Source organism: Mixophyes fleayi, chromosome 10 (genome assembly GCF_038048845.1).
Source record: "Mixophyes fleayi isolate aMixFle1 chromosome 10, aMixFle1.hap1, whole genome shotgun sequence".
NCBI lineage: Eukaryota > Metazoa > Chordata > Amphibia > Anura > Limnodynastidae > Mixophyes > Mixophyes fleayi.
Window position 1 is genome coordinate 70,924,298 of NC_134411.1, and position 118,320 is coordinate 71,042,617.

General features: G+C 41.2%; 1 protein-coding gene across 1 annotated transcript; it reads left to right on the forward strand.

Annotated features, from left to right (window-relative positions):
• The first annotated feature begins 17,258 nt into the window (after nt 1-17,258).
• NOD2 (nucleotide binding oligomerization domain containing 2) lies at nt 17,259-109,360 on the forward strand. The gene is made up of 12 exons (XM_075188860.1): nt 17,259-17,348; nt 36,663-37,178; nt 43,787-43,895; nt 54,544-56,338; nt 59,582-59,665; nt 76,524-76,607; nt 76,864-76,947; nt 77,026-77,109; nt 79,675-79,758; nt 81,440-81,523; nt 82,901-82,984; nt 108,086-109,360. Exons 2-12 carry the CDS (start codon nt 36,720-36,722, stop codon nt 108,159-108,161), a joined length of 3,027 nt encoding a protein of 1,008 aa, XP_075044961.1. The 5' UTR covers nt 17,259-17,348; nt 36,663-36,719; the 3' UTR covers nt 108,162-109,360.
• The last annotated feature ends 8,960 nt before the right edge of the window (nt 109,361-118,320 follow it).

The window sequence follows — 118,320 nt, forward strand, 5'->3', positions numbered from 1 at the left end:
CAGCAGGACAGAGCCCTAAAATCGAGACTGCCCGCTGAAATCGGGAAAGTATGCCTTATGCAGGAAACAATGCATGGAAGAAAAGGTGCAGTTACAGCTGTACAGCACTAGCATTTGCACCAGGTATAAGTCACAAGGGACAAGTGTCCATATTTTTACCCCTGAAAGTTCAGAGATGTGGCTTGACAGCGTTAATAGTAAAAATGCACTACCCTATTTGTACACAATATAATAATGTAATGAAGTGTCATATACACAAGAGACAATAGTGTTTCATGCTCCATGCAAAACGTAATGACGTACAAATACAAAACCCAAATACAATTTAGATTAAATAAAGCTGTTATTTTTTAAATAATATCAGCTGGAGGTGTTAATATGCAATCAGCCAATCAGAAGTGGTTTGATAGTGCTGCTGATCGAACACCTCCCCTTTATAAATTATTTGTTCATTCAATTATGATTTTCTACTTTTAATACAAATCATATATTTAAATTTTAATACAGAGAGTAATACAAATAAGTACATTAAACAGAAAATATTTATTGCTATATTAATAATATAAATGAAAAATGTGTATTTTTATAATAAAAGTTTACATTTTTGGCAAATTAATTTAGTGATAAGTATAGAAGAGAAAGAAATACCCCATTCTTCATCACACTGTGCCCCCTCTTTCATCACACTGTGCCCCCTCTTCCATCACACTGCATCCCATTTAGCATCACACTGCACCCCTTTTAGCATCACACTGCACCCCCTCCATCATCACACTGCACCCCCTCCATCATCACACTCTGCACTCTCATTCATCACACTGTGTCCCCACCTTAATCACAATTCTGCCACTTCACCATCACACTGTGTAGTCCTTCATCATTACACTGTGCCTCTTCATAATCACACTGTGCTCCCCTTCATCACTACACTGTGCCCCTTCATAATCACACTGTGCCCTCCTTCATCATCACACTGTACCCTCCATCATCATCAAACTGTGCTCTCATTCATCATGCTGTTTCCCCTTTATTACACTGTCCTCTCTATTGTTTATTTACCTTTCTATGGTCTTCTCTTCTTCTGTCTTCTTTTCATCCTCTTCTGTCTTCTTTTATTTGGTGATCCTCTCTGTGCGGCTCCTCATTGACAGTGTTTGGACGTGATTACGCCATGCCCCACAGTCGGTGAGAAGGGAGCAGGGTGGAGGGCGTCGGGCACTGCCGGCAGTTTTTTTTGTTTTTTTGCTGGGCCGGTGGACAAGTGGGGAAGGCAGGCGGACGATGCTCTGCTGGCCTTGTGTACTTAGCCTATGTTTGATCACACCCCCCCAATCTCACCTCTCCAGTTGCAAGCAGCTAATTTTATGCTACACAATCTGGTGTATGTCCAATACAGCCTCTGCATCAGCCCCTTAGTTGGTTACTTATAAAGCTCTGTAACATTTGTATGTCCAAAATTATATCTCTAACTATTCACTTATTTATAATGCTATTTGTTATGAATCCCAGTGCATTCACGAAGAGCAACAGAAGTGTAAAGCAAAGTGTCTTTATTCAGGTAAATAGACAAACAAAGATAACTCAGATTCACTGAAAAGAACAGGTTCCTAAGGAGACTGTATAGTAAAAATGGCAGGAACAGGTATTATAAGTTTTACCCCAGTCCAGAAGGCACACGGCTGTCCAGGAAACCAGACAGAGTCAAGGGACCAAGCAGAGATCAGATAAACAAATCCAAATAGCCAGGCAGAGATCAAGCAAATAAGCGAGGTCCAGAAGCCTGTCAAAAAGCTCAGGGCAACAGGCAAAACAGCATGGTCCAAGGTACAGGCAAACGATTCGGGGTCTCAGGCAGGGTACAGGGTACAGGGTACAGGGTACAGGGTACAGGGTACAGGGTACAGGGTACAGGGTACAGGGTACAGGGTACAGGGATACACAGAAGTTCAGCCAGGAACAAACGGATGAACTGCACAGAGCACAGCTAGAGGCAGGTACTTAAAGCAGTGCGACAGGTGCAGTTCTAATCAGGCACAATGCAGAGGAGATTAACTCCTTCAGACATGTAGAAGAGTTCAGGAACAGAACAGCAGCACCTCTAGTGGTATGAGGCACTGCTGCTAGGTACAAACAACAGACAGAGTTGTAACACTATTGGGTAATATTTTTGCCATGCACGCTACCTTTTCTCCAGAAAAACACATTGAGATTACTACACATTTTGTGTTTGCCTTTGTATCCTAAAAGTTTTCAACATGGAATTAGTCATCAAATCGTATTCTCTATATATAATTTGTGTTGTTTTTGATCCTGCATCTATATTACTGGCTAACAGTTAAACACTGTAGCTGACATACTAGTTAGCGATCCTAAAACATTATAGTGTAAACCAAATTCCTGCTTTGAGAGTCTATCAGTGATGCTGGAGTGAAACTTGAAGGGGGTAGGTAATATTGTTTCACATAGTCCTATTTCGCAGTGCATAGCGTTTGTTTAAATAACAACATTATGTTTACATCTTGCTACAAATTTATACATATTATAGAGTTATATAAATAATTTTGTTTTCCATTGTTCTGTTCTAAATAAGTAAAGCAATTTGTTAAAACATATCTAGGAAACAGAGTTGCCAACCACAGGAAAAGTTTACTAACAAAGTGTGTTCATGAGCGTGTATATATGTGTGAGGTGTAGCACACAGATTAGCTTGTATTAGCATGCTGCACAGACGCTTAATAGTACTGCCTCGTATTTTGCGTTTGTATTGATACGCTATGTTGACGGTTTTAAGTGCCGTCTGGCCTAGCGATTTTGTATGTAAACCATTAAAAAGTCCTCAATGGAAATAATGCGCCAAGTCCAGTGAGAATAGTGAGGGAACGTCGCTTCATTAACGTTTAGCTCCGCAGACGCAAAATAGTGGGAGTGCCTGTATTGGTTATATCAAAGGAGATAACAACTAGGGGCCTGATTCATTAAGGATCTTAAATGGAGAGGTATCTTATTTCAGTCTCCTGGACAAAACCATGTTACAATGCAAGGGGTGCAAACTAGTTTTCTGTTTTGCACATAAGTTAAATACTGACTGTTTTTTCATGTAGCACACCAATACTTGATAGCTTATTTGTACACTGAAATTTAAAGTTGATATTTGTGTGCTATATGAAATACAGACAGTATTTAACTTATGTGCATAACAGAAAACTAGTTTGCACCCCTTGCATTGTAACATGGTTTTGTCCAGGAGACTGAAATAAGATACCTCTTCATCTAAGATCCTTAATGAATCAGGCCCCAGAATTGTATGTTAAGTTAAAAAAAGCTGCGATTTAAACATATCAAGTGTTTAAATTTGTGGCAGTGTGAAGGGAAAGTTTGGTGCGAAAAATTAATGCAGGCGCAAAGAAATGAAGAGATCTGTTCCAATTTTAAGTGTGCAATAGCGCCATGTCCCCCGTATGTGGAGGGCGACAAGAGAGCAGCTGCAGAGAAGAGTAAACCACTGTAGATAGTACCCTGTTTTACAGAAAGATAAATGTGTTAAATTTTATGAAGGAGATGATGAGCCTACAGTAATTTCTGCAGTAGCTCATACATTACAGCTACAGGAACATACACAGAGATCAGGGAGGGGAATACTATCCCACCCTCAGCCACAGTTGTGGACATCCATAAAACTCTCCCACATACCAGTAAGAACAGAAATATGCATGCTACAGAAGCAATAGTTCCAGCTATTGACCCTAAGTGTAGTAATGTTGTAGAACTAAACCCAGTTAGGACAATAACAGTACCTAATGGTAAGGCTAATAAGGATTGAGTAATTCCAGTTTGTCCATGGAGTAGGTCTGAATTGCACTTTATTATCACTGAGTTCCCTGATTACAGTAAAGATTTAACTAAATGTCAAAATGTATTAAGAATCTGGGGAATGCACACAAACCAACTAATAAGGATTGGTGTCACAAAAGCCCAGCCTGTCTCAAATACAACAATATGAACAGCTGGCCATTACTGGAGTCACCTTAGTCACTTACCTATGAATACAACTTTTCTGCCACCACAAAGGATTTAGTATGGCATCCTTGCATTCACCAAAACCACTTATTAATGTTTTACACATAAATCACATGCACATGTAGCATAAGCCTTACTTGGCTTCCTAAGGTCACAAAGAATCACAGAGAATACGCTAGATTAAATGTAATTAATCCGAAAAATATTTCCAAGGCTTATTTTCAAAACAGCTAATAACAAGACATATAAAATAAATAGCACAAATAAGTTCCAGAAATAAAATAGGAAATTTTATTGGCTAAGTGGTTAGCACTTCTGCCTCACAGCGCTGGGGTCATGAGTTCAATTCCCGACCATGGCCTTATCTGTGTGGAGTTTGTATGTTCTCCCTGTTTTTACGTGGGTTTCCTCCGGGTGCTCCGGTTTCCTCCCACACTCCAAAAACATACTGGCAGATTAATTGGCTGCTATCAAAATTGACCCTAGTCTGTGTGTCTGTCAGTGTGTTAGGGAATTTAGACTGTAAGCTCCAATGGGACAGGGACTGATGTGAGTGAGTTCTCTGTACAGCGCTGCGGAATCAGTGGCGCTATATAAATAAATGGTGATGATGATGATGAAATTAAACCAGAGTCACTAACTTGCTCATTAAGACTTGGCGTGAGGGGAATACACTTTGGGAAAGATGGCACACTTCTAGATAGATCTACTCAGAGTAATGGACAATTTTGCTAGGTAAGGCACTGATTTAAACCTTTCTCACATATTGTAGCTCTCACCCCCACCTCTGGAGGTTAGCTCTCACTCAGGACAGGTTGATTCTCAGAATGACACAGGGCTTTCGAAGTGAGTTATCTATCCCTGAGATATGTCTGGCATCTCAGAGGGCATGATTCTTACCCCTGCTCGTTCTGCTCAGCTGGTCAAGTCCAAATCCTCTATAAACACAAATTTCTCAGAGATGCTTATCTGTCCCTGGGCCTGGCTAGTTTCAAAAGACTCTTTTTCAATTGCACAGGTCACTTAGGTCAGTCAGCAAAGCACACTTTGAAAGGTTGCATACAATATACACATTGTCATACATGAATATTAAGGGAAAATAACAATAATACATAATCATCATAATTGGCAGGTAGTTTTGAGGGCTTGTCACCCCACAAAAACTAATATCCAAAACTTTATTAATGATAGTCAACTCGGGGAAGACAGAACTTTAACAGATAATGATAATCAGGCAAATCTAAAAAATATTAATGCCCAACTAAGTGAATATTTTCCTGTGGTAATTAGTTGGCACAAAATATTCACCATCAAACAAAAATATATTGAGAGTGCTGCAGACTATTTTGCAAGGACAATGGTAGACATGGCTACATATACTTTAATTCAGGACATAATGTTCACCATAAGGAAATCGTAGAGTCAGTCCTAATTGATGGGCTTATGGAAAATTTAAAGACAAAGGTGCAAATAGCCATTCCAAGATGGAAAGGATTAACAGTTCATGCCCTCCAGGATTCTGCTGTTACTCATGAGAAAAATATTACTAAGAAGAAAGAAATGGTGAGTGATAAATTAATGGCAGTAAGTGTATTAGCTCTTACTAGGGAAACTGTTCCAGCTGTAGGAGTGATGGGAGATGTGCATCATTATCCTTTGACTGCACCAGCAGAGGTTACTATTGGGTAAACATTCTTTTCTCCTAGCTGCAGCGGCCCCTACAAACCTACTTGGCAGAGATTTATTATCTAAAATGGGGTGTGTAACGTACTGTACTCCTGATGGTGTATTTTTAGACATTCCAAGAAAGCGTTTATAAGAGGCACTTCCCAGTCATAGAGACAAGTCCATCGCAGGTAGAAGAAATGTTATCACAGATACCGGGTTCCTTATGGACCAAAGATGAACAAGACACTGGATTGATGGCTAATGTAGCCCCCATAATGGTACATATAAAGAGTGTGAGGAAAGATCCAAAAAAGACAACAATATCCATTAAAACCGGAGTTTAAATTAGGGGTTTAGCCTGTAATTGAAAGTCTGTAGCAAAAAGGAATTTTAATTCGTACATTCAGCGCAGCTAACAGTCCAATTTTTCCAGTGAAGAAGAATGGGGTGGGACTACAGATTAGTCCAAGACTTAAGGGGAATTACTAAAGTAGCTGAAAGCCAATTACCCATAGTGCCCAATCCAACTGTCATCCTTATGAAGATTCCACCATCTGACAGTCATTTTATGGTATTTGATCTCTGTTCTGCTTTATTCTCTGTCCCCCTTCATTCTGACTGTCAGCACCTCTTTGCCTTCTCCTATAAGGGGGTACAATACACATGGACAAGATTTCCCCAGAGTTTCATTGACAGCCCAGTATTTTTTCCCAGGCCTTACATGACTGTTTACAATCTTTCCAACCAAGCAATGGGTCTGTCATAATTCAATGTGTTGATGATTTGATGTTGTGTTCTGATTTGTTTATGTCATCAATATCTGATACTAAACTGTTGTTATGTCATCTCTCACAGACAGGACACAAGGTTGCAAAGGATAAATTACAGCCATGTCAGACCAAAGTCAAATACTTAGGACACTGTCTCAAACAGTGGATAAGACACCTGACAAGGGACGGGATTCAGGTCCTACAAGACATTACACTTACGCAGAGACAACAGCAGATCAGTACCTTCTTAGGGATGTGTGGGTATTTTAGATGATGGATCACAACATTTTCCATTCTGGCCTTGCAATTGCAGGAGTTAGTCTCATCCTCAAAGCCTGAGTGTTTTACACATACAGAGGAGTCAAAGCAAGCATTCTTTAAACTTAAAGAGAGTCTGACTAAAAAACCTGCTCTGGGAATACCTGATTATGAAAAACCTTTTGAGTTATATTGTACAGAAGCTGATGGTTGGGCAGCAGGTGTCTTGACACAGAAACATGGTGATGCTAGCTGACCGGTAGCATACTACTACTGCACAATTGGACACCGTGGCAATATTTCTCCCTACGTGTCTAAGAAGTGTAGCAGCAACTGCTCTTCTGATAAGTAAGAGCAAGGACGTAGTACTAGGACATGATTGTCTATACACCACATGCAGTATCTGCTCTGTTAAATTCTCCTCAAACTAGGCATGTCTCCTCAACAAGATTCACAAAATGGGAATTAGCACTGATGGCACCTGCAAATATCACTATTAAAAAGTGCAATACTTTAAATCCAGCCACATACCTACCATATGTGCCTCGAGATGCACAAAGGGTGAAAAGAGGAGACTCTGGTTGGGGGTAAATTTGGTAGGTATATAGAAATACAATATTGTATGGAATATTTGAATCAGACTTTTACTGCAAGACCTGACATACATGAAAACCCCTTAGAAAATATATTTTTTACGTTTTACTCAGATGGGAATTGCCATAGACAGACGGACACAGGAGAGTAATGTACTGGTTATATTGTTGTAGATGACGAAAGTGTTATTGAAGCTGAACCCCTGGCCCATATCATTCAGCCCAAGTGTCAGAACTTGTGGCATTGAGAAGAGCGTGTGAGTTGGGAGAGGGTAAATCAGTTAATATATACACTGATTCTAGGTATGTTTTTGAGGTAGTGCATGACTTTGGGGCTCTATGGCAACTTAGGAATTTTATGACAGCGGCAGGCACACCAGTAGCGCACTCACATCACATAAAAGGACTCTTCATCATCATCATCATCATTTATTTATATAGCGCCACTAATTCTGCAGCGCTGTACAGAGTGAGGGGCTATTGTCTGAAGAATATTTTATCTGTAAGTACCCCCTAATTAAAGAGAGGTGCATCCAGCGATGCCAGTCCAGTAGTGATTTAGATTTAGATGAGCATCCCTTAGATGATTATCCTTCCTTGCTGGGTAAGGTCTTAAACCAAACCAATGTTGGGTGTGTTCTCACATACCTTAGGGACAAAATAATGTAGGACTAGCACCGTCCCCACTAAACATCTCTGAGGTCCTTGAAATAAGGGGAGGGAGATGCATAGAAGGGAAATATAATGCCACTAGTTTAAAGCTTCGCCAATAATCGGTCCTTGCTGTGCTTGAATTTTTTACATGCAAAGAAACTCGAGAATTAGAAAGCTGAACTACCAGATCAGACAATAGATCCTCCCACCAGTATTGATGGGAGACTCGTTAGAATACCGATAAACAGAAATACTGAAGGACACCATAGACGATGGCATGTCAATAAACATAAGAGAGTATTAATTGGGAAAGTTCCATTGGGTTATTGTCAGAATGTAATACATGCTGAAACCTGCCTTGAGCAAATGAAGACACTAGGCATTGGGAGTTTTGTCAAGACTTTATGCAATGTTATAACTAATTCTACTGTGCCTTATATCCTTCCAGACAATGTGTATTATATTCGTGGGAAAAAGGCTTACACATGGTTAACTCCAAGTTCCAGAGGTATATGATTCCTAGGTAGATTGTTTCCTGAGATCATGACTCTAATACATGATGAAATAACTGATATCCATTGAACAACATCACCTCCATACATACACACACAGTATGAACACCGCGGCAAAAAAAAAATGATTCCAGGTGAAGAACCTGTAGCTACAAAGTTAATTACTGAAACTACAGGATTTGAAATCATGGTCGCATTAGACTCCACCAAGACCACTTGGGGAACTCTAAATTTTAAGTACAAACAAGACCTGGCTAAATTGATTGACAATATTACCGAGATGTATAACGACACCTTCAGGTATACGGGTAAGGAGTTAAAGGCTTATAAGAAGGAGTTAGATCAACATACGTTGGTTACCTTACATCTATTACTGGTGGATACTGTGTGACGATAACCACCCAATTTTTTGTTAAGCGTTGCACGTACATCACCAATAATACAGATGAGCCTAAAGAAACAATTGACGGGAAGATGACCAAAATCCTACAGTTAAAATGGGAATTCCGGAAGAACCATAACTCTTCATTGTATGAATTAGGAGAAAAGGTAGCAGGATGGTTCTCGTAGTTGAACCCAGCAAAATGGTTCTCAGGTCTAGGGGAATGGGTGCAAGAAATGACTGCAAGTATAGGTAAGATCCTTATCCTTATAGTTGGTGTCTTTATAGTAATTGGCTTATGTGTTAGATGTGTTTCTAATGTGTTGAAGTGTGGTAAATGATCGACTGAGGTGACCCCGGAAAATGCCAATGTAATGGTATTACGGAGGACACTGATAATGAAGTATACTAATATGATCCTCCAATAGACTCTTGATTGGGTGAGAGTGTTGTGTATACTCTCAAAGAGTGGAAATGTAAAATATAAATAATTGAATGAAGGTGGTACATTAATCATTTCTGTACATTGCGATCAGTTGCGATGCAAGTCATACACAACTTAACTTTGTATTATAAAATTAAAGTGTGTTTTATATATCTACTAATCTTTTCGTACGCTAGTTATGGATAATATCATTTTTCTACGCACTAAATAGCAAGCATTCAAGGATCATTAAGAACCAGTTTGAACAAGTCTAGAGGTGGGAATCTGAAGTAAGGACAGCTATCATTCCTGAGAACAATGACAAGAGTAATCCACCAATGCCACGACCAACCAATGAATGAAGACCTTACAATTTTAACTGTGTATCACTGTTTTGTCATTTCATTTACAACTGTAGTGTGTATAAATGTGAGCTCTGGTTTTTGGAGACCAGAGCGTTCTGATTGAAACTTAAGTTGGTGACAACTGTTGCACGTGTATGTATACCAAGCTTTGCCTTTTTATGCTTTGCTAATAAAACCTTTTCTACTTTGGGACCAGAGCGATCACATTGGAAAATCTTTATTGGTAACGATAGTATGGACGCAACACTTACTAGTTATGACATTAGTGGTGTGTGTTGGTACGCTGTCATCTGGTACGTCTGGCAAATGCCAGAATGGCCGAAGAACAGATGGGCCGGGTTCCGGGCAGTCAGTGCACTATGAGTGCACCGACACTGACAGCCAGTCAGTGACAGGCTTCCTGGTGGCTGGCTCCTCCCCAAGAACCAGCCACCAGATTACATGTGCCACGCGCAGCACTTCACATTCAAATCTGGCCAAGTCCTGCACGTTGTCAGAGGAGCGGACAGAAGAAGAAGGCAGAAGACAGAAACAGGAAGAGAAAAGATGATGAAAAGATAAGTTCCCACCCTGGGGGAAGAGAAAGGATGCCCCACAGAAAAACGGGGGGAGAAAGGATGCCACACAGAAAAATGGGGGGGGACCTGTGTGGTACCATAGATTTGGTAATCTCGTGAGAGCTTACCTGCTCTCTCTACAGGAAGTTCCCACCCTGATGGATGTCAGCAGCACCAAAAGCATAGATAAGTACAGTGAGCTGGGGGTGTCATAATGTGCCTGGGGGGGTGGCATGATGTGGCTGGGAAGGCGTGATAAATGTAATGTTTTGTTATAATGTATGCATCAATGTCCCATGTTGGCCACACCCACAACACAATATGGCCACGCCATTTTTGGCGCCGATGCTGCCCAGTGGCACACTGTTTCTTTCCTGCTGAAACTAAGGTGGGCCTGTGTACTTTAAATGCCAGGGCTGATTTTTAGTTCCAGTCCGGCCCTGGTAGTCAGTTTCTTCCAGTTTCAGTAGAAAGTAGATCCAAGTCAAGAAAAAGAAATAATTTCAAAATTAAAATGAACAAGTATATAGCTCCTCCTTACATGTGAGGCAAGTGTTTTATGTTGCAAACAAAGCAGCTATGTCTTATTTGAATGACAGTGTTTAGCAATTTATTATAGAATACACTTCTGTAACTTCCTGATATTTTCACATTATTAAATCATGTACATGTAGCAATCTACTTTTTAGTGATAAGAAAGAAGCATTCCCCTGTACTCCCTGGGCCTGATTCAGAGTATGACATACGCTTGTTTGCGTATCGTATCTTTGTGTTTTGCTCATACAGCGCAAGCTCAGAAAGTGAACATACACAACTATGATGATTCAAAGCTGCACTCTTTTTGCATTTACAACTCCTTATGCCTGAAGAGGCCTGATGGGGGATGGAAGGGTATTCTAACGTTGGAAATATACAGTAAGGATATGTTTGAGCAATTGCCATTGTATTTAGACTGGGACGGAGTCAAATGAGTGAAAAAGTGGTTTTATTTGTTTGTGGTCAGGGACAGGTATAAGTAGCAGATGACAAACACCCAAACTAACGATTTGCAGATACTTATTGAGGCTTTAATAGCTGCTTGGTGATAGGTTAGGATGTGCCATGGGTGTTGTAGCAAAGATAAAAGAATAAAACATTTGTACACATGTGGGGAAGTTGTTCATCCTGTATTAGCTAGGTTATTCAAGTTTAAATGATGTTTCTTGTGTCCATAACAAAATAAAAAGGTTTAGTACATGTTTGTCAGTAGGACATAAGTGTGTGAAAGGTGTGTCTGTTGTCAAGTGGAAGTATCTGTTAGTCATTCAAACCTGGAAGCATTTTCAACTCTGTATACGGCGTACATACATATTCAACTTTCTTCAATCGCAAGGTCTGCTTACATTTGCGTTACATTTTGAAACAGGACACCTAACATTAAGCTAGACAGGTGGTCTATACTATATACTTTAAATGACCATTTTTCTCTGATCAATAAAAGTTACAGACTTCAAGACATTCCAGACCAGGAGCGCACGCAGGATTGTCAGGGGGGGCCCCCCTGATTAAAAAAAAAAAAAGAAAAACCACGAGAGAGAGCTGCTGCGCATGCGCATGCAGCAGCTCCGTTTCGGCAGCGCTGTCCTATACAGCAGCCGCGGCGCTGCCAAAGAAGCGTCCGCGGCGGTGCTGTATACAATACAGCACCGCTGCGGACGCTTCTTTGACAGCGCCGCGGCTGCTGTATAGGACAGTGCCGATATGGTGGGCACTGAGTTAGCGCAGGGGGAGGGGGTTTCTGGAGACTCAGAAACCCCCCCCTGCGTGCGCCACTGCAGACCATTCCTATAGCACTGAGTTAACCCTTTCTGCTCCCCAGAGTGCAAAAAAGGGCATAATGTGATTGTTCACATGGACCCTATCTTGTACACAGGGCCTTTTCCATTAACAATATATTTGGGTTATAATGAAATCCAGTCACACATCCATACTTGGTGCACTCTGAGTATCTGAGATCTGACAGCCTCCATTGTGTAATTAGATGATTAAGCTTAGTATATACATCAGTACTATGCAACTACCAGTCAGGAGCAGGCCAATTTATGAAAGGGTGGAATGTCATACTGTATGCACCCTGTACAACAAAGGGTTACTGCTATTGCTGGTTGTATGATTCGCAAGTGATGGGTTCCCCATGCCTTTGCATGGGTAAGCCTATTTAACAACATGGTACCTGTTCTGCTATTGCCATCTGAAGATGGTTATAACAGATGAAAAATTATTTTAACATCTAAGGTTTCTAAATGTTTTTAATATTTTAAATCTATTTTTTTTAACAGTTTGAAGTGAAACCCAAATCTGGGTTTTCAGTTCCACTGCACATGTGCTTATCTGCAGAGACTAGCCAGGCGAAGTGATAGGTTAACCCTTACCACTCTAGGCCAATAATGTTGGGACGGCTGAGTATACTGACACAATTTTGACAAATTCTGATTTAAAAAATTGAGATTGATAAACAGGCCCCTGAGTGGTTTATTTATCAAATGAGTAAAAGCCTATAAATCCTGCGAAAACGGGAATTTGTGCAGGATTTAGGGCTGCTGCCAGGGCCTGATCAACCAGTACGCTGACCAGGCTGCAGCCTGGGGTGCTGGGTACCGGGGGGTGCGGCGCTGCGGGTATTTTCTTATTTTTATTTTATTTTCATTCATTTTTTTCTTCGGGGTGGGGGGTGTTGGTGGCGACGATCAAAAGCATTGGTGGTCAGTGGTCAGCAATAGGCAGCCAATCGCTAGGCTGCCTGTTGCTGTGCAGCAGAAAGGAAGCAGGAAGTCTTCACTTCCTGTCTGCTGATCTGAGGAGTGAGGAGCGATGCTGGTCAGCACAAGTCAACTATAGGTAAGGATGGAGGGGGGACTGCCATGTATATCTATAGGGAGGGAAAGGGGGGACTGCCATGCATATCTATAGGGAGGGAAAGGGTTGACTGCCATGTATATCTATAGGGAGGGAAAGGGGGGACTGCCATGCATATCTATAGGGAGGGAAAGGGTTGACTGCCATGTATATCTATAGGGAGGGAAAGGGGGGACTGCCATGCATATCTATAGGGAGGGAAAGGGGGGGGGACTGCCATGCATATCTATAGAGAGGGAAAGGGGGGACTGCCATGCATATCTATAGGGAGGGAGAGGGGGGACTGCCATGTATATCTATAGGGAGGGAGAGGGGAGGACTACCATGCATATCTATAGGGAGGGAAAGTGGGCGACTGCCATGCATATCTATAGGAAGGGAAAGGGGGGGACTGCCATGCATATCTATAGGGAGGGAAAGGGGGGGACTGCCATGCATATTTATAGGGAGAGAAATGGGGGGACACTGCCATGCATATCTATAGGGATGGAGGGGGGACTGCCATGTATATCTATAGGAAGGGAAAGGGGGGACTGCCATGTATATCAATAGGGAGGGAAAGGGGGGGACTGCCATGCATATCTATAGGGAGGGAAAGGGGGGACTGCCATGCATATTATTTGTGCAGGATTTAGGGCTGCTGCCAGGGCCTGATCAACCAGTAGGCTGACCAGGCTGCAGCCTGGGGTGCTGGGTCCCGGGGGGTGCGGCTCTGCGGGTATTTTTTTATTTTTATTTTCTTTTCATTCATTTTTTTCTTCGGGGTGGGGGGGTGTTGGTGGCGACGATCAAAAGCATTGGTGGTCAGTGGTCAGCAACAGGCAGCCAATCACTAGGCTGCCTGTTGCTGTGCAGCAGAAAGGAAGCAGGAAGTCTTTACTTCCTGTCTGCTGATCTGAGGAGTGAGGAGCGATGCTGGTCAGCACAAGTCAACTATAGGTAAGTGAGGGAGGGGGGGACTGCCATGTATATCTATAGGGATGGAGGGGGGACTGCCATGTATATCTATAGGGAGGGAAAGGGGGGGACTGCCATGCATATCTATAGGGAGGGAAAGGGTTGACTGCCATGTATATCTATAGGGAGGGAAAGGGGGGACTGCCATGCATATTTATAGGGAGAGAAATGGGGGACACTGCCATGCATATCTATAGGGATGGAGGGGGACTGCCATGCATATCTATAGGAAGGGAAAGGGGGGACTGCCATGTATATCAATAGGGAGGGAAAGAGGGGGACTGCCATGCATATCTATAGAGAGGGAAAGGGGGGACTGCCATGCATATCTATAGGGAGGGAGAGGGGGACTGCCATATATATCTATAGGGAGGGAGAGGGGAGGACTACCATGCATATCTATAGGGAGGGAAAGGGGGGGACTGCCATGCATATCTATAGGGAGGGAAAGGGGGGGACTGCCATGCATATCTATAGGGAGGGAAAGGGGGGGACTGCCATGCATATCTATAGGGAGGGAGAGGGGGACTGCCATGTATATCTATAGGGAGGGAGAGGGGGGGACTGCCATGTATATCTATAGGGAGGGAGAGGGGAGGACTTCCATGCATATCTATAGGGAGGGAAAGTGGGGGACTGCCATGCATATCTATAGGGAGGGTAAGGGGGGACTGCCATGCATATCTATAGGGAGGGAAAGGGGGGGACTGCCATGCATATCTATAGGGAGAGAAAGGGGGGGACTGCCATGTATATCTATAGGGAGGGAGAGGGTTGGACTGCGATGTATATCTATAGGGATGGAGGGGACGACGACTGCCATGCATATGTATAGGGAGGAAAAGGGGGGGGGACTGCCATGCATATCTATAGGGAGGGAGAGGGTTGGACTGCCATGCATATATATAGGGAGGGAGAGGGTGGGACTGCCATGTATATCTAAAGGGTGGGAGAGGGGGAACTGTCATGCAAATCTATAGGGTGGTAAGGGGGGGGCTGCCATGAAAATCTATAGGGAGGGAGAGAGGTTTATATGTGTGAAGGAGGGCAGAGGAGGGGGGCTGATATATGTGACTGGGGGAGTTTTGATGTGACATGGGGGGATAGCTACAGAGTGGAGGTAAGGAAAATGGCTGCAGAGGTGGAAGGTAAGGAAAATAGCTGCAGGGGGTATTTAAAAAATAGAGCAGCTTTGGGGGGCATAAATCTCATGATTGTGTGGCGGTTACATGGATGCTCTCTGTGATCTCAGCAATCACTAGAATACTAAATATGAGTGAGATGGGGCTGGTAGAGGTTTGTATTTGATTGACCACAAATATTCAGATATTGCTTATATATATCTGTACAATGGGGTACTTTTTGCTGGCCTTAATGGAGTGTTTTGTTTTAACTAAAGGGCCTAATCATTCAGGGTTAATTAACATTTTGCATTATAATAAATTTTTGCATTTTCAAAACAGGACACCAACTCTCCAGAAGCCGGCGAGAGGATAACAAAGTTGCAAGAGAGAAGAGCAAGAACAGGTAAGAGACAATGGCACAATCTGTCTAAACTTGAATGCTGGAGAATACACCTGAACATTCATATTCAGGAGCAGGGCCATCTTTTCCATTGGGCACGATGGGCAGCTGCCCGGGGGCCCCACGGGAAAGGGGGCCCCATAGGCACGGCTCTAAATGAGAATAAATAATCCTGCAAAAGAAAAAAACCTGCAAAAGAAAACCTATAAGAGTCACTGAGCAAGTACATCTATCTCTATCTCTATATATTTATATCTGTATCTGTATACATCTATATCTATATCTATATCTAGGGGCCCCGGTGCACTGCTTTGCCCGGGGTTGTTAAGATGACCCTGTTCAGGAGTGTTCCTATTCACCTATATATTTGGGGAGGGGGGGGTCGGCGCTGTGGCCATATTAGCCTAGGGCGGCCAAAACCCTTAATCAGGCCCTGGCTGCTGCTATTTATCGAAGCCCTTCCTGGTGATGATTATCACCATTTATCGCCAGTGGTAGCCTTGCACTTCTACCTCACAGCACTGGGGTCATGAGTACAATTCCTGACCATGGCCTTTTCTGTGTGGAGTTTGTATGTTCTCCCCATGTTTACATGGGTTTCCTCCGTGCGCTCCAGTTAACTCCCACAATCCAAAAACATACTAGTAGGTTAATTGGCTGCTATCAAATTGACCCTAGTCTGTGTGTGTATGTGTGTGTGTGTGTTTGTGTGTGTGTGTGTGTTAGGGAATTTAGAATGCAAGCTCCAATGGGGCAGGGACTGATGTGAGTGCGTTCTCTGTACAGCGCAGCGGAATTAGTGGCGCTATATAAATAAAATGATGATGATGATGATGATGATGATCTCTTGTGATGCTTCCCCATGGGGAAGCTAGTTTATCATCGATAGCAGCCGTACAAATATCACCGCTGTCCTCTGTAATGCCATCTCAGGATGGCATCAGCTGGGGAGCAGCAACAGAAAGAAATGCTTTATTGTAAAAATAATGTATTTACCATTTTTTATCTTTTAATACTCTTGCCAGTGTCGCCAGAGAGATGAGCGTCGCTTCACTGCCTCAGTGATATTTTTATGATAAATTGCCCAATAAAAGTTTTCCACTTAATAACTATTTAATCTAAAATAGGTCCTTTTATTTTTGGGTGGATTAGTCCCACTTTAAGTAGATTCTAAATGAACATTTAGGATTGGAATTCAATGGCCTGCGTTGTTCGTAAGAACAATGCGGCCCGCGCACTATTACCGTTATTACGGTAATTCAATTGAATTCCCCTTTTAGGGGCATATTCAATTGTCCGCGTTTTCCGCCACGGAAAAACTATTACTGGTATTACGGTAATAGTAAGCCGGATTTCAGCTCCCTGAGCCGCGAGCTGAAATCCAGCGAGAAATGTACCATAATAACGTTATTTACGCGCACTATTACCGTAATGATGGTAATAGTGCGTGGGGCGCGTTACTTTTGACTGTAACGCCAACAATTGAATATGCCCCTTATAGTGCAGTAGAAAAAGAACTTTGTTTCCTTTACATTAAAGTAAGCTACTTTCTTCTGAAATCACACACTCACAGGCACTTTCATGAGCAGTGTTGAGTACAATGAAGGAGGAGATTTAGTGAAAAGGTTGAGAGGTGATGTAATAGGAAGTGTATAAATAGGAAGAGCCACTGAATCTGTTGAGAGCAGCAACTGCTCCTTCTTCTCTCACTGTTCTAATGCTTTACTGGTGTTTATCATGGGGATAGAGCTGGATCTTTGTGTGAATTGCTGGTAAGTAAAATGAATGTTGAATGTTATGTATACTTGTCATTCAGTGTTTGAGCTGCTATGTGTGTGCAGTGCTTCTCTTATGTAAAGTTAGAGGACACATAGGGAGCCGAGGACTTTCACTTACAACAGTATAATCCATCTGATGGTTTTCAGTGGCACCTATCCAGGAAAGCACTACTTCTTTGTGCATAGTGAGTGCAGTGATTTTCTTACACAAAATCCACATAATAAATGCACAGCAAAACTTTTTTGATGCATTTGTTAAATTGTTAACGCTCAAGTAATGTGACCCTGTTGCACTTTATTTCAATGCCCTATTTTATTTATCTTTTTTTTTTTCCTATTTTAGTTGTATGAATCATATTTACATCCCCTTGTTTAACATTTCATTAATAACACGCTTTAGTTCTACTTACTTTACTGTTTTAAATCTATTATTATATGTATTGTGCATATATTATTGCTAAATTGCTAGTAAAAAGGAAATGAGGGTGTGTGCAAATACTATTAAAACTTAATTAGTATATTCGTTACTAGTACACAATAAATGTGTACTATTCAGTGCAATACTGCACAATTTATGTTATGTCTCCTGATACGATTAGTTTGTACTACTAATTTCATTACTCATTCTAATGGTTAGTTTTTTAAGGCACTACAAGGCAGATATACTAAATACTAAATGTAGGTGCAACATTTGCAGTAAACCACAGCAACCAATCAATAAATATTTTTTTACCTGTCTAGTCCAAGTTAGAAAGTGTTATAATGGTCTGATTGCTTGTTAAATGTAGTTAAGTGCAATTATTGCACCTAAGTGTTCATTTACTAACATTACATTTATGTATTTTTTCATAGTAATGTAAAACTACCTACCTGCATTATGTATATTCATGTTTATTTATAGATTTCAGTCCATACTAACATCTGGTAGACCATTGGTTTCTAAGAGTCAGCTGAGACTGAGATTATCACTACCTATGCGTGTGATTCTAACGTACCTTTGTGGACCTTAGTCATCCCTACTCTTGTTAATCTGTTCTGGAGATGAGCTAAATGTTCAGAACTGTTCTGTGGAATTTTTGCCTCATTCTGGATTTGGCTGGAAAACTTTGCATGTTTTGCTGGTGCAATTTGACCTTAATGCAACATTCCCGGTAAATTGATACATTGTTATTTACCACCAACCCCAACTTACCTTTGGGTCCTGTAGCAGCCGCTACCCCCTTCCCCCCAGCAGTGACTGCAGTTCTGTTTCTCATTCCTAAACCACATAATTCAGTGCTGCCATTAAAGTCCCCAAGGATTAATCCAGCTCATGTGCTATCAAAGTAGAGAATAGCAAGTAATTTACACTGTTATTTATTACTGTAACATAAGGTGCTTGTTTGGCAGATAATTCAAGTTCAGTGCCTGAAGAAGCAAACAATATGTGACCATGAGACTAAGGAAATAACTATACCCATATGGGTATAGTCTTTTATGGGGTCTGGCATCAAGAGACATTGACTAAGAAATAAACATATGCACCTAAATTCCTTCTGTCCTTCAGACAGTTACAGTACCAAGGATAAATGACTGGATATTTAACTTTGATATTTGTTTAAACCTGGCCACACATTCTGGAATACAGCAGCTTGGCTTAGATATGGGATCACTGTCCAATGTGGCACTATACATGGGAGCGCTAATTGGCCAACACCCGACCACTCAGGTGCTTAGTTCAAGCAGTTGTATCACTTGCAGCATGATGACCCAGGCACAGGCCATTAGTAGTAATATTCTTAAGCATTTTACGACAATATTGATCCTATCGATTTTGACAACAACATTGGCTGTTGTCAGGAAACGGGGTGCTGCTGGACTGAGAACTTTTTATTCATCACCCATTTATCGCGGTTTAATGTATTTTTTAATCCTTGGCCCAGTCTAAGTATATACACCAGAGCATCGGTGTATTATGCGTATTATTTCATGTTATTAGGTACATTTTGCCCCTGCTATTACTTGCAATACTGTATATATTAGAAATAGAAAGAATATTGCCATATTGGGTGAAAATAACAGAACAGCGTGAAGTGTCATTACTTGATGTTATATTGTAACCCTTTGTTTAGTGTTCAGCCAAATAGCTAATTGAGTAAAGCCATTCCATTGTATAATCAAGGTAACAGAGGCTGTATGTCTAAAAGCTAAAGTGTCCACTGAGAGACCTCTGTAAGGGGGAGGATTGAGACAAGTGACCCTACTCCCTGTGTATACAGCAAAGAATATAGGGAGAGTAGAATGCCAAAAGAGCTATTCTAGCTTGGAGGATTGTGGTGTACAAGACATCAGTGAAAAGGACATTATGGTGCCGCTGGAGGAAACCCTACCAGGACAGGGTCTGTGTGAGCCAGTAACCCAGGCTGGGCGACACCATAACTGTTTTGATAATCGGTAGTGGTAATATTGCGGGAGTTTAAGACTCTGAAAGAGACTGGGATTATTATTTTGAAGTGCTGACTGCAAGAGGCTGCTGGAGGATACATGCTACCATTTATCCTGTATCTTGTGAACGTCCTGTGGTGTTATGCTGTCGTAATAAAGCCTTATTTTGCATATATTCTAGGCTACCCGAGTGAGTTGAATCCCACAGAGGGTAACTCCCATCCCAGCTAAGGGTGGTATCCTCACAGCTGTTTAGAAAGGAAATGTTAAAAATAAAATTGACCCTAAAGAAACCTAAATTCAAAATGTAAAATATAGTGTAATTGAAACCTTCTAGTAAAACTTAAAAACTATTTCCTGTAATACTCTCGACAGCATATATCCGTGTGGAGACATTTAAACTTGTTTCCCAACATTCCAAATAACTGCTGTCAAAATGTTTGTGGCACACACATCAAGGGGTTGAGCATACCTCGTAACTGTGCTAAGTTAGGTTAGACAGCTCAGATTTGAGGGCTTTGTCCTATCATCCTACCTGCAGATATGTTCATCCCGTCAGGTTATAGGTGGGAAGTATATGTCCTGTTCACTGCTGCTCTCCACACCCCTGTTCAGTGCTGGATTAAGGCTTTGGGGGGCCCGGGGCACTTAAGACAGGGGGGCCCCTAAGATCTAAAATTAAGGCAGTGGTTCCCAAACTTTTGCATTTTGCGGCACCATTAGAGTCTCCATAATTTTTTCAAGTCACCCCTCCAAAATAATTACTGAGCAGTCCCGTTTTATAAGTAGTTGGGTCAAAATAGCGTAATTAGGTCAGGATAGAAATACTTATTTAGTTGTATGCAAAAATAATACACATAAATCCAAGGGAAAATAATTTTTTTAGATATTTCTTTCAATTATATTTCTGTCAAAGAATAATTTACAGCTAACTCACTCTGTGCCCCTGCATCATCTGCATCCACACACTCTGTGCCCCTCTGCATCCACACACTCTGTGCCCCTCTGCATCCACACACTCTGTGCCCCTCTGCATCCACACACTCTGTGCCCCTCAACATCCTCACTCTGCCCCCTCCTTCATTCTTTTGTCCCTCCATTGCTGTTTCCTATCACCATTCCCCTCCATTTCTTTACTTACCATACTTGACCTTCTTTCTTCTATTTCTTCTGTTTTTTCTTCTTTCTTCTTACCAATTCTCCTCTCTCCTGCCGCTGCTCACTGAATGTCGGGCATCATATATATATATTAATATTAGTACAGGTACTTGTAAATTGTACACGCACCTTTGTATAAAACGCATGTAAAATAACGCCATTGGGTATAAGGCTATTAGCATTGACACATCCTGCATTACATCACCTACAGCCCACAGTATGACACTTACAGCTCTTCCAGAGGACTCGCCAAGGTTGTCTGCATAAGACAAATCATTGCTTACACAAACTAAAATACTGTACATTAAAACAATCATCAAAAGCCCACATTAAAATGGGTATTGACACCACACATTAAAACTAGCAATGATACCGCACATTAAAAATACCATTGATAACGTACTCTAAAACGAACATTTATACCGCAAGCTAAAACTAGCAATGACACCGCACTTTAAAAATACAATGTATAGTGCACATTAAAACTAGCAATGATACTGCACATTTAAACTAACTTTGATAACGTAACACCAATTTTGAATATATATATCTATCTATATATATATATATATATATATATATATATATATATATATATATATATATATATATATATATATATGTGTAGCTATGTATATATGTGCATATATATGTGTCTATATATATATATATATATTCATGCAGGACCCTCTATTTTATTAATCATTACTAATGTAATTATCGAAGCCTGCCACTTATATTAAAGCTTTAAGTAGATTACATAAATATATGTATATAAATAAATATAAATTATATATAATGTACTACAATTTTATTCAAACTTTAATATAACTGGACGGCTTCAGTAATTACTTTACTAATGATTAATAAAATAGAATCTGCCACTCTGGCATTGGCTCTACCAGTCTAATATTAATGTTTAATGTATATTTATTGAAACACTACTGATAAAATAAATAATCATATCTATATACATATTTAAGAAGACCCCACATAGCATGATTATTACTTGTTTGCTTGATTAAATATGTAAAATGTAGCCACAATATATATATATATATATATATATATATATATATATATAGGCATATTTAATCAAGAAATAAACATGTTATGAAGGGTTTTCTCTATATATTTATTTATGTATAATTTTTGGTTCCACTCACCTACTCTCTTCCGTCTTCATGTCGAGGAGGAGCTGCTGCAGCTGCACATGCGCAGCAGCTCCATTTTGGCCTTTTTAGATGTTACAGCAGCCGCGGTGCTGCTAACACAGAGTGGGTGCATCGCGCATGCGTCAGTAGGGACCCCGCCGCTGTCAGATGTCACGGTTGCTGTCAGTTGCTTTCAGACAGTAACTGACAGCAGAGAAGGTAATGCAGGCGGGGGGGGGGGGGGGGCGCGGAGAGTGGGGGTCACTGGGAAAGTGGGGGGCACGGAGCGGTTGCTGTCAGTTGCTGTTAGACAGTAACTGACAGCGTGACAACAGAAGAGGTAATGCGGGCGACGGACGGGGAGGGGGGGCGCGAAGAAAGGGGGCACGGCGTGTTTGCTGTCAGTTGCTGTCAACTGACAGCAGGTAAAGAGGTGAAGTCATGCAGGCGGCGGGGGGCCCTCGGAGAGAGGGGGGCCCGGGGCACTTGCCCCCTGTGCCCCCCCCTTAATCCGGCTATGCCCCTGTTCATATGTGACCATGCCCCCATCATGACATGGCCACACACCCTGTCCTGATTCATAGATCTGGAATGTTGGGAGTTTATATAGCTTGAGGCAACTTAATTTTTTTATGTTTTGGCTTATTTTTTATTATTTATCACTTTTTATGTTAGATGTAATCTGTTTCTAAATATAGCCAGTTACACACAGACCAAAACTTCTTATATCTATAGATATGTATAGTCCCAAAATGATCAAATTATAATGGGGCCTAGACAGATGAAGTGTGAAATAGCACAATAGTATTTCTGTCTGGGTGCCCCGTGTCCCCCTGTACTTGCCTTGTACCAGGTCTCACTATGGTTGTAAGGGTGGGGAATATGATAGTGAGTTCCGACAGACTGTCAGAGTTTGATTTAATCAACTGCACTCTGATTCCCTGCTAGACTGTCACTGTACTACAGACCATAGCCCGTACTTGCCTACTCTCCTGGAATGTCTGTGAGTCTCACAAACTTTGGAGAGTTCCCCTGGCGGTGTAGGCCACTCTCCTGGATTTCTCATCACAATTTGTGTCATCAGACCTTGCCGTATGGGTTCTGATGACCAGACCCGCATCATTGATGATGCTAATGGTGTCCTCACAACCCCGCTCTTCTCCTTGGACCTCATAGTCTCATCTAATGAATAATAAACATATATTTTTATCTCACTACCTGGTTACTTGTCATCCTTACCACAGGTGACTATTTTTTCTGTAGTAAACAATACATCATTGAAATTTTTAATCAAGTTACCATGTCACTGCAGCACCTTCAAATGAGTACAATCTCCCAGTGTGGCCGACGGACTAAGAGGTTCATCACCCCATTTCTAAAACAATTGACTGGCCCAAAAAATACCTACAGTCGAAGTGTGTAGGCCTCCTAAAAAAGATTGAGTTTGTAAATCAGTTTTTAGTTCTTCAGTTATTATATTTTGGTTCATGTACTAGTTTGTTGGCACAGGTCTATTATGTACTTATATATGGATGACGTCTTTTATGGACTTGTTTATTTTGCTACAAAAGTGAATTATGTTTCATTAGTGATATTTCTTGATAATGGATCCTGTCTGCATACATGTGTCATTTAGATGATTGGTGGTGTAATACAAGTGTCAGAGGAAAATGTCAGAAAACTGAGCATGCATTTATTTTTCACTTGCTTTATACGAAAAAAAAAACAGTCATTCCGAGCTGTGGTCACTGCTGATTGAATTTTGATAACAGATCTCTAAAATGAACAGTAGATCATTAGGAATGCAAATGCTAATATGTGCCGTATTTTGCGTAAAATCGCTCACCGCATGCCCAGAATGGAACTATATGCCAGTGAACGCATCAACATTAAATTCATCTTTGAGCACAAAAGACCCTTACTACAACCTATGATTTCATGGGAGTAATGGGGAGGGGACTGGGCATATGCACATAGTCAATGTACAGTAAAGGCGTGCTAAGTTTCAAAAACACAGGAAATCATGTAGGCTCCACTATTATACATTCCAGTGTTTGTATGTCTCTGCTGTTTGCAAGACCAGCAATATAAAAACACAGGTCAGTCTAAACCACCAAGATCAAACAGGCACAATTTTATTGCATTTTGCTCTCAGCTGATGCTTCCAGGTTTGGTGAATCACATTCAGTTACTTAGAAAAAGACAAACATGGTACCATAATTTGATGATCTAGAAATAGAGTTTAAAAAGAATACAATGCCAATTTTACATATGATTTGTCAAATTTGTTTACTAAAACTTCACCTGTCACAGGCCCAAGTATTGTGCCCATAAATGAGCTCTGCCCATATTCAAGCTGCAGATTAGTTTGATGGTACAACCTCTGCCTCTACACCGTCAGTGTACCAACTTGTATGATAATGGAGACATGAATCGCTTGTAGAAATTGTTATGACAAGAAGGCATCTATTACAATAGCAAAAAGTTCCAATATAAGCATAAGAATAAAAAAATAACAACCTCCTAAAGGTTTCAAGATGCAATGGATGAATGTCAGTCAGTCATGCTTTCTTTCTAGCCAGTTCACTCAGCGTTTTGTGTGTATCCAATCTGGTAACGTTTTCTCACAAAGCTGGCTTTAAGGTGGTGGGCCGACAAGCAATAGAGGATCGTTATACTGATCAGAGACTTGTGGAATAAAGACTGCACAGTTAAGAAATCAAGAAATCATTAAAGGCAATATATTTGCATCTCCATGTGTCTGCCATGTTTACTTGATGGAGTTGCATTAGTAGTGTGCATCTGTATTATTTTGTTTTGTTTCAACTTAAGATACTATGGGGCCTATTTATTATTACTGCGCTGATCGTGACTATAAGTATTTTTTTTTTATTTTATTGCCGTCACTTATAGCTGTAATTTCTGAGAAAATATGCCAGAGCATCTGTCCTGGTAATACTGTCCTGGAATGGTAAGAATTATCTTAATGTTCCACCAGGCCAGTCTGTACACTGGTGAACTGGGTTTCTGTGCCACTAAAGTTGGGGGAATTTTTTTTAATAAAGTTTAAAAAGATATGTTTTGTTCGGCAACAGCCGAACTTAGAGCAGCTCCCCATTTCACATTGGCCCATGCCATTAGTAACCATCACTGCGTATTGCTAGCGATAGCCTTTATCGGGAGGCCTCCCTAAAGCTTAAGCCTATTTATCAAAGGACAGAGGCAGACCAGGGAGTTGTCTTCCTATCGCTATCACCATCTCAGGATGGCAATAGCTGGGGGACAGGTCAAGAAAAAATATTTATTAATTATTAGTAAATTAAGCATTTTTCCTGTGTTTTTTTCATCAATTTTTGGGGGTTTTTACTCTTTATTATTATTATAAAACAACAAAAACCACATAAAAACCCCAATCACCTACAGAAAATCTAACTCCCTAAATATTAAGCTAGTTAAATGTTGCATTCCCACCAAGAACGCCAAAACATCAGAGACCTGGCTCAAAGAGAATAGGGAATGTTTCTACTTTTGCACCAGATGCCAAGCCTGCAAACTCACTAAACAGAGTGGAACAAAACCAGTGACCACCTTTCACTCTAACATCACAGGAGAGTCCCATAAGATCAGAGGGAAGATAACATGTGACACCAGTGGTGTTATCTACCTGCTAGAATGCCCACATGGGCGCTAGTATGTGGGCCGCACTATCCATAAATTACATGTGAGGATCGCAGAACGTCTGCGGAACATCAAAAACAAGCAGGAAACTCACAGTGTGTCCGCTCATTTTGCAAAATTTCATGATCATAATCCATCTACCCTTAAATTCCTAGGAATTTGCCAAGTCCACCAGCCCTGGAGAGGGGGATATTTTATTGCGCAGATCTCAAAAGAAGAGGCCAGGTGGATTCACACTCTTAAAACATTGACCCCTAGAGGCCTCACTGTGGACTTTCACCTTGGCTTTTTTCTGAACACCTAATATTAGATTTCCTGTAACTATCCAAATACAAATAATCGGGCAATTTATGACATATGGCTCAGTGCCCACATACCAACAACTACCTGTGGTGCACTAACCTACCTCACATATCATAGATCTACCTTACCCTAAGACACAGCAGATTTATCAACCCTCACTATAAATCAATAAAGAACCCTCCAAACTAACTGCATTTTACAGAAACTGAAAGCCTTTAACAGTTACATCAATGAATATAACCATTGGTTGTCTCAATAGTTAACGACTTTCTGCTATTTCATGTTGGAGAACGAACAAGTATTTTGTTCAACCGACAACCTTGTTCAAGTACTACAAGACTGGTAGTTAGCTGTATAAACTGAGTCTTCCCAGGACCCAACAAACACTGCAGGTCACTGATCAACAATAGACTACTTACGCCTGGAACCAGTGACTAGCTTACATAAATACTGGCAAGGACAAACAGTCAGTTTGTTTGCACATATCCCTGGGGAAGCCCGTACTCTTTTGAGGGGTGCAACGCATTGGTTTTACGTTATATTTCTCAACTTTCAACACCAGCCTTGGCAGTATCCCACACTCAACACCAGGAGCTGCCACAAACATTCAAACATTGCCCGCATACATGCACGCTGTAACCACATCAGCCGTGACTTCATCACCAGCGGGCAAACACCGAGGTCAGACTGCGCATGCGCAGCCTTGGAAACTAGACTTGTCCGATGGGACCCAAGAGCGAGCAGAACCACCCGCATTCAGGGAGGGAAGAAGTGCCCGTAATATAGGAGAGGAACGTCACTACTCTACAAGCAACATTTTATCACAAACGTGAGTTATTGGGAATATTTCCCACAACAACATCGGGACACATTTGAGTCTATCTATGGAACTATCCATTATTGAACCATTCTGAATTATGTTCACATACTTTGCATCATCCACTGGACGGACTTATATCTGCATAGATATAAGTTGCATATCTGCATTTTGTTTTTATGTGATTATTTGACTTGAACTGGTTTCATTCAAATCTCGCAGCTCACATCCTGCGATACTACCAGCATCTCAACGTATTGCTGCATATGCATGTCATAACTCTGTATGTTATTCTGGCCAGAATTGATCATTTTGATGTCACAGTGATACTTATTACATTAAAGTTCATTTTATTTTAGTACACCTGCAAATACACATCTTCATGCGCCCTAGAACACAAAATTTAAAAAAAAAAAAAAAAACACTTCTATTTTTTGCTGAACCTGGCATGTCAGCTTGTGCAGAGGCTTCCTGGAAGCCTGGCCCAGCGATAAGAGTCAGCATTGGTGAACCTTTAAGGATAACTAGGACGAAAATTTACTTTATCGAAGGGTCTTCATAAACAGACACCTTTTCAGACGTTATTTCATTTATTTTTTCCACTAACTGAGCTTTCAGTTGTGTAAGCCGGCAAAAGACTGTCCTAACAATTTATTAAGTTAATTATTAAAGCTTCTAGCCAGTATTACCAGAACCACTTAGCTGCCTCTGCTATACTATATTTATAAATACCAACACTATATGTATTAAGTCATATATGAAGAAAGAATGGCACACTTTCACCATACTTGCCAACTCTCCCGGATTGTCCGGGAGACTCCCGCATTTTGCGAGAGTCTCCCGGACGAGTGTGGCAATCTCCCTGATAGGAAGTGGGAAAAATTCAGTTTAAACGCCGCGATTCACCCGGAATCGCGGCGTTTAGCCCCGCCCCCGCTGTAAAATGACGCGATTTGCGTCATTCCGTCATGGGGCGGGGCCAAAATGACGCTATTTTGCCGCCACGCCCCCTGCACGCCCACGTCCCAGCCGGCATCTCCCGGAAAAAGACAAAGAAATGTTGGCAAGTATGACTTTCACTTCATATTTGACCAGAGAAGGAGTCAGGCTCCGGCTGTGCGCTGACGCAACCGCATCCTATGTCATGAGATGCAGCCGCCGGTGAACATGTGTATATTGCATCCGGGGGCGGCCGGCCGGCCTACCCCCCAGCCCTAATAGCGGTAAGACTGAGCGGCCCGGGGGGCCGCTGCCCCCTACCCCCCAGGCCAGCTCGCCCCTCGAAGGAGTTAAGGTGGAGAGAGGGCACAGATACAGTGTAATGAGATATTACCATGCAAATCCCCTTCTCCGTGCACCAAAATTCTCCGTCACCTCTGAACTGGCAGAGATCCACTCTGCTCTATCTGTATTGTATGTAATAACCAAATATTGCATTGGCGCCACATTGCTCCAAAAACTGAGCACTGCGGCTCAGTGTACGTTAATGGCAATGAAACTTTTTTTCTGTAAAGCACCATGTTTGTTTCAGGGTTGTAATAAATCGTGGTTTTTATTTTTGAAACTCAATTATTTTGACAACCTTGTCTAATGTTAAGTGAAGCCATTAAGCTGAGGGCACTTAAAAGCATTGGTTTATGTGTTTCAGGCCCATTCGGGGTTAAAGTTTTGCTGACATCCAGCTAATAGGATCCATGGGGAGTGGCATAGTCTCTTCAGTATTAAGTCCCATGGATTGCTGGGTCCAGGGCCGTAACTAGGGCTGTGCGACAGGGGCGACCGCCCAGGGCGCAACACTGAAGGGGGGCGCAATTTAGGAATATTTTAGGTTAATTTGGTTAAAATTGAGGGCTAGGGCGGCGACATTTGTCTTTCTCGCCCCAGGCTCCAGAATTCTAAGTTACGGCTCTGGCTGGGTCTTTTCTTCCCACACTTTCACGGATGCCTTTCCACCCGCCCAGCTACTTGTTTTAGTTTGTTTTAACAATTTCTATTTACAGAGAAGGCGCAGTTGGTGGGAGAGCAGAGCAGTCAGCGACTAATAACAACGGTAGTTATGATATTTGGGCGCACGTCACTGCCCCTTTCAAGTAACATCACTCTTGATCCTTCTGAGTGGAGGATCCCTTGGCGTGCTTTACGTGGCCGTCAATGTTGAGTCCAGGAGGGAGCAGTCACGCTGACGCCTGTTTTAACACTGGCTAATGTTAAGGGATTATTCCTTGGCTAGTTTGAATGCCATCTTGGCATTGCAATATTTGGCTAGATGATTGGTTGTTAGTTGACTGCATTTTGCTCTCGCTACAACCAGGTGAATTTAATTTAGTTGGTTTATTATTAATAAAACTGCGACCTTTTGCCAAAGAACCTTATACGTGTTCGTGTCTTTATTTGGTTTAGTTTAAGTCACACTTATAATGTACGAAGGTTGGTAAGGTGCGTGACGGAAAGGACATTAACCATATGCATTTTAAAGGATATTATTAATTAGAAACCTATGTAAATGTAAAGTTTTAGCAAATGTTTTTATCCAAATATATTTTCAATGAGACTGTGCTGTGTGAAAAATTAGTATCCTACCGCAAGACCAGTGAATTATCATGAGTTACTTGTGCATTCATTTTTAGAAGAGTCTGTTGATGTAAATGTGTGAAGGAATGCAGATAAACTAGAAATACTCAAGCTGTCTGCATATCGTTTCTCGGATGTGTTCGTCAAATCAGTACAGAACTACTTACTGTAAAGCATACTTCAAGAGAAAAAAAAAGATTGATAAGGTGCACTAAAGCTCTCAATTTTGCTAGATAAGGATGTTTGGGAACATATATTAAAACTTAACTTTTATTATTGTAGTTATTAAACCAGCGATATATAAGATATATGCTCAATAAAAACAAATAATGTGTGGGTTAAAATCAGCTGGATGCACCAAATGCCATTTCTTCAATATAATTGGGGGAGTGTCATATGTAGAAAGACACAAATTTCTTAGAAAATAGGTAGGATATTTTCATATATCAATTTAATTCCTACAGATAAATTGTCTTAGATTGAAAATCCATATACCACGTCTGATATAGGATCATTTCTATAAGCTAATGTTTAATAGTGGCAGAGTCAATTATTATTGACTGTCCTACTAATACACAATTGTAGCCTCTATCAGTAGAAATATCAGGAGGTAATTGGCTGCCTACCTATCAGAAGCTCCAAACTAACTAAGCTTTATAAGAGCAAAATGTATTTTCTGAAGAGGTCTTCACCTATAGCCTTTTCCGCAGAGTTGAGCATGCTCACAGGTACTCGGATGCCCCCAGGTCTTAAACTCAGAGTAGTACAAGTTTATTATATTACTGTAGCGCAGGCAAGGGCCAGGTGGTAGTAGCAGCGAAGTCTGAAAACAGGCGGATGTCAAAAGGATTACAGCAGGCAGCGGTAGTGAGGTCCAGGCAGAGGTCAGGGCTGGCAGCGAAACAGCGTATCCAGATAACAGGCAGAGATCAGAGTCACAAGCAATCCAACAGAGTCGAGTAAGCAAGCCAGGGGTCATACACAGAAGAATCAATCCAAATAGCTAGGAGCAGAGGAGCAGAGAAAGGAAGCAGGTAAGTACACTGAAGCAGAGAACTATAACCGGCTGGGAGGCAAAGCCCTCCCTGCCTAATATACCAGGAAGGACCAATGAATTAGAGGGGCATGGATGATAATCATTCCTCACCTTGGATTGAATAATCATGGCATTAGCGCATGTGCCCGGCTGACCAGCTGATCGGGTCGTGAGAACAGGAAGTGATGCCCTGGTTGCCATGACGATGGCCCGGACGCGTCTGTGGGGTCATACCTGTTAGAAGCCGCGGCGGTGCCTAACAGGTATGTGGATTGTTAGGGTCACTTGGCGGGTTGATTTGCTTTTTTGCCTGTTTGTTGATCTTCTAGAATTTTCAGGAACTGGAATTATTTTGATTGGAACTATTCAAGGTTGGATCCATTAGTCTCCTACACTGTCAGTTATACTTATACAGTCAGTTATACATATTAATTTTTTTGAAGACTAGCTGTGGCATTTGGAATTGTGGACCACAAAGCTGAGATTTATGGAACTATTTTTCCAATTATTTATCCATTTTATAAGGGTTTACTGTGATATGTATTATCTTAAGATGAAGGTTTTATGATGTTTTTTATGATTGGTTATGACACTTTTTATGATGTATAATAAATTTTGTTATATGTAACAGCTAGTAATTATTGAGTTATATTGGTGAATATTGATAGGAATTTGTTAGGACGATATATAAGATACAATTTTATCATTAAATTATAGGGTTTTGGACTATGTGACATACAATTGGTGTATGAAATTACTTGTTAGCACCCAATTAGATCTTCCATGAACTAACGAGTAAGAACTGTAGAACATTCATCAAATCAATAGGCCAAGAGACCCTAGCAATCCGCATACCATATCCATACATTTGGAAATCTTCTTAGTCCATCCATTGGCTGATCTCCACTTAAGTGAGTCTGGTCATACTATAACTGATTCAGATACATTCAATCAAACTGGTAGCTTACTCAAACTCAATGAGTGCCTAACTGTATCTTTTATCTACAATTTCAAGGGAGGGATTCTCTTAGTGTGAGCTGCTCTTGCATCCATAGGAAGGAGCACATTCCTTAAACCTAACTTTAGCAATATGTGTTCTGGGAGATCTGGGGGGCAGGTGGGCGTGTGAGGGTGGGGCTCAGAGAATCACATCATCTGTCCCCGTCCCTAAACTGGCATCACCATTTTTAACCTATTACAGCAGTGGGTGGGGCCATGATGACACATGAATCATGTCCTAAGCCCGGCCCCCACCACTTAACTAATGTTACGGATCTGGTTTGATACAGGCCTGATTAGTCAGAGCAGGCCTGTATCGTGACCTGGTGCTGAGTCTTAACTAGGGTTTCCAGAATAATGAGGCAAGACACAGATGTTGATTCTTCAATACTTCAATGAGTTAGATAATAAACATATATATATATATATATATAATTATGTACAGATGATAGGAATGAAGTATAGTCTGCAGATGTATAATACAGATATCACATATAATGGAGAAACATAAATATGTATAGATTTTTTGGTATGTTATGTAAGGCACTGCGGACCCTTTGTGGCGCCTTATAAATTAAAGATAATAATAATAATTTTACAGATAATATGTGGAAGTATTATTAACGTACATAAATACAGAATAAAGAGAATGGGTTAGATTAATGGAAGCAGCGACAAGTGCTGCAAATCACAAGGAGAACATATAGCAATGCAAGCATCAATGGGGCAGCACGGTTGCTTAGTGCTTAGCACTTCTGCCTCACAGCACTGGGGTCATGAGTTCAATTCCTGACCATGGCCTTATCTGTGTGGAGTTTGTATGTTCTCCCCGTGTTAGCGTAGGTTTCTTCCAGGTACTCTGGTTTCCTCCCACACTCCAAAAACATACTAGTAGGTTAATTGGCTGTTATCAAAATTGACCCTAGTCTGTGTATGTTAGGAAGTTTAGACTGTAAGCTCCAATGGGGCAGGGACTGATGTGAATGAGTCCTCTGTACAGCGCTGCGGAATTAGTGGCGCTATATAAATAGCTGATGATGATGATGAGATACCCACTCCCCTATTCTCAGCAGAAATACAGATAAAGCTAAGGAAATCAATGACAAAAAAATATCAAATTATAAAGTTTCAATGGAATCACGAGCCAGCCCCCAAACCTATATGGCCTTCAAGGTCTGCCTGTTCAGGTTTACACATTTAAAAAAACTATAAGAAAATAGGTAATAATTATGTGCAAATATGCAATTCTATGTGATTATCCATTCACTATCTTTTAACTCACCTGTAACGTACATAAATACAGAATAAAGAGAATGGGTTAGATTAATGGAAGCAGCGACAAGTGCTGCAAATCACAAGGAGAACATATAGCAATGCAAGCATCAATGGGGCAGCACGGTTGCTTAGTGGTTAGCACTTCTGCCTCACAGCACTGGGGTCATGAGTTTAATTCCTGACCATGGCCTTATCTGTGTGGAGTTTGTATGTTCTCCCCGTGTTTGCGTGGGTTTCCTCCTGGTGCTCCGGTTTCCTCCCACATGATGATGATAATGATACACCAAAGCATAGTACTGGGACTGAGGCAGAGAGGAATCCAGAGCGGAACACTACATATAACAATGCAGAGAGACACAATAAATCACAGTGCAGCGATGGACAAACCGGCAAGGTTAAGCACACAAGAGGAGCGTAGCCATGACTGTAGCAGAGGCAATTATACAATGAAGGTGCTAATTAGCCGCAACGGAGCGTGGCAAGGTGATATACACAAAAGCAGTCTTGTTCACAGCACAGATGTTATCAGCTATTATAACCACACCAAAGGTGAGAATAGTCAGAGTCAGAAAGAAGGTAGCAATTAACCAATGTTCAGGATACCACAGGGTTCTGTAATTAGTAGATGACACTACACAGAGATGAAAGGAAAAGTCTGTACACCGCAGAGTCCAGGAATTTGCAGTGTAAGCGAACCAGCCTGTTTGGTATGACATAGGTTCTTATACAGCAGGGTTGAAGGTAATGAGAGTGTGTGTATCACAGTAGAGGCCCACTTAACAGTAAACAGTCTTGTAATATACACATGAAGATACTTGCAGCAAGGAAGTCCCAGGAGAAGTGCTCCAGCACTTGGTTAATGAAAACAGGGTCAGGATACACAAGGGTCAATGGAGCCTTGGAGTTGCACTGACAGTGAGCAGGTGTCAGTGCTGAGTTTAAATAGAGCAGGTTTTGAATGACCCTGGCCAGAATTGTTACAACTAAGTAGAAAGGATCCAGGAGATTGCCCTGGACTCTCAGAAGTCTGGGAGGATATTCGGACATTGTGGGAGAGTAGGCAACTATGCTGTAAAGTATGCTAGAATTTCACAAACTTTAGATTGATTAAAAAAACAACAATTGAGCTAAAAATAAAAAAATTCTTAAACCATGTTTGATCCAATTCAAACTTGAACTGTGAAATTCTACACTGTAGTTTTCACTATTTGAATTACAGAAATGTTAAACAATGTTTTCAAGTAAAAATATTTTTAAACACTAATTTTAGCAGAAGTGAATTGCAAATATGAGCCACAAATTGTGAACTGCAATCTGGATCAATTGGTGATTGTACTGTAAACATGTTTGTCGCCTATAAAGCAGTCAAACTGAATCAAAATTTGTACCGGTTTGAAATTTTTGAGAATCTCTGTGCTGTACCATAGGTCACTTACTTGTACCGAATCCCCATACCAAATCTTGTCAGTTTTTCCCTATGTGTGCACCAAAATAAGGGTGTGTGCTGTTACTTCTAATATTTTTACAGCAAAAATGGGACAAAAGATTTTAAACAGAACAGTGAGAGTAAACGGTGGTGCTCTTACTTCTATCTGATCAGGTTACACCTGTACGTAAAAGTTGCTTTTGTAGAAAACCAGTTAGGTTTGTTTGTTGAGCACTGACTACTTGCAGATAAAACAAAGCAAAAGCTGTTTAAAACAAAAAAGCAGTTCTTATGATTTCAATATTAAATCTGTAAATGATTACATGGAAGTATGGCACAATCAAGCACTCCATACACAAAAAAGTAAAAGTATAGGATTATTTGACCTGTATTCATTTTTTTGATCATTGTCAGGCTATGATATTTGATTATGATATTCATGTTTTGGTTCAGATGTGTAATAAGTGCCAATTTCAGCGGGGCATTCCTGAATTTAGGGCTTTGCCCCGCTGTCCTGCCCAGAGAGTGTTGGAGGCTTTACAGAGCTTGGCAGCCCTCTGGGGGCATGGTCAAGCCCCCATTGTGATGTGGCCACACCCCTTGTCCCGATGCCGGTGACCTGCATGTTGAGAGGTATGGTGATTTAGATTAGGTGGGTATTGTCATTGAGAACAAGCCCAACACTGGGAACGCGGTCAACATACCCATAATCATAGAGATAATTACTCTCTATGTATCTACTGACTTTTTTTCCTGCATTGACTGATCCTGAATGCTGCTTATAGTCAGGAGCATTAAAATATCCATAGTAGCCCATGTGGCTGCTATGGGGCCCAGTGCACAAAGTACCCAGTAAGATTCAAGCTCCTAATGCTAACAGCATATAGGCACTTTGCACACTCATGTGTATTAGCCTGTTCAGTTTTACGCTGTCTTTTCCTGTGCATAGATGGCAGCATAAGTGCTAAATTCCTGACACGCCTGCACAGCTTTAGTCTTGAGCTCGGTAAGCAGCACTGACGGAACAAAATGGTGTTTGTGTGTCTAAGGGGTCTATTTATGATCAATCGCAAACTTCTCCTGTTAATTTTAATTACTTATCGCAATGATTACAAATGAATTAATGTGTCAATTTATTAAAATTGGTAAGATGAGACAGTGACTCTGATAGGAGCCTGTCCCGGCAAATCTATAGTAAAGTGATCACATTACTAACAGGTTGTTAATGGCATGGCTGAATATGCTATGGTGGAGCACTAAGCCTGCAAAGGAAGGATCTGAAGATCTCTCTACTACAATGCTGCCCCGCAGTTTATTTTTAAAGACATTTATTACAAAAAAATGGCTGTCTCTTCTAAAAATAGGCAACAGTTGCTCCTTAAAGTCTTTTTTCCACATGCTAACCATTATTTTGTAAGAGTTATCCCCCATTTTACCTCTCTTACCTGAATTGTGGGGTTGCCACCTTTTGGAGTCCATTTCTCTGCACTGTGGAAGATACTGATGAAATTGGGTTGAGGGCCCAATTATTCGGAAATCGACACAAGGACTGTGTCAATTTCTTAATGATTTCATTAGGGATGCCAAAAGCTCAGCATAAGGGGCCCCCCACATTTCAGGTAGGGGTGTGGATATTATCATATTAGTGGATATCATCTTTATCTAAGCATCTGTTGAAAATGTAACTTTAGATCCTCTTTGAAAGTGTCAGATCTGCTTCTGTCCATAACTATAATCTTTATAGTCTAAGCAGGAGTCTGATTACAGACATAAGAGACTTACAGCTGAGTTTTGTACCCTGAAAGAAACCAATGCAATGGGTTAAGAAGTGATGTAACAGTGATGATGCATAAATGTTATCAATCTGCCCAACATCTGCTCACAATCGTAGGTCTATCCCTATTCTAGCAGAAACTTGCTGGGTGAGTCCATCACAAAGGTGACTAATCTGCTGTGTAAAACAGGCACTTTTGACTTGTGTTTCATTTCTCAAATCTACTGAACCTCTTCTAAGGGGCATATTCAATTCTCGGCAGAAACGCCGAAAATCTCGCGGTCCGTTATTACGGTAATCGTGCGTGAAAAAACAGTTAATACGGTAATTTACTCGCTGGATTTCAGCTCGCAGCTCCCTGAGCCGCGAGCTGAAATCCAGCTACGGTAATAGTTTTTACGCGCCGCGAGAACTAAGCAAACGAATATGCCCCTAAGAGTGAGTTATTCTATTGGTGATATATGGCAGTACAGAACAAATCCCATTGCCACTGTTTCAAAGGGGCTCACTGACATTATGGAGTTAGATAAATAACTAATTCACATACTATAAACCAGTACAAGACAACATTTTATTAATTAATAGCTAGTTGTGTTATTGTTAACATTTGTTTACATATTGGTTTGGTTTACGTTGTTGTCCCCATTTGAAGTAAAACCCTTTAAATTGTCACTTAATTTCTTTTTACTGCAGAGATTGTTGTCTCTACAGGATAGAATGTTTGATACGTCTCCATGATCAGAATGTGGGATGTGCTCACTGCAGGCTTGCCAAACGCAGAGAGAACACCTGGTGTCTACATTGGTTGACGGCTCTGGAGAAAAATATGAATGCTTGGTGGACCATCTTCTTTCATGGAATGTCCTTAACTGGGAAGACTATGCAGCACTCAGTCTTGTAGGTCAACCCTTGGCAAAACTGGTCCGGGACCTACTGGATGTTATCACCTGCAAAGGTGAAACTGATTGTAAATACTTTTTGGATGCTTTTCATATAGTTGAGAATGCAGTACATGAGGATAACCTCTGTTTGCAGACTCCTGAGGACCTTTCTCAAGCGTGTCAGTATCTACAAACTGAACGACCAAGGATTGTTCGATTATTGAGTAACTACATAAATGCTGTTTTTCAGCAACTTTTGGAATATGGCTATGTCTCAAAATTCGAAATTGATGATGTACAGAGACCCATCTTTTCAACGTCACAGAAGGTAACTTTTCATCTCTGCTTGCTAAGTTAAGGATGTATGCCTTCAAGGTCGTTGTGGCCAAAAACACTTTTCTTCTTTTTAAAGTTTTCCTAAACATAAGTAAAATATATAAGTTGTATAAAACAAGTTCAATTAGAAGTTAAAATGTAAACAGATCTTTGGATAGTGTTGCCAGTTCCCCAAATGACCCCTACTATTACAGTTTTTGGAAGAAAATTGACCCTTCTATGTCACCTAGGTTGATAAGTGGAATTATTCTAGTTATTCTCTGTTTAATATTGCTTCCATTTATTCAAAAGGCCCAAAAGCCCCATTTGAGATTTTCCTGAAACTAGAGAAATTTCAACATTTTAATTAGTGTGCACCCTTTTAGTGTGCACCCTTTTAGTGTGCATTAACATTCTATCATGTTTTGCTCTGCCCGACTGACTCCGCTCAAAACCCTGTGTCATCTGATTCTGTTCATAGCTTACAGCCTGTAAAATAGTCTCTAGCACACCTTCTTGCTAAAGTCTGCCTTGTAGGCATGGGTGCCCACTTTAGGTTATTTAAATAGTATTGATGTCTTACACTTATCTTTTGTGTTTCAAGCTCTGTATTTTTAGCGGACACATTTGATTTACTCCACAGATTTGTATATGTATCCACAGTTACGATCTGCCTATGGTTTATATATTCCAATCTGCTGTTTTCGTTTCATCCAGTAGATATTTAACACTGTTGTCTAAGGACTTTTAATAATGTATCATCAACGGACACCTGTATACAGCTTACATACTGTCTCTTTGTCTGCATACCTTTATTGGTTACTTGATTTATTGTCTTCTGATGTATTGCATTCTAAGGTTTTTACCTTCATTTGATTAAATACAGGTACGCCGGCTGGCCTATCATCATCATCATCATCATTTATTTATATAACGCCAACATATTCCGTAGCGCTTTACAATTGGGGACAAACATAGTAAACTAATAAACAAACTGGGTAAAACAGACAAAGAGGTGAGAAGGCCCTGCTCGCAAGCTTACAATCTATGGGACAATGGGAGTTTGACACATGAGGTTAAATCGACATTTGCAGTCGGCCGAGCCAGACTGCAAAGGTAAAAGTGACTCATAAGCTAAATGATCCTGTCACACAACAATGTTGGTCAAGGGACAGTTGTATAACAGGTGGTAATAGGGTAATGTAGTGAGGTTAAGAGTGTGGTTGAGGAATATTATAAGCTTGTCTGAAGAGGTGGGTTTTCAGAGAACGCTTGAAAGCTTGTAGACTAGAGGAAAGTAACATAGTAACATAGTTGATGAGGTTGAAAAAAAGACACCAGTCCATCAAGTTCAACCTATTTTGGTTCTCCTGCGATCCTGCACTTATATTTGAAATTAATCTAGAGTAGGCAACCGCCCATCTGGTTCAATTTTGAAAATCCCCCCAGACTCAATATTGCAATCCAATTTTTACCCTATATCCACTACTATCCTTTATTTTAAATTAACGGTCGTATCCCTGGATACACCTTTCCGCTAAAAATTTGTCTAACCCTTTCTTAAACATATCTATTGAATCTGCCATCACAACCTTCCCTGGCAATGAATTCCATATCTTGACTGCCCTTACTGTAAAGAACCCCTTCCTTTGCTGGTTGTGAAATTTCCTCTCCTCTAACCTTAGGGGATGACCACGTGTCCTGTGTATGGTCCTTGGGGTAAAAAGTTCCCATGAAAGATCTCTGTATTGACCCCTAATGTATTTGTACATAGTAATCATATCTTCCCTTAGACGCCTCTTTTCTAAAGTAAACATGCCTAAAATGGCTAACCTTTCCTCATAACTTAATGACTCCATACCCTTTATCAATTTTGTCGCCCTTCTCTGAACCCTTTCTAGTTCCAAATTATCTTTTTTATAGAGTGGTGCCCAGAACTGTACTGCATATTCAAGATGAGGTCTTACCAATGATTTATACAGTGGCAAAATTACACTGTCTTCCCTTGCATCTATGCCCCTTTTTATGCATGCCAATACTTTGTTTGCCCTTGCAGCTGCTGCTTGACATTGAGCACTATTGCTAAGTCTACTGTCTACGAGCACTCCCAAATCCTTTTCCATTATAGATTCTCCCAAATTAATTCCATTTAATTTATATTTTGCGTTCTTGTTTTTGATCCCTGAATGCATAACCTTACATTTATCTGTGTTAAACCTCATATTCCATTTAGCCGCCCAATCCTCCAGTTTATTTAAGTCCCTCTGTAGAGAAGCTACATCTTGCTCTGATTTTATTACCTTACAGAGTTTAGTGTCATCTGCAAAAATAGAAACTTTACTCTCTAAACCATCACCAAGGTCATTAATAAATATATTAAAAAGGAGTGGTCCCAGCACGGAACCTTGAGGTACTCCACTTAAGACCTTTGACCAATTAGAAAATGTTCCATTTATCACAACTCTCTGTTCCCTATTCTCTATCCAGTTTTCGATCCAAGTACAAATTTTGATTTCTAGACCCAGTTCCCTTATTTTGTAAACCAACCTCTTGTGTGGCACTGTATCAAAGGCCTTTGCAAAATCTAAGTAGACCACATCTACTGTCCTGCCCTGGTCTAAGTTCCCACTAACTTCCTCGTAGAAACTAATTAGATTAGTTTGACATGACCTATCCCTCACAAATCCATGTTGATTCCCACTAATAATTTTATTGCGTACCAAATAATCCTGAATACTGTCCCTCAAAATACCTTCCAGTAGTTTCCCCACTATTGATGTCAGGCTTACAGGTCTATAATTCTCTGGTTGTGATCTCGTCCCCTTTTTAAACAACGGCACCACATCTGCTATTCGCCAATCCCTTGGGACTGAGCCTGATGAGATTGAATCTCTGAAAATTAAGAATAGCGGTCTAGCTATTTCCGAGTTTAACTCCATAAGAACCCTTGGGTGTATGCCAGTCTTATTGTGCGAGGGACAGAAATCCATAGAGTGGGTGCAGCCCGGAAAAAGTCCTGTAATCAGGAATGGGAGGATGTGAGACGCAGATCTTGTGCAGGACGGAGTTGCCAAGTTGGGAGATATTTTGTGACAAGAGAGGAGATGTATGTTGGTGCAGCTTTGTTGATGGCCTTGTAGGTTAGTAAAAGTATTTTATATTGGATTCGGTAGAAAAGAGGTAACCAGTGTAAAGATATACAGAGTGATTCAACAGAGGAATAACGATTTGCAAGGAAAATCAATCTTGCCGCAGCGTGCAAAATAGATTGTAGGGGTTTGAGTCTGTTTTTGGGAAGGCCAGTAAGGAGGGAATGTAATAGCCAATGTGGGAGATGATAAGTGCATGAATTAAAGTTTTTGCAGTGTCTTGTGTGAGATATGTGCAAATTCTGGAAATGTTTATTAGATGTATGTAACATGATTTAGATATAGAGTCAATGTGGGGAACAAAGGATAGGTGTGAGTCAAGGATTACACCTAAGCAGTGAGCTAGTGGGGTGAGATTTATGGTCATGTTATCAACAGAAATAAAAATGTCAGGTATGCTCTTGTTGGTGGGTGGGAATATTATTAACTCTGTTCTAGAAAGATTAAGTTTGAGTTGGCGAGAGGACATCCAGGATGATATGGCAGAAAGACAGTCAGTTACACGGGACAACACAGATGTCGAGAGATCAGGAGAGGATAGATAAATTTGGGTATCATCCGCCTACCTGGGCCTACCTATTGATACACAGCTCCTGCCTTCCGACTATTTTTGTTGCTTGGCTCCTCTTATCCTCCCCCCCCCCCCCCTCCCAGTTTTTCCACTTCCCCCTTTTTCCCGTGCTGGGGTATTCGACTATTGCTCAACTTTGGGGGCCGGGACCATTCCCCCTACACATCACCCCCTTGGTCACATATACACTCCCTTGGGAAGCGCAGAATTTCCATATTTCTATATCCATATAACAATCTGTAACTATTATATTATTTAAACATTTGTGACATGTTTTTATTTGCACTTCTAGTTATAATATAAGGCAACTGATATAGCAACTAAACTATGCCTCTATATTGTACATTACAAACAGATTATATTACATTGAAAATGGTCTAAAAATAATAGCATATATTTCCTGTAATCAGATTTCTCTAAACTGAAATTACTTTTATTATACATTATTGAGCACACTCTAATTTTTTTATTTTTAAATATTGTATATGCTTTTTATCAGAACAGCAAACAATAAAACCAAACAATTATTTATTAACAATATAATTGAGAACATTAAATGTATGCAATATTCAAACATTGTTCACATGTCAGTATTAAACAAATCAGAATTAAACAACATAAAATAAAATAATTCAGAGTAACTGTTGCAAAATCCATTCTTAGTTTAAGTTAGATAAATCATGCTTAGATCTTTTCAAGTTATCAGAACGGATCATCTACCAGTAGAAAGTGATTTTAAAAGGATAATGCAACAATGCAGGTTTGGGAAGCGGCAGCCATACTCTAATTTAATATTCTTTTTCAACTGTATGAGCAGTTTTCTATTTACATTTAACAAACACATTCTGATTTTGAGCTTTAGACTTGATTAGTTTCAATAATTCATAATTCTATATTTTGTAATATTTACTTTTATACCTCTGTTCATGGCCAGACTTAGACAAGAAAAGCAGCCCTGCCATATGAAGCACGTCAGCCCAGAGTTATGTGCATATGTATTGCTAAAGCTTTGCTCTGCTTAATGACATTGCAATGAGCTTTATAATTCACAGAGCATTTCATTATTGTGTCTTTCAGCACCATGGCTGAAACAGTATACCAGTAAGAACGGAGATCAAACATCTCATGGTTGCAGTTAATGACCAGCAGCCATATAAAAAAGTGTGGGCTCTTCAGACCTTCTGACAGTTGTTATAACTGCTAGAATGCCAGTCTGGGCCTGCCACTGCCCAAATATATGCATGTGCTGACTGTTAGGGGTTAGGTGGCATAAGAGCCAGAAATGTCTTTGTATCTTCAGCACTTCTCTAGAGCTGCACTTCATGCCTGGAACTCTTTCATGGTTGGCAACATTTTAACATAACTTCCAGGGACGATTTGCTGTTGAACATGTGAATCTAAGCACTTCATCCATGGTAATGTCTAGGTCATCGATAGACAGTGCCATATATGTTGTTCAAAGTCTGCATGTGTGGGCCTCACACACACACACACACACACACACACCTTCTCTTCCTCTATTTGCTCTACTCCTACCTTTCTGCCTCTCCACTGATCACATGTAAGAATGCTCCAGACCTCCCATGTGCAACTTAGACCCCCAATATGCCACAAATTGTCCCTACATGTACTTGAAAACTCCCTTCAGATTTCTCCACATGCCACTCAAGCCCAAATGCCCCCCCAAAAACAACCCCATATCATGGTGCACTACAGTCACCAAAATGACAAGTATATTGAACTTGATCGGAATGTATATTTTTGCATTTTACATGGTCCTCAGCAATAGATGTTTACTTATAAAACCACAGTGAATGAGAATAGGTAGGGGTAATTGCATCCAATATGCAGAATAAGAAAACTGTGTTATACAGTTAATGACTTTCCCAGAAACAAAAACTACTAGGGTCAAGTCTTTAAAATCCGGACTGTCCCTGGAAATCAGGGACCTTTACCTTTCTTCTCTAGACTATATCCTCCAGGTTTTCAACCTTTAAGAGATCATCAAAAACTCACCTATTCAGAGAAGCTTTACCTGACACATCTTAGCCTTCTGTCCTCACCAACACCTTTTTCAGTCAGTGTGTTCCTTTTTATTATAAGGTTTCTTGAGTTTGTTTGAATATACAATTTCTGTTCATATTTTGCCTACTGTATATCACTGCCTAAAATATTAGCACTGCATCAGGTGAAAAGGGAGGAGGGGTGGATACAAATTACCCTGACCTCCTTTGAAGACCATGGGGAAGCAGTGATGCTAATCTGCACATTTGTGGCCCACCTGAGACAGGTGCTTGATGCGGAAAAGTGACAGTGCAGACTAATAACTTTCTATTGGTCTGTATGGTCACAACTCTCCAAGGCTGTGCGCATAGCACTGGCTTCTGTCAAGTGCCTCTAGACTCATCCCAGGGAGGGTGGACCAAAAAGCGGCTGGACCCAGGGACCTGAGGTTCCTCTCGGCAGCCCTGTACTTTATTAGTATCTAAAGGATGTACATTTCTAATGCCTATAAAAAGAAATAAAGTAAGCTACTTAATAGACTTGAATGGCGAGATGCACCCGAGGGAGGGACAGACCATTCAAAACAAACACAATCTTAACTTAAAACTATAATAATGATTCTAAAGCAGATCAAGTTGCAGAACTTGCAGAGCGTACTGTATATAATATTACCACCACTGTCAATGTGTCATCTTATAGGCTTTTCCTAGTTCAAAATAAGGCCCACTTGTAATCAATAATGTCTGAGACATGGGTAGTTGCAACATTATCTAGATATTTAATATAGTTTGCAAAAAAACTGATGTAAGTCCATCGACCTAACAAACTGTGTAGGTTTTACTTTCAGTAATAAGCAATCACTTGTGCATAAATTTGGTGTGTTCATGTTTTTATCAGGCAAGAAGACTCCTTGATCTCATAAGGTTGAAGGGAAATGACCATGCAAAATATCTAATAGCATTTATCCGCAACTTAGAGCAGGGGACAGTAGCTCAAGTTACAGATGGTAAGCTGAATTTACTCATTTTATTTCTGTTTTTTTCATGTGCATTAGCAACAGAGTACAGTAAAATGCAAATATGTTGTCAGATCTGGTTGAGTGATGAGGTTTGTAAGTAACTGATGAGAAAATTATTTTTGGACACATTTTAACCTATACAGTAGATACGGTTAATGTCACTTTCTTCATCCATGTTATTGTAGACTTAGAAACTCAGTGGTTATACATTATTTTTTTTATTGCATGCACATAGCAAGAAGCATCAAAACTGAGTGCTTCTTAAATGATCATGGACATTATATGTGAACATAATTTCTTATTTTCATTTTACTTAAGTGACCCTTACAGGTTAGGGCTACTGTACAAGTAGCAGCAGTGCCGTAACTAGCCATTTTAGTGCCCTGGGCGAGACAGGGAACCGGCGCCCCCCATCGAAGTGGGAGTGTCAATTGTCGGGTGTGTGTGGTCAACCTACTGTGGGGGCGTGGCTAGCACTTTACAAGTTCTAGACCGCACTGAAACCACCTCCCTCTCCATTATTCTTGGTCTGGCTTTGTAAGGATCTTTATGTAATAAGCCTCCATAGAATCAAAGTACTTTAAATGCAGCTGTCACATGCTAGCTGTATAAAAAAATTAATTGGTTATTGAAATAAAACTCACTGAAACAAATTAAAACATAAATGTAATGGTACCATCTGTATCACACTGCCCCTTCATCCCACTGTGCCCTCCATCACAGTTTCTCCTTTATCACACCGTGCCATGGAGCCATCTCTATCATTGTGCCCCCTTGTCACCATCACACTAAATATAATATATATATATATATATATATTATATATATATATATATATATATATATATATATATATATATATAACACAAAACAAAACAAAGGGGGCGCCAAATAGTATAATACTGTATATAAAAATACAGAAAGGTGTACCAAAAGTCAGAATCTTAACCACTAAATAGGTATAGACACTCAGGTAATAATAGTGGATCAACAGGAATAAGGAAATGAGGAACCACTCTAGAACACCAGCGCCGTGCCAATATAATATGCGTACCAGATAAAAGATCTTTAAAGCTTATCTGTAGGTATAACCGGTATCTTCACCAATCAAGTTGAGCCTTATTACCCCATGGGAATAGCAGATGCTTCATACAATGTTGAAAGGTTCCGGAACTGGCACTTCATATATACTCAGTAGTATTCAGGATAATGGAGAGGAAGAAACTCACATAGTGTAATGCTGTATAGCAATACATTTATTACATAAATAATGTGGATGTGCACTTACATAAAAAATATATATATATATATATATATATATATATATATATACACATGTACACACACACATACATTATAAAGAGCCTCCTAGTGTCCGCCGTACCTTACAGAGAGCATTCCTGTGACCGCCATACCTTACAGAGAGCATTCCTGTGACCGCCATACTATACAGAGAGCATTCCTGTGACCGCCATACTATACAGAGAGGATTCCTATGATCACCATACAATACAGAGAGCATTCCTATGACCACCATACTATACAGAGAGCATTCCTGTGACCGCCATACTATACAGAGAGCATTCCTGTGACCGCCATACTATACAGAGAGCATTCCTATGATCACCATACTATACAGAGAGCATTCCTATGACCACCATACTATACAGAGAGCATTCCTGTGACCGCCATACTATACAGAGAGCATTCCTGTGACCGCCATACTATACAGAGAGGATTCCTATGATCACCATACAATACAGAGAGCATTCCTATGACCACCATACTATACAGAGAGCATTCCTGTGACCGCCATACTATACAGAGAGCATTCCTATGATCACCATACTATACAGAGAGCATTCCTATGACCACCATACTATACAGAGAGCATTCCTGTGACCGCCATACTATACAGAGAGGATTCCTATGATCACCATACAATACATAGAGCATTCCTGTGACCACCATACTATACAGAGAGGATTCCTATGATCACCATACTATACAGAGAGCATTCCTGTGACCACCATACTTTACAGAGAGCATTCTTGTGACTGCAATACAGATAAATACCTCACCTGAAATTAATAGACCCCACCTTTAAATTAAAAAGCCCCATCAATAAATCAAATTGACCCACCAGCACCCCACAAATAAACTAGTACCCATTAAATAATTAGCCCCGCCTAAACGTCACCATTAAATTAATAGCCTACCTCCCACCCATGTACTAAGACACCCAACCTCCCTACCCTCATATCACACATTATATTAATACATACCCCCCTTCCCTCACACATTATGGCAGCATACCCCCCCATCCCTCATAAAGCATAGCAGCATCCCCCCCCCTCCATAATAGCAAGATGCAGCACACATTCCTCCCCTCCCTAATAGCAGCACACACTCCCCCCCTCCCTAATAGCAGCACGCATTCCCCCCTCCCTAATAGCAGCATACATCCCCTCCCCCCCCTCCATAATTGCAGTTTAAATTCCCCCCCTGCCTCCCTCCATAATTTCAGCTTACATTCCCCCCCCCCTTGCCTCCATCCATAATTGCAGCTTACATTCCCCCCTCCCCTTGCCTCCATCCATAATTGCAGCTTACATTCCCCCCCTCTTGCCTCCATCCATAATTGCAGCTTACATTCCCCACCCCCCCCCCTTGCCACCATCCATAATTGCAGCTTACATTCCCCCCCTCTTGCCTCCATCCGTAATTGCAGCTTACATCCCCCCTCCCCTCCATAATTGCAGCTTACATCTCCTCCATAATTGCAGCTTACATCCCCTCCATAATTGAAGCTTACATCCCCCTTCCCCTGCTTTGAAACTTACCTCCTGTCCAGCCGTCGCTGCCTGGCTCCTCTCTGCTTCTCTGCTCCTCTGCTGCCTAGCAACGTCATGACATCAGACGCTGAGGCAGAGGGCAGAGTTCAGAAGGGGGTGGAGCCGGGTGCCGGCCGCCATCTTGGATGCGCCGGGCGGCCGGCAGTCTGAATCTGAGGTCTGTTTAATTTTATTTTTTTTCTTTTCACTCCTCACACAGAAGTCGGTGCGGGCGGCCACTGCGCCCCCTAGGGACTGCGCCCGGGGCGGCGGCACCGCCCGCACCGGCCTCGTTACGGCTCTGAGTAGCAGGGAAATAAACGGAATTGTCTGATTCCCTCTTGGAAAACACATATCCAGGTTCCTTAAAACTAGTGATCGGAGTAGGACCGGAGCTAACATTATGAAAACCTAATAGTTTACTTAGGGCCCAATGGTTAGGTGGCACCTAAAACATTGAATAATTGACGTATTGTCACTCATTCAGTGATTTTAATAACCTTGCGGAACCCCCTCATGGACATGAAGGAAAAGCATCCAGCAGCTTCTTACATGTGAAGCTGCTGACTGCTGCTTCTCTGTGTCAGTGTAACTCTGGGAGTGTGGCACTTGGATATGATGTCACAGCTAAGCGCCATCCACCCACACTGAGGGACTGAGGATGCCAGCTCTCACTTACCGCCCTTCTGCTAAGAAGAAGGGGTAGCATCTCTTCTGAGTGTGTGTGTGGGGGGGGGGGGGGTCTGCCTAGTGGGGGGAGGGCACAGATAGGACTTACGCCACCATGGATAGAAGCATCTGAAGTTCACTCCATGACAAGATGTGATCACACGACTCGCTTAGCACTGCACTGCTGAGAGTGGAGAGCTGATTTAAAATTTCCCAGCTGAGAGAAACAGGGCGGCTGTATGTGAAATCAGTAAGGCATGAAAAGTGTAACATAAGCCGGCGTGCTCACTGAGGAATTGATAAAGCACAGCTGGTGGGTAGAGTCAGTGGACCTTATGCAGCGTTGAACGTACCTCCTTTTTCATAATGCAAGTTGAGTAATTTTGCCCTGTGCAGGCCCACAAAAGATAAATCAAGTACCTACATAGAGTTGGATGCATATGCACTTGCAGCCGCTTGCGCCTGAAGCCCAAAGAAGCGTGGTGTTGCAATATAGGCTGAGTACAGTAAGGGTGTGCTTGCGAAATTTCGAACCCACCCAGACCTTAATGCAGATGCAGATATGCCTTTTACAGATGTATTATTTGCCCGAGCCAAGACGACAGCAGTAGCTAACCGCTGCTGACTGGCTGATTGCTAATTCACCTCTCATGCTGCTTGGTGCTTTCTTCAATGATCATGCATATACTGAAGGATTTTGTGTGTGAATTAAGAAAAAAGGAATATATATATACACATAGATATATACATATATACATATATTTTTGTTAACAATCATTTAAAGGATAACAAATACTTACTATAAGACATGCATTATGGGTCATAATCTATAGTGTGATAAAAAAAATGTAGTTTATAATACTGTACTTTGCTGCTGTCCTACAATACTAATTATTTATATTACAAATTACTACCATGGTATTACACGTTATAAGTGCCCTAGCAGAAAAACGTGGGATAAATTATTTTAACTTTATAATATTTTTTATAGCAAGGGATTCAAATAACTTAACATTTTGACTTCACTTAAACGTCTGATTCTAGGAGCTGCAGTTACTTCATCTGCTTCCCCATCCCAAGAAATAAGTTTCAATTCATAGTATTTCACTTCATCTTAACTGTGAACTATTTCTAACTTTATGCAACTGAAAGCTGCATCTGTTACTGTTTTCTTGCTATTTCTCACATCCCCGCGAAGCCAAATGTAACCTTTCTTGTAGGTTCAGTTTGTATAATTTATGACATATAGGTATTGTGTAAGGGTTTACGTTATGTACTGCATGAGTTTACAGAAAATAGTTGAATCATTAATTTGCTGGAATTAGTATTGTATTATTTATACACTGCAGCTACTTGTACAAAAATGTTTGCTTGTTGCTACAATATATGTGTGGTATTGTTTACTCAAATAAACACATTTATTTTACATTTGTATAATTTTTGACTCAGACAACATGTTCTTTAACACTATGTTTTGCTTTGCTAAATAGTGCTTTGTACACTATGAACTCCGTTGTTCCAGGAAGCCTACCTAGGTGAGAGCATAGTGTACTGGGCAAACAACATTCTAGGAAACCGAAAGTTTGCTTACTACAGGAGAAAGCATAGCACATTGGATAAAATGCTCTCTCCTAAGTGAATTCACTACATACTAAAGCAAATGAAAAAAAATAAAATAACGCTAGAGGACCTGGGGGCAGATCTGTTTTCACAAAATTTTGCAATGGAAATTTGCAGTGTATGTGTACATTCTGATTACTGTATACCTTTATATAAGTAGTAGGGGTGTGCACCGGGCACTTTTAGTGTTTTGGGTTCTGATTAGCTTGAGGTTTTGGGTTCTGATTTGTTTTGCCAAAACACCTGACGAAAGGTTTTGGTTCTGATTTAGGGTTTTGGGTTCTGATTTATTTTTAAAAAAGCATAAAAAGCGCTAAAATCCAGTTTTTTTGTTTTTTTACACTCCTACGCTATTATTAACCTCAATAACATTCAATAACAATCATTTCCACTAATTTCCAGTCTATTCTGAACACCTCACACCTCACAATATTGTTTATAGTCCAAAACCTTGCACCGAGGTAGCTTTCTGGACTGCGTAGTGGAGTGGCCCCGGTACCCAATTTGTTACCGGGGCCACAATACCTCCTCCAACTGGTCTCAATTCTACTGCACAGATGTCTGCTCCTACCTCCTCCAACTGGTCTGAATTCCACTGCACAGATGGCGGACACCGGATGCACGTCTAACACCAACATAGCTGTTAAGGCCGCAGTTATTTTTGGGTACAGCAGCAACAGTGATCGTAGTTTGACTTTTAAATAGCAGTACCTAGTATTTTTTGGGTACAGCAGCAACAGTGAACGTAGTTTGACTTTTAAATAGCAGTACCTATTATTTTTGGGTACAGCAGCAACAGAGAACGTAGTTTGACTTTTAAATAGCAGTACCTAGAATTTTTGGGTACAGCAGCAACAGAGAACGTAGTTTGACTTTTAAATAGCAGTACCTAGTTTTTTTTGGTACAGCAGCAACAGAGAACGTAGTTTGATTTTTAAATAGCAGTACCTAGTTTTTTTTGGTACAGCAGCAACAGAGAACGTAGTTTGACTTTTAAATAGCAGTACCTAGTATTTTTTGGTACAGCAGCAATTTAAATAGCAGTACCTAGTATTTTTTGGTACAGCAGCAACAGAGAACGTAATTTGACTTTTAAATAGCAGTACCTAGTATTTTTGGGTACAGCAGCAACAGAGAACGTAGTTTGACTTTTAAATAGCAGTACCTATTATTTTTTGGTACAGCAGCAACAGTGAACGTAGTTTGATTTTTAAATAGCAGTACCTATTATTTTTTGGTACAGCAGCAACAGTGAAAGTAGTTTGACTTTGAAATAGCAGTACCTATTATTTTTTGGTACAGCAGCAACATTGAATGTAGTTTGACTTTTAAATAGCAGTACCTATTATTTTTGGGTACAGCAGCAACAGAGAACGTAGTTTGACTTTGAAATATCAGTACCTAGTATTTTTAAACTAATTTTTTTATGTTTTTTTTCAATTATTTTTGTATAATTTTTTTAAAAAATTTTTAGATTTTTTTTTAAAATAATTTGTATAAGTTTTTTTATAATTATTTTTTTAATTTTTTTATAACTTTGGAATAAATTTGAAATAACTATGCCCTTAGCAGGACAGAGCACAGGACACAGCACCACTGGATTCAGCAGGTCAGAGCACAGGACAAAAGCACCACTGGACTCAGCAGGACAGAGCACAGGACACAGCACCACTGGATTCAGCAGGACAGAGCACAGGACAAAAGCACCACTAGACTCAGCAGGACAGAGCACTGGACAAAGCACAACTTGACTCAGCAGGACAGAGCACTGGACAAAGCACAAAGAACCACTAAACTGATCAGGAGCTCCCTAACTACAACCTCCCTCACGAGTGATCACAGCCAAAATGAAGATGGCGCCCGCAAGGTGAGTATTTATGACATCCGAGTCTCGCGAGATCCGACACGAGACTTGGATGTCATAGCCTCGGTTTGGCTCCGTTTGGCGCCCGGAAGTTCCCGAACAGTGCTCGGATCGGCCTCGGATCCGCACTGTTCGGGTGGGCTCGGATTAGCGGAATTCGAGCCCGCTCATCCTTAATAAGTAGGACACATTTGCAGCCAAACAAAAGGACTAAGAACCAACTAGGAGATGCAGATGGATATGATTGTATAAAATTTGCACAGGGGGTGAATTGCCTCACAGTTTATTTTCACAGGCAGCACCAGCTTTACAAAGGAGTAACCTCATATCCAATAAGTAGCTAACATGCGTAATAACAGCCTTACCATAGAGATGCACAAAACCAACTAATTAGCTTACAGATGGATACACTAATGGCAATGAGGTACTTAGCTATTGCATTTTCCCCTCCAGTAATCAAACTAAGACTCATAACTTCTAATGGGAGCATTGTTAAGATTTCTATTAATTGCATGTGTATTTCTAAATACACAGACCAGATGTGTTACTGTTTAAACAGTTACAGTGGATATAAAACCTCTTATATACGTTGGAATTTTCACATTTCACATGGAATCAGAATGTATTTATTCAGGAATTCCCACCACTGACCAACACAAAATAGTCTGTATTGTTAAAAAACCAACAACTGTAAAGCATTTGTTAGGTAAATATAATAAACAGACAATAATTGATAACATACTGATTCATGCATTTTGCTAAGATTCACATCAATAAATCCTAATGAAATTGCTAGTCTTCAGAGGTCACATAATTAACCGACTGGGGTCACCTGCGTATATGTGTTTCAATTGATTTCAAAATAAATATTTGCCTTGCACTTGAATTGAATGCACAGTCATCACATTCCTATGTGCTTCCAACCACCATTGCTGATTATGTTTTCATGGGACTTCCATGCTGACATCATGTTAAACACCATTGCTTGTGAAACTTTAGTTAGTTTAACTGTCTTGGTCACTGAATCTTTTGCTTAACATTTCGCAACATGCAGACATGTTAGCCATTATTATAGGAAACTAGGGAGTCCAGCATTTTTATACCCTGACCATGCTGTAATGCTAGGATGTTATATGCTTAATTAATGCATGAACGAAAGCTGTGAAGAATACTTTTTTTTTTTTTTTAACTATTTATTTTGAAAAATAGCAATCATGTACAGATAACAATCAACAATTAGTACATTTGCAGGACAAGAGACCAAAACAGAGAACAGTACATGTCATGGGCATAAGTCAAAGAAGCTGAAAATATTTGAGTAGCAAATATATAAAATAGCCAGATGTTGTCAATAAACAGGCAGGTAAGTATACAATTGTTATGCAGAATACTCAAGACACTATCACATTTTATAACAATATAGTGTGGGGGAGGGGGAGGGGGGGGCACTGGTCGCCACCGAGACTGAAAGAAAAAGAGAACATTCTTCCCAATTATCCACAAAGTTCCCCAACCATATCCTTCCTTTTTAAGAGGAGGAACAAATAAATAGAAGAGGGGCAATGAGAGTTTCAGAGGAGATTACTGCTTAGATTCCCTGGGAAGGGAAACAACATCGAGAGTCAAGAGTAAGGCCACCTATGAACCTAGGGAGTCTATTTAGGAGGAAGGAGATGGTACAGGAGGTAAGGGGTTATAAGTAAAGCCAAGGGGCCCAAACCTGGTGAAATGTATCATCCTTATCATGCAGGTGGTATGTAATCTGTTTCATTCGGGCAATAAACCAGATATAGGATCGCAGGGCCGCCATACTGGGGGGATCAACTCGTTTCCAAGACTTAGCTACTAGGCATCGCGCAGCAGCCAGGACATGGGAGGCCAATTTTGCAGACTCTCTATCATCCTCAATCAAAGGGTAACAGAGAAGAAAAGACCATGGGTCTTTCCGGACAGAGCATGGAAGGAGGGAGGAGAGGAGGGTCCTAACTCGGTCCCAGAAGGAGGATATTTTAGGGCAGGACCACCAGATATGCAGAAAGGAGCCCAGCTGGCCACAACCCCGCCAACATAATGGAGAACTAGAGGGGAACATTTTAGTGAGTTTGTCAGGTGTATAGTACCACCTATAGTATACTTTATATGCGTTCTCCTTTACCAAAGTGGAGATAGAGCTGGTGGCAACTTGATCCCTTATGATTTCCCAGCAATCCTCCTCTGGGGGGGGCCCAGATCCCTCTCCCACTCCCTCTCATGCCTACCGCCCGGAGGTAAAAGTACATTGAGAATAAGCTGTAGATAGAGGAAATCATGCCCCTACCCAAGGGTGAGGAGAGACATAGGGATTCAAAGGGAGACCTAAGAGGAGAGAGCCCACAAAGTGTCGTAATTGGAAATACTCGTAGAATTTAGGATGGAGCCTTGGATATTAAGAGCGTAGGCCATCCCAGGAGATAAAGGCCCCCTGGAATAATAGGTCTCCAACAAATCGAACTCCCACAGTGACCCAGGGACTATAGAAGTCAGAGGAGAGCCCAGGAGGAAAGGCAGGGTTACCCCAAAGAGGTAGGACAGTAAGAGAAGACACCGGTATCTTGAGATGGGGTCGGCAGGTCTCCAATATTGCAGCTGAGAATAGAAGGGTAGGGCATTGGGAGGTAAGGGGAGATCTAGTTTGTTTTGAGAGACCCCATATACAGGACAAGATTGGAAAATTAAGATAAGCGGATTCGATGTCAACCCACGACAGTGCCGCGGGGGGGGCAAAGGAGGCTACGATCTGGCTCAAATGAGCCGCCCAATAGTAAATTTTCAAATCCGGGAAACCCCTACCACCAGCTCTGGTGGGTCTCTTTAAGAGAGCCAGCTTAATTCTGGGAGACCGGCCGTTCCAGATAAACCTAGAGAGACATTTTTGGATAGATGTCAGATCTGAAAGGGGAACTCGGACAGGAAGGGTCTGGAAATAATAGAGGAGCTTAGGGAGGAGGTTCATTTTGACAGAGATAATCCTGCCCAGCCACGAAATGATCAGTGAGCGCCAGAGAATCCTTTACTTTTAATGTGCTTGGTCTCGCACATTCAGGGGCAGACTGGGTTGGGCTGCACGGGGGCATCTGCCCCCCAGGGCGGTCCCAAAATGGGCTACCTTGGGCTGGGCACTGGGTCACCTGCAAGTTTATTCCTTTAAAATGTTCCTAATAGGCTGCTGAGTCCAGTCTTAATTCCTGGGCTAATATTTGCCAGCCGTCCCCTTCTCACATTTACTCAACTGATTCCTTTTTTGTCCACTACCTGTAGATCATAGTACAGAAATAGCTGTGGATTGAATATTGAACTATAGTTTATATTTATATTTAAATTACTTATAATATTTTGTATTTCTCAATAGTTTAGAATTGTAAAGGTTCGTTTTAACTTAACCACCTGGCCAAGAGGTTAGTGTGCACTTTTTCAAACATTTTTATACATACTTTTGTTATTTTGCTGAATTTTTCCATTCACCACAACATCTAGAAAAGTGTTGATACATTGCCAATAAAATAGTAAGAATAATTTTGTTGGAACCTGTCTGCCATTTGTTTGTATCATGATCCCTTCAATGTACACCACTGCTACTAATAATTTTGATTTACATATTTTCTTTTCTTAGTTTGTCTGGAATATCAGAAGAAATTGAAAACCACCATTTCTGCCCAGACACGCTTCCTCAGCACCTACGATGGATCAGAGAACATGTGTTTGGAGGACATCTATACAGAGAGTATTCTGGAGATACCAAAAACTTCAAGCATGTCAGAACATATTCAGGGTTCGCAGATCCAGGGCCTTCTTGATATCTTCAATGCTCAAGGACTTATTAATGAAAAGGCAGACACCATTATCGTACTTGGAGATGCAGGAAGTGGTAAAAGTACATTGCTTCAGCATATTCAACATCTTTGGGCTGAAGGTCAGGCATATCAAAAATTCTGCTTCATCTTCCCATTTAGTTGTAGAAGGTTGTGCTGTATTGACAAGTCAATTTCTCTAAAAACACTTCTGTTTGAGCAATGTTGTTGGCCACCAGAACAACTTCAGGAAGGAATATTCCAGTTCATTCTAGACAATCCTAGCAAAGTACTTATCACTTTTGATGGGTTTGACGAGTTCAAGTGTGCTTTCACAGATAATATAAAGCACTGCTCTCCTGTTGAACCTACCAGTATAGCAAACATTGTTTTTAACCTGATTCAAGGAAATTTGCTGAAAGACTGTGTAAAAGTACTAACCAGCAGACCCGATACAGTGACTGCGGATTTGCGGAAATATGTCAAAAAAGAAATTAATTTGAAGGGATTTTCAGAAGAAGGGATTGAGTTTTTTTTGAAGAAGCATCACCCAGGTGCATCTGAAGACCTCATCAATTTGGTAAAAGCCAATTCTTCTCTTCATGGACTTTGCCACATTCCAGTTTTTTGTTGGATAGTTTCAAAGTGCCATAGACAACTCATTGACTGTGGTAACAAAACACCCCAGACTATGACTGATATGTACTTTCTAGCTCTAAAACATTTTCTCCTTCATTCTTCTACAAGTTCAAAGATAAAAAAGAACATTCTCTCTGAAAGACTGAATTCAATCAGTCACCTTGGTAAAATATCTCTCAGTGGTCTCTGCCAAGGACTGTATGTATTTTCCCAACAAGATATTGTTAAAGCAGAGATTACTGAAGATGACCTATCCTTAGGGTTTCTTGTCCTTTCCAAGAACGTTTCAGATGGAGAACTAATTTCTACTACGTATTATGAATTCCTTCATATCACATTCCAGTGCTTTTTTGCAGCACTGTACGTCACATTGAGTGATGCCGTTGACTCATCTTCTCTTTACCAGTTATTTAAATGGAACAGAAAATCAAATAATGATTCACATGTACCAAGGCTTCTTTTACCATGTTTACAGCCAATTATGCAGAGACAAAATAAACCTATGATAAAGAACATAGAGACTCGAAATCTCCAGATCACTGCAACCTTTGTTGCTGGTCAGTTCTCTTCTGTGCTTTATAATTATTTGCTTGAGTCATGGCGGTCGGAAAAACTGCCTAAGAAATGTAAAATTATTCAAAGATGTTTGGCTAAAGGTATCCAAAAACACTTTAAGTCAATACCACTAGCTGTGCCGGGAGAAAAGAAAGGCATGCATGCTATGCCAGAATTTGTCTGGCTCATAAAGTGTATATATGAAATGCAAAACGCTACATTATCTGAGAGGGCAGTGCAAGGTCTAACGGTTGATCACTTGAAGATGACTTATTGTGGGATCGGTCCTGCTGAATGCACAGCATTGGCATATGTACTGAAACATTTAAAGAACCCAGTTGGTATACAGCTGGATCACAATTCTGTTGGTGATATGGGAATTGAGCAGTTGATGCCCTGTCTTCACATTTGTCACGCTCTGTAGTAAGTGTGTGCTTTTATTTATTCTTTGTAACATACATTGTTGTCTTCAAGTTACACTACCTTATGTGTTTGAGGTCAAAACTAAAATAATTGCACCTTTTATTAAACTCTGAGGAGGCAGTTTTCTGTACTATTTATCCATGGCGCAAGTGCCGTTATGACATCACAAAACTGTATTTATGGACCTTCTACCTGGAACTGTTTTTACATCACAAACTGTATTGTTGGGATGTGTGTGGCAAAATAGTTTAGCATTAAAGCCTGTGATAATGTCACCTAACTTTCAGAAGTTATATAATACATCAATGATGTTCAGAAGAGCAGTGCAGTATATTGGTGGAGGTGGGATTTTAGTATGATGAGGGGATTTGCCAATATAATAATACTTTATAATAATACTTCACTTCAGGGATAAGTTAATATCAAATGGCATGTTTGGATAGCAATGTAATAAATATGTTGAACGGGCAGCACGGTGGCTCAGTGGTTAGCACTTCTGCCTCACAGCACTGGGGTCATGAGTTCAATTCCCGACCATGGCCTTGTCTGTGAGGAGTTTGTATGTTCTCCCTGTGTTTGCGTGGGTTTCCTCCGGGTGCTCCGGTTTCCTCCCACACTCCAAAAACATACTGGTAGATTAATTGGCTGCTAACAAATTGACCCTAGTCTGTGTGTCTGTCTGTCTGTCTCAGTCTGTCTGTTTGTCTCTGTCTGTGTGTGTTTGATAGGGAATTTAGACTGTAAGCCCCAATGGGGCAGGGACTGATGTAAGTGAGTTCTCTGTACAGCGCTGCGGAATAAGTGGTGCTATATAAATAAATGGTAATAATAATGTTGGCTAAATAACAAGCGGCTTGCTTACTATTGGTAAAATTTCAAAAACATTTAGTGGAAAATTTACTAATGTGCGTTTGTTTTATGCCGTTTGCAAACTGCCACACACCAGATGCTATTTTCAGATACAAATGGCAGGATTATTTTGCAGTTTGCAAAACCCTAAATCGCACGCTGAGTAGCAGTCAAGAGCAATATGGTTGGATGGCTTTACTACCAAGCACTACAGCAAGAGATAATAGCTAAACAAAAATGCAGCACAGGAGTAGATCTATTATAAAAAATATGCCTCTGTTATCCCATCAAACATGGATCTGGAGAGCAAATGTGCTGATTATGTTGTTAGAACATTAAAACAAAGAAGACAATGTCAAAAACGGTAACTGGTGCATGAATAGGAGCTTTGGTGGCCCAGGATGATTAGGAAATAGTGTGGAACAAGCACCTTACGCAAGTAAACAGGTTTACCAGTTTACAATGGTGTTATAATATGGACACTTTAAATAAAATAATGATACTGCATTGTACTTAGCTTCTTGAGGAAATCAATCAATAATATGTAAGCTGATCTGGGAGCAGCTACTATGCACTGGTCACAATAAGTCAACAGTTCTTCCTGGTCATGGCACTGTACATACAAGGATGAGGCTGAAGTTTTACTGGTACTGGGCCATTTTATACAACATCGAGACACAAAATAGGATATAAATTTCAAGACATTTAGACTAAATATAGGAAGGTGGTGGGTGTGAGAAATATGGGTAACCAAAAAGAATAGCCACCCACTGTTGAGCAAACACTCTGTACTCAGACATTGTAGGTTAATATAGTATCCATAAGAATATCCCTTAAGTAAAGATATATGTTCTTAGGCCTCTACTGACATAGTACTCCTAACAAATATACTGCTAAGTCTATTCTACTACAACCCTACAGGGCCTCTACACTCCACCAAGACTGACCTCATTAAATTGACCAATGATCTGCTCACAGCTTGGTCCAAGGGTCACTTTTCTATAGTCATCCTCTTGACCTCTTTGCTGTTTTTGATACAGTCACCCACCCTTCTCCTGCACACCCTTTACTCCCTTGGCCTTTGTAGCACTAAACCCTCCTTCAATGCCTCAATGCTATGTTCTCAGCTCTTCTCTTGGTTATCTAATACACCCATTTAGCCTCCACTACTGCTATGCAAATGACAACAAATCAGCCTTTCCTTCCCTGGTCCCTCTTCTTCACCTTTATCTGATGTGTTCAACTGCCTTCCCGCCATCTTTATTTTGATATCCTAGCACTATTTAAAGCTTAACATTTAACAAACTGAGCTTATCATCTTCCCTCCTCCCAGAGTCAGTATAACATCACACTCTCCCCAGTTCCCCATGATGGCTGCCTTGGTCTTATCTGTAACTCTACCATTATCTTCACTCCACACACCCAGTAACTTGCACTGTCTTGTCACCTCCTCCATTAAAACATTGCCAGAATAAGCTCTTTTCTCTCTCAGGACACTATGCAAACTCTCATCCATTCTCTCATTATTTCCTTGCCTTGACTACTGCAAACTCCATCTATCTGGTCTTGTTCTCCCCCGTCTTTTCCCACCCCAATCCATCATAAATTCTGTGGTGAGACTGATCTTCCTCTCTTGAAGTTGCACATTTGCTGCAATTCCTTACACTGGCTCTCCAAACTCCAATTCAAGCTACTCAACCTTACCTTCAAAACGTACCTTTTCACTATAGCCTATCTTACCCCAGCCTAACACTATTCTGGGCACTACCAGCTACCATCCCATCTAACTCCTATTGTCTCAGCATTACTCTTTAAATCTAGATTGTAAGCTCTAATGAGTAGGGTCCTCTAAGCACTCTGTCTCATGTCTGTATCTTCTGTGCAATCCTTGTATGTCCTTGTTTTATGTCTACGTATGATTTGTTTGTTGTATGATTTGTAATACCAATTTTCTGGCACTCCACCTTTGTAGCACCTTATAAGTAAATGTTGATGGTGATGAACTGCTGTGTTATTGCATACTTGCCAACTCTCCCGGAATGTCCGGGAGACTCCCGCATTTTGTGAGAGTCTCCCGGACTCCCGGGCGAGTGTGGCAATCTCCCGAATTCTGCCCACTTCACTAGGAAGTGCCCCACTTCCTAGTGAAGTGGGCAGAATTAGATCCCAAACGCCGCGATTCCCGGTGAATCGCGGCGTTTGGCCCCGCCCCCGCTGTCAAATGACGCAATTTGCGTCATGACGTCACAGGGGGCGGGGCCGAAATGACGCGATTTCGGCCACCCCGCCCCTTCACGCCCCCCTCCACTGGCTGGCTCCCGGAAGGGAGCTGAAGAAAGTAGGTAAGTATGTGTTATTGTCCAATCAGATTGACAACAACATTCTCTCTTGCAGTTTGAGAGATAATAATATCTCTGACAAGGGACTCAGCAGTCTCATGCGGCATGCTCTACAGTGGCCAAACTTCCAGAAGATTGCGTAAGTACTTGTGACGTAAATGAAACATGCCATCATCCACCTAACCTTGTACATCATTTGCCTTGTGAACTTATTAACTTTGTGCAGTCCATGTTCTTTAAACTGTCTGTATGATTCACTAATTTATTGCTTAATGAAACCAGCTGCCATTGTGAATAGCTAGACTTCTTTGTATGTGTCACAGTAAGATCTTTTCTGCCTGGTAACCATTTGTGTGTGCCACCTATGTCATGGGTGCAATGTATAAAGAGACTAATCTCACAGATAGGATGCCTTCTTTTGTAAACCATAAAAAATAGGAGTTTGCACAGAAACTTGGTGACTGGTGTGCCTTGTTTATAGCATGGATATGTCACAAGGCTAATGGAATCAACACCAATATAATACACCTAGAAAATTGTATTTAAGATGTTTATCCAGCATTGAATATTATTACATATGTTACAAAACACAGTCACAAAGTAATTATTAATAAGCATGCTGCTACATAAAGACAGTAGGAATATTCAAACTACTGTATATATGATAAGGTGAGGATTAATAGGCAGATTTGCCTTTATCTACTTTTCATATGAAAATCATGGGGCTAATTTAGTGTGCAGCCCCAATCAATGTCAGATCAGTTCCAAATAGCTGTTAGTTTTGAAGGCTGCTTGTTTTAGGCCCAAACATACACTTTTTGGGGGGTCAGTTTTATTCAGAACAATTATATTGGCCGGTCCAAATTGCCCCATGTGTGGGCAGCTTAGGTGACGAAAAGGGGGACAATCTGCTATCATCTACTAGTAACTCATCCGGGGAGTGACAGGCGATTAATGCTGATAGCATTCTTCCATAGAATGGAGGCGGAGACTGGAACCTGAGACTCTACTGATGAAATAAACAGACTACTTCCATTCTTTAAAAGTGTGATGCTGTAATTTATTAAAACTTTATACAACATGATTTGGGGAATGTATGCACTTCATCATGTGTGAAAGAGGTAGTATATATACATTATCCAAAACTTGTTGTGTTAAGTTGAAAGATTGGAAGCAGTATGTTTATTTTTTCATTAAAACAATACTCCACCAGGCTCTTCTAGGAAAGCTTCCCTGCAAAGACTGATTGATGATATCGGTGGTAAACGATTCTGCAGCGAAAAATCCGTCAACGAGAAGACGATATCAATATTGACAGACTTACCTAAAAATCAACTCTGCAGATATCCGTTGGAAGCAGAAGGCTGACAGGACCTCCTTCCGAATGGACAGCTCTCCGGAAGTAGTGTATGACGTCAGTGCGACCTGAATGAATTGAAATTTAAAGCGGCAATGTCGGGACCAGGCAGGTTAACTGCTTAAACAGTTATCCTGCGTGGCCCCGACATTGCCGCTTTAAATTTTAATTCATTCCGGTCGCATTGACTTTAAACAGTGGTGCCGGAGAGCTGGCCAGTCGGAAGGAGGTCCTGTCATCCTTCTGCTTCCATAGGATATCTGCAGAGTCGTTTTTGAGGTAAGTCTGTCAATATTGATGTAGTTTTTTCATGAAATAGTTTTTTTCTTGCTGGTCTTCTCGCTGTCAGATTTTTCGTCATCGTGCAGCCGTACCCAACCCGATGATATTTTGTGGTTACCTCTAGTCAGTCAACTGTAAGTGAGCAGAACATTTCATGTGCAATCACTGGCTCAGGCATATGAGATTATAAAATAAATCAGTGGCAGAGAAGGGGAAGCCAGTATAAACAAGGTATGTTTCACTGTAGTTCCCTGTTAAATAGTCAGTAATTGTGATTGCATTTTAATTAAGATATAAGTTTGAGAAAAATAGCTGTTATTGTAACAGTATTGTTACCGCATTCTGCATACCTTTGGGTATGTCACAGGTGAAAGGTCTCTGAAACATGTACAGTTCCTGAACAGTAAAGACACATCATGTGATCCCTCTAATATATTTCTTGACATCATGTAATAAAGTACGTAACGCCTATTTTCAAACATAAAAGACTTTTAGAGGGCAGAGAAGTAAAGTAAAATAGTGCACATTTTAAACACATTTGTTTCTATTAAAGACCATTTGAAATATAGTTTTGAAATATCTAACATTAATAAAACAAAAGCCTAAGTGCACTGTAACATTAATAATATACATTCCATTATTGAGAAAGAAAAAATCACATACAAAACTGTGCCCCACCCTATTTGTGTCATAGAACTGGTGAGGACAGATGTTCCTATAATACTGGGTACATCTGATTATTCACAGCCAATGTCCTGAAAGATAGCAGCTCGATTTTGTCACAGAATGATTATCAGCAGCACACGGAGCATGCTTCTGACATTACATTCATTGTCCACTCTGTGATTAATACTCAGGAATAGTCATAGCTGCCCAGGCGTTGGTTACCCCATGCAGATATGTAAATAAAGTGAATTTTGGAGAAACAATACAGCTGTAACACACAGTACATGTGAAATATGTTTAGTTATGTTGTCTGCTCATATAGCTGTTTAATGTTCACATACCTCCCAACACCGGAGTCCTTCAAAGTGGGACAGTCGATGAAAGGAGGCGTATCCGCATCATCGTGACACAGTAGGGCGTGGCTGCTGGGCCGCCCCTTAAACTCCTCCTTTATCCACAAAAATACCCATTCAGAGTGAATGGATTTACCTTCCAACATTGTGCCCCAAGCAGAACAAAGCTGTCCTGTTCAGGAGTGGGACAGAGCCCACAAATAGGGTCTTTCCCCACCTAAATTGGGAGTTATGTGTTCAGTTGTATGTAGGAGGCATGTCTGCTGTACATATAAATCTGATTAATGTTTGGTTCTAAGGTGAAATTTATTTGGAATTCAAGTTTCTCTTTTATGAAGCAGAGTTTTTAAATAACCCTGCATCCTTATGTGAATATAAAGCCTACTTATGTAATACATTTTAAATTGTATAGGTGATTTATGGAGAAACATCACTTGCAAATTAACTTATGTGTTGAGGGCATATCCTTTATTGTATGCAATTAAAGAACACTAATACTAAACATGATAATTTATGATTCCTAATTCAAATTCAAATTCTAGCAATACTGTGACAAAACGAGTGTGATATGTGAATTATAGCAAATACTTTTTATAGCCTTCTTTTGTTTCCCCAGCTCACCAGACTATAACTGCATTGTCCAATAACATGTGGCTAAGGGGACATTGTAGTTCAGTGTACATATGTATATTGTTTATTGTATATTGATAACTTGAAGTAAGGTTGCTATTCATTGTATTTAAAGTAAAGCCAGGGGGATTATGGGTAGGGATCAGGTTGCCATGTGCCTGAGTAGGAAAACTAATTAGTGTCCATTGTTCTCACCAGGCTAGTCAAGACAGGCCATCTAACAGGGGAGGTTCTCTGAAAGGACAGCTCATCTTCACTCCCCTGTCCAACCCCCCCCCCCTTTAGTCCAGCACTGACCAATGGTTAAGTAGAATAGACGCAGGGGTTTGCCCAGGGAGGGGAAAGACTGTGGAAATTAGACCTGTGATATATAAGGAACAACTCCAGGGGGGAGGGGTGCTCATGCTTGGATTTCATTCAGGAAGGTGCAAGATGGAGTTTTGAATTGTCGTTTTCTAACTCAAGTCTATATATGCAGCTGAGAGGGATCCATGGGTCATGAAGTCTGGACAGCAGGTGACTATATCTCCTTAAGTTATTGGGGTAAGGGACAGATGATGTGGTAAATCTGACTGGCATTTATTTACTGTGTGTATATAATATTCTAGTGTTGTTTGTATAACAATAAATATACTGTTGTATTTTTATAACTGCATTTTGCCTGAGTGACCATACGAATCCTAGAAGGTACTGGGTAGCACTGGGCCAGATAAACCCGGTATCTTCACATTTTTGGTGGCAGCAGTGGGATCACTCAGTCCCAGGTCCTATCTGGGTAGAGCTGCAGGGGAACTGTATCGTGATACATTCCAGGGCTCTGCAAAGCAGTTAGCACTAGAAACCAGTTACCACATTATCCTGAACTTACTCCTAAAGGCTTTAAGGTAGAAAGTGTCACGAAAAGCGTTGTGGGCTTTAGGCGAGGGAAGATGCCGTCTAAGTGCCGATTTGATAAGGGGAAGCGCACCCCGCCAGAGGAGAGCGGAAGATGGAACCGTGTCTCAAAGAGAGGAAATCACAGTGAGGTGATCCCTGGAAGTAAAATGGGTGTGAGCTCTAGGAACAAGAGAGCAGGTCACAGCCCAGTGTTGCAAAAGTTCCCAAAGGAAGGGATGAAGCAGTCCAGTACACCCAGGAGAAAGGCGTACTGGGATGAAGGACTGTGGCAGTGTCTGCAGGATGGGGATATGGATGTGTTGCACCACCCCACCACAATGCAGCACATTTTGGATTATTGGGATGAGGAGTGCCCAAAGATTATTATGTGGGAAGGAGCCAGTCTACAGGAGAAATTGGAGAACCTGTTGGATGTGTTCCTAATGTTGAAAGAGGAGGCAAGTGCCTGTAATTTTCGGGATGAACCAGCATGGGATGATTTTACACATGAAGTTATTTGTACTATGCAGAATCTGGCCAAGGGAGAATCCAGATACAACAATAATCAGCAGTACAAACAAGACGTAAATGGACTATTACAGCACAGGGACATGCCTGATGAATCCCCTGCAAATGTATTAATAGAATCTGTCCCATTAGCAGATTCTACAGATCCACTAGAGACAATGAGTATGGAGGAGCTGATAGTGGAATGCCAGATCCGGGGTGTACCTTACCTGTACAGCACACACATGGATATCCTGAAACGTTTGTTAAAAGATCAGGAGAATCCCATCAATGCCTTTAGTGTTTATAGAAAATGGATGCTCACTTTAGGTCCCCACATACCTCTCTGGGAACAAATGCAATGTCTGCAACAGAGTTTTGAAGAAGCAGAGGATGAGGTATGGCGGCAAGGATTTACGGACACTGAAATGTGGCAGGATCAGTGTTATCGAGTGAATACTGAAAAATGCCAATTGGAATATCTTTTATCACACTCTAAAAAGATGGCTGCTCAGTCTGTTAATCAGGGGGAGGTCCATCCCAGTGGATTAAATACAGTTGCCCAAGCTACTATCTTGGGGGAGACTGGAGAAGAACTGCTTGGTGAGGATGTTGTACATCTGACTACTCAGAAAGGATTAGGAGAAATTCTCCCATTTGGTGACTTGGATGGAAAAGAGCTACCAAGTAAGTACCATGTAGTAGCATCTTCTGATAATTTGCCAGTGTTATTGGAACCTGAGACTGTGTCTGAGTTAGAACAGAATTACAGAAAAGACCAGTTATCCATCCCTGTTGTGCCTGAAAAGAATTTGTTTAATGAAGTAACGCAGGATACCGCATGTGTGCTCTCCGGGGCAAGTGATGTACAGCTTTACCCAATTGTGACAGAAGAGAATCATAAACTTGCGCAACATATGATCTCAGCAGAAATCATGTTTACAGACTGTAGGACAGAATTAATGGGAGAGGATAAAGGAATTGTCATGTCAGAGGCCACTACCATGGGGCCCTGGGAAAATTACACTTATGCCTTCCCCTATGCAGAATTGGCAGATGAGGAGATGTTGACTGAGTGGGTGTCTGAGAGGGCACCAGTACAGCAAGATTCACCAGCCCCACCAGCTTTGATGCATCGCACTCCAGCTCCAAATCTGGGAATCCAGGACCCAATACCAGAGGCCTGCACTGGACCATCCACTTTGTTTTGCTGCCAGGAGGACAAGTCTGTGTCCAATGAGGATTCACACTACCCCGATGCGCCAGAGGCGAGGGAAGTAGTGCAACAGTTGGATGTGGTAGCAGGGGAGGGGAGATGCACACAAACATACTTACAGGGGCACCCACATGTGGTTTGGGAGGGGGACAGAGGATTCCCCATAAGCAAAGAATTAATGGAGCCCCCACGCTTGCCTGCCACTGGGCAGTTGTCTCTTGAGTGTTTGGGGGAGGGGGGATTGGATCTTTGCCAGAAACAAACGGACAAGGTGCCAGAAAGTTTTCCTGCCACTTGGCAGTTTTCCCTCGGATATGTGGGGGAGGGGAGCATGGCCTCCAGAAACAAAGGACAGGCCAAGGGACTATTTTCAGTTGGGCAATTAAGGGTGGACAAGGCACCCAAGGGATGGTGGACTACAACTCTCCTACCATGGATGTGTGCACCGGAGTGGCCCAGTTTTATTGTTGACTCATCTTATGACACAGGACAGCATAAACCCCCACTCCAGCTGGGTGGGAAGATATGCCTGCAGCCATGGGACCCTGGTGGGAGAAAGAGGAACTGTGTACTGCTATCTACCTTACCATCAGACCCAGGAGAAACCACAGCAGGCCAGAAACTTTGGACTTGTAAGAAATGATTACTTGGGGCTAGGGAGCCACTGGGAAACAAGGGCTAAAAAAAGTAGGGGAGGAATGTGACAAAACGAGTGTGATATGTGAATTATAGCAAATACTTTTTATAGCCTTCTTTTGTTTCCCCAGCTCACCAGACTATAACTGCATTGTCCAATAACATGTGGCTAAGGGGACATTGTAGTTCAGTGTACATATGTATATTGTTTATTGTATATTGATAACTTGAAGTAAGGTTGCTATTCATTGTATTTAAAGTAAAGCCAGGGGGATTATGGGTAGGGATCAGGTTGCCATGTGCCTGAGTAGGAAAACTAATTAGTGTCCATTGTTCTCACCAGGCTAGTCAAGACAGGCCATCTAACAGGGGAGGTTCTCTGAAAGGACAGCTCATCTTCACTCCCCTGTCCAACCCCCCCCCTTTAGTCCAGCACTGACCAATGGTTAAGTAGAATAGACGCAGGGGTTTGCCCAGGGAGGGGAAAGACTGTGGAAATTAGACCTGTGATATATAAGGAACAACTCCAGGGGGGAGGGGTGCTCATGCTTGGATTTCATTCAGGAAGGTGCAAGATGGAGTTTTGAATTGTCGTTTTCTAACTCAAGTCTATATATGCAGCTGAGAGGGATCCATGGGTCATGAAGTCTGGACAGCAGGTGACTATATCTCCTTAAGTTATTGGGGTAAGGGACAGATGATGTGGTAAATCTGACTGGCATTTATTTACTGTGTGTATATAATATTCTAGTGTTGTTTGTATAACAATAAATATACTGTTGTATTTTTATAACTGCATTTTGCCTGAGTGACCATACGAATCCTAGAAGGTACTGGGTAGCACTGGGCCAGATAAACCCGGTATCTTCACAAATACCAATATTTTTGAGTCAATACTATGACATACTTGCCAACATTTTAGATCGCATTTCTAGGAGATCCCCAGAGGGGAGATCCTGATAATGATTATAGGGGAGTGGCTTTGGGAATTGCATCATTCCTGCCCCGTGCAATGCCGTAATACGTCGCATCACTTTGCAAAGGGCGGAGCTAGGATAAAGTGGTTTTCTGTGAATTGCGTCATCAAGCCACACCCCCAACCACTTCACTAGGGAAGTTGGTAGGATGCGGGAGAGCTTGCTGCTCTCCTGGGTGTCCGAGAGACTCCTAGAAATTTGGGAATCTCTCTGACATTTTGTGAGAGTAGCCATATCACTGTGTAAGTAAAATGGGAGATTTTTAATGTTACTGGCATATTTAAATCAATATTTGGTGTTCGAGCACCCAGTGATTTTGCTGTAGAAAATATTAGCGTTAATACGGTAATTACTCACTGAATTTCATCTCGCAGCTCCTGAAATTCAGCGAGTAAACTACCGTATTAACGGTATTTACACGCATATTACCGTATTAACGCTAATATATTTTGAGCGCTCGTTTTTCCGGGGATCTCGCTAACAATTGAATACCCCCCTTTGCATCACAAATCCAAAAATTCTGTAATATTCCATTCCACTAACTATATGGTCATTCTGACTTTGATCGGAGTTTGAAAGTTCAGACAATATACATGTTTCATGCACCACCCATCAGACATAGCTTTACTTTCTTTTTCTATTATTTCCTATTTTCTTTTGAAGCTTTTACCTGGGCTTCCCCTTTTTCTTTTACCTACATTTGTATTCGTCCATTCAGCTACATAAGGAATTGTTGCACGTCATACTATTGGCATCACTTTCCATTTTCAAATTAAACTTTGGCCTCAAGGCAGTTAAAATGGAACTTCCAATTTATGTTGGTTTGTTAAAGTATTACAAATTCTACTAACGGGAGGGGATACCTTCAGAAGAATTACATTATACAATTCAAAATTCACTAATCAGTTATGATAAGATGATCATGTGACACTCAAGTGACATTCTCTTCATTCAAACACGTCTTGCTGCTGCCAAGCCTACTAGCCAATTAAAATTAGGGATGAGCGCACTCGGATTTATGAAATCCGAGCCCACCCGAACGTTGCGGATCCGAGTCGGATCCGAGACAGATCCGGGTATTGGCGCCAAATTCAAATCTGAAACTGAGGCTCTGACTCATAATCCCGTTGTCAGATCTCGCGATACTCGGATCCTATAAATTCCCCGCTAGTCGCCGCCATCTTCACTCGGGCATTGATCAGGGTAGAGGGAGGGTGTGTTAGGTGGTCCTCTGTCCTGGTAGATCTCGTGCTGTGCTGTTTAGTTCTGTGCTGTGCTGTTTAGTTCTGTGCTGTGCTGTGCTGTGCTGTGCTGTGCTGTGCTGTGCTGTGTTCTGCAGTATCAGTCCAGTGGTGCTGTGTGCTGTGCTCTGTCCTTCTGAGGTCAGTGGTGCTGCTGGGTCCTGTGCTGTGTCCTGTTCAGTCCAGTGGTGCTGTGTCCTGTGCTCTGTGCTTCTAAGGGCATAGTTATTTCCCCAATATTCCCCTGTGTTTAAAAAAATAAAAAAAAGTTTTTTAAAAAAATACCAAAAACTACTTTAATTTTTTTTAATTACCACAAAATTTGCACAACCAATCCTGCAGTATAAGCCCATTGGTACTGCAATATTACCAAGTTCACACATTCAGCAGTAAAAGTCCAGTGGTGCTGCTGTGTCCTGTGCTCTGTGCTTCTAAGGGCATAGTTATTTCCCCATTATTCCCAAGTTTTTAAAAAATAAAAAAAAAGTAAAAAAAAAATTACAATTAAAAATTAAAAAAAAAATATATATAATTATAACCAAATTTGCAAAACCAATCCAGCAGTATAAGTCCATTGGTACTGCAATATTACAAAGTTCACACATTCTGCAGTATCAGTCCAGTGGTGCTGCTGTGTCCTGTGCTCTGTCCTGCTGAGTTCCGTAGTGCTGCTGGGTCCTGTGCCGTGTCCTGTTCAGTCCAGTGGTGCTGTGTCCTGTGCTCTGTGCTTCTAAGGGCATAGTTATTTCCCCATTATTCCCAAGTTTTTAAAAAATAAAAAAAAAGTAAAAAAAAATAAAAAATTTAAAAAATAAATAAAATATATAATAATTATAACCAAATTTGCAAAACCAATCCAGCAGTATAAGTCCATTGGTACTGCAATATTACCAAGTTCACACATTCTGCAGTATCTTGTGCTACATATAATGGAGACCAAAAATTTGGAGGATAAAGTAGGGAAAGATCAAGACCCACTTCCTCCTAATGCTGAAGCTGCTGCCACTAGTCATGACATAGACGATGAAATGCCATCAACGTCGTCTTCCAAGCCCGATGCCCAATCTCGTAGTACCGGGCATGTAAAATCCAAAAAGCCCAAGTTAAGAAAAAGTAGCAAAAAGAGAAACTTAAAATCATCTGAGGAGAAACGTAAAGTTGCCAATATGCCATTTACGACACGGAGTGGCAAGGAACGGCTTAGGCCCTGGCCCGTGTTCATGACTAGTGGTCCAGCTTCACCCACGGATCTTAGCCCTCCTCCTCCCCCCCCCCCCCCCTACAAAAAATTGAAGAGAGTTATGCTGTCAGCAACAAAACAGCAAACAACTCTGCCTTCTAAAGAGAAATTATCACAAATCCACAAGGCGAGTCCAAGGATGTTGGTGGTTGTCAAGCCTGACCTTCCCATCACTGTACGGGAAGAGGTGGCTCGGGAGGAGGCTATTGATGATGTAGCTGGCGCTGTGGAGGAACTTGATGATGAGGATGGTGATGTGGTTATTGTAAATGAGGCACCAGGGGGGGAAACAGCTGATGTCCATGGGATGAAAAAGCCCATCGTCATGCCTGGTCAGAAGACCAAAAAATGCACCTCTTCGGTCTGGAGTTATTTTTATCCAAATCCAGACAACCAATGTATGGCCATATGTAGCTTATGTAAAGCTCAAATAAGCAGGGGTAAGGATCTTGCCCACCTAGGAACATCCTCCCTTATACGTCACCTGAATAACCTTCATAGTTCAGTGGTTAGTTCAGGAACTGGGGCTAGGACCCTCATCGGTACAGGGACACCTAAATCCCGTGGTCCAGTTGGATACACACCAGCAACACCCTCCTCGTCAACTTCCTCCACAATCTCCATCAGATTCAGTCCTGCAGCCCAAGTCAGCAGCCAGACTGAGTCCTCCTCAATACGGGATTCATCCGAGGAATCCTGCAGCGGTACGCCTACTACTGCCACTGCTGCTGTTGCTGCTGTTAGTCGGTCATCTTCCCAGAGGGGAAGTCGTAAGACCGCTAAGTCTTTCACAAAACAATTGACCGTCCAACAGTCGTTTGCCATGACCACAAAATACGATAGTAGTCACCCTATTGCAAAGCGTATAACTGCGGCTGTAACTGCAATGTTGGTGTTAGACGTGCGCCCGGTGTCTGCCATCAGTGGAGTGGGATTTAGAGGGTTGATGGAGGTATTGTGTCCCCGGTACCAAATCCCGTCGAGATTCCACTTCACTAGGCAGGCGATACCAAAAATGTACAGAGAAGTACGATCAAGTGTCCTCAGTGCTCTTAAAAATGCGGTTGTACCCACTGTCCACTTAACCACGGACATGTGGACAAGTGGTTCTGGGCAAACGAAGGACTATATGACTGTGACAGCCCACTGGGTAGATGCATCCCCTTCCGCAGCAACAGCTGCATCAGTAGCAGCAACTACAAAATGGCGGCTCGTGCAAAGGCAGGCAACATTGTGTATTACAGGCTTTAATAAGAGGCACAACGCTGACAACATATTAGAGAAAATGAGGGAAATTATCTCCCAGTGGCTTACCCCACTTAGACTCTCATGGGGATTTGTGGTGTCAGACAATGCCAGTAACATTGTGCGGGCATTAAATATGGGCAATTTCCAGCACGTCCCATGTTTTGCCCACACCATTAATTTGGTGGTGCAGCATTACCTCAAGAGTGACAGGGGTGTGCAGGAGATGCTTGCGGTGGCGCGCAAAATTGCTGGACACTTTCGGCATTCAGCCAGTGCCTACCGCAGACTAGAGGCACATCAAAAAAGCATGAACCTGCCCTGCCATCACCTCAAACAAGAGGTTGTGACGCGCTGGAACTCCACCCTCTATATGCTGCAGAGGATGGAGGAGCAGCAAAAGGCCATTCAGGCCTACACAGCCACCTACGACATAGGCAAAGGAGTGGGGATGCGCCTCAGTCAAGCGCAGTGGAGACTGATTTCCGTGTTGTGCAAGGTTCTGCAGCCATTTGAACTTGCCACACGAGAAGTCAGTTCCGACACTGCCAGCTTGAGTCAGGTCATTCCCCTGATCAGGCTGTTGCAGAAGCAGCTGGAGAAAGTGAGGGAGGAGCTGGTAAGCCATTGCGATTACACCAAGCATGTAGCTCTTGTGGATGTAGCCCTTCGTACGCTTTGCCAGGATCCGAGGGTGGTCACTCTTTTAAAGTCAGAGGAATACATTCTGGCCACCGTGCTCGATCCTCGGTTTAAAGCGTATGTTGTGTCTCTGTTTCCGGCGGACACAAGTCTACAGCGGTGCAAAGAGCTGCTGGTCAGGAGATTGTCCTCTGAAGAGGACCGTGACATGCCAACAGCTCCACCCTCATTTTCTTCCACATCTATGGCTGCGAGGAAAAAGCTCAGTTTTCCCAAAAGAGGCACTGGCGGGGATGCTGATAACATCTGGTCCGGACTGAAGGACCTGCCAACCATTGCAGACATGTCTACTCTCGCTGCATTGGATGCTGTCACAATAGAAAAAATTGTGGATGATTACTTTGCTGACACCATCCAAGTAGACATGTCAGACAGTCCATATTGTTACTGGCAGGAAAAAAAGGCAGTTTGGAAGCCCCTGTACAAACTGGCTCTATTTTACCTGAGTTGTCCCCCCTCCAGTGTGTACTCGGAAAGAGTTTTTAGTGCAGCGGGGAACCTGGTCAGTGAGCGGCGAAGGAGGTTGCTTCCTCACAACGTTGAAAAAATGATGTTTATAAAAATGAATAATCAATTCCTCAATGAAGTACAGCACTGCCCTCCAGATACTACAAAAGGACCTGTGGTTGTGGAGTCCAGCGGGGACGAATTGATAATGTGTGATGAGGAGGAAGTACACACTGTAGGGGGAGAGGAATCAGAGGTTGAGGATGAGGACGACATCTTGCCTCAGTAGAGCCTGTTTAGTCTGTACAGGAAGAGATGAATAGCTTTTTTGGTGTGGGGGCCCAAACAAACCAATCATTTCAGCCAAAGTTGTTTGGTAGGCCCTGTCGCTGAAATGATTGGTTTGTTAAAGTGTGCATGTCCTATTTCAACAACATAAGGGTGGGTGTGAGGGCCCAAGGACAATTCCATCTTGGAACTTTTTTTTTTGCATTATATGACCAATCAACAGTCGTTTGCCATGTTCAAAAAGTAAAACCAAATTTAAAAAAATTCAAGAAATTAAACCAAAAGTAAAATGCCGTGTCATAATTTAAAACAAGAGGTATTGACGTGCTCTAAAACTACTGTATTGTTGTTTATATTTTATAAACACTACACTTGAAAGCTTGAGTCTTTCAATAAAAAAGTAACTGTCCATTGCACGAATATTTGCAACAGGGACAATTTTAGGGTTAAGAAAGTCAACTAATAACACTTCGACGCTGTCTGTCTTTATAAACACTACACTTGGAAGTTGGAGGAGGTATTGTGGCCCCGGCACCAAATTTACTACCGGGGCCACTCCACTGTGCAGTCCATATTTAGGTGTATCAGATATTAAACAACGGTGACAGTTGATGCCCAATTTTTTAATTATATTGTGGCCTCGGTACCAAATTGTGTACCGGGGCCACCACACTACGCAGTCCAGATACTTGTTTGGTGGAATTCAGACCAGTTGAGGGTTTTATTATTATATTGTGGGGACCACTCTATCTATACCACACTACAACTCTATTTAATACTTTAATTCTATTTAATACTTTAATTCTATTTCATACTTTAATTCTATTTAATACTTTAATTCTATTTCATACTTTAATTCTATTTAATACTTTAATTCTATTACTAATTACCATAAAGAGGAACTGCCGCTTCTATTTAATACTTTAATTCTATTAGTAGTTACCATAAAGAGGAACAAAATAAACCAATTTTACCAAAAGTATAATATGACTTAGACTTACAAACACTACACTTGAAAGATGGTGCCTTTAAATGAAAAAGTCAGTCTTCATTGCACGACTATGTGCAACAGGGACAGTTTTTTGGTTTACAAAGTCAACCAATAACACTTCGACCCTGTCTGTCTTTAACATACTTGATGGGATCTCAATGACGAATTGTCTGTACCATGTTTGGAGGAGGTATTGTGGCCCCGGTATCAAATTGGGTACCGGGGCCACCCCACTACGCAGTCCAGATACTTGTTTGGTGGAATTCTGACACGTGGAGGGTTTTTTAATTATATTGTGGCCTCGGTACCAAATTGTGTACCGGGGCCACCACACTACGCAGTCAAGATAGATAGATGCGTATCATAGATAAAGTACATTCAGTGGTGTGGGGCAAATTGAAAAATATTCAAAATGCACTGACATTATCAAAAACAAGAGGTTGTCACACGCTAAAACTCCAACATGTATATGATGGAGAGGATGGAGGAGCAGCCGTATGTGTAGTGTAATGCAGACCTGTTGAAGGTTTTTTATATATTTTATTGTGGTGCCCAGTGCCCACTCCTCTAGGCAGTCCAGGTACATTTATTGGTGCGATTCATAAAAGTTCAGGGTTTTTAATATATTGTGGTGACCCACTCCTCTACGCAGTCCAGGTACATTTATTGGTGCGATTCATAAAAGTTCAGGATTTTTAATATATTGTGGTGACCCACTCCTCTACGCAGTCCAGGTACATTTATTGGTGCGAATCAAACAAGTTGATGGTTTTCTTATTATATATATTGTGGTGACCCACTCCTCTACGCAGTCCAGGTACATTTATTGGTGCGATTCATAAAAGTTCAGGGTTTTTAATATATTGTGGTGACCCACTCCTCTACGCAGGCCAGGTACATTTATTGGTGCGAATCAAACAAGTTGATGGTTTTCTTATTATATATATTGTGGTGACCCACTCCTCTACGCAGTCCAGGTACATTTATTGGTGCGATTCATAAAAGTTCAGGGTTTTTAATATATTGTGGTGACCCACTCCTCTACGCAGTCCAGGTACATTTATTGGTGCGAATCAAACAAGTTGATGGTTTTCTTATTATATATATTGTGGTGACCCACTCCTCTACGCAGTCCAGGTACATTTATTGGTGCGATTCATAAAAGTTCAGGGTTTTTAATATATTGTGGTGACCCACTCCTCTACGTAGGCCAGGTACATTTATTGGTGCGAATCAAACAAGTTGATGGTTTTCTTATTATATATATTGTGGTGACCCACTCCTCTACGCAGTCCAGGTACATTTATTGGTGCGATTCATAAAAGTTCAGGGTTTTTAATATATTGTGGTGACCCACTCCTCTACGCAGTCCAGGTACATTTATTGGTGCGAATCAAACAAGTTGATGGTTTTCTTATTATATATATTGTGGTGACCCACTCCTCTACGCAGTCCAGGTACATTTATTGGTGCGATTCATAAAAGTTCAGGGTTTTTAATATATTGTGGTGACCCACTCCTCTACGCAGTCCAGGTACATTTATTGGTGCGATTCATAAAAGTTCAGGGTTTTTAATATATTGTGGTGACCCACTCCTCTACGCAGTCCAGGTACATTTATTGGTGCAAATCAAACAAGTTGATGGTTTTCTTATTATATATATTGTGGTGACCCACTCCTCTACGCAGTCCAGGTACATTTATTGGTGCGATTCATAAAAGTTCAGGGTTTTTAATATATTGTGGTGACCCACTCCTCTACGCAGTCCAGGTACATTTATTGGTGCGAATCAAACAAGTTGATGGTTTTCTTATTATATATATTGTGGTGACCCACTCCTCTACGCAGTCCAGGTACATTTATTGGTGCGATTCATAAAAGTTCAGGGTTTTTAATATATATTGTGGTGACCCACTCCTCTAGGCAGTCCAGGTACATTTATTGGTGCGAATCATAAAAGTTCAGGGTTTTTAATATATATTGTGGTGACCCACTCCTCTACGCAGTCCAGGTACATTTATTGGTGCGATTCATAAAAGTTCAGGGTTTTTAATATATATTGTGGTGACCCACTCCTCTACGCAGTCCAGGTACATTTATTGGTGCGAATCATAAAAGTTCAGGGTTTTTAATATATATTGTGGTGACCCACTCCTCTACGCAGTCCAGAAAGATACCTTGTTGCAATGTTTTGGACTAATAACTATATTGTGAGGTGTTCAGAATACACTGTAAATTAGTGGAAATGCTTGTTATTGAATGTTATTGAGGTTAATAATAGCCTAGGAGTGAAAATAAGCCCAAAAACTTGATTTTTAAACTTTTTATGTTTTTTTCAAAAAAAATCCGAATCCAAAACCTTAAATCCGAACCGAGACCTTTCGTCAAGTGTTTTGCGAGACAAATCCGAACCCCAAAAATAACGAAAATCCGGATCCAAAACACAAAACACGAGACCTCAAAAGTCGCCGGTGCACATCCCTAGTTAAAATAATGATATTCCACAGATATATTAATCTACTATAATAAAATAAACGTGTAACAATGTCTTCTATGTCTATTTCAAAGGATGTCTTTAGACATTGCCCATAAATTCTTTGAACAGCTTCAAATTCCTCTATTCTAAATCTCATTATAGAATTGTTAGATTCATTATATATGAGATAATGTGCTCCCTACTGTAAGTTATAAGAAGTCACAGAGGGGTTCTGTGACCATATTAAAGTATGAGGTTGTTGGCAGAGTGCTTTTGTACTGTACAGTTCACAGTGAGGTGAAGTGACTTCTAATATTAATCATTTATACTACAGAGCGCATTATTCAGTATATTGCACAAGTTTTCCTAATGGACAATGAAATGATGACATCATCGCTTGCTATTTATAGAGATATTATTAACAGGGGTTTATACATATATTAACATCACTTGTGTATTATAAAGTGATCTGCTACTGATTTTGCTTGCTCTTGCCTACATGAACCTTGGTACACTGTAACACCTGTCATTGCATGTTGACTGATTTTGATTATAATGTATTTTCTGTATTTAAAATACTCATCTTAACTACATCAGAATCAATGTAAACTGTGAATTTACATCAAGTGTACAGATACTGTTCATTTGATAGATAATAAAAAATAAGGTCATTTCCATGGAAAAACTTTACCAGGAATATATTTTTTAAAATGTATAATTATCCATGGAAATTAGGCAACTTTGCAGACATAATACTCAGTAAACTGGGCCTGTAAAAGTATCTGTGGGAATTTACTAGTATTTAATTGATGTAATGCATAATAAAGCTGTTTAGCATTCCTAATCGCTGGTCCTGATTTTCCTAGTTTATTCAACAATGAACTGACTAACGAATGCATGGATTCCATTGCAATCCTGTTGAAGCACAATCAGAACTTTTTGGCCTTAAGGTAAAGAATATGTATAATTGCACTTTGGGTGTGTTCCCTAACCATCAGACCCCTCTATTCCTGTCTTCTCACCCACTCTCACTTTGTCCTTCAATAGTCTGTGTTTTATGCTACACGTTGGTTCTAAACTGCAGTAAAAAAAATCTGTATACAATGTTTCTAGTACATTGGAAACATTGCTATATAAGTTGTGCAAATTTGTCCCCGTTTGGTATTTAATGATTTAGTACTAGTTATTCACCTTTTTTCTTCTTAGGCTGGGGAATAACTTTATCACTGAAGTTGGTGGGCAGATACTAGCCAAAGGGCTAAGTGAAAATGAATCAATTAGATACCTAGGGTAAGTAAAAGAAATCATTAACAGTAACCATATAGTAATTTTTGATGTTGATAATATAATCAACTGATCCACTTCCAGACTCTGGGGAAATCGAGTGGGCGATCTTGGAGCAAAAGCTATTGCAGATGCGTTACAAGACAGCAAGAGTATGATATGGCTCAGGTAAGGATAATTAATTATTGATATTTAATTAGGATTAAATCATTAATAATTCATGAATAATTATTTAGTAGAGACAAGTATGTTTGGTGCATTTTTATGCATTGTTCAAAAGTATTTTATGTTAGGGTTTTCAGATTGAAGAAAAAGTGAGTAACTTAAAAACGTGTGCCAATGTACCATTCAGACCCTCCTCCAAAGAGGAAAGGTCCCTCTATCCCCGACCCCCGGATCCATAAGGACCCTTAGGGAGCAAGGGTCTTCAGACCCCTTTGCCGCAAGGCTAGGGCGGTCCCTTTAACCAAGGGTTCCGCCGAAGCTTCCCCCTTGGTACTTATGCCTCCCCCCGAAAGAGGAGACCTCAGATGGTTCAGGGGAGTGGGAGCCACTAGGACCACACCACCCCCCCTAGATTTTCAGGGATCAGGACCCATAAGGGCTCCAGCACCTCCTCCAATCCATGGAAAAAAAACATATAAAAAAGTGAAGTGACAAAATTGTGGAAACATTGGATTCCGTGGTGGTTGTCATGGTAACCCGTTTTCTGTTTTTTTTTTAATATATATATATATATATATATATATATATATATATATATATATATATATATATATATACTCTTAATTTTGTATGTTTTCTATTAAATGTATACACTAATATGTGGATTTATACTGTGCAATTGCATATAATTGAATTTGATATATACATTATGAATATGACAATTTATGCGGGAGTAGTGAAGCTTAAACGGTTGCTATGGCAACCCGTTTTTTCTACTATTTCTATCATTACATGTATTTATACTATGAAAGGAGGTTTTTTGACATAGGTATGTACCAACATTTGGGAATGTGTTAGAATTGAATTTAGAAGGAGACAATATGATTTTATTGTATGTATTTGGATGTGATACTGTGATTGGTTAATGGAGGTGAACTACAGTATAAAGGGTCATCTCGAGTCAGTATGAGAGACACCTTGAGAAAGATCTTAGAGGAGGATTGAAACGCGTTGGTGAACTGTTTGTAACTCTGCTGTGTGGAGGACATTGAGATGTACTTGTTCAAGGGCCAATGTAGCTTTTATATATGCTATATCTCCTGCACCATCTGGTAGGGGCATCTACTGTTTTTTTATTATTTTAATAAATTGTTTTAAGTAATGCACCTAGATCGAATTCTTCTCTTTTGAGTGTTTATGATCCGGCAAAGGACATAAGAGAAGAGTCAAGTCTATCGGTGTGAAAATTCGTTTTTGAAAAGATGTTGATTATGCCTCTATTATCCAAGTTTGATGTAAGCACATTACCATAAGGGGGCATTAGAACCTATGGTGATCTATTTTATCTATAGTTACACTTATAAAGATTGGGAAAGATTGGGGTGATCCCTCCCCTCTATTTCTCACGTGGTGGGGTATTGTGCTTTGGGCCCTTCTATTATCCTGTTTGGACATACTTCACCATTGCTATATTTCTCTTTTTTACCTATTGATATGCCTATTTGATGAGGATGATAAGGTAAAAAGAAGAAAGAGAGAGGAATCAGAAGTTAAAGATACGCCCTCATTGGTTTATATATGGACTTTTGAGGTGCACTTTGGACTATATATATGACTCTTATCTAGCGCCTATTGTTTTATCTTTGTTGTATTATAATAGGACTCGTTTTATGCCTACACTTCATCGGAGAGGTGCATTTTCAGACATATTCTGACCAAAGCAATAAGAAGGTTAACACACACAGAATTTCCACATATAATAAGGACAGAACCAATGCCCCCCTACCTGTCATAATTATTATAAGCCATAGATAAGGCTTTTTTTTTTTTATAATTTACGGTGAAAACTGTAAAGGTTTATTTTATTGAAATGGGTGGTATTAAATGGCAGGAGATTAGACTTTGATTTGATATTTACACTTTTGCATAGTGCAACTCTTCAGAAGTTTCTGCCACTCTGCACACCTCAGCGCAGAGGTATCTTAGACCGAGATCGGAGAGTAAGTTTGTGCCTTGATGTATGCTGGAAGGACCATCTAGGTCAGTGTTTTATTTCATCTTGAGATGAAGAAGAAGATGTGATTCATTAAGGATCTTAACTTGAGAAACTTCTTATTTCAGTCTCCTGGACAAAACCATGTTTCAATGCAAGGGGTGCAAATTAGTATTCTGTTTTGCACATAAGTTAAATACTGACTGTTTTTTCATGTAGCACACAAATACTTGATAGCTTATTTGTACACTGAAATTTAAAGTTAAGATTTGTGTGCTACAGTCAGTATTTAACTTATGTGCAAAACAGAATACTAATTTGCACCCCTTGCATTGTAACATGGTTTTGTCCAGGAGACTGAAATACGAAGTTTCTCAAGTTAAGATCCTTAATGAATCAGGCCCGTGGTGTTTCACAGTAAAATATTTTCAAGTACATTTTTTTCCTCTAAATTAACTCACATACTTTGGTTACAACTAATCACGGATGTGGTTTGACATTTTTAGACAAAATGAAATAATATCGTAGGAATTTATTTACAATGTTTTAACTCTATTCAATATCCTGATTTTCAGCTTGGTGGGTAACAACGTAGGAAGTGTGGGAGGACAGGCGTTAGCTGCCATGTTGGAGAGAAACTCTCATTTACAAGAACTCTGGTAGGTATTTTTCTGGGCAAATGGAATTTCACTGACAATATCAAATAAGGTAACGGTTGAATGTCATTTGCTGTAATTATTGATGTATAACAATTTCTTGTTTTCCATATAAGTGTCTGCATATATAACAATTAGCGATGCTTAAATTTTTCGAACCAGTAATATTGTTTGAGTTCAAAGTCTGTGCTTAAACAGCTACATTATATAGTGTTTTTAAACAGTTTTTTCACATCAAACAGCAAACTACTGTCTTTGGAATTTGGATGGAATATAGTTTAAAAATATTACACAATGTAGAAATTTTAGTTTGAACAAGCTTGAACAAGTTCGCCTAGTTAAAATTTAGCTTAATTTTTTAGTCTATTTAAAGATCGAAAATTAGAGCCAATTTGATTAAATGGGTTAGTACCACTTTGAAACAAATTCAAACATCCCTAATAGCAGGGACGGATTGGCCATAGACCATACAGGCCGATCATGACCTCATGGGGCTACTTACATTTTTTATTATGTAGAATAAAATTGTTCTATATTTTAGCTCGGGAGGTGGACAGCCCAATTGGGGGTGGTCCCTAGAATAAAAGTGGATATATGGCAGTGAAGAGGCACTGACAGGTAGCAACATCAAATGAGGCAGATGCATTCTGATTTGCTTCCACACTGCCTCAGTGCTTAGTGCAGCCCACTGTGATCAACAATAACATACCAGTGTTTCTACATTCCCCATTGGTTACAAAACTGTTTTTTCTTTCATATGTATCTCTCCACATATAGATGCTGATACTGGAGCCAGTGCTGAGAGGCTATGAGTTAATCAGGAAAGCATGACCCCCATCTAATGGCAATAAACTGTTAGGCACCTCTCTTTGTTTATTATCTTAATTGTAATTTTTTATTTTATAGTTGTAACTAGTAATGAGGATTGTCACACAGATTTTATTGTGCATTAGCGAAAATTGTAACTTTATAATGCAACATTCAAGCCCCATGTCAGTTGGGAAAGTGAGGACAAATATTATTTGCCAATGAAGTCAAGTGTGAAGTCTAGCGACCTTCACATATGAGCTGTTCTGATCAGGTTGTTTAATTTGCGTATTATACATACAGGTCTGGTTTTATGTCCATTTATTTGAGGTGGTAAGATCGAGATATTGCCAGTTATTTTTTAAATACAGTTAAAATTTAATGCAGCAATCCCACATAGAAGGTCTTTTTTTCTTTAAACAGGAAGTACCCTTTTAGCATGCATCTGATTTTTCTTAGCTGTCCTACAAATTGATATCTCCTTTTCAAAATCTCTCTGGAGGAGAGTCCAGTATGGCTACCAGTCACATACACAGAAGAAGGGGGATGATTTAACAGTGCAGACAGGGCTCAGGGGGAGTTCCAAAGACTCTCTGCTCACTAAATATAATATACTATATAGAATTATACATAATGAATAGCAACCTGAAGAAACAAACCAAGGATAAATAGTAATTACTAAGATTTTCCTTATAGCCTGCCACAGTGATTTATGTAAAAAAAACACATGGGATTGCTGCTTTTTTTCATGGCATTGCTGCTTTAACTCTGTGTGTATGTAAAGAAAAATAGCCTTAAGACACACTAGATGATCTTTTGTAGATGTATAATAAATGTGTAAAGAATTGTTGAATTATGGGCACTCTGTTTCCTGCAGGCTTGATGAAAACAAACTCCAGGATAGTGATGCCATTTTGCTAGCTGAAAGCCTTAAGAAAAACCGAGCCTTGAAGATTTTAAAGTACGGATAACTTTTGTCCACGCATCATTGAAGTGTTATTAATTAGCCTGCCACTCACATATTCTTGTGATCCAGCACATTTGCTTTTCTTTAGGTTGTACAATGGGAGGATGCTGTTAGTGAAAGATAAAAGCTCCAATTAATCTGGGACATTTGTTATACATAAAGTATATATAAAATTGGACTTAGGAGAGTAGGAGGTCTTGGAGTCAAACATGGCTACCTAGTAGCCATCTTTTTTGTAGGACCAGTCTCAATTGCAATGTAATTCCCAACCTTCTATCATGTAACCATATTTTTATTTATGATTAATAAATGTAACTGATCTATTGACGGCTCCCTACCAGCTGTGGCAAAGTACACAAAATGCATGTTTACAAAATGCAGAGGTGGCAATAGCCGGATCCTGGTGCTACAATCTGTGATTATAATGATGCCTGGGTATACCAGTGCTTGCAGAACTACGAGCGCCAGCATGCCCTGGTATCCAGGGCCTTCTGGGACTTGCAGTGCACATAAAAAAAAATATTGTTAAAAAACATCTCGAAAAAAATATTTTATAACCAAAACCAATTTTATCAATTTATTATTCACCTCAATTCATGGTGGGTGACCTCCATTAGAAAAAAAGCTGCACTGATTGGTTAGTGGTGATTAGACCCCACATGAGTTTTATCCATAATGAACTGCTTTGATAGAATGTATTATATTACTAAAATGTATCAATTTGAAGGCACTTTGTATTGGAGGATAGACACACCCATGCACATCATAGTAGTTCATGCTTACCAACTTTTTAATGCTTCCCTTCCGGGAGGTGGGGTATACGGATAAATAGGGGCGGTGAATTGTGTCATGGAGGCTCCCATACTGCCCATTTTACTAGGAAGTGGACAGGATATGGGAGAATGGCCTGCCCTCCCGGCAGTCCCAGAGACTTACCTGGAATTCGGGAGTCTCCTGGAAATTCCAGGAGAGGGGAGAAGTATGCGGTAGTTTAATGAAGATTGTTTATAATACTATAACACTGCTATTAAATGCTGTCAATTTGCAATATACTGTATATTCAACCCTGCAACATGCATTTTGTCCTTGATTTATCAGAGAATCTGGTAATGGCTTCACATCTCCACTCTTTACTTTGTATTTTGTGTAATTTATAGTCTAGGAATAAGCTGGCATAACAAAAGTTAATTCCTTGCGCTGTGTGGATGGGATAGTACTGGCCAAATTCTGACAGCGGAATGTGCACAATCTCTAATCCAAATACATAATGAAGCAAATATTTTGGGAACAGTTTTGAAAATGTCACCATTGTCTTACAGTAAATTTACTATAACCTCTGTTCCCTCACATGTTTGTCTTTTACTTCCATAGGCTTTCTAACAACAATTTCAGTAAAATTGGTGTATCTGCCCTTGCTGAAAGTCTGAAGTACAACAACATTATTACTGAAATCTGGTAAATATCAATTCTGTCATTGCCAAATGAGCAATTAAAACTTATATAACAGTACCTTTAAGACCACAATATGACAGTAAGATGATCCTGACTGGTTTTTGTGTGGTAGCCTTGACTAAGCATGGTGTGAATAATTATTTTATGACACATGCTAAATGTTGATAAGTCTTATTTATTCATTTACCAGTAAGAAGGTGATCACATTTTAATACAAATCTTGTTATGTGTGTACAAAACACAGAAAAGTCCAAATGAGGATCTATATTTAAAAGCAGAAGTTCACTTACATATACAATGATGAAACATATTTACATCTTGATAAATGCTGTCATGGTTATTTAAAAAGGCAATTGACTAAATGCATATTTGTTCTTATCAGCTAATAGGAATCAAAGGTTTAGGCGTTGTATACGTTTGCTAAATATCCTCCGCACCTATATCCTCTTTACAAATAACGACCACTTTTTTTTGCAAAAAATATAATCGCATTGCTCGTCACAACATTTTTTTTCAAATGCTAATTGCTATATTCACCAAATTTATTTTTAGCACCTTAAGGGGCATATTCAATTGTCCGCGGGATTGCCGAAAATCCCGCGGTCCGCGCAGAATTACTGTTATTACGGTAATCCTGCGTGGAAAAACCGTTAATACGCCTACTTTCCTGTTAAGTCCCACCTCTTTTGTGGTCCGCTAATCAGGATGTCCCTCCAAATTCAGGACTGTTGGGCGGTATGATATAGTGCTAGAATACCCCCACAGCACTTTAAAATTGGGAACAAACACATTAATAAACAAACAGACAAATTAACAGAAAAATTGGTAAGAGGGCCCTGCTGGCAAACTTACAAACTATAGGAAAATAGAAATTTATTATATATGAAATTCCAAACCCTTCAGGCATCACTGCGCATGTTACAGGAAATGGATTAGCCCCCTTTTCTTATTTATAATGCAATTCCAGTTTTATATGACTTCCTGCTGAATAATACAGACATATTGTTAGTCACTTGGCAACACTGTATGACTTCAAGTGCCATTGTGACATCACAGAAGCGTTTTTGTGAACCATGCGTCTATCGGTACAGCACAATGACATCCACTGTGGTGTGAGCAAATGTTGCTTGTAATTATATGGTCTGTGCAGTTGGTGGGTGTTCCTCACTCCAGCGGGATATAGACAATGATGTGCCAAAACATGGGTAAAGAGAATAAGCATATTTAAATGCATTACTGGCTTTACAGGGCACCACAAGACTTGTCAGCTGTACATATTGACATAGAATTCTGGACAATTTTAGAACCATTTATGTTTTACATGAATCATGAAAGTGAGTGGATACCAGGACTATCTAATTATTATATGAATCACTTTTCTGTGATTATTGCTTTGTTTTACACTATGACAAATGTGCCTTGAAATGTACTTTCTTTGCTGAGCTGCATTTGGAAGGTGCAAAAATGGGTACTAATAAAAGTATAGAATGACACCCAATCTCTGCTAGCTCAGAACTAGTGCAAAAATGAAGTCCCTTTGTGGAAATTACAGAGACCCTTCCTTATATCAAGAACTTCTCTAAAAATGTTCCCTCTAGGCCCCTTTATATAATTTAAATAATCTTGCCCTGCAAGATGAAATCTATTTTTTTTTAGCTCTGCCAAACTAAGTTTCCGACAGCGCACCATTTACTTTAAAAGAAACGCCTGACTCTAGCCAACATATCTCATCAGTTGGTACAACTTTCTGCTTTTCCTCAAATGCTGCTATCTTGCTTGGTAAACTTGTGGACTTTGGTGCAAATTTGGGTACATCTGCGCAAATCAAGGCATTCGGCACCACCAAAGGGGCCATTTTGCACTTCTTACATGAGTCATTTGCTAATTTTGCATGCCATCTCCATCTTTTCCCAGTTGGTCCTACAAACTCTCACCTCCGCTCCCACTAGAATGTAAGCTCTGACGGTCAGGGCCCTCTCTACCTATTGTCTCACGTCTGTCTACTGTCTGACTCCCTCGTTTGTCCTGTCATGTATTCTGCTGCACTCCGAGTCCCCATAGCATTACTCACACTGATCTGTGCGACTTATATGTATTACCTGAAAAGATTCATCAGCTGAACCATCAGCTGAAAAGATCGTGACTCTGTAAACTCAATGCAGACCCTGATAGTGAGTGCATACACACTGGGTGATTGAAACACCATTGTTCCATCGTTTACCGAAATTTTTAGTCAATTTATAAAATTAAATCAAATGAAATGATGTGCTTTGGAACGAAAATTGCTTATCGTTGGAGAGTGCAACTAATGCACTATTGGCCTGATTGGTCGTTTATTGTGTGATTGACCCGATAATCGTGTGGAAAACCTGTAGTGTGTACCCAGTCTAAGACAGGTGCCTGAACATACAGATATGCAGATACGTTTGTTCTCTGTGAAGAGCGACAAATGCTCACATTTAAAAAAAAAAAACAATACCAGACATCAACTGAGACCTTTTGCTTTCCTGACACACGCGACCCTGCTCCACTGGCTGAGCTGCTGGCTAATCCAGTTGCACATCTACAGGCCAAGATAACAGGTGGGGCATAACGGCCGCTCCAAATATCACTGACCTCAACGAAAATCAACTGCCTGTCGAAGAATCATCTGAGGGCTTAACAACATCTGGCCTACCCCTGGTGGATCCCGCTCCTGCTGCTGTCGGGGTGTGCTGCCTACCACCTGCACACTGCATATCACACTTGTGCCGATTTGATTGCTGTCTAAATTTCTAACTGTGGCTCTGCTGCCATCTAGTGATCACTGCCACTTCCATACAGTCTATATAATGTTAGACAACATCTTCTGCACTGCTTTTATTCCAGATTCCTATGCAGCTGAGCAGGGTTCTCAATTAATGTGACACGCAACATGGACACATCTGTGACGTCCCATATGGCCCGCGGGCCAGAGTCCTAACCTGGAATGTCGTGACACTGTGTTCTCCTACACACAGAATCTTTCACAGCGGTACATCCTGTTTGACCTATCTATAGCCCCTGCACTGAGTAAACAATGCCAAAAGGGGGCAGGAAGGCAGGTGGTTCGGATCTTCCTCAGAACCTTAAGAAATTTGCCAACACAGAAGCAAAGACTCCAAGCTTTTCATCTCCACGTCATGAAACTCATTCTGATTCCAATGACTCGGATTCTTCTCCACTGACTCGCAAAGACCTACAATCTCTGTTCTGCAAAGTCAAAGAGCCGAGGAGATCGGTGCAGGCAGTCCAAACTGAAGTGCAAAAAGCGATAGACTCTCTCAAGGCTGAATTGCATGACCTTGGAGATAGGACAGATCACCTGGAAGCTAAAATGGATGAAGTCGTCTCCTCCCACCGGGACAAAGTGGCGGACCTTCACCGCCTCCAAAAAGATATGCTTCACCTGCAGGAACAACAAGAAGACCAGAAAAACAGAGCTAGGCAAAATAATCTGCGCATCAGATGCATCCCCGAGGAAGTTGACCAATCTCTACTTGGCCAATACTTGAAAAAACTCTTTTCTCATATAGCTCCTGCTACCGCAGAAGACCATCTCCTCTTGGACAGAGCACACAGGGTCCTACGCCCTAGGTTTCAGGAGCTGTCCCAACCCCGGGATGTCATCCTCAGATGTCATTATTACACTACTAAGGAGGCGATTTTGCAGGAATCTCGTAAGTCTGATGCAATCTTATTCGACAGCGCTTCCCTGCAAATATACCAGGACATTGCTCCAATCACCTTCCTCAAGAGGCATGAATTAAAGCCAGTGACAATGATCCTAAGAGATAACAACATTCGATAACGCTGGGGATTCACGTTTCGTCTTCTCCTCTGACACCAAAAAAGCTCCACTCGGCTCGGACATTGGCGGATGCTGTCCTTCTTCATGACACTTTGGGACTGCCTGTCCTGCACCCCCCCCCCCCCCACTCACCCCCTGGCCCAAGGCCCAGGCCCTGGCTCCCTGGTCTCACCCTCCCCTCGAAGGAACCTCCCGACTACCGAGTGGACAACGGTGACAAGAGCCGCCAAGCCACCTGCCTCTGTCCCTCTGCCTTGATATGTACTTATTGTATTTTTCTCACTAAAGGTCATCTTGTTCAATGTCCCTTCTCTCTACATGACGGACCGCCGGTTTTCGGTCCTTCTCCTGTAGACTTGAAGGAGTGATGTACCTTAAAAATAGGATGTTGTTTTACTTTGTTCTTCACTGATTTTCTGTGTTCTTGCTGTGTTGCTGTCAGGTGCCGTCCCCCCACACACGCTAGGTGCCGGGGACGGTCGCCATCTGTTCTCTCCGGCCGTCCCGTTGCCAGGTGACGGAACGCTACATCCGGGATTCTACAGGAGGTTCGAGCTCATGTGCCCGAACATCGCATCTCTGTTGCCTAGCAATGGAGACGCCGATCAGCTCTTCCTGTTGGCGGTCAGATCTGCTGACAGCCGAACCCACGTCCACGAATAATAATTCAGCAAGCTGTATTTGAACCTGACTCTGGCACCACGAGTCCCTAGACTCCAGCATTGTATATCCTGTACTTCTGACTAGTCTGATTCTGACCTCAGTTCTGCCTAACCACTCTTTCGGATTCTCCCTTGGACCCATGCTAATTCTCTGGTTTTGACATTTGGCTTCCTGACACTTCTTCTGCCTTATCCTCCAGTACCTGTTCTGCCCGTTCGGTTTTGACCTTAGATTGTATGACTCAGTTTGTTCACTATACCCCGCTGGTAGCTACCTGGGAGGGCTGCGACCTGCATGTCTCTGCAGCTAAACCAAAGCGGGGATCCCTTTTGAAGACCTGAGGCGTGTTTAGACTCTGTGCCTCCCAACGTAGCAGTGCCAATACCGACAGGTAAGGCCATCAGTGTAAGTCTGCTCGTGACAGTTACTTTTTTACTGTTTTAGAAATTGGTTTTACTGCCCTATCTCTTACTTATTGACCGAATTTTCAGATCAAAGCAGTAGTTATTCAACACATTCCTTACAACATTCCCCCTCCACCTTGCTTTCTTTTAAGCTCCTCTGACCCTGGCAAGGGGGTAGTGTGATCGTCCACCTTTTGTAGTTTGGACCACAGGACCTTTTTCTGTATCCCTGACCATGTCCCCGTAATGGGGTTACTGCCCTTGCCCAGCCTTTCCCCGCTATTGGCACATTCCCTTACTTTTCCTAGCCAGCATCATACTTAAGTTAACTTGTACGCCTCGAACCAAAACCAACGCTCATGTTTTGCTTCCCTAGACTCCTTGCTCTCTTAGGTCCGCCAGGGAGAAGGGATTATGGCCAGTGACTTTAATACTGTAGTGGATGATGCTGTGGATAGATCTTCTACTGTGGCTCCCCCCGCCAGCAACTTGGTGTCCCATAAATCCAAGGCCTTGGGGTCCCTCCTCTCTCACCATCTTCTCTTTGACTCCTGGAGAATTAGGGAACCCTTCTCTAGAGATTATACGTTCTATTCTCCGGATATTATTCGCAAATAGACATGGTCTTTCTCAGCCATGATCTGTCCCTGAAGCTCCAGGCAGTTCATATCCACATGCACCTGATGGTATCGTCTGACCACTCCCCTATATCTGCTGACCTAACTGATATAGTCTCCCACCCCCACCACACTAAGTGGCGCCTCAATGACACCATCCTACACGATCCGCAACTTTCCCTTGAATTGCGGTCCCTGTTAGATGAATATTTCCTCCTAAATGACCTTCCTGATATGCCCCCCACGACCGTCTAGGAAGCCCATAAGGCGTTGATATGGGGTCATCTTATTAACATGGCCTCACGCCATAGAAAACTAACCATTTCTAAACGCACTTCGCTAGCCATACAACTTCAGATCCTGGAATGACAACATAAACTTTCACCAGATGAAGCTACTTTGAACAAATTCCTAAAAGTACGGCCTGATTTGAATCTCCTCCCCTTTGAGTCCACAGCCACGGCCCTGAAACAGACATTTTATGAGAAGGGAGACAAAGCAGACAGGATATTGGCCGCCCGTTTGAGGGCTCAAACCTCTCAAAACAACATTATGGCCCTGAAATCTGACTCTGGCTCCCCCCATCTACAGCCCTGACCAAATAGGATGAGAGTTTCAGAAGTTTTATTCCACTTTGTATAATTTAGATAGCTCGAACCCTGGAAGTGCTCCCCCAGCTAAAACCATAAAGGCATTTCTGAAAAAAGTGAACTTCCCTACTCTCTCCTGTGATTCAGTCCAACAACTAAATGAGGAAATCTTGTCAGAGGAAATACTGGCTGTTATTAAAACCCAAAAGGTCTCTAAGGCCCTGGGCCCAGACGGCTTCACCACGGCCTACTATAAGAGATTTTCCCAGACCCTGGTCCCCCGCCTCCGCACCCTGTTCAATGTGGTCTTGCAAGGAGCCCTAATCCCTAAATCAATGTTGGAAGCATGCATAGTAGTCATACACAAGGAGGGGAAGGATCATAATGACTGTGCAAGCTACCGCCCTATCTCCCTCCTTAATGTTGATGTTACGATTTATGCAAAAATTCTAGCCAACAGGTTGAATGGTATCCTTCCGGGTCTGATCCATTATGATCAGGTGGGATTTATTCCAGGTCGTCAAGCTAGAGATAATACCCGTTGCACAATAGATTTAGTTTAAATAGTTAACCAGAGGCATCTCCCAGCTATGTTGCTCTCTTTGGATGCCGAGAATGCATTCAATAGGATCTCGTGGGACTTTGTTTCACGCTCTGAAAACGTATGGCTTCTCGGCTGAATTCCTGATGGGGGTATCTGCTCTTTACAACTCTCCCATCGCTAGGGTATTGGTTAATGGCTCGCTATTCGACCGCTTTTCCCTTTCCAATGGGACGAGATGCCCCCTATCACCTCTAATTTTTGCATTGGCTATAGAGCCTTTGGCGGCAATGATTAGACAGACGGCTCTGATAACGGGTGTGTAGGTGGGACCCCGGGAATAAAAGGTCTTCCTCTCTGCAGACGACATACTTCTTTCTCTCACAAATCCCTGATACTCTTTACCTGCTCTATACAGCTTATAAATGAGTATGGTCTTCTCTCAGGCTATAAAATTAACTTTACTAACTTTACTACATCTGAGGCCATGTGTCACGGGCACTAGGAGTCTTTACCCAGGGATCACCAGGTGATGGGTTTACCAGAGCAGTATAGATGGTAATATGGTACTCTGGTAGCGGGGTGATCACGGAACAGGAGACAGCAGATGATAGAGATGCTCGTGAAAGTCTATGACTAGCAGCACTGGTAATATATATGTAGAAGTACACGAGGAACTGAATGGACAAAGGAACGTGAGGGTAGTCAGTGGTCTGCGGTAGCAAGTTGTACCACTGCTATAGTGAGGAAGAATGTCCAACAGCAACGAGGAGGTGGTGAGAGTCAGCGATCTGCGTTTAGCAAGTTGTACCGCTGTCTGGGTGAAGGAATGGAATCCAAGTGGAGGTATCCGGGGAGTCAGTGGTCTGCGTTAGCAAGTTGTACCACTGCTATGTGAGAGGATACTGGAACAGGTGACACAGGAAACAGGGATCAGTGGTCTGCCTTTAGCAAGTTGTACCACTGAATATATATGTGAGGAGGAGCACGGGGAGAGACTGCAATACAGAGGATACACGGCACCTTGAACTTGATCCACAATGACATGCACAATATAGTAATGACTGAACAGCACTGCAATAATACAAAGTCACAGAAACTATCCGGGCAAAAGATAACACAGTCAATGATGGCAATAGTCTCAGCGGATAGTAAACTCCAGAGGAGAACAACTCAGTCCAGCAAGATATGCAATACACCAGCACAGTCAATGAGAAGTATGCATACCGTGGTTCAGGAGCAGGCTGTCAGACAGGAGTGCAGAGATACCTGAATGGTTGGAGGCCGGCAGGATGCGAAGTCCCTGGAGGGTGAAGCGGTAATCAAGTAGGTGCAGCGCACAGGTAGGTAGACCAGCAGGGAAAGCAACAAATACTCAGGAAGCAGTAGTATGTAGAACTGGACTCCTGGAGGACCCTGAAGAGTAGCGATGGTCTAGCCGAGATGAAAGCAGCGAGGCGTAGATCCGAGCAGACTGGCGAGTAGACACCGGCAGGAACACTGAGAAGCACGGAGAGCGGATCAGCTGCTGCAGACACAAGTAGAACTGAGGAGTAGCAGCCAGCAGGACTCTGCAGGTACACGGAGGTAGCGGGTAGAAATCAGCAGGTGCAGTCACGATGAAACACGGGAGAGTAGAGCTGAGCTGGAACAGTTGAGCATGGAGAGCAGCGGATAGGAATCAGCTGTTGCAGTCTCGAGGAAACACAGGAGAGTTGAGGTGAGCTGAAGACTGTAGTGCACGGAGGCAGCGGATAGGAATCAGCTAAACAGTCACGATGAAACACAGGAGAGTTGAGGTGAGCTGAAGACTGTAGTGCACGGAGGCAGCGGATAGGAATCAGCTAAACAGTCATGATGAAACACAGGAGGGTTGAAGTGATCTGAAGACTGTAGTGCACGGAGGCAGCGGATAGGAATCAGCTAAACAGTCACGATGAAACACAGGAGGGTTGAAGTGATCTGGAAACCACAGGAGAGTTGAAGTGGTCTGGAAACCACAGGAATCAGCAGCGCTGAATACACGAGAAAACACAGGAACACCTTCAGAGGCTCATGGGGAATGAGACTCCAAGATCAGGCCACGAGGTATGGAACTCAGGTGCTTTTAATAGGGAGTGTTGCCTGATCAGCCAATTAACTAAAAGGAACAGGTACTGAAGGTCTGAAAGGGCTGCGCATGCGCAGACCCTCAGGATGGTGGACGGCCACGGTTCCTAAACACACGGGAAGAAGCACTCACAGTCTGGTGAGTGACACCATGCTCCTCCACGCTCCCCCTTCCCTCCGTACCAGCCTACAGGCTAATTTTGATTAAGTATCTTGGTTTCTATATCCCCTCTTCTTATGACCAACTATACAGAGAAAATTTTCATTCCCTTCTAATTAAAATCAAAAAGGACCTAGAAATACGCAGGACATGGCTGGGGAGGATCATTGCTGTTAAGATGAACCTGATCCCTAAGCTTCTCTACCTCTTACAGACTCTCCCAGTGAAGGTGCCGGATCTTGTGTTTCAGAAATTGGATTCTTCTTTCCTCAAATTTGTCTGGCATTGTAAGCCCCTTAGAATCTCAGTAGCAGTACTTAAGCAGCCCAGGGCATGGGGAGGAAGAGGCTTTCCAGATGCTAAACTCTATTACCTGGCGGCCCATCTGACTAAGGTTGCGGTTACTTATGTCCCATACCGGACCATAGTGTGGATGGACATGGAAACCCATTTTACGGGGGTCCCCTCCTTGGTATCCCTTTGGGGCCTCTCCAGACCAGACAGACCACCGGGGGCCTCCACACGCCAATCTCTCAAATTTTGCTTGTCCCTATGGGACTCGTGCCGTCTCAAGCACAAACTATTCTCCCTTATTTCCTTCTACCTCCCCTCTGCAGCAAGCCACATTTCTCCCCCGGGGGTCAGTCGCAGCAATTTAAACACTGGATACGTGCAGAGATATGCGTGGTCTCGGACATGGGGGTCAACGGAACTTGGGCTACTACGTCAGATGTTTATCACAAGTTTGAATCTTTCCACCCGCTTTTCTTTGAGTATTTCCAGGTCCGACACTTCGCTATGTCCTTGCCTGCCTCTGACACTTTTTGCCCCCTCCCTTTCTTTGAGCACGTGTCTGCATTCCCCACTTACCAAAGGGATGATTTTGAGGATTTATAATTGGTTAATAGAGATCACCTTTGACGTTCCAGGGCGGCAGAAATGGGAATGGGAGAGAGATCTGTGATTTCCCCAGATGAGTCTTGTTGGGAGGAGGTCATAGGGAGGATTGCCAAGAGCTCAATATCCACACTTATTAAAGAAACTGCATACAAACTGTACTATAGGTGGTACTATATCCCATATAGGTTATCTATAATGTTTCCCACTGCCACTCTAAGCTGTTGGCGGGAATATGGGCAGAGAGGCACGATGCTACATATATGGTGGACCTAACCCCGTATAATACCTTATTGGAACATAGTATTTGTACTTATTAACTCTGTATCTGAACAACAGGTCACTAAGGATCCCTGGTTGTTCATTCTCTCTCGCCCTATCCCTAATGAGAGTGCCCCCTCCAACAAGCTGATCTCTCACATACTGGCTGCTGCCAAATCTCTAATAGCTAAACATTGGAAAGACCCTAATCCTCCCTCTGTGCAGGTTTTACAGAATTACATCTGGCATATCGCAAGCATGGAGAGTATTACATGCTACACGATAAATCATACAACTTTGACAAGGTTTGGGCCCTGTGGTATCTACACAAAAGCCGTAGCTGCTTACCCATTTTGGCTTCCCCACCGTCTTATGGCACTTAGATTCTGGGCTGCCTCCGGATCCTCCAGGCTAGGTGTCGTGCACCATGGGTGAGAGACCCGTATATGTTTACATTTGTTTTTTAATTACATAGGTAATTAATCCTTGGACATGTCTCTTATATTCTCATTAGTAATAGTTATGGCGATATACGTGCCTCAACCCCCCTCTCCCGCTCTATCCCCCCCCCCTCTATTCCTGATCTTTCTGTCTTCTCCCCTACTAGTAAAATCAAACTAAGAGGAGACATCTTGTTGACTTATAATCTTCTGCTTTATTTGCTGCTTGTATTTTTACATGCTGTTTCCTCTTGTGATAAATAAAGAGTTTAAAAAACAAAACAAAAAAAACAACACACAACACCAATACACCAGCCGACATACTCGGTGACCTTCATGATCTCAACTTCGTTCCACAAACCATTATGGAAGGATATTAACATTGATACTACGGAACTGTTACACAATGTTACATGTGTTACAGCTAAAGCAAGCTTCCGTTTATTGTACAGTAATAATAACAAAGTCAGATGTCAGTGAATTGTTATCAGAAATATGTCTGCTGCAATTCTAAGATCCTGTTTCAGTAGTCTGTGATGTTGAATTCTAGGAACTAAATACTTGCTAAAAGGAATGTACTGAAAGCACATAGGAAATAAATTCCATATACGATGAATGTTTCTTAATAACATCATTTAACGTATCACACTAGGCCAATAAAACTTCCAAAGCAATCCCTGGCTAAACTGACAGACTGCAACTGTAGTCAGGATTTTGTAACATAAATAAATTAATCATTGCTGTGTGTGCATGTTGTTAGTGCCTATCAAGCAATATTAGAATGTGAATATGTTTATTTATATGTTATAAAATAATAACATATATTGGAAAAACATCAAAACATATGTTCCAAAAATTATGAATTTTTTTTATTTTTTATGAAACACTCAAAGTAGTCTCTGTTACGACAAAGGCCTCATATCATCATCATCAGCTACTATATCATTTATATTACCACTAATCACTCACTCACATCAATTTCTGCCCCTTTTGAGCTTACTATCTAAATTCCCTAACTGCTAATAATTAAGCTGGACACGCACAGACCAAGAGAGACCAAGTTCAATTTAATAGCAGCCAATTAACCTACTAATATGTTTTTGGAGTGTAGGAGGAAACCAGAACACCCTGAGAAAACCCATGCAAACATGGGGAGAACATATAAACTCCAGACACATAAGGCCATGGTCGGATCGAATTCATGACCCCAGTGCTGTGAGGCAGAAGTGCTAACAACTAAGCCATCGTACTGCCCATTGCCATCAAAATACATGCTTTGTAATGCTAATAAATGTATGTAAACGGGCGCAGTAGTGGAACCTATTGGCTCCAATGTCCATACCCACTAGCATTTTCACTTGCAACAGGGAGCGTTTGCATTGCATTGTTGTTTTTCCAATGCCTGCTTCATTTACATAAACTCACTGCAAACTAACCCATGGTGTCAAAAGAGTGTCCTTCAATGAACACTTACATTTTTAATCGAAAACTACCTACTAAACTGATTTATCATCAATATATGAAAAGTTCTTTGGATAAACTTACTTTTATAAAACACACTGGACCTAAAACAGGTTTGGATGTAGGTCAATTTGCGCATCTTGCGTCATTTTGCACTGCGCCTGCCCATAAATGAATGAACGAATGAGGCAATTCATATCCGGCAGACAAGTGACACTTACAACTTCCTATGACTTGAGAGGCAGAGCAGGGGGGAGAAGGGGCCGGATAATGTAGGCCATGTAAAGTAAGGGCGTGTCAACACAGATGCTGCCGATTCAAGAACATTGTCCTTGTTTTCAGCCATATATTTTACACCCGTTACAGAGCAGGTGTATGTACAGTCCTCCAAAATTCTTGAACCACCATCCTATCTTTAATTCAGAAAATTGTTTCTGAATGACAATTCAATTAATATGGTCTCTGTATGACAAAGATAATGTTTGTTATATTTCAACTTTTTTTTTTTTTACTTTTGAGGAAACCTTTGCAGATCAAATGACAATAAACGATTTGTTACAACAAACAATAGTGGTTCCTCAGAGTTTTTTCTAAATATATATAACTGAGGGGAGGGAGGAGAGGTGGGGGGAGGGATAATGAATGACAGGTACATAACAAAACAAGAGTACAGTGACTATTCCAACCACAGGATATTAAACAGCGAAGCAGGGCTTGGCATTTGGAAATGCAAGTAAGAGCCAAATAGATCACAAAACATGAGAATATGTGTCCCATTGGAGCCTGGAGAGGTCCAGAAAACTGCATTAATGGTCCTTACAAGGTTTAAATAGTTTAGTGTCAGTGAGTGGTACAGCACAACCCGGACCCTACTCCGCCAGTCAGGTGTTCACTGGAGCCCCTAGTGGTGGGGACAGACTTGGCTGTAGATTGACAGAGGGTCGTGAAGTGTGTACCGGCTGGGGAGAAGCCAGGCAAGCGAAGTGAAGCCCAGGCAAGGGTCAAGGGCCGGCAGCAGACAGCAAATCCAATTAACAAGCCGAGGTCTAGGGTCACGAGCTAGGTAGCAGGGTCAAAAGTACAAGCCAAAAGGGTCAGGGTCACAGGAAACAACAGGCAGGGTCCAAATCCAGGCAAAGGGTCATACACAGGCAATCCAACAGAGTATCCACAGTACAGGGACAAAAGGGCAGAGCAGGTCAGCAAACTGGTAACAGGAAGCTATAACCGGCAGGGAGGCTAAGCCCTCCCTGCCTTAAATAGTACAAGCAGCCAATCAGAGCCTGGCTCTGAAGTTACACAGCCCCCTGCATAAAATTTATTTATTTCATTAATTAGTCCGCAGGTTGGTGGGGCCCATTTGCGCACGCGCCCGGCTTTCATTCATTGCCGGGACGCGGTGCTGCAGAGGAAGCGCAATGGCCGGGTCACGGCCGGAAGTGACGTCCCGGTCGTCAAGGTGACGGCCGGGACTTCGGGGAGACCAGGAGGCGAGTAACAGTACCCCCCCTTGAGGAGGAGTCAAGGGACCCCAGCAACCAGGTTTTCCAGGGAATTGTCTGAAAAATTCTTCAATGAGTTTGTGGGCATGTAAGCGTCTCCACGGAATCCAGGATCTTTCCTCCGGGCCACGGTTTTTCCACTGAACTAAGAAGTGGATTTTCTCCATGACCTTTTTGGAGTCCAGAATCTTCTCCACCAGGAATTTCCTGTGGCCCTCTGAGATGACAGGCTGAGATCTGCGTAAGTAACGGAGCCTAAACTTACGTGCAGGGATAGCCGGTTTCAGAAGAGAACAATGGAAGGTATTCGGCATCCTAAGTGACTGAGGAAGCTTTAGCCTGAAGGCGACAGGATTGACCTGTTTGGTGATCAGGAATGGGCCAATAAATCTAGGGCCCAGTTTTTTGCAGGGCTATTTGAGCTTGATATTGCGGGTGGATATCCAGACTTTTTACCCCACCTTAAATGAACAGTCCTTCCGATGACGGTCATAAATTGTTTTAGACTGGAACGAGGCCCGTACTAGTGCAGTGAGAACCTTTTTTCAAACGGTTTTGAGGCATGAAGCTGTGGAACGGATCTCCGGAAGACCAGAATAGTTGAGGGATGATAATGAATTGGGTCTTGGATGGAAGCCAAAATTACAGAAAAATGGAGAGATTTGGGTGGAAGAGTGTGTCGAAGTCGTATAATTGGATGAACGAAAGTATATTGGTTAATATTGTTTTATTGGTCGATTGCACTCAGTATGCCACGCTACACGTGGCATACGGCGATCGCAAGGTAAAATACGCACGTACACACTCGCATTACAACATTTAGTTATTTATGTAATTCATATTCATATTGGTTCCGTTACACAGTCATTTATGAGCAGATAGTTTATATAATATGATATGTACACTTTAGTGTTATTTAAGGTTCAGGTTATAGGAAAGGTGTCATGTCTAGTATCATATTATACCCCTATTCATCAGCAGCTGTCCGGTGCATTCGGTTAAGAGATCGCACATTGCATACTCTAGTTATTGATGTTAGGGAATAAACCTTTAATATGATACTGACCATAAAATGCTAATAGACTAATTGTAACTGGAGATTGAAGCGGGAAGACCAGAGCTCATCCCCTGGAGAGATGACCCCCACATTTGGATTCCTTAGATTGAACCAACCTATGACCTGTTTTCCCTGGACCCATGTGAAGTCTGGACCTATAGAAGCAAGCCACGTCATCTCTATTGTTCACTCTGTAACGCTGACTGTATATATAATCATAGCTGCACCCCCACTAGCCTCAGTCTACTCTGACCACAGTATTCTAAACAGATATACCGTCCACTGGGGCCCGTGGTAGCGCAGCGAAGCGCAGCGGTATGTATGTATCTTTTGGTATTGACTGTACTGTACTGTATCATAATATAATAATGTATTGAACTGTTGACTATTTACATCTGCTAAAATAAATCACTTTGTGCGTTAGAAACACAATACATTCGCTTGTGCAATGCTTATTTGAAAACGGTAGAATTACTTTAATAAGTGAGATGCGTTATTGTACGCAAACTTAGCCCACGGAAGCAATGATGACCAATTGTCTTGAAATTCTGTGATGTAGAAACGTAGAAATTGTTCCAACGACTGGTTCACTCTCTCAGTCTGTCCATTAGATTGAGGATGATAGGCTGAGGAAAGACTGATGTTAATCCCCAGAAGACTGCAGAAGGACTTCCAGAATTGGGCGACAAATTGGGAGCCCCGGTCGGAATCAATATCAATGGGTAAGCCATGAAGACGGAAAACATGTTGTACAAATAGCACAGCCAGATCCTGAGCGCTAGGGAGTTTTGTCAGTGGAACAAAATGGGACATCTTACTGAAACGATCCACTATTACCCAAATTGTGTTGTTTCCTGAAGAATATGGCAGATCCATGATAAAATCCATTGACAGATGTGTCCAAGGTTTCATAGGCGGGGACAAAGGCATAAGTGGACCTGACGGAGAGGTTCTGGAAGTTTTGTTTTTTGCGCAATCTTCACAGGTGCGGACAAAGCTCTCCACATCCGAGGACAAGGAAGGCCACCATACAGAACGTGCAAGAATTTCAAGGGTTTTGGAGATACCTGGGTGCCCTGCCAATTTGTTCTCATGGACCTCAGAGAGCACCGCTCTCCGAAGATGCACTGGAACAAAAAGGCGTCCCGAAGGTGTTTCAGAAGGGGCTATTTTCTGAAATTGACGTATGGTGTTTCCTAAATCCTGGGTCAACCCCAGCATGGATGATTGAAGCCAGAATGATAGGTGGTGGTTCACCAGTGGGTAATTGATGAGGTAGAAAGCTCCTGGACAAAGCATCCGCCTTGGTATTCTTAGAACTGGGTCTGTAGGTTAGGACAAAGTTGAAACGGGTAAAGAATAAGGCCCATCGAGCTTGTCTGGAGTTTAACCGTTTGGCAGATTCAATGTACAACAAATTCTTGTGATCCGTGAGGACTGAAATTGTATGAACTGCTCCCTCAAGCCAGTGGCGCCACTCCTCGAACGCCCACTTGATTGCCAGAAGTTTGCGATTGCCCACATCATAGTTGACTTCGGCAGACAAAAACTTGCGGGAGAAGAAGGCACATGGGTGCACCTTACAATCCCCAGGGTCCCTCTGGGATAAGAGAGCACCAGTGTCTACTTCATCCACCTCCAGGATAAATGGCAACTGTGGATTAGGATGCTTGAGGACCGGAGCAATAGTGAACGCTCTTTTAAGAGCTTCGAATGATGCAATGGCCTCCGGTGACCAATTACAAGGATCTGCCCCTTTGCGGGTAAGAGCAGTGATGGGAGCCACGAGATCAGAAAAAGCCTGAATGAATCTCCGATAGTAATTTGCGAAGCCCAAGAATCTTTGGATCGCTTTCAGATTCGTGGGACGTACCCACTCCAGGATGGCTTGGACTTTATTAGGATCCATAGAAAACCCATCGGGAGAAATTATGTATCCTAGGAATGACACTTTCTTGACATCGAATTCGCACTTTTCAAGCTTGGCGAAGAGATGATGTTCTCTGAGTTTAAACAGAACCTGTTTGACATGATCACGGTGTTGAGGGAGAGACTGAGAATAAATCAGGATGTCATCCAGATACACCACCACGAAATGACCCAGGAACTCACGGAGTACCTCGTTAATGAGGTCCTGGAAGACTGCAGGCGCATTACACAGGCCGAAGGGCATGACCAAATATTCATAATGGCCAGATTGAGTGTTGAAGGCCGTCTTTCACTTATCGCCCTCCCTGATGCGTATGAGATTATAGGCGCCACGGAGATCAATCTTGGTGTATATCGTAGCATCCCTCAACTGGTCAAACAGGACAGAGATGAGCGGAAGCGGATATGTGTTTTTGATGGTGATCTTGTTCAAGCCACGATAGACGATGCACGGGCGTAGACTACCATCCTTTTTGGACACGAAAAAACACCCCGCTCCTGCAGGAGACTTTGAGTTTTCCTCCACATAATCTTGCATTGCCTTAGTCTCAGGGCCAGAAAGGGAGTATAATCTTCCTTTGGGCAACTTGGATCCTGGAAGTAGATCAATGGCACAATCGAAGTCTCTATGTGGAGGTAGAGAATCAGCCGCCTTCTTGGAAAACACGTCCTGGAATTCACGATACGCAGAAGGCAGTTGATCCAGAAGCGGCTGCAGGAACCGAAGAGACATGGCCAAACAATTTTGAGAACAGTGAGTACTCCAACGGGTAATTTCTCCAAGATTCCAGTCGATCACAGGATTATGGAGGTAAGGGACCCCCATCCAAACCGCAGACAGTGATAGCAGAATTCATTTTTATGAAAGGAATTCCAATGGACTTGGCAAAACTGATATCCAGAAAGTTGCCTGCGGCACCGCTATCAATAAATGCTGAAGTAACAGAGGAGTGTGATCCACAGGAAAGATGAGCGGGAACTATTAATGCATTTTTGGAAGAAATGAACTGCAGACCTAGATGAATCTCTTCCACCTTCTCTAGGCATGATCTTTTCCCGACTTGTTGGGACAGGAGCGCAGAAGGTGACCTTTGGTTCCACAATATAGGCAGAGGCCTAAGGTGCGTCTAGTTCTCTCTTCCTGGGAGAGGCGATAGGCGCCTAGCTGCATAGGTTCCGCAGCTTCCATATTAGGAGGCACAGAAAGGAACGTACTGGGAGTGGATGCTTCCTTCTCAGTTCTTGTTTCCTTGAGGCGTCTATCAATTTTGATTGTGAGCTGCATAAGTCCCTCCAGGGAAGTAGGTGAAGGATACTGTACAAGGGAATCCTTTATTTGCTCTGATAACCCCAAACGGAACTAGCTGCGTAAAGCTGGGTCATTCCACTCACTGTCAGTGGACCAGCGCCGGAATTCGGCAGCGTATTCTTCTGCAGAACGTCGGCCTTGTTTTAGGGATCTGAGGTGACTCTCAGCGGAAGCTACCCGATCCGGGTCATCATTCAAGAGGCCTAGGGCTTAGAAAAAGAATCCACCGACCTCAGGGAAGGACTGTTGGAAGGCAAGCTGAAGGCCCAGGACTGCGGGTCCCCCTGAAGCAACGAAATCACTATACCCACTCTTTGCTGTTCGGAGCCGGAGGAGTGGGGTTCGAGACAGAAGTAAAGTTTACAACTCTCCTTAAAGTTACGGAAGAGACTCCTGTCCCCAGAGAATCGATCCGGCAAGTTCAGCTTGGGTTCCACAGCGGGAGCTGACGGGTTTTGCCGGACTTGGTCTTCACGGCTCTGGTAGTCTCTTCCTGAGCAGACAGGCGTTGAACCAGATTCTGGACCACTTGTGAGACGAACTGGATCTGTCCTGCCAGAACTTGGGCTGGAGAAAGGTTCGCCCCGTTATCATCCATGGAAGCGAACTCTCCAAAGATTTAGGCCAGTTATAATGTTAGAAACCCCCCTAACCGATACAGCACAACCCGGACCCTACTCCGCCAGTCAGGTGTTCACTGGAGCCCCTGGTGGTGGGGACAGACTTGGCTGCAGACTGACAGAGGGCCGTGAAGTGTGTACCGGCTGGGGAAAACCCAGGCAAGCGAAGTGAAGTCCAGGCAAGGGTCAAGGGCCGGCAGCAGACAGCAAATCCAATTAACAAGCCGAGGTCTAGAGTCACGAGCTAGGTAGCAGGGTCAAAAGTACAAGCCAAAAGGGTCAGGGTCACAGGAAACAACAGGCAGGGTCCAAATCCAGGCAAAGGGTCATACACAGGCAATCCAGCAGAGTATCAACAGTACAGGGACAAAAGGGCAGAGCAGGTCAGCAAACTGGTAACAGGAAGCTATAACCGGCATGTAGGCTAAGCCCTCCCTGCCTTAAATAGTACAAGCAGCCAATCAGAGCCTGGCTCTGAAGTTACACAGCCCCCTGCATAAAATGTATTTATTTCATTAATTAGCCCGCAGGCTGGTGGGGCCCATTTGCGCACGCGCCCGGCTTTCATTCATTGCCGGGACGCGGCGCTGCAGAGGAAGCGTCTAGCCGTTGCCTTGGCAACGGCCGGAAGTGACGTCCCGGTCGTCAAGGTGACGGCCGGGACTTCTGGGAGACCAGGAGGCGAGTCGCGGCGGTGGTGAGTGCCGCCACGGCTCATAACAGTGAGATGATGATACGTGTGTTAGGCGTCGGCCAGATCGACTCTCTCTAAAGAACCAAGGGGCCCATATAGCATTGAATTTGGGTTGTTTATGTTTCAACTTTGAAAGTTTTTTTATGACCTGTTTCATCATATGCCTTCTGTATGTCATTAAAACAATGCTAACTGTAATTGTCATATCACTACTTGCCCATCGAAAGGGAAGGCAAGAGCAAGCTGCCTTCATAAGTATGGTTAAAATATAATCTTGAAAATATTGATCTGAATTATAGAGTAATTCAGACAGTATAATCCCTTATTCATTTGCCACACAAAAGGCTAATTTATCAATAATTATGGGATAGTTATTATCCTTTTTTACCCCAAGAATAGCTCTTATCTAATGCCTGCATTACTCCATAGGGACAATATAGTCAAAACATAATCCATTCGATTAGCTGAAAAATAGAAAATCCCCATACCACAGGTGTTTTAAGTTCTTTCACATTGCACATGCATCATAATTTGCTTTTGTCATACAATGCGTCGCAACAGTTAGGGTAAGTGGCATAGAAAATAAATGCAATAATAATTATACTACTCAAACCTTAACCAGTTTTGGAAGTGTCAGTGTAGTCAACAAGTTTGTAGAAACATCTATAAAAGGTAACCTCTTCTTTATCTTGCTTTGCGTTCTCTGGCTATTCTGTTACGTGAACTTAAGCATAATCTGCATTTACTACAGTCTGTACGCTGGCTATTCTGTAATATGGACATTTGCATAACCTGCAGTTACTACTATTTACATATTGGATTGTTACACTGTGTATCATTATGACTGTGTTCATTCTCCAGTCACTGGATCTCCACCAACCTGACACTGACCTGTGTGTTGAACTACTATAACATCATCGCATTTAACCTTATATCAGACTTGTGTTTGTTCACTCATATAGCATGGTCTCAGTTCCTCTAATTGTGACAGTATGATCTGGCCTTAATTAGAGCTCGCTGGAGATTGCTGAAGCCCTGCGTTAATTTCTAAGCAGTAAAGCTAATTCAATTTTGGATTCCACCAAAATCATGACAACTGCACCACTTTCAGATAAACCACTACTGTAGGCTCTATACTTGGACATAATCATGCTTTATTAACTTTATTAACAGCGATCTCAATTGCTGACTCTGGTACATAATTTATTGAAATTTTTCTCTGCCCTTGGCATGACTAATTGCAATTTAGAGGCTGCTTCCTGCTTGCAACTCCACAGCCCCTGGGTAAAACCCAGTCAGCAGTTGGGTACCTGAATACACATCATCAACAGTTTCCATGCAAAAAATACTCTATAGTAGTCTCCTATTCCTTCTTTGGTATCCTAAGAGTTTAGCTGCTGAGAGATCCAAAAACGCAAGTTGCCTACGGCCCCATTTAACAAAGGAAGAGCACAAAAAGCTTTCATCTCTGTTTATATTGAGCTAGTCCAGAAAATTTCCTTCTGCAATACTCACTCCGAAGGTTCACATATCCTGCTGAATCAAACTCAGCACCAGCTTCCTGAGGTGAATTTTGCCTTGGGCTCCAGGCCTGATGTCAATTCTGCCCTGGGCTTCGGGCCTGAGGTCAATGCTGCCCTGGCCTCCAGGCCTGAAGATATTTCTCCTCTGGCCTCCTGGCCTAATATCAATATTACCCTAGCATCCAGGCATGTGGGCAATTGTTCCTTGGCCTCTGGGCCTGAGGTCAATTCTGCTCTGGCCTCCATGCACAAAGACAATTCTGCCCTGGCCTCTGGTCCTGAGGACAATCCTGCCCTGGACTCCAGGCCTGAGGACAATTCTGCTATGCCTAAGCCTTCCAAGATTTCCATCCTGTCTGAAGTTTCTGAGACGTATGCTCTGATCCCATTCTCTGAATTTTAACAAATAATTTTTATGGGAACATAACACAATTTGCTGTTCCTATGAAGCAAGTTTGTTAGCCACTACTGCTGAGTTGCCCTCTTGGGAAAAGCCAGCGAAAATTGACACTACAGAGTATAATGCCCATCTCAATGTTGAGTTCTACATAAAGAAAATTATTATAATCCTGGAATTGGATTCCAATTCTGAAAGTGAGTTTGTTGATGATCCATTGTCTTTTGTCAATGAATTTGCCCATTCAGCTTTCTTTTATGACTTTCACCTAGAGAGGTCTTGTCCTAGCAATCCTGCTAGAAAGAAACTCAAAAGAAAGAGAAAGAAAACCTTTGGTACCCTGAGAAACCAGGAGGACTTAAAGCTTTTTGAATACGCTTGGGGAAAGAGGGGATACTGTGACGAGCCTGGTAAGAATGTGGAAAGTCACAGTTCAGGTTGTGAGGAGTGCTCACTCAAGCCGGCAATGATCTGCATCTGGTTATGCTCTTCAAATCACTTGTCCTGGCTGCAGTCTATGCCAGATCATTGTAGTCAAACATGGGAACAAGTATGCTGCTCTGAGCCACAGCCTGTTATCACCATTTGCCTACTCTGCTGAGACCCTATTAAGTTCCATGCTCTAGTGACTCTGGTTTTGGTTCCTGCTTCTCTCTGCATGTAACCTGCAGTTACCACAGTCTGTGCTCTTCTGTTACATGGAAATTTGCATCACCTGCAGTCACTACTCTTTGCATATTATTACACTGTGTTTACTCTCCAGTCACTGGCTCTCCACCACCCTGACACTCACCTATGTTTTGAACTACAAAATAAATCATTGCAGTTAACCCTATATCTTACTTGTGAAGGACTTGTACACACATACAGTCCTCTGAGAGTAACTGTTATTTCCTCGTTAGGGTACACAACGTATCGGATTTGTATTTCAGATCTGTTCCTGCGATGTAAGACTCTAGTTTTTGGTTCACTATTGGAAGCAGCCGCTTGCAAAAGAATGTTGGTAGTAGGAGTCAGTCTTTGGCTACATTTGTATGTTTAATATCCATAGATTTATATATAAATATTAATTTGTCTCTGTTTGCCCTCCCTTTACTTATAAATGATATAATACAGAGAAAATCACAATGTGTGAAAAATATAGCATCTAGGTGTCTTTTAGAAGTAAGTTCTCTGATATTTCCCTAGATATGTTATGATCAGTCTGGGAAATGTGAGCGTCAAAAATATTTACAAACAAAAAGATTTCTGTCTGTGACTTTACCAGCTAGTTGCTTTATAGTAGTCTTGCATTTCTTTAAAAATAAATCCAGTGAATGTAATAATTAAGTTAACAACTCGATCCCTATAATGGAAGATCATGCTTATTCTTATCAGCTTGTTTCCTAACCTACTCCATGTTGTTATTTTATTCCTTTGTATAACAATTACTGTGTGTAAAATGTTATACTTGTATCCTTAAAGTGGACTTAGAGCATTCTGGTTCAATCCCAGATGCAGCTGTATTGGATCCCTCCTAATTCACCAACGTTCTGTTACTTATTAAAGCCTTCTGGCTATTGAAGGGCTACTGCTTTCCCCTGGAAAGGATATCCTGTCTTTGTTCCTTGGATGACGATCCAGAGAGAGGCCTGGTCCTGTTGGTAGTGATATCACTTTAATTTTAACCCCAGTTGCAACAAATTTGTGTTTAAAATCCTTTCTTCATGTCCAGCAAATCTTTAGGTTCTTTTAGGTTTGGCTGCCTTTTCTTTCCCACTTCCCCTGAAAGGGTTCGTGTTACTCAGCACCTGCCTTTCATCTCCTGGTTGGATTCCACAATGTTGATAACTTGATCAGTAGAAGTATAAGAGTCACATAGTTTCTGTGAAGCAGTCTTTATTTATTCTGAGGTACAGTACAGCAATTCAAAAGCAACTCCTGAAGGTGGAGTCATTTATAGCATACAAATTATAGTGAGCACAGCACTCACAGCACTGGGGTCATGAGTTTGATTCCCGACCATGGCCTTATCTGTGTGGAGTTTGTATGTTCTCCCCGTGTTTGAGTGGGTTTCCTCCCACATTCCAAAAACATACTAGTAGGTTAATTGGCTGCTACCCTAGTCTGTCTGTGTGTGTGTGTATTTGTTAGGTAATTTAGACTGTAAGCTCAATTTGGCAGGGACTGATGTAAATGAGTTCTCTGTACAGCACTGCGGAATTAGTCGTGCTATATAAATAGCTGATGATGATGATACTGATCAGATAAGCATTCCTACATTCTATGCACAGTTCTAGATATCTGTACTTTTCAACATTATGCAACTCTATGCAAAAAGCAAGCCAAAATTGGTAGCCAAACGAGAAAATCGTAATAACGCACATATCATATATATTTGTCAACCTGTCCCTCTTGGCTAAATCATCTTGTCTTTAGTACTAAAGAATACTAATAAGTTCAATTGAGTTTTTCAGAAACAAAACGACTTGTAGCTAAACTGCTATCATTGGATGTTTTATTTAGTTTGTGTTTTTGTTTTTACATAAACAATTTAAAACAATCAATTGTCTCATAGCTCATTGTTTTCATTATAGCATAAGAAAACATGATTATTTAGTTTAACACTTTTTCCATCACAGTGCCTAGAGGAGTGTGTCAAAATCGCAGATGGAGTGGCTTCTGAGCCATGGCAGCCATCCAATCAGTCCAATTAAAATAGAATAAAACAATAGACAATTATGAAATGTAAATTAGACTTTTTAATATGTTGTCGTAGAGCATGAACTTTACAGTCTTCTCTTTTCCATGGACTCAATTTAATAGCATTTCCTTTGTCTTTTGCCATTGTATTGAGATTTCATTTTTGGGCTCCCTGTTCCTATATTGTTCCCCATTGCTCAAGAGGTTCCTCTTAAGACCACCCCTCCCCAGCCCCCACCCACTTTTATAACTCCTCGTTTCTGTTTCCCTTTTCAATCCCCCCTCCCATATTAAAAAAAAAATGAAAGAAAATCTAGGCATCGGATATGTAGAATACTATAACTGGTTATCTGTCTTATACAATACTTTTTCTTTTTTTTTCTCTTCTCTTCTACTCTGTTTATAACAAAATTTAACATCCAAACAATGAATATCTATGGACACTGAGCGAATAAAAATAATCTAACAATTCTCTAATAATTCTTATCTTATTTAAATGTCTATAATGTAGTCACATAATTTCACAGGCTCGGAAAAGGTGATTGCCAATTGTAAAGGAAATTGTTGTATAGCAATTCCAAACAATATTACATCCTCTACGTAGGGTATACATTTATTCATATTTTATTATGTTTAACATATGTTTTCATTTTCAGATGTGTCTAATAAATTGTTATTGTTAAAAAAAAAATGTCCATGTTAACAGCAATGAATGGTACAGCCGTTTTTTTTAAGTACTTCCTGTTCCTGTTTATATCATTGTGTATATTACAATGATCCCACACATTTCTGTTTGTTATAGAATTAACCCATTTCGAGAGAACTCAACGTGATTAGATGATCTGCAAACATATATACATTTCCTGCCCCATTTAAACCTATTAGCGCATCTGCATTTGCAAAGGTTAATTGTTTTGGCGAGATCCACAATATTGTTGCACAAAGTAAATTTAAACATTATTGGAGGCCGCCTACCAAAGTATATTGCCGTGTTTAAGGAGAGGAAGGGGATGTAAGAGCTTAACAAAACAATCTTTTAAAAATTAAATATATCCACTTAATTCTCCAGCTTACAAGTCGACTGTATAGTAAATGTATGCTTGGTTTTTTTTTTACTAGTAAGACGCAAGAGTTAATAATGCTAATAAATTACAAATCGTCTGATTTATAACTGGGGCATATGTTTAAAAATGTACAAGTCTCTTCAACAAATATTTCCAAATATTTGAAGCAAATACCTTCACATCATTTTTATTTCAAGAACTGTACTGAAAGACACAATTACTTTATATAAGAATTAAACTTTTCAAGCAATGATAGTAATTTCTAGATTATGTCTGTCTTGCTAGCCGGTGAAGTGAATTGACCATATCTTGTATCATATGTTGTCTCTTATATTTAATTATCTTCACTCACTAGGATCAAAGGAAGTGATCTCACATCTGACGAGACAGAGACGTTCGACAAGTTGGATCGCCTGTTTGTAAAAGGGTGAAGAAATCATCAACTGTCACAAAACAAAGTCCTACAGAACCAGCTGATCCATCCTAAATCTAAAAAATGTGTGCTGACAAATGTAATTTAAAGATAAAGTATTGTATTTTTTTTATTTGTAAAGTGCTACAAAAACCCTGTAGCGCCGGAAAGTCAGAATGACATCTTACAAAATATAAAGTATATAAGTAAAAACATAAGAATTACATAAGAGGTTGATGAGGGAGGTGCAGATGTGAGACAGAGGTTAGAGAGGGCTCTGTTTGTAGACAGTAGAGACAGACAGTATTGTCAATGATCTGAACTTGTAACCTATGAACTTTTTTTTTTTAGTTACAATATATTTAGGGCTGTCTGACAATATTTGAATAAAGCAATATTAGATGCACTGTGGAGCACCTGGAGTCACATAAATTACACAATACAAAGTGTTCTTATAACAAGTTCTAGAAGGACTCCTGTGGAGCTGTGACAGATGAATAGAGGACTGTAAATGGAACATTATAAAGCATTAAAATAAATAGGTCAAGTATGCAGCTAAACTTAAGGCAATAGGTTGTCCGTACAATCATTTCAATTAATTGCCTATTTTATGGGAAAACTAATAGAAAAATGCAGAGAGGTGGTTTGAAGTCAGCGCTGTACTGTTAATATTTCTCATACCCTTTGGATAGCACTGACACAGAATGTGTGATTTTCAGCACCTATAACAAGCAATAAACATTTAGGGCCTGATTTAGATTAGAAAGTCATTTACATGATGTCAAAATAAATTTTTTGCACTGAAGTAGTTCAAATGGAAATAAAAAAATCTAAATAGATGGAGGCAACTCTCGACCTGGAGGGGTCAACACGTGCTCAGTCAATCTGATTGGCTGGAGCGTGGAAAAACCAGTCTGATTGGTGTAGCACATTGACTTAAAAATGAACTTGTAAACACACATTGTTTGAGAGTTCTTCCCTATCAGTGGCCAAGATTTTGTTGTTTTCAAATCCAATATATAATCTGGAAACTTCATGTATTTAATACTATGATGCGTACCATTTATTAACCCTTTCCTCAGCATTTAAAATCCGTCTAATATTCAATGCATTAGATCATATATTTTGAAGGACTTGTGAAATTGCAGATATGTTTTTTTTATTATATCATGTATTGTATTGGTTTGCAAAATGTGTATTATATGTAAATGCTTATCTAAAATAAAATACAAAATAATACATCTGAGTGTTTCCTCTTTCTTCAAATTGAATTAGCTTCTTTTTCTCATCTGGTATATTTTACTAGATATTGCATAAAAAATAAAAACATTACAAAACAATTAAACAGAATATACACAAATTCTCTATATAAAAGACAAATATACATTTACAATTTCTACATCAAGGATTAGTGTAAAAATAAATGCACAACACATATAATGAATATAAGAAATATGAGGAGAAAATTAAGGAGCGGGGCTCCTGGGTCATGTCACATTGATGTCGTGTCCACCTAACACAAAAATGGATTCAGTCCATCTGGACCAGACATCTGTAAATTTTGAAAAAGTGTTTCTGATCATAATTAGCAATGTAATTTATCAAATGTACCCACTCCCTGAAATCAGGGCCCAAGGAAGCCATTCAGGTTCCATCAAACTTTTGCCAATGTAATAAGATTAAATAGTAGTGATTAAAATTTAATACTGTAAACAATCCAAAGATTCTCTGGGGGGGGCGTAAATGTATCAAGCTGAGAGTTTCCGATGGCAACTAGATTCTAGCTATCATTTTGTAGATTTTGTACTAAATAAATAACTAGAATCTGATTTTTTGCAATAGGCAATACCTCCACTTTTCAAACTCGCACGGAACCTGTAGTTTGATACATTTACCCCTGGAAGTCTTCGGATATATACAAATACCATGACTGCATATACAATTAAATACAGCATCCTAAAATGTTTCAACAAGAGTGCAGTCCCACAATAGGTGCCAAAATCTACCTCCTTTGGTAGCACATATTAGACAAACAAAATGTGTAATTCAGTTACAGTTAAGATCTCAAATTTAAAATCTGATTAAAATGCATGTACTTACATACAGAAAAGATTGGAACACTCACATGTGATGACAGAATTATACATACATGCAATGTAATTTATGTTACATTGCATGTGTGTACAATGTAGTTATATGAAAAACTAATGACACACAGGAATAGCAAATATGCTTTTGGGCCGCAAGTTTGATACTCTTGCTCCAGTCCAAGTAAACATAGAAATCTGTATTATAGGTCCTAGACGCTAAACTAATGCAGAAAGATATCTTTGTCAATGGATTTCATAAACAAATGGTATGTGTACTGGCACATATTTTAAAAAGTCTTTGTGTATGGATGGATAAATATAGCAGATTAATTAACACACTGAATACATGCATGTTTTAATTTTGTATACTTTTGATGCTTCCTGGCCAAACACAAAAACACAAACTATGCATATAGTTTGTAGAGATGTTGTCTCAACCTCAGTAGGCATAGTCCAAACAAGGAAAGAAATCCATTGTCATTAATGTCACTACCTGCAAAAGAAAACTCAGTTAAAACTCGAGAATGAATAAAGTTACGTTAAAACACCAGTTTTTCTTATGAAATTCTGCATCTGTTTGATATGTCACATGACTACTTTCCCGTTTAAAAAATTAGAGTTGCATCCAAGATGGCCAACTTCAAGATCTAGGGCCTGATTCATTAAGGATCTTAAATGAAGAGGATCCTTATTTCAGTCTCCTGGACAAAACCATGTTACAATGCAAGGGGTACAAATGAGTGTTCTGTTTTGCAAATAAGTTAAATACTGACTGTTTTTTCATGTAACACACATTTCAACTTTAAATTTCAGTGTACAAATAAGCTATCAAGTATTTGTGTGTTGTCGTTCTCTACCAGAGTCTAGATATGCAGCTGAGAGAGATGTCTGGACAGCCAGGTGACTGTAACTCCTTAAGCTAGTGGGGTAATGGGAGGGTCGGACTGTTCCTCTGGGGTATCCCCATGTAGGCCCCAACCCCGATAGCTCACCTCTTCATTGGTGGGGGGAGCGGGTACCTTAAAAAAAAAATACTCACGTGATCGCGGCATCGGAGTCCCTCCTCCCTGCTCCATTCGCACTGGATGTCGGGCGTGACGTCATGCCCGATGTTCAGTGAGGAGCAGCGCAGAGAGGAGTTGGCAAGAAGACAGAAAACAAGAAGAGAAGAAAAGAGAAGAAAAAAGCTAATAGAAAAGGTAAGTGAAGGAACGGAAGTAAGGGAAGCAAAGGCAGCATGGCAGAAGAAGAAGGGGGGCAAAGGCAGCATGGCAGACTGTGAAGGGGGGCAAAGGCAGCATGGCAGAGTGTGAATGGGGGCAAAGGCAGCATGGCAGACTGTGAAGGGAGGCAAAGGCAGCATGGCATAGTGTGATAAAGAGGGGCCAGGAGAAGGAGGGAGCAAAAGCAGCATGGAGGCGCAGTGTGATCATAAGGGGGCACATCATGGTGATGAAGGGGCACAGTAATGTGTGTGTGATGGCACAGCAGGCTTGTGGCAATGTAATGTGTGTGTGTGTGGTAGGTGGTTGCTAACTAATGAGTGCTATTTTGTTTGTGGGGTGATATTGGGGCAATTTAATTTTATAGTGGGGACTATTAATTTAAGATGGGTGGTTTGGGAGCTATAAATTGAATGTGGGGCTGAGTTTGGGGAGCATGAGGTCTATTTATTAAATGTGAATATGAATTATTTAATGGTAGTACAGTGACGGTAGCAGGAAATAGGTATATTTATTATACGTAAATGCTATTAATTTATTGCTGGGGCTGTTTGGAAGGAGGGAAATATGTTTATTAAATGGGAATACTTTTACTTTAATGTTGAGGCTGGAGGAAGGCCTAAGTATTAATCGTGGGTCCTATTGATTTAATGCTGGGGCTGGTTGGAATTTTCTAAATGTACCCATTTTTTTTCCCAAATAGAGCCTCCAACAATCCAGGCTCCAGTCAAGCCACTACTAAAGAAACCAGCACCCACAGGTGGTGAAAGTGAACAGGTGGGAGAGAGCAGGACAGTCTGCCAAATGTTCTGATTCTAATGGGACAATACCGATTTTTGGTGACTGTTCTGCCCAATCTAAGGGGCAGGACAAGACTGTGTACTCTTTATATACACACTGCATTCTTTATATACTACACTATGGTGCTAGCTGTCCTTCGTGGGTCTGGTTTCTCCTCTATGATGGCTGGCCACACCCCCTCTGTTGGGCCCCTAGCGCGGCAGTCCCCCAGTGGGCCCTTCATGCCCCAGTCAGACACTGGGTAAGGGGCAGATGATGTGGTAAACCTGCCTGACATTTATTTATTGCGTGTACATAATAATCTAGTGATTGTTTTTGTTACAATAAATGTATTGCTTTACTTTCTAACTGCATTTTCCTGAGTGACTATACAAATCCTAGAAGGTACTGGGAAGACTTCCCTGGCATAGAAAGCCACCCGTGGGTAGTCAGCCAGAGTGAAGTGGGTAGAATTGAGACACAAAACCGGGTATCTTCACAGAGATCCCTGGCTGTGAAACTGGCTTTAAAAGAGTGGAGGTATCTACTTAAAGGAACAGTTAACTGCAAGGTTCACCGGGCACCTTTTCCTGGTTTGATTACTTATTGACTTTTCATCTTGATTAAAAAAACGTAAAAGCAGATGTCCTTTGTTGATACTTTCATTGAAATGACTCTGACACATTCATATAATTGACCTTTCTTAAACTGTTGCTTTCACAAACATTTCTCCAGGTAAATCTTTTGTAGCAGAGCAACTTAGTGAGTCCACAACTCCAAGTTTGCTGGACATCATGGAGCAAAGAATACCTTGAAAAATAGAAACTGAACTTGCTGGTGGCCAAGTCTACGAAAAGATGGCACTTAATTAATTTTGTCCTAATTGGTGTATGTTCAAAATAAGCTCTCTCATCTGTCTGTTGAAGGACCTTTATTACCTCTTCCATTTTCTAACAAACCCTGGACTCGCTACTCAATGTGTATTATTGACTGGACCGATTTGCTTCCTTGGGCCAATTTTGCTTGCAATAATTATATTCGTGACTCCACTATAGACCAATTTAATCATTGCTTATGCCATGCATCCTAAACTTCCCGATCCATTTCCTTTGTTTATCGGAATTACCGCTGCTGGTTTCTCTGTACCCAATTTTTTAAAACATCTTGTCTGAACTCAGAAGCACTGACAAAACAACTTCTAATCAAAAGAAATTGACAGACATTGAAGATGTGCCCCTCAACTAAACATGGAGATAGAGACTGGCTTCATACTCTAAACATCAAATTAATAGTACCTATGAAATCTCCTCCATGATTAATTGGCCCTTATCAAATTATTAACGAGTCAATATTATTTCTTCTTAATTGAAACTACTCTCATCTTTGTAATTGTACATGTCTTGCATATCTCTCTAGAAAAATCTGTTCTCATTAATTGTCTTACTTTATACAGCAGCTTTCCCAAATCATTGTGGAGAGTGATAATTATTTGATTCACTTTCTGGGCTCCAAATTTTCAATTGGTAAATTGTTCTACTTAGTGTTCCATTTATGAACCTGGCAGACCAACCTTGGTTTGTATCTAACCTTCCTTCTCTCTGTCAGCAGCTCTCTAGTAAGACTAATCTAGAGCAATGGCTTATGGGTTCAGATGGCCTTGCAGGGTCCTTGGTGAAAAACAGATTTTCATTTAGATTTCATGCCCCAGATTAGTCAGCACCAATTGCTAGTTATATAATGGGTTCACATCAGGGATGTTTCTTGAAACCTAGCTTTGCTCTTCAGCCACTTCGGCTGAATCTGAAATACAATACATTTTACTCACACGGCATTACAGATGTAATTCACGAATTGACCCTGATTTGTGCAGTAGTGGCAGTGACCCCACAAAGCAAAAATAAACATAAATGTAAAAGAAAAGTATTTTTTAATAAAATGATGTTTTCCTGATATAAAAATCTGAACATATTTTTTAAGGGTATGCAATAACCCTTTTTTGAGAATCCAAGGTTGTTGCAGCCACCAAAAAAAGGTTAAGAACATACTTGCCAACTTTAGACATCCCCTCTGGGTGATCCCGGTGGGGAGGTGAATTCCAAAAGTTGAGGGGGCAGGGCACCGCATATTGTGTCGTTTTGGTCCACCCTTGCTACAAAATGACGCAATTTGCGGAAAATTGAGTCATCAAAAGCCCTTGTCCAGCAGGATGTGGGAGAATAGTCTGCTTTCACTGGAGACCAACCTGGAATTCGGGGGGGTCTCCCGGACATTCCAGGACAGTGGGCATGTATGTATAGTTAAGAGACACTGAGTTATATCAAACTTTCACTAGGTTATTAGTTCATTTGTAATTTTATGACCAAATCATCAAAATGATAGTGCCTTCTCTCCACAGATAACCTGTTGATTTCTAAGTCTGCGATGATGGGCTCAAGTTTCGGAACATTTAAAAATCTCTCCCTAGAATCAGGTAAGCGGAGGGGGAAACACTGTCCTTCTTGGGGCTCAGTGCCATCTTAGTTCCCCAGCCACCTTTTCAAAACCCATCACTTCATACTCTGCACTCCCTTCACCAGAAGCAGAGTTCAAAGTTTAACTGAATGATAAAGGTACTGTATAATTAACAAGCGCCAAAACATTCAGAAAAAAAATCTAAAAATTGCTTTTTGATTAAACACATTTACAAACATATTACAATGAAATGATCACAGGCACATAAAAACTGTGCCATTAGGGGACGTGGCTTAGCCAACATCCATGGTGGAACATGCATCCCAGGAGCTCCTCCATTGATGAAAAGACAAACCTAATTTTAGGGTTTTTTCATTGAATTCCACCATTCTCTGCTCAACACCAATTTAGATCAAGTTCGCCATCTAGTGGCCATTTATTATACTGCTACGCTTTGAGGAAAATTTAACATGTACTCTGTGTGACTAACCTGAACTTGCACTTTATAAAAGGCCTTCCACACAATCTTGTAGAGGTGAAACACCCAATATTCTGGCATGTCTCATAAGCAGAAAAAGGCATCCAACACACCTAAGCATACTATCATAAAGGCCTTAGTAAAAGCTACTTCCAGCTCAAAATAAATTCAGACCCGGCAGATTCGGGATCAGATTTGGACGATACATCTGTTTTGGAGTCGCCATTAACCCTGACTGATGCTGTTGCCATAGTTACAAAAACAATAAGTGTGAAATGCGAGCTATTGTAGCAGAGCTGCACTCCGACATAGCAGATCTTGGTACTCTAACAAATATTGTTGAAAACCATCTGGATGTAGTTTCCAAACACCAACAATCAAAAGAGAAAGAAAGAGATAGCTGATCTCTGTGCTGAATTCGATGTCTTCAAGGATCACTTAGATTTGGAAAACCGAAATAGATGTAACAACATCCGCATAAAAAACATCCCTGAGACCATTACTGCAGAGGCCCTCCCTGACTATCTTGAGGGACTTTATCCTGCATCCGATTTATGACTTAACCACAGAGAGTCTTCACTTTGATTTTTAGGAAAAGGAGGAATCTCATCAGTATCACCAAGGCCTGATACAAATGGGGTTTCCCCTTCCAGCTGATCGTGTCCAAGGATGGGTGCAATCACTCTATCAAGACCCAAGATCAGGGCCTCGACTTGCTCAGGAGCTTTGGTATTTTACAGGACTCAGAAACTTCTGCTTCACTCCCGACAAGTCAACGGAAATCTCCAGCTCAGTCACCAATCTGGCAGCAGGCCTAAGATCTACAAGAGATTATCCCCAGGTTTGGTTCTTTCATTAACCGCATTTCTCTAATGTTTCAGGACACATTATGACTTTATGATTTCCCACATTAGTGTCACCTAGCTCGCTCACATGATCTCTGAGAACTTCTCTTAACTTACAGAATGTTTGTCATATGGTTCAACCACATACATCTTTTTTTTAAACTAACTCAGAGGTTGAACTTTTCATTAGATCTGGAGACCTTTCCCCTTTCTCTTCCTTTATTTAACATAAGCCAAATTTCATGCTCATGTTATTGTTATTATATTGTTACTACTGTTCAAATGTTGCTAGTTTCATGTTACTAAATTAATGCTTAAATGTTCCTAATCTGTTTATTGAAAATTTTACAACACGCTCCTCCACCTCACAGTACACCTCCATATGTGTGTGCTAGGATGTCGTTTACTTGTCACGCGCCCACCTCCCCTACTCCTATAACAGAGGCGGTGTCCTTCTTTATGCCGCCTCTCACAACTCTGGATCCTGCTACTCAGGACCCTACTCCTTTACCTACCTGTCCTTTCTTGTTTGTCTCCAAATACCGTTTGGCCGTCCATTAATTTCGAATCACCATGAAGCTTAGACTCCTTTCTTTAAATGTCAACGGGTTTAATTCCCCAAACAAATGATGCCCCAACAATATATCAAACACCTGAATCCAGACATAGTATTTCTTAAACAAACACAATTCAGATATTCACATCTGTCGCTGGCATCCAAGTTATACCCACACGTCTATTATTCTTCTTGTAATGTGAAGTGTCGAGGCACAGCAATCCTCAGACATCATAGGGTCTCCCAAACAATAGACATCACAATCCCAGATACTCTTGGTAGACATCTAATCATTAGAGGTTCACTAAATCAAACTCCCATTATTCTAGCTGTATACGCTCCAAACGTGCAGCAGGGGGCTTTTCTTTAACCAGCTTTTCCAAACCCCTGGTGGAATGTAAGTGGAGGGGATTTTAACACAATCCTTGATAGCTCTCTTGACAGATCACGCCTCACACAAATACACTCATAGCCAAGTAAGGTTTTGTGTAGATTGAAAACACAGCATAAGCTACATAATCTATGTTAGGGTAATTTACCTCTCCTTTATTAAGTCCCTTCAGATATCAGTGAGATAAGATGCTGGTTAACCAGGAGATCAGTAATCAAGACACAGACATGCCAATGTCAAGATAGAACTGAGCTGTGCTCGTTTATTAGTGGGATACATTTATACATGAAAAAGTGTTTGATCTGGTTATAGGATAGAAACACATGATTGATATTTTCTTGAGTAAATATAAATCTTCTGACAAAGCTAGTTAGTTCTCTTCATGTCACTTTTATTGTTCTTCTTATCAACTTTCATTGGCGCCAGTACTCCCAATGCCATCATTCGTTATCCCATGTCCTAGGCCTCCATCCGGGGTCTTTGAGATAGTTCAAGGCTGGAGCTGGTGATTACGCTGAATGTATTTTTAAGGCAAATACCAACATTTTTAACTCCTTCACATATCATTACCATTATCACTGAGAACCCTAGAGATCCTTTCACATCTATATGATACCTGGCTGGTATCATACCCAACCGCCAAAACCTTTATACATTATTCCACCCCTCATGATCATATATTGAAGAATTGATTATTTCTTTGTGGACCAACTGTACCCCACAGAAAATCATTGGGGTACAGATTCTCCCAGTGTCCTGGTCTGATCATGAGGCTCTAGAACTTATGATACACCTGTCCAAAAAAATGGCTCGCATCCCAAATGGTGACTTAATGAATCCCTTCTTCTAAAGAGAGATCATATTCTCGAGATCTCTGATCAAGCAATCTCTGATTATGTCACTCACAATTCTTCCCCAGAAGTATGGAAATATATTTTTGGGGAAGCTCAAACAGCCATGATTCGTGATGTTCACATTAAATTGTCAGTGACACTGAGGAAACCACAGACAGAGCGAATAAAAGACTTAGAACACCAAATCCAGTAAAAAACAATCAAACTAACACTAGAAAGTGTTTATACTTAAACATACTAGCCCTTAAAGGTCAGTTGAACCAAATACTGCCAAAAAAAGTGGCCAAAACACTTCTTTGGTTACAGCAAAAATATTAGGAGAAAGACGACAAAGCCAAATCATTACTAGCTCTAAAACTTAGCACTCGACAAACACGAATCATGCCTCCGAGATACTCTACTGGATCGATCCTTTTGATTTCAATAAAAAAAATACAATGGTTTCGATATTATTATAAGTTCTTACATAATCTCACTCCAAATATCAGTGACCAATTTCTCCTCAAAAAA

Bases quoted from the DNA above. Each gene is read 5' to 3' on its own strand.
- NOD2 (XM_075188860.1), top strand. From the start codon at position 36,720: ATGTGCTCACTGCAGGCTTGCCAAACGCAGAGAGAACACCTGGTGTCT. The intron at 76,948-77,025 runs GTAAGTAAAAGA...ATCCACTTCCAG, and splicing joins GAATCAATTAGATACCTAGG to ACTCTGGGGAAATCGAGTGG. The intron at 77,110-79,674 runs GTAAGGATAATT...CCTGATTTTCAG, and splicing joins AAGAGTATGATATGGCTCAG to CTTGGTGGGTAACAACGTAG.